Below are 144,179 nucleotides of genomic sequence, written 5' to 3' on the forward strand. Positions count from 1 at the left end.
AAGAGAAGTATTTTTTCTGACCTTTGTGGCTTTATTGTTTGCTGGTGGAGCACTCTTCCTCAACCCCCACCCTCTGCCCAGCCTCCATGGCCACAGTATTCTGTGCTGGGGAGCTGAGGCTCGACAAATTGAGGCCATGCGTGTACGTGCATTCTAACGTCACTTAAGTGGTGCCCAACTCTGTGCGACTCTATGGACTGTAGCCTGCACAGCTCCTCTGTTCATGGGATTCTCCAGGAAAGAATATTGGAGGGAGTTGCCATGCCCTCTTCCAGGGGACCTTCCCAACCCAGGAATTGAACCTATGTCTCTCTCATCTCCTGCATTGGTGGGTGGGTTCTTTACCACTAGGGCCATCTGGGAAAACTTTTATCAAGGCCAGTTTAATTGGAATCCATCCCTCTCCATAGAGAAGAATACCAAGTTCCAGGTCTTCCCCCACCCTCCCCAGAGGATAAAAATAGCAGCCTCTCAGGGGCTCACCACTGGTGCAGCAACTGCTCACTGAAGCTGGGCCTGGCAGGGAGCAGCTGTTTGTAGGGGCACAGGCCTGGTGGGAAGCATGAGGGGTCAAGGCAGAGACCTGCCTACAAGGACTAGGTGACCCAGACCGGCAAGTATGCTTGGAAGCCTCCAGAAGAGAGGCAGCATCTGGAGCAGGCTTCACTGCGACATGTCAGTACATCACAAGGTGCACCAGCTCGCTGGATCGCCTTTAAAAAGAGACCAGGTGCATCTGTGATTCTTAACCTCTTTGAGGGACAGGGACTCCCTACAACAATTGAGGAGATGTCCCTATCACTTCTGTGTATGCTCAAGCCTACACACAGAACACACTTTTGCACACAATTTCATACGGGGCAGGGAGAGCTGTCAAAGTCCAGCATGGACCATATGTTAATTATTGATTATAGAGATGCACATTGATTGTAGAGATGCAGAACGATTATAAAAAAATAAAAATTTGTCACATGTAGAAATAAGGTTAAAAAGTTTGCTGAACAAGATCTCGTAAAAGTATATAGTATATACCCATGAAGACAGACACAGAAATGTTAATGTTGACCTCTGTTGGTAGGATAAAAGGTGATTTCTATTTGTCTCCATCTTCTTTCCAAACGAAAAGCATGTTTCTCTTTTGCAATCCGCGGCTGCATCCACGCAATTCCCTGGATTTGGGAGCCCGGTCTGCTGCAGGCGCGGCCTGGGCCTGCCTGCCACGACCCTCCATCCTGGGCGGGTGTGTGTGTGTTACAGACAATAGGCAAGCAAACATCAGGCTGGTGACAACGTGGGACGACGGCTGGCTCCTTTAGAGGGTGACCGGAGAGTCCTAGGCCAGCAATGCTTCTAGGAAAGCAAAGGGCTCCTCGCGAGGTTCGGGGTCCGCACAGAGGAGGCGGTGCGTGCGTGCGCGCTCGCAGGGCGGCGGCGGCGCGCGCGCGCGCTACCGCGACCCGCTCCCCGCAGCGGACGATGCCGCCGAGGAGGAGGCGGCGGCGGCGGCGGCGCGCTCCGGCGGTCTGAAGCGGCGACCGGCTGCCACGGGCCGGCGGCGCGATGAGCTGGGCGGCCGCCCCCGGCTCGGGGCTGTGAGGGGCTCGGGGCCGGGGGTGGGCGGCGGCGGCGCAGCGGGCGGCCCACGCTTCTCTTCAGCGGCGGCGGCGGTGGCCATGCGCGGGACGGCGGGACCGGGGCCGCCGGGCCAGGGCCGCCTCCCGGGGACCCGCGGCCTGAAGGCCCCGCCGCCGCCGCTGCTGCTCCTGCTCGCGCTGTTGCCGCTGCTGCCCACGCCTGGCGCCGCTGCCGCCCCGGCCTCGCGGCCCCCGGCGCTGCCGCCCGCGGCCGCGGGGCCCAGCGTGAGCCTCTACCTGAGCGAGGATGAGGTGCGCCGGCTCATCGGTGAGTGGGGACGCCTGCGCCAGGGCGGGCAGGTCGGCCCGGGCCCGGGTGCTTCCGGCCCAGTCCCGCGCGCTGGACCGCGGGCGGCTCGGTCCCAGCTCCAGGGTCGCCTCCGGGCCCCGGCGTTTGCCTGCTGTGTTGGCCGGGAGGTGTGGTCCCTGCCCGCCCCCCCACGCCGGGCCAGCCTTCCGGCCTACTCCCCAAGCCGCCTAAAGACCCGGGGACCCCTCGGCCGCCGGCGAGCTACTCCATTCCAGCCTGCTTACAGCCTCTAAAGCCTTTCGCCTTATTCCCTAGAGGCACCCTTCCCCGCCGCTCCAAGTTTCTTTGACCCTTCCTCTATACGTGTCGCTCTAGGGCCCTGGACTTCGGGTACTCGAAATCCACGTTTTATTTAGGAACTGCAGTGATTCTGATGCCCTGGTAGAGGCCACACTACTGTGCTGATACTTTGCTGCTATCATAGGTTTATATTTTCTTTAAATGAAAGAAATTGGTTGTAAGGGCGCTACGTGTTCCAGGCAGTCTCCAGATCAGGGACGATAAGCGTATTTTATAATAGTGAATGAACCTCCAGGTACCAGACCTTTTAGCTTCTTCAGTACCTTGGTTTTTGTCTTGGATATGTTGGAGTTTGGACTCGTCCTGTATTTCAGGGCCCCTCTTCTACGTTGATACCTTCTAAGGAAAGGAGAACTTGGCTTTGGGTCAGCTGGTGGTTCTGTTCTACCTAATTAGTTTTGTTATTTGGGAATTAATTTGAAAAATAGGACTTTGTGGATTCTGGAAGTAACCCCTTAGAGGAAGGTCTAATAGAAATGGCCCCAGATAGGAAGTCTTTGGTACTTGCAGATACCTAGACATTCACTTTCTTTTGTGTATTATGGGCCAAAGAGCCACAGTTTGTTTTTTTTGTTTTTTTTTTCCCCGTCTTTATTTCATCTCAGATTTGTGGTACATCTGAGTGTTTGATGGGAAAAATTACTTTTATCTATCATTTTATCCTGTTCTTTAAAAGTCAAGACTTTCTTGAAGCCTGTTGAAGTCGACTTAGTGTTAAAGTGGAATTGCTTTTAAGCAGACTGTTGAGACATTGTTGCATTTATGGGCTTGTAGTTTTTAACCAAAGAAGAATGCTGTGTTTTTGTAATGTCCTGCCATTCTAAATCCTCTCTGCAGTCTAGCAGAATTAGCGGAATTTAGTTTAGCTGAATGAAAATTGCGAATTGGATTAGTGCTTGAAACCAGACTAAAGTTTAGGAAAAATATTGTTTATAAGTCAACCCATCACATTAATTAAAAAATAATATTTTAAAAATAGTAATTTACTCATTTTAAAAATACTATGTATTGTGCATGATTTTGTAAAGATTTTTTGGTTAAAAAAATGTGTATATAATTTGTGGCTTTGTTTATATGTAAGAAATCATCTCCAGGAGAAGGACAGGGAAGCTTGGCATGCTGCAGTCATGGGGACCCAAAGAGTTGGACTCGACTGAGCAACTGAACTGGATTGAGGGAAGGGACAGGGGACAACCAGAGGCTGACATGGAGTGCCTGCCATATACTTGCTCCTCCATGTTTTATACACGTTATTTTCTTTAATTTTCTTGTGACCCAGTGAGGTGAATATTATTATTCCCATTTTAAAGATGAAGAAAGTGAGACTTCTAAGTAACTTGTTCAAGGCTACACATTTAATAATCTTTTTTTAAAAAATCAAACGTAGTGTTGACATAAACCACAAAGTTTCATTGAATGAAATGAAGATATTTATAATAGAAGTTTGATCATGATGTGGTGGAAAAGAATAATTGCTATTTAATACTTGAAATGTTGTATTTGTTACCTGATTGATAAACATCCAATTTATGCCCAGGAATGAGCCATTGGGAAGAAGGGAGAGAGAATTTCCTTGCTGATCAAAACCTCAGTCACCTCTGGGACAGGGGAGACCTGTAGTATTTTCTTTAATACAGAAAGAGTTGACCTGTTAGAGTGGGTCTCTTGACTCTCCATCCTGCACAGATCCAGGTCCTCTTCTTCCTTTATCTATTTTAACTTGAAAGTATTCCTTGGCTACTCCTGGCTGGGAAAGAGCAAGTGGGTGGGGCTGATGTGTACCAGGCGTACTGGGTTCTCAGAATGCAGTTTCCCATAGGAACTCTTATTAAGACTGCTTGTGTCGTGTTTTTGTATCATTATGGTTTTTTAAGTGCCTTCTAAAAGCTAATTTGAGAAACTAACCATCACTATAATATTTCTAAGACAACGAATTTGCATTGCCAAGTGCAAAACTTATAAGTGAAGTTGGTAGTGACTTCATAAATTGAACTAATTGTTTTTGACATGAGAATAATTTTTTTTAATGCAGTTCATACATGCACATATTTTTAAAAAAATCAATAACGCTAAAAGACTTAAAAAGCAATAGTCTTCTGCTTTTGGCCTTTCATCTTCCAGGCCCTACTTTCCAGTGGAAGCTGCTTTCCCAAGCTAGCTCTTTTTTTCCTCCCTGTTTTTTTACTTTTCATATTTTGAAATCAGTGTAGATATCCTAGTATAATAACTGAGCAGTTGCCCTCTTCTCATGCCCAAACCCCCCTGTTTAGTTACATCATTTTTAGTAAAACCAGCAGTCTGTATTTACATTATTGTGCATATATTTATATTATACATTTTTATTATACATTATTGTATGTATACATGTATGTATACACACACACACATAAATATAAATTCACTTCTGAGTTAAATGGTGACCCATAAATGGTTATGTTTTCTTTTCCAAAACGCTTTTGTTTTTCCTGGAGCAAATAAGAGACTTAAACTTTTTGATAAGTCTATTCTGTATCTATGGCTACATTCTCTCATACACTCCAAGAAATATATTAAATGCCTTTTGATATTTTTTTTTCAAGTAACACATCAAATCATCTATCAGTTCCACTTGTTTTCCTCTTAGAGCCTCCTTGTTTTGGAGGGAGAAAACGGTAGCCTTGTTTTCTCTGCAGATTCTGTACCCTTCTTTTCTGTCTTCTGTACCCTTTTCCTCTGTTCCTGGATCTCCTGCCTTTTTTTTTTTTGGTTTGCGTCATGTTACTAAAGTGTATCCTCAGTAGCCTCCTGAGAAGAGTTGCATGGGAGGTAAATTATTTCAGGCCTTGTATGTCTGGAGATGTCTATCCTATCCTCATGCTTTTAGGTGATTTGACAGAATTTACATATTAGAAAAAAATACATATATTTTTGCTACTTTTGGTGGCATTTTTCATAGTTACCTGGCTTAAAGGGTTTCTGATGAAAAATCCAAAGGCATTCTGATGCTTTTTTTCCTTGTTGTTTGAGCTTAAGGTCTTTGTCTTTAAGAAATCTGTAATTTTATAAGCTGCTCTGTCGCCCCTTCTCCTGTCTGTGGTTCCTCTTGTCTTAGGCCTTTCAATCTAGAGACTCATATCCTTCAGTTTTAAAGAATGCCTGTTACTTCTGATAATTTTCTGTCCATCACTTTTTGTTTGCTTCCGAAATGTCTATTGGTTTGGTTGTTGAATCTCCTGTAATTGATCTTCAGATACCCTTAACTTATGTTGCCTCTTATTTATATCTTCATATTTGGAGGTGGAAGGAGGGGGAAATTTTCTCAATTTTGTCTTCTAAGCTCTCGTATTTTTAAAATTTTAATGATGATTTTAAATTTTAGAACTCCTTCTGTTCTCTGTTTCAATTTCATTTTATTCTAATTTTATGGATATATTATCTTCATTTATCTTTCAGGCGTATGTTGTTTTTAATTTTTTCTGTATGTTTAATATTTTAAAAATATTTCTTCTGCTTCCTTCAATGTGCCTGTTTATTTCAGAGTTCTTTTTCTGTTCATTTAAATTATACCTGTTGATCCTCCCGTGTCTGTAATTAATTAAGAGTGAGATTCTGAAAAGTTGATTAGGGGAGAGCAAGCCTGTGTGTATGTGTGTGAGAGGTCTCCTGGCCTCTCGTGGGGTGTGAGTGGACTTTTCATTGGGATCCTCCTCCCATATATCAGCGCCTTCACCTCTTCTTTAGGACTGGTCAGCGTCTGTGGAGAAGACACCTCCACTCTGCTGCCTCAGATGTGCTTGGCGATACATCCTCTGCCTGGGTTTGGATTATCTGGTTGGGGAGAGATGGAGGGTGCCGTTATTCAGGCTGTAGACTTTGACTTCTCCTGTTTACAACTCTCTTGTCTTTGTGGTTCAGTTTCTTCAGAGAAAAACTTTGGGTTAACTGCCAGACCTGGGGGCCCAACAGCTTTGAATACCCCTCATCAGTGGCTCCCCCTTTGGCAGGCTAGAGCCTCAGGCTGGTGGCCCTTGGTGCATCCAGGGCTGAGTCCCTCTAGGGGTCCTGAGAAGCACTGACCACTCCTTCAGCCGTGTCCCATCTTGCATATAGGGTCACAAAAAGTTGGACATGACTAAGCACACATGAGCACATCATGCAAAAGTTTGTTGAAATATCTGATGTGTTGTTGTCTACTTTCCCTTTGTTTGTAGTTTAATATCTTTGTGATTTCATTATTGTCATTTTAGAGGAGTCCTAGGAAGATGGGGTTAAAGGCTAGTGATCACTTCACTGTGTGTAAATGGCAGTTAGGGTTGGGCTTTGACTGTTAAAGAGCTGGTGAAAATTGTGGCTGGGGCAGAGCTAGGGTGTGGGAAAAAGTTGCTGATGGATGTGGGGTATGGCATGAACTGGTCGTGATAGCAGAGATGCTGGCGATAGGGCATCTGTAGGAGTCTAGGGGACTTCCGAGAATAGACTCCGCCTCCCACCAATTAGGAATTCACTCTGGATAACCGCCTCTCCATTAAAACAAAGTACCCTCTGGAAGAGTTAAGCATTGTTAACATCTTATTTAAAATCAGTTTAACACTAGTTGAGATCATTGCTTCTCAAATCAGTCCAGTAAAAATTTTTGAAGCCCAACCAAGTACCACATACTGTGGTAGAAAATGGCAATTCAAAGTTACTAAATTCCTTCTCTTAAGGAACTCAAAATTTCATAGGAGAGACTAACAGTTGTAGCTACAACTCTCACATTAAGATAAGAGTTATACTTCTGATTGATGTAAGTTATCGTGGGAATGATTGCTTTTGACTGTAGAAGGGTAGAGGGTTTTAGGGGGGTTAGGGAAGGTTTTTCTAGGAAAGGGGACATTTGAGTCTCATCTCCATAGGTGAGCTTGAAAGACAGAAAAGAGGAGCGTTTCATGCTAGGCAAAAAAAAAAAAAAATAGTACAAAGCCATAGGTGTATGGAAGCAGGTATGTGTGAAATCAAGGAGTAGGAACAATTTAATGTGGCTAAGATGAGAAAATTTGGTAAAACCAGGGAGTGGCAGAATATAAAGCTGAGAGGTAGGTTGAAATTAGATTAGGAATTTGAATTTTATTTTATAGGTAATGCAAAACTGTTGAATTTAGGAAAGGAGAGTACACATAAGGGTTATAGAGAAGACAGCTTCAGCCCCAGTGAAAGGGTGGCTTGCAGACTGGAAAGATGGATCGGGGAATGGAAGAGAGTTAGCCTTGTTGTGCTGTGCTTAGTCGCTCAGTCGTGTCTGACTCTTTGCCACCCTGTGGACTGTAGCCTGCCAGGCTCCTCTCCATGGGGATTCTCCAGGCAAGAATACTGGAGTGGGTTGCCATGCCCTCCTCCAGGGGATCTTCCCAACCTAGGGATTGAACCCAGGTCTCCCATGTTGGAGGCAGATTCTTTACCATCTGAGCCACTAGGGGATCAGCCAGGGCAGTTGAGGGTATGGGATGGGTTTATGAGGAATTCACAGGGAGTTTGGAGAAGTCTTAGTGGGGAGAACAGAGGGCTTAAGAAAAGGGAGGAGGCAGAGAGGAATCAAAGTTTCAGATTTGAGCAGCTTTTTCTTATTGATAATGGTTGAAGGAAAAGAAAAATGAGATGAGCCATTTTTCTCCCAGCACCTCTCTTCCTTTTCAACCTCAAGCCAAGTGTTTGGGGTGGGGAGCAGTGAACGTGTTCTTTCTGCTGCTGCGGGGCCTGTCCTCCCACTGCTCAGACTCTGAGGAGGTGGTGCTGGTGGAGGTGGGTTAGCACGCTGCAGCATGCTCGGAAGCCTGGATGTTTTGGGTGGGGTTGGTGGTATTGATACAGTGTTAATTTGAATCCATGTGTTCTCATTGGGAGAGCAAGACTGAGACATTGTGCAGTTGTGGGTTTTGAATTTTTTTTTTTCCAGTCTTCATTCTACACACGTGGGAGAACTGTCCAGTTATGGCTAAACCTGTCTCCTATGAGTCACATCCTGAGTGACTCGTCTGTTCTGAAGGTGCTGCCTGAAATACTGTTTGGACTTTAAGGGTCACTTTAGAAACAAATGAAATGTGGGTTTTTTTTTTTTTTTTTTTTTTTTGAGCATCCTGAATTGAGAAATTCCACATGACTACTTTTGGGGTTTTAACACAGTTATGCCAGTGTTCTGAAAAGACTTGCCAGCTATATATACTAAAACAAAACAAAAACTTGACGTGAAATAGAGCCATTACCTACTCTGAAATTGTATTATGCTTAAAAGTATGTTTTTTCCTGTGTTATTGTTGATGTATACCAAGTATAATATTTTCTAATCAAGATGTTATTAAACAACTTTCATTTATGTAGGACCTCTAAAAATGTGATGTGCCAAAACAAATGTGTGTATTGCTGAATTACATAATAAACCATTTACTGAAAATCCTCAATTGTGTTCAGCAAGTAATAGTGCTGAGTGGCAGACTATTTTTGAAAAGTAATTTCAGACGTCCCATTCTTGAGTATGTTGTATCTTGTTCATAAATAATGAACATGTTCTTTTATAAATATGTCTTGCTCTAGGTCATCAGTTTCACTTACTTTCTTTTATTTATCAACCATTGGCAGTAGATGGCATTGGCATTTTTTAATAGATAAAGCTGAGACTCTGGGGAATTACACAGTTTGCTGGAGGTCACAGAGATGTCTGGGGCTGTATGACTCTAAAGTGTGTGCTTTCTCTACTGTGCTGCCTCTGAAAGTTAACAGTTTACATAGTCTCTATCTAACCAGAGTCATCTGAGGGGCTTAAACAAAATACAGATTCAAAGACCTGCTCTGAGCAATTTGTTTAGGAGATCTGAGATGGGGTCCAGCCAATGGGGTTTTTGAACAGTACGTCTCATGAATTATCAGATGTACGGCTTTTTCACATTTGAACATCTCTGAAATTGGAATTGTTTTATAATCAGTGGTGAGTCATCAGGTAATTGACAGCCTTTTTTCTTTCTTAATGGCACAAGAAATAACGGTGCATTTAGACTAAATGAAATACAGTATTTTAACAAGATGAAATTATAAAGGAGACTTAGACGTAATTTGCCACCTTTCTTGTTTTTTGGGTGTCTGTCACAACTTTCTTTCAGAATTGTAAAATTCACTGGTGATAACGTATTTGTGGTAATGACTATGTAGTAGTGTCCTTGCAGGGAAGGCCAAAATGGCATTAGGTTTAAAAACAATGGAAGCGTGCTTTTCGGCTAGGAAGTTGCTGTCAAGAGAATTATCAGTGGTTCTCAACGTATTTTGTGAAAGCCTTAGAGCCTTTCCCTAGACAAAGGTATGGATCCCACATATACTAAGTTTTGTGTACTCTGATGGGGGTTCTTAGACTTTGAGGGTTTTGCAGGGCCTCTTGATGAAAGCTTATGGGTACATCTGAACCCCTTAAAAGCTGCTTCTAGAAGGGAGCATCTGTTACATTCCGTATATCATCAGGTCAGATTCTCTGACCTCCTACGTGATTTTTTTTCTTCCAGTTTTATTCAGATATAATTGACATACAGCACTGTGTAAGTTTAACATGGCCAGCATAATGATTTGACTTACATACATCATGAAATAACTACCATAGTAGGTTTAGTGAACACTATTATCTCATGTAGATGCAATATTAAAGAAATAGAAAAAAAGTTTTTTTCCTTGTGGTGAGAATTCTTCGATTTACTCACTTAACAGCATTCATATATAGCATATAGCAGTATTAATTATCATGTTATACATTATACCCCTAGTACTTATTTATCTTATAACTGCAAGTTTGTGCTTTTTGACTACCTTCATCAACTCCTCCTGCCCCCTGAATTTGTAAAAAGTTTGCAGACATTAAGGCTTATTCTGTTGTAATTACATGGCTTTTGACAAATGCATCCACTGTAGTATCACACAGAATAATTTTGCAGCCCTGAAAATTCCCCTGTGAAGGGGGCACTTATGTTTATTAATACTTTTACTTATATTTTAAGTAAGTTTGCTTTTAAAAAATGTATTTATTATGGAGAATTTCAAACATTCAGGAGTAGACAGACTAGTATAATGAAATTCTATGTATCCATTATCCAGTTTCAACAGTTATCATCTCAGAGCCAGTTTTGTTTGGTCTGTACCTCTCCACTCGCAATCCACTCCCTTGTCATCACTTCCCCCCATCTTCTGCTTGGATTATTTTGAAGCAAACTCAGAAAATTGCATAAAATATTTTTTGGTGTGTGTGTCTAAAAGATAAGGACTCTTAAAAATTTATAATAACCAAGATCACACCTAAGAAGTGAACAGTGATTCATAAATATCATATATCTAGGCTTCCGTCTTCCTGCTTTATAAATTGATGTTTATATGGAGACTCTTTGCCTGCCACCTGTTTCTTCTCTTGTCGCTGCTCCCCACCACACCACTGTTTAGTTCCTTTGGTGCCAAGCTCTTCTCACCGTAGGGTCTGCAGTCAACTCTCGCTCTGCCTTATGTACTTAACGCAGATCTTTTCGGGGCTGGAGCCTTCTGTATCTCAGCTTAGTGTTCCTTCCTCAGAGAGCTTTGCCTCTCTAGGGCTGACCCTCAGTGCCACTCGGTTCTGTCACTTTGTTTGCTTTTAGGTGGGATTCTCTGGTGGCTCAGATGGTGAAGAATCTGCTTGCAGTGCCGGAGACCTGGGTTGAATCCCTGGGTCAGGAAGATCCTCTAGAGAAGGGACTACCCATTCCAATATTCTTGCCTGGAGAATTCCATGGACAGAGGAGCCTGCGAGCTACAGCCCAAGGGGTCCCAAAGACTCAGACACGACTGAGAGGCTAACACTTTGACTTTTGTTGTTTCTATCTCCCTCTGTAGGAAAGTTAATTCTGTTTGAATAGCTGCTGCTGCTGCTGCTAAGTCGCTTCAGTCCTATCCGACTCTGTGCGACCCCATAGACGGCAGCCCACCAGGCGACCCTTTTATACTGTTTTACTCTATATCCCCAGCACCTGAAACAGTACCTGGCACATAGTCAGGTACTGTTTAGTTAAAATTCAGTGAATGAGTTAGTGAATGAATCATACTTTTTTTTTTTAATTCGCCATCTTGTGCCTTACTGGAGTTCTCATTCTTTTGATCATTTCCCTTTGCCCACTTAGTTATTATCCAAAAGGATATTGGACTCAACTTGCAAATGGACGTTTAAATAAATTAGTTATAATAGCTTCCTTTGAAGTCGCCTAATTTTCCCAACTCTCTCTCCCCTGAACCCCACTCCCTGGGTGAGATGTCCCCGCCTTGGCTTCCATAGCTCTGTGCCGTGTATAAACCATGTGGTCACTGTGCCCATCACATTCTCTAGTGCCCTGCTTCACTAAGGCTACCTTGTGGCTTGGCACACAGCTGTCTCTCAGCAGACTGCTGGTCCACACTACAGCTGAAGGATATAAAATATTCAACAGAGATTCTGGCAAAATAATTAAAAGCTGGAAAACAGATTTCTAATCTTCTGAAATGCTAATCTGCTGTTAACCCTAGCCAGTGTATTTTTTCATCTCTAGAAATTTGATTTGGGTCTTTTCATGTCTTCCATGTCTGTTCTTGACTTTTTGTGGGGGCACAGTTACAGTCGTTTTAATGTCAGCTGATTCTAACATCTGCGAGTTCTGCGTTGGTTTCAGTTGATCTATTTTGCTTTTTTGCATGCCTGATAGTTTATGAATAGACACAGGCATTATGAATTTTATCCTGTTGGGTCCTGGATATTTTTATATTTCTGTAAATATTTTTAGGTTTTATTCTGGTACTCAGTTAAGTTACTTGGAAACAGTTTGATCTTTTCAGGTCTAGGTATTTAGACTTGTTATATAGGACAGGAGCGGGCTCAGTGTAGGTCTAAGTGTTTCTGAGTCAAGACCTTTCTTTGTACTTGCTCCTGTGACTCATGAGGTTTCCAGGCTGGCAGACGTGAGTAGGTGATATTCCAGAACCTGTGAAGTCTTACCCTCTGTTAACCTTTTATTTTTGCTCTGTTCTGGGTAGTTTCTTTATGCATGCTCTGAGCAGTACTCAACCAAAGGCTGGAGGGGCAGCCCTCTGCAGATCTTGGAAGTTCTCTCTCCATGCAGCTCTCTCTTCTCTGGAAATTTGTCCTACATACTCTAGCTGTCTTTGCCTTTCTGAACTCATGTATTTTGTCTGGTTTTGGTTATTTCAGGCAAGAGAGTTTATCTGGTCCTGTTACTCTGTCTCACCCAGAAGTGGAAATGTCCGACGATTATCTTTTTGATTGTTTGCGTTTTTTCAAAAGTTGTTTAACTCCTTAGATTATTTGTTAAGATAATTCAGTCCAATTTCAAGAAAAACTTCTAAAGTTTGTGTATGTGTGCATGTATGCACATGTGCAAAAATGTGGGTTTATAGTAGATAATATGGTGTGGGATAATATTGGATTTGAAATCTGCATATTTGAGTTTTAAATCTATCTTCTCCTTCTGTTACATGTGGGCAGGCAAGTAATTAATGTTTCTGAGTGTTGGTTTCCTCATATATGAGATGCTTTTCAGTGTATAACAGGATGTCTGTTACATAGTTGCTGTATATGAAAGTGCCATATAATCCTCAGAATAATTTATTTTGGTTATTGGTGGGGGATTTGTATGTTTTTGGATAAAAACTCAAATCATAGAATGTTAAAGGGGTCATTTAGATTATCACCTGCTTGATTGATTGCCTTCGGTAGCAACATTTATCACTCATTGAATAATTACTGAGTTTACACTAGACGTTATTTTAGAAGCTTGACATGTTTTGGTGAAATAAAACAGATAAAGATCCCTGTCCTCATACAACTAACTTTTAGCAGAGAGCTGAGTGACTTGCCTGGGGCAAAAAAAATTCAGGTAACTTTGGGACAGGACTCCAAATTTGCACTTGGAGTTGCTTGCAGGGAGGAATAATGTTTGTGAATTCTCTGTTGTGTCTTTGATTCCCTGGCTGTAACAGCCAACTCGGAGCTACTAATGGCTGCACAGCTGACTGAAAGAGTGTGTGTGCTCCTGTTAGGGATTGGCTTGAAAGAGAGTGAAAGGTGGTTATGTCAGACTGTGAGTGAATTACTTCACCTCTACTGTAGAGCTGTGCTCGCAATACATGCATGAGCTTGGTAAGATAATTTTCTTCTTTAAATAGTGCAGGAGTCAATGATAAATTGTTTTTCAGAGTATCATTTTACCAGATAGAACGTTCTGGCACTATGGCAGGGCATGCTTCGTATTTTATGTTACAGTGCTAGAGATTATGGGTTATGTTTTTGTTACTTACTATCCTTAGATAGGAGTTGAAGAAAAGATGCCCCTTTCCTACAGTGTAACATTTATAAATTCTCTTCTTATGATGTAGTTAAATATTAGGCCTCAGCTAATTTTCTAGGTATAATTTGACTATAGCTAGATTTATGAGCTTCTGGTGGACAAATTATTACTTTATTGTATCCATTTCAGTTTGTTAGTTTCCATAAACTAGGAAAATTTGAAACAAGAGCTCTGTATTTATTTAATTTGAACATTGATTAAAATACAGACTATTTAGTGGCTTCAGACATAGTAAACGATTTAGCCTTTTTTTCCCTCTGGCTCGCATACCATACTGTCCTCAGAACCTAGAAGGGTATCTTGACTAAATTTTCAACTTTAGTTTGACTAACATTTGGAAACCATGGATGATATCATAGAATAATAGAGTTTTGGCTGACTTTTTGAAACCATCATGATATCATAGAATAATAGAATTTTGTGGCTGAGGAGGGACTTTAACTTTGTCTGGTTTAACTCCCTTGTTTTATAGTTGAGGAAATTGATGCCTGGAGAAGGTGGTTAAGTAATTGATTGCCAGAGGTCACTCAGCTACTCATTAGCAAAAACTCCACTTTAGTTCTGTTCCTACATTACTTTTGCTTTTTGCCTTAACTGATTCCTCATGTTCGTCTTTGATGTAGTTGATTTCTATTAATAGCCAGCCATTCATGCATCTAACATTTGAGTGCCTACAAGCACACTAACACTCCAGCCTTGCTTGAGAGGTGTGCGAGGTAGCAGGGAAGACAGATGGTTTGGTCACTGGCACTAATCGTTTGACCATTGTTGTGGTCTTAGAAAACCAATAGTTAACTTTTAAAATCATTTAGAATAATTTTTAAACTGTTATGTTATTTGAACTTAAGCTGCACAGGCCAGGTCATGTAGAACATAAGCCTTGAATTAAGCTTGAGCTTAAAATTGTTTAGGGGAAAGTGAATTTTCCTTGATGGATGTTGAGCGTTTTGCAGAAATAACTTTGGTTTTTCAGCTTGGAATTTGGGTTATCTAAAAATAACTTACGAATAAATGTCATATTTTCTAACAAGAGAGTAACATTCCTAGTGTACTAGAATTGGCAGTGAGAAATTTAAGTCTGGTTATGATAGTTGAAGAACTGAAATGTTCTTCATCTTAGAGGAGAACAGTTCTGTACATTTTAAGAATAGCATGCTACCTTTTCAGTCCATGATGGTTCCCCCTTGTTCCTGTCTGCCTTCCAGCAGTCTCTTTCCCCTTTCCATCTGCTTGTTGGCCTGTTCTGTCCTCTTTTCTGTTGGCCCGTTCATTTTTACCTTGTGGAACTCAAGTTTTGTTTTGAGGTCTCCTCTGACTCTTTCATAGTGCTGCTTTTTCTCTTCAGCCTAACTGAAACCTGATTTCCTCTTGTGAGTGAAATTTTCCTCAGAATCCTTTCAGTCGCTGGAAAACAGTTTTAGTACACTCCCTTTGCATTTATGGGGTAAGGGTCGGCTTTTTTTCTTTTCTTTTTTAAAAATAATAATTTATTGGGTGACGTTCACATGACATAAAATTCACCTTTGTAAAGTGAAGAAATAATTCAGTGACATTTAGTTTATATGTCATATTGTGCAACCACCAACCCTGTCTAATTTTGAAACATTCCCATTGCTCCAGAGTAAAACTCCTTACCCATTAAGCAGTCTTTTCCCATCTTCCTCTCTCTTCAGCCTCTTGCAGCCACCAATTTGTGTTCCATTTATCTATGTGGATTTATCTATGCTGGGTATTTCATATAAATGGACTAATAAAATATGAGGCATTTTCTCTCTGGCTTCTTTTTGGCACTGTGTTTTGGGAGTTCATTCACATTGTAGCATGTATGAGTCCTTCATTCCTTTCCATGACCAAATAGTATTCCATTCTGTGTCTATACCAAAATTTGTTTATTCATTCATATTTTGATGGACATTTGGGCTGTCGCCACATCTTTACTTTTGTGAACAGTGCTGCTGTGAACGTGTGTGTTAAGTACTTGATTATCTGTTTTCAATTTTGGGTGTATACCTGAGAGTGGGTCATGTGGTAATTCTGTTTTAACTTTTTGAAGAGCCACCAAACTTTTTTTTTTTTTTTTTTTTACAGTGACTGAGCCTTTTTGTGGCCCCATCACAGTGTACAAAAGTTCCAACTTCTCCATATCCTTGCTAACGCTTGCAGTTTTCTGTTTGTTTTGTAATTAAAGCTATCCTAGTGAGTGTAAAGGGATACCTCATTGTAGTTTTAATCTGTATTTCCCTCATGACAAATGATACTCATATGTTTGTTGGCTGTTTGTGTGTTTTCTTTGGAGAAATGTCTATTCAGGTCCTCTGCCCATTTAAAAAAAAAATTTATTTATTTGGCTTCATGGAGTCTCAGTTGCAGCACACAGGATCTATGTTGTGGGGCAAGGGATCTTTGTTGTGGCATGCAGGCTTCTCTCTAGTTGTGGTGTGTGGGCTTAGTTGTCCCACCCCATGAATTGAAGTCGCTCAGTCGTGTCTGACTCTTTGCGACCCCATGGACTGTAGCCTACCAGGCTTCTCAGTCTATGGGATTTTCCAGGCAAGAGTACTGGAGTGGGGTGCCATCTCCTTCTCCAGGGGATCTTCCCGACCCAGGGATCGAGCCCGGTTCTTCTGCATTGTAGGCAGACGCTTTACCCTCTGAGCCACCAGGGAAGCCTGTTCCACCCTATGTGGGATCTTAATTCTCTGACTGGGAATCGACCCAGCGTCCTCTGGTTAGAAGGTGGATTTGCAACCACTGGACTACCAAGGAAGTCCCCCTTACCCATTTTTAAATTGTCTTTTTGTTGTTGGGTTGTAAGAGTTCTTTATATATTGTGGATACTAGACCCTTATCAGATATATGATTTGCAACATTTTACTCCATTTTCTAGGTTGTCTTCACCTTGATAATGGCTTTGGATGTACAGAGGGTTTTATGAAGTCCAATTTATCTATTTTTCTTCTGTTACTCTTGCTTTTAGTGCCATATTTAAGAATCCATTGCTAAATCCAAGGTCATAAAATTTTATCCCTATATTTTTTTCTAAGAGTTTTATAGTTTTCAGTTCAGTTCAGTTCAGTTCAGTCGCTCAGTCGTGTCCGAGACTCTTTGCGACCCCATGAATCGCAGCACGCCAGGCCTCCCTATCCATCACCAATTCCTGGAGTTCACTCAGACTCACGTCCATCGAGTCAGTGATGCCATCTAACCATCTCATCCTCTGTCGTCCCCTTCTCCTCCTGCCCCCAATCCCTCCCAGCATCAGAGTCTTTTCCAATGAGTCAACCCTTTGCATGAGGTGGCCAAAGTACTGGAGTTTCAGCTTTAGCATCATTCCTTCCAAAGAAATCCCATGGCTGATCTCCTTCAGAATGGACTGGTTGGATCTCCTTGCAGTCCAAGGGACTCTCAAGAGTCTTCTCCAACACCACAGTTCAAAAGCATCAATTCTTCGGCACTCAGCCTTCTTCACAGTCCAACTCTCACATCCATACATGACCACAGGAAAAATCATAGCCTTGACTAGACGAACCTTTGTTGGCAAAGTAATGTCTCTGCTTTTGAATATGCGATCTAGGTTGGTCATAACTTTCCTTCCAAGGAGTAAGCGTCTTTTAATTTCATGGCTGCAATCACCATCTGCAGTGATTTTGGAGCCCCTAAAAATAAAGTCTGCCACTGTTTCCACTGTTTACCCATCTATTTCCCATGAAGTGATGGGACCAGATGCCATGATCTTCGTTTTCTGAATGTTGAGCTTTAAGCCAACTTTTTCACTCTCCACTTTCACTTTCATCAAGAGGCTTTTTAGTTCCTCTTCACTTTCTGCCATAAGGGTGGTGTCTGCATATCTGAGGTTATTGATATTTCTCCCGTCAATCTTGATTCCAGCTTGTGCTTCTTCCAGCCCCGTGTTTCTCATGATGTACTCTGCATAGAAGTTAAATAAGCAGGGTGACAATATACAGCCTTGACATACTCCTTTTCCTATTTGGAACCAGTCTGTTGTTCCATGTCCAGTTCTAACTGTTGCTTCCTGACCTGCATACAAATTTCTCATGAGGCAGGTCAGGTGGTCTGGTATTCCCATCTCTTTCAGAATTTTCCACAGTTTATTGTGAACCACACAGTCAAAGGCTTTGGCATAGTCAATAAAGCAGAAATCGATGTTTTTCTGGAACTCTCTTGCTTTTTCCATGATCCAGCGGTTAGGTGTTATATTTAGGTTGTTGATTTATTTTGAGTTAGTCTTTATATATGGATGAGGTAATTTCATTCTTTTTGCATATGGATATCCAGTTGTTGCAGCAGCATCTGTTAAAGAGGCTCTTCTTTCCCCATTAAGCGGTCTTGGCACACTTACCAATAATCAGTAGGCTAGATGTCTACTTGGATAGCAGGTGGATGTTGAGGTCATGAACAGCCTTGGCCTTGCAGGGTTTCCCAGGTCTGCCCTTGTGCCCCACTCTCTCCTGTCTGTTGTTTCTTTGCCATGCATCATAGTATGTCCTTTACCATATAGTTCCTGAGGAATTGAGTACCACTTTTGGTGATGGTTAAAATAACTATGGGTTTTGTTCTGTTCCAGTACTAGCTAATGGGAGCCAATGTTTATACATGATTGAAACACTGTGCCAAGAAACCTAAATTTACCCTACAGAACACATTTTCCTTTTTAAAAGTTGCATAGAGAAACATTGCCAATTTCATTGCAAGATATTTTTGTAGTTTGTTTAAAATTAGTGTTTTACTGTTTCCTTAAATTCTACATTAATTGGCTAAGTCTTTTATGCTGACTGGGGAGAAGCAATAACTGCTAAGTGACCGATATCTCTGGTTGCACAGTATTTTGTATCAAAGGCCTGATTATACCTGCATCAATTGTGTAAAACCTTAAAACTTTAAACATTTTAACTATTGCACTTAAGCTGTGTAAAAATTAATCAAAAAGATAGAATAGCAACAAGGACCTACTGTATAGCACGGGGAATTCTACTCAGTATTCTCAGATAATCTATATGAGAAAAGAATCTAAAAAAGAATGAATGTATAACTGAATTACTGTCATACACCTGAAACTAACAAAGCATTGTAAGTCAACTATAATCCATTAAAAAAAAAAAACTAAGGAAAAAAGTCAATTGGCTAGAAATATATAGGCTTATTTCTGGACTCTCAGTTTTCTTCCATCAGTCTAGATACTTGTCATGACGTTATTACCACACTGTTTTGGTTTCTCTGGCTTTGTTGTAAGTTTTGCAGTTGGAAAACGTAACTCAACTGTGTTCTTTTTCAAGACTCTTTTGGCTGTTGGAGGCCACTTGCATTTCCATATTAATTTGAGAATCTGCTTTTCTGTTTTCTGCAAAAAGGACGGTTACAACTTTGATAGGGATTGCACTGATATATCCCTTTGGGTAGTATTGCTACCTTAAAAATAGTAATAATAAGTCTTCCAATGCATGAAGATGGGATGTCTTTCCATTTATTTAGGTCTTCTTTAATTTCAGCAGTTTTGTAGTTTTCAGTGTATAAAACTTTCATCTCCTAATTTAATTGATTGGAGTTGTTTTCTTAATTTCCTTTTTGGGTTGTTCATTAGGGGACCAGCTTTTATCATGCATTATATCCTTCATTTGTTACTTTGATTTTTGATTGTTTTGCCCTAGGACAGTGACTCAGCATCCTCTTCTCTTTTTATATTAATGAGATTTACTTATAGGACCTTTGACCCGTTAGGGTTGTTGGAGTCACTGAGTTGTAAGATGATCCTCAGTGACTTGTTTTCATTACTTCCCTCCCTTTATCCCAGAGAATATTAACATTACTATGGTTTTTTCCCCTCACTTGTTACTTGTGACTCTGCTGGTGCTTTTCTAAGTAGGCACTCATTGAAATGGCCGCTTTGGACTTGGTCCTTTTCTCAGCCCTTGGAGCATCCTTGCTGTGATCAGGGCACCCCAACCTGCTGTTAGTCACTCCCTTCTACTGGAACCAGGCTGTTTCCTGGACTCTTAAAGTTGCCCTTTCCCTGGCTTGTGCACAGCTGGCTAAGTAAAGCATCACTGAATAAATGGTTTCCTTCACTGCCTCTCTAACCATGCTTCACTGCCCACTTCTCTGCAGAACCTACAGCACCACTCCCAGATAATGATAAACCCTGCCATCTGCTGGCCCTGCTTTGAGACTGCATTTAATTGTTAGGTCATACTTGAAACACTAGCGATTAGCAGTAGCAATTAGAAACGAGTAGATTATCTAGATTCTGTCTTCAATTGTCTATTACTTTTCTTTCTTAAAAATTGTTTTGAGCATGATGGGGAAGGAAAGAATAAAGATTACATTCAGGAATACATGTATGATAGTCTTTAAAGATTTCATCTTTTTCTAAAATCAGTTTGTTTAAAATTCTTTTTATTTTTCTGACTATTGCCTGGTTATCTGAATAAAAACACATGCCATTTGGAAAGTATACAGGACTATAAAAAAGAAGAAAAGTACACATTATTTAACTATGCATTGGGAGTCTTTGGTAAATATCTTTCCAGCATTTTTCCATGTTCTCATTTTTCTTTATGCAGTTGAAATCTTAGAATCTAGGTAACTCTTTGAGATAGATGGTACATCAGAATCTATAATGTTATATTTTCCCTCCCTCTCTGTGTCCTTGCCTGTAGGACTTTACAAACTGATTGTGCTTTTCCTTATAGCTGATCACTTTTTTCTAAATCTCTTATGGTTGCTTTGGAAGCATTGAATTTCCTTTAAAAGTATGGTCTTGAAGTGTCTATGTGTCCACTCCCCCATATTAATTGTGGATGGAGATACACACATCTACATGCTAAGATCAGTCATAGGCTGATAGTTTTGTAACATGATTAAACATATATTGGATTCTCCTCATATTTCTGTTATTTTGGGAAAATTGATTACATTGGGTTCTTTTTGCATTTCTAATATTTAGGGATTTTTTGGATTCTACATTTTGATTTAGAGCTATATTCATAGTTATTATACTAGAATTATTACTCATGATAAACCTTTTCTCAGTATAAAATGATTATCTTATGTTAAAAATAAAAGTGTTATTAACTTCTCAGTATGTTTTGGAGTGACTGTTATGGAGAAGGATACATAATTGGTATTTTTTTGAGAATCTGTTGTCTTTGCACATGATGAGAATTTCTCTGGGAATATAATTCTTGGCGCACTTCTGATTCCCCTGAAACTATCATCTTGGGATTTCCCAGGTTATCCTCATTCAGACAGTGAGCCTGGGTGGTTCAAGGATTTTCTTCTCATTTCAGCCCCATTGTCACTGTTGAATGGTGAAATTCTGAGCTTTGATCTTTTTCAGTTTGTAATGCTTTTCTAAATTTTACCTTTTGGTTGGGGCTTCGCTGGTGGCTCAATGGTAAAGAATCTGCCTGCCAATGCAGGAGATGTGGGTTTGATCCCTGAGTTGGGAAGATCCCTTGGAGAAGGAAACGGCAACCCACTTCAGTGTTCTTACCTGGGAAATCCCATGGACAGGGGAGCCTGGTGGGCTACAGTCTATGGGTCACAAAGAGTTAGACACAACTTAGCGACTGAACAACAACAACGACAACCTTTTGGTTGGGTATTTTAAGGGAAAGTTGAAGGAAAGGTGTTTTAGTCATTAGTAATTTGTTATTGGAGAAGGCAATGGCAACCCACTCCAGTACTCTTGCCTGGAAAATCCCATGGATGGAGGAGCCTGGTGGGCTGCAGTCCATGGGGTCGCGAAGAGTCGGACACGACTGAGCGACTTCACTTTCACTTTTCACTTTCATGCATTGGAGAAGGAAATGGCAACCCACTCCAGTGTTCTTGCCTGGAGAATCCCAGGGACAGGGGAGCCTGGTGGGCTGCTGTCTCTGGGGTCGCACAGAGTCGGACATGACTGAAGCGACTTAGCAGCAGCAGCAGCAATTTGTTATTACTATGTTAATCTTAATATATCAAAGATATTATCTCTACCAATGTGATTTTTTAATTGAATTTTGTCGTTTGAGGGCTTTTTCCTCTAGCTTTTACTGGCCTTCATGTATTATTTTAGACAGTAATTGGGTTTTTGTTTAGTGAATTGCTGCAGCTGAATGAATATTTCTTTAAACCTGATTTTGAAAACTAATTTTTAATTTTCCCAGTTTAACTTAACTCTTATGAAAAATGAAAGAAAAAGGATAAAAGCATAACCCATAATTTACCATTTAAAATCAACTACTGTTCATATTTTTTGGTATTTCTTTTCTTTTTTGAGAAATGGAACACACACATTATGCATGTAAATTTAGTTTTTTAAAAAAATGCAGGTTCTCTTCTTTTTTTTTTAATCTTTTTTAAAATTGAAATATAGTTAATTTACCATGTTATGTTGGTTTCAGGTATACAGCAAAGTGATTCAGTTATATATTATATATTCAGTTATAACTGAATATATAGTCTGAATTTGTATATATTCCTTTAGATTCCTTTCCATTAAAGGTTATTACAAGATATTGAATATAGTTTCTCTGTGCTATACAGTAGGTCCTTGTTTATGTATCTTATATATAGTAGTGTGTATATGCTGATCCCAAACTCCTGATGTACTCTGCCCACTTTTTGACTTCCCTGGTGGCTCAATGGGTGAAGAATCTGCGTGCAGTGCAGGAGATGCAGGAGGCGAGGGCTAGATCCCTGAGTCGGGAAGATCCCCTGGAGGAGGAAATGGCAACCCACTCCAGTACTCTTGCCCGGAAAATCCCATGGACGGGGGAGCCTGGTGGGCGACAGTCCAGGGAGTTGCCAAGAGTCAGACACGACTGAGTGTGCGCAGACACATAAACACACTGTCCCCTTTGGTGACCAGAAGCTGGTTTTCTATATCTGTGAGTCTGTTTCTGTTTTGTAAATAAGTTCCTTTGTATCATTTTTTTTAGATTTCACATATAAGTGATACCATATAGTATTTGTCTTTCTCTATCTGACTTACTTAATCGCAAAGAGTCAGACTCTATCTCACTTAATCCAAAGAGTCAGACACAACTTAGTGACTAAAACAACAACACAGGCAACCAGTAAGCTTGTCTTCTAAGTCTATGCGTCTCTGTTTGCTAAGCTCATTTTTCTCATTTCTTTTTAGATTCCACATGTAAGGGATGTCATTTCTCCTTCTCTTTCTCAGTTACTTCACTTAGTATGCCAATCTCTAGGTCCATCCATGTTGCTGCAAATGGCATTAGTATATACGTTTAAGTTTAATTCACCAGACATTTATTGAACATCTATTTTATGCAAGAGACCCATTATAAATGACAGACATTATTTAAAATTTACTATATATAGTAAATCATAGTCCTGTCCTTATTTAATGTTATTATAAGCAAAACTCAATTTGTTAAAATTTATTTATAATAGTCTTATTGATGGCTTCATAGTCTTTTCCATTAATTTTTTTAGTCATTAAAACCTGTCTTCAAAAGGGAATTTCAGTATGTCTCATGGGTGAGCAGGGAGAGATTTGACTAAAGGGTGCAGTGGCTTGGAACACCATCTCTCTCCTCCAAAGAAAGAGAAATTGTTGAAAACTGTTGTTCTCTGTTATGGATGGATTATAGTTTATTGATCTTTGCTCTGTTAGTGGTAATTTATATTGTTACTTTTCTTCAGTTTTAAATATAATTTTGATTAATGTCTGTGCATAAATGTTTGTGTCTATATTTGGTCTTCTAAGGATGAGTTTTTAGAATTGGATTTACTGGGTTAAAGTATAAACATTTATAAATCATTGATATATGTTCACAAATTGCTTGCTTGCCACACCCTATCTAACATTCAGTATTGTATTGAAAGAATATAAGCATTTCTGTTCCAACATCAAATACATTCCTAACAAACAAACAAAAACCTTTAAGATTTCGAAATCATTAAAAATAACAGGAATTATGGGAAAAATAAGGTTAAGGGTAAAGTATTCAAGACCTCTGCAATTTTCAAACCAAGTACTAATAAAAGCATAATTGGTACCTTATGGGATAACTTGAAGAGCTTGGTCAAACCACTTAGGGTGGCTGAGGCAGTTTCAGAAGAGAGTTAAAGGTGTTAAAAAATAATAGGATGGAAATCACTGGCTTGCGTGGTTTTGAGGTAGTGCGGATGAGAGCTGCTTTCTAAGCTGGTGGTGCTGCCATCGAGTTGGGCCTAAGAGAGCGTGCAGCTTCCTGGGTCTAGGAACCACACAGAGACTGCTGGTGCTCCTCTGAGGAGAGAACCTTTTGTGCGGGTGCTTATTTTTAGTTTCCTTTCTCACTGTTTTAGCTTACTTAAAATAGGGCGAGAGGGACTCCTGCCTGGCAGTAGCTGAACTGAGTGAGGGTCTTTTCCTTTTCCACTGAAAGTTATAGTTCTTTACCTGCTGTTCTAGTTCCCCATGTCTGGGAAGATACAAATGTTAAGTGACACAGTTTCTATTAACATGTTGTGCTGGTATTTTAATTTCCTAACCACTGATATGCTAACTGATGTTTAGGAATATGTTTTATGACAGAATAAACTAGATTTACTAATTTGATGGGTGAAAATTTGAACTTCATTTTAATGGCTTCTTTGAAGAAATTCAAATCCTTTCAAACTAGCAATAACTACCTTAGTAAAGAATGGCTATTTCAAAACAAATTCTGTCAAAATCGAATCAGGAAACAGCAACTCTGTTTGCAGTTGTATTACAGTTTTACAGTATTACTCTATTACAGTTTCAATACCTAAATCTAGGGTAGTGAATTTTAACATTTCAGTTTTTATTTTGATGGCCATTAAGTGTTTATAGATATGGATCACAGGGCTCCAAACTGTCAACAGCTTATAAATATTTATTTGTTGAACATAGAAGCATGGTTTTATAGTGACTCTCATTGGTGGGCATTCCTTCATCCAGGATTATGCAGCATTGAGTTATAGCACCAGAGAAGACAAGGGACAGGGGAGTCAAAACAGTTCAAAATTGGGTGTGTGCAGGATGGGGTATGCATGTCTTAGCTGTGGGAGAAAGTTGAGGGTACTGGTAAGAAAGTAATTGCAGTAATTGGGGTTGAGGTCAGTAAGAAAAAAACAAGGAAATGATTGCTATAATCAAGTGGGAGAAACAAGAGGATTATGGACCCTGGAGGTATTATGAGCCCAGAGAACAGCTGTTGTAACAATAAAGGGAAGGAACTGAAGAGCTACTGAAGTACTGAGATAATTACAGTTCAAGATTTTGGAGGTAAAGCAATTTATATATTCCCACTGTCCATAGAGATGGGTTACTTTGATATGGATAAAGGTTATTGGAGTTGGGGAATAAAAGGAACATTGAAGAACACGTTGAGAGTGGGTTAGTCTCACGTACATTGGGAGTCTGGCATAATGTCACAGGAGAAGGGTGTTTAGAAATTTCATTAACTGGTTCCAGTATCTCAGTGAATGAGGTAGCTAAGATACTGGGAAGGAGCTTTGTGTGGAGTTGAATTTACTAGATGCTCTTAACATTTTAAACTGTGTCTGGAAAACGCAAATATTTACGCATCATTGTTATTATTACCAGTAATTATATTATAACTGTTATTTGTTAGGAACAGATTTCTTTATTTCCCTGTGAATGATGTTTGAAATTTAAATTTGGAAGTTGTTGATCACTTATGATTATTTTTTTCTAAAACTTTATGTTGGTGCTAGTAACTTTCTGTGGTATGAAGACTTTTTGAGATTAGAAAAGAGAGGTAAAAACTATTGTTGAGTCTTTTTTTCTCCGTCTTTAAAAAAGTTTAGATGAACTTTATATATAATGAAACATGCAGATCTTAAATGTACCGTTGGTTGAGTTTTGAAAAATACATACACCTATGTAACCATAACCCTAGTTAGATACAGAACATTTCCATCACCCCAGGAAATTCCCTTAATAACACAGTGATTTGATTTCTATCATCACAAATTAGTTTTGCCTGCTCCTAAATGGCACCCCGCTCCAGTACTCTTGCCTGGAAAATCCCATGGACGGAGGAGCCTGGTAGGCTGCAGTCCATGGGATCACTGAGGGTCGGACACAACTGAATGACTTCACTTTCACTTTTCACTTTCATGCGTTGGAGAAGGAAATGGCAACCCACTCCAGTGTTCTTGCCTGGAGAATCCCAGGGACGGGGGAGCCTGGTGGGCTGCCGTCTATGGGGTCGCACAGAGTCGGACACGACTGAAGAGATTTAGCAGCAGCAACAGAACGTTTTTTAAAAATAATTAATATGGGGGGGGAGGAGCCAAGATGGCGGAGGAGTAGGACGGGGAGAACACTTTCTCCCCCACAAATTCATCAAAAGAGCATTTAAACGTCGAGTAAATTCCACAAAACAACTTCTGAATGCCGGCAGAGGACATCAGGCACCCAGAAAAGCAACCCAAGTCTTCGAAAGGAGAGAGAAGAAATACAGCTCCATCCACCAGAACATTGACACAAGCTTCCATAACCAGGAAACCTTGACAAGCCACCTGTACAAACCCACACACAGTGAGGAAACGCCACAATAAAGAGAACTCCACAAACTGCCAGAATACAGAAAGGACACCCCAAACTCAGCAATTTAAACAAGATGAAGAGACAGAGGAATACCCAGCAGATAAAGGAACAGGATAAATGCCCACCAAACCAAACAAAAGAGGAAGAGATAGGGAATCTACCTGATAAAGAATTCCGAATAATGATAGTGAAATTGATCCAAAATCTTGAAATTAAAATGGAATCACAGATAAATAGCCTGGAGGCAAGGATTGAGAAGATGCAAGAAAGATTTAACAAGGACTTAGAAGAAATAAAAAAGAGTCAATATATAATGAATAATGCAATAAGTGAAATTAAAAACACTCTGGAGGCAACAAATAGTAGAATAACAGAGGCAGAAGATAGGATTAGTGAATTAGAAGATAGAATGGTAGAAATAAATGAATCAGAGAGGATAAAAGAAAAACGAATTAAAAGAAATGAGGACAATCTCAGAGACCTCCAGGACAATATTAAACGCTACAACATTCGAATCATAGGGGTCCCAGAAGAAGAAGACAAAAAGAAAGACTATGAGAAAATACTTGAGGAGATAATAGTTGAAAACTTCCCTAAAATGGGGAAGGAAATAATCACCCAAGTCCAAGAAACCCAGAGAGTCCCAAACAGGATAAACCCAAGGCGAAACACCCCAAGACACATATTAATCAAATTAACAAAGATCAAACACAAAGAACAAATATTAAAAGCAGCAAGGGAAAAACAACAAATAACACACAAGGGAATACCCATAAGGATAACAGCTGATCTTTCAATAGAAACTCTTCAAGCCAGGAGGGAATGGCAAGACATACTTAAAATGATGAAAGAAAATAACCTACAGCCCAGATTATTGTACCCAGCAAGGATCTCATTCAAGTATGAAGGAGAAATCAAAAGCTTTTCAGACAAGCAAAAGCTGAGAGAATTCTGCACCACCAAACCAGCTCTCCAACAAATACTAAAGGATATTCTCTAGACAGGAAACACAAAAACGGTGTATAAATTCGAACCCAAAACAATAAAGTAAATGGCAACGGGATCATACTTATCAGTAATTACCTTAAACGTAAATGGGTTGAATGCCCCAACCAAAAGACAAAGACTGGCTGAATGGATACAAAAACAAGACCCCTACATATGTTGTCTACAAGAGACCCACCTCAAAACAGGGGACACATACAGACTGAAAGTGAAGGGCTGGAAAAAGATTTTCCATGCAAATAGGGACCAAAAGAAAGCAGGAGTAGCAATACTCATATCAGATAAAATAGACTTTAAAACAAAGACTGTGAAAAGAGACAAAGATGGTCACTACATAATGATCAAAGGATCAATCCAAGAAGAAGATATAACAATTATAAATATATATGCACCCAACACGGGAGCACCGCAGTATGTAAGACAAATGCTAACAAGTATGAAAGAAGAAATTAACAATAACACAATAATAGTGGGAGACTTTAATACCCCACTCACATCTATAGATAGATCAACTAAACAGAAAATTAACAAGGAAACACAAACTTTAAACGATACAATAGACCAGTTGGACCTAATTGATATCTATAGGACATTTCATCCCAAAACAATGAATTTCACCTTTTTCTCAAGCGCACATGGAACCTTCTCCAGGATAGATCACATCCTGGGCCATAAAGCTAGCCTTGGTAAATTCAAAAAAATAGAAATCATTCCAAGCATCTTTTCTGACCACAATGCAGTAAGATTAGATCTCAATTACAAGAGAAAAACTATTAAAAATTCCAACATATGGAGGCTGAACAACACGCTGCTGAATAACCAGCAAATCACAGAAGAAATCAAAAAAGAAATCAAAATTTGCATAGAAACGAATGAAAATGAAAACACAACAACCCAAAACCTGTGGGACACGGTAAAAGCAGTCCTAAGGGGAAAGTTCATAGCAATACAGGCACACCTCAAGAAACAAGAAAAAAGTCAAATAAATAACCTAACTCTACACCTAAAGCAACTAGAAAAGGAAGAAATGAAGAACCCCAGGGTTAGTAGAAGGAAAGAAATCTTAAAACTTAGAGCAGAAATAAATGCAAAAGAAACAAAAGAGATCATAGCAAAAATCAACAAAACCAAAAGCTGGTTCTTTGAAAGGATAAATAAAATTGACAAACCATTAGCCAGACTCATCAAGAAACAAAGGGAGAAAAATCAAATCAATAAAATTAGAAATGAAAATGGAGAGATCACAACAGACAACACAGAAATACAAAGGATCATAAGGGAGTACTATCAACAATTATATGCCAATAAAATGGACAACGTGGAAGAAATGGACAAATTCTTAGAAAAGTACAACTTTCCAAAACTGGACCAGGAAGAAATAGAAAATCTTAACAGACCCATCACAAGCACGGAAATTGAAACTGTAATCAAAAATCTTCCAGCAGACAAAAGCCCAGGTCCAGACGGTTTCACAGCTGAATTATACCAAAAATTTAGAGAAGAGCTAACACCTATCCTGCTCAAACTCTTCCAGAAAATTGCAGAGGATGGTAAACTTCCAAACTCATTCTATGAGGCCACCATCACCCTAATACCAAAACCTGACAAAGATCCCACAAAAAAAGAAAACTACAGGCCAATATCACTGATGAACATAGATGCAAAAATCCTTAACAAAATTCTAGCAATCAGAATCCAACAACACATTAAAAAGATCATACACCATGACCAAGTGGGCTTTATCCCAGGGATGCAAGGATTCTTCAATATCCACAAATCAATCAATGTAATACACCACATTAACAAGTTGAAAAATAAAAACCATATGATTATCTCAATAGATGCAGAGAAAGTCTTTGACAAAATTCAACATCCATTTATGATAAAAACTCTCCAGAAAGCAGGAATAGAAGGCACATACCTCAACATAATAAAAGCTATATATGACAAACCCACAGCAAACATTATCCTCAATGGTGAAAAATTGAAAGCATTTCCTCTAAAGTCAGGAACAAGACAAGGGTGCCCACTTTCACCATTACTATTCAACATAGTTTTGGAAGTTTTGGCCACAGCAATCAGAGCAGAAAAAGAAATAAAAGGAATCCAAATTGGAAAAGAAGAAGTAAAGCTCTCACTGTTTGCAGATGACATGATCCTCTACATAGAAAACCCTAAAGACTCCACCAGAAAATTACTAGAACTAATCAATGACTATAGTAAAGTTGCAGGATATAAAAGCAACACACAGAAATCCCTTGCATTCCTATACACTAATAATGAGAAAACAGAAAGAGAAATTAAGGAAACAATTCCATTCACCATTACAACAGAAAGAATAAAATACTTAGGAATATATCTACCTAAAGAAACTAAAGACCTATATATAGAAAACTATAAAACACTGGTGAAAGAAATCAAAGAGGACACTAACAGATGGAGAGATATACCATGTTCATGGATTGGAAGAATCAATATAGTGAAAATGAGTATACTACCCAAAGCAATCTATAGATTCAATGCAATCCCTATCAAGCTACCAACGGTATTCTTCACAGAGCTAGAACAAATAATTTCACAATTTGTATGGAAATACAAAAAACCTCGAATAGCCAAAGCAATCTTGAGAAAGAAGAATGGAACTGGAGGAATCAACCTACCTGACTTCAGGCTCTACTACAAAGCCACAGTTATCAAGACAGTATGGTACTGGCACAAAGACAGAAATATAGATCAATGGTACAAAATAGAAAGCCAGAGATAAATCCACGCACCTATGGACACCTTATCTTTGACAAAGGAGGCAAGAATATACAATGGATTAAAGACAATCTCTTTAACAAGTGGTGCTGGGAAATCTGGTTAACCACTTGTAAAAGAATGAAACTAGAACACTTTCTAACACCATACACAAAAATAAACTCAAAATGGATTAAGGATCTAAACGTAAGACCAGAAACTATAAAACTCCTAGAGGAGAACATAGGCAAAACACTCTCTGACATACATCACAGCAGGATCCTCTATGACCCACCTCCCAGAATATTGGAAATAAAAGCAAAAATAAACAAATGGGACCTAATTAACCTTAAAAGCTTCTGCACATCAAAGGAAACTATTAGCAAGGTGAAAAGACAGCCTTCAGAATGGGAGAAGATAATCGCAAGTGAAGCAACTGACAAACAACTAATCTCGAGATTACACAAGCAACTCCTACAGCTCAACTCCAGAAAAATAAATGACCCAATCAAAAAATGGGCCAAAGAACTAAATAGACATTTCTCCAAAGAAAACATACAGATGGCTAACAAACACATGAAAAGATGCTCAACATCACTGATTATCAGAGAAATGCAAATCAAAACCACTATGAGGTACCATTTCACACCAGTCAGAATGGCTGCGATCCAAAAGTCTACAAGTAATAAATGCTGGAGAGGGTGTGGAGAAAAGGGAACCCTCTTACACTGTTGGTGGGAATGCAAACTAGTACAGCCACTATGGAGAACAGTGTGGAGATTCCTTAAAAAACTGGAAATAGAACTGCCTCATGATCCAGCAATCCCACTGCTGGGCATACACACTGAGGAAACCAGAAGGGAAAGAGACATGTGTACCCCAATGTTCATCGCAGCACTGTTTATAATAGCCAGGACATGGAAGCAACCTAGATGTCCATCAGCAGATGAATGGATAAGAAAGCAGTGGTACATATACACAATGGAGTATTACTCAGCCATTAAAAAGAATACATTTGAATCAGTTCTAATGAGGTGGATGAAACTGGAGCCTATTATACAGAGTGAAGTAAGCTGGAAAGAAAAACACCAATACAGTATACTAATGCATATATATGGAATTTAGAAAGATGGTAACAATAACCCTGTGTACGAGACAGCAAAAGAGACAGTGATGTATAGAACAGTCTTATGGACTCTGTGAGAGAGGGAGAGGGTGGGAAGATTTGGGAGAATGGCATTGAAACATGTAAAATATCATGTATGAAACGAGTTGCCAGTCCAGGTTCGATGCACAATACTGGATGCTTGGGGCTGGTGCACTGGGACGACCCAGAAGGATGGAATGAGGAGGGAGGAGGGAGGAGGGTTCAGGATGGGGAACACATGTATACCTGTGGCAGATTCATTTTGATATTTGGCAAAACTAATACAATTATGTAAAGTTTAAAAATAAAAGTAAAAAAAAAAATAAAAATAATTAATATAGGATGTACAGCTTCTTTGATTCATGGTCTGTTAGAGTCACCCCTTGTTACAAAGTCTCAACAGTTTGTTTTCATTGCTGAGTAGTATTCCATTGTGTGAATGAATATAACACAATTGGTTATTCATCTATCTGCTGAGGGATATTTCTGTTGTTTTCAGTTTTTGCTGTTCTGAATAAGAGTGCTCTCAATGTTAACATACGAGTTTTTTTGTGGAATCATATGTTTTAATTTCTTTTGGTTAATTATCTAGGAGTGGAATGACTGAATCTAAGTAGACGTACACTTTGCTTTATAAGAAAACTGCCAGTTTTCCAAAGTAGTTGAACATTGTCCCATTCTTAGCAATGTGTGAGAGCTGCATTTGCTCCACATCCTGGCCAACATTTAGTCATTCTTCTGAGTGGAAATGATATCTCATTGTGGTTTTAATGTGTGTTTCACTGATGACTAATAATGTTTAGCACCTTTTTATATGCGTATCGTCTGTTTACATATCTTTTCTTACAAAATGTATGTTCACATCTTTTGCCCTTCTTATTTAATTGTGTTGTCTTTTAATTTTTGGTTCATAAGAGATCTTGACATATTCTAAAAATAAGTCCTTTTGGTAGATGTGTTGTGAATATTTTCTCCCAGTTTGTGACTTATATTTTATTTTCTTAATATCTTTTGAGGAGCAAAGTTTTTAATTTTAATGATGACCACTTCATCAGTTTTTCTCTTTGGATTCATGGTTTGCGTGGCCAGTCCAAGAGATGTTTGTTTAACCTAGGTTGTGAAAAGTGAAAGTGTTAGTTGCTCAGTCACGTCAGACTCTTTGACCCCGTGGACTGTAGCTGCCAGGCTTCTTTGTCCATGGGGCTTCCCAGCCAAGAATCCTGGAGTGGGTATCTTAGGAGGTATGAGAACCTCACCTGGACCTCTCTGCACACCACAAGGTGTTTTAAACTCATGTTATAAGGCTCAGTCAATAGGAAATTTACATTCCAGTTGGCCTCCCCTGTACCTTTTTCCTCCTATGTGTGGACTATGTGTCGTCCGTTACTGGAGGGACACCTAGCCACAACTATAAATAATAGTAAATCAATTGAGAGCTCTGATTCCCTGCTTTTATTCTTTCAGTTCTTTTGGATTATATTGTGGAGAAAACTTCTGATATTTTTACCTCTCTCAAGCACTTGCTGTTACCCTCTTCTTCCCTTTTTGTAAACAGTGAGCTGCGCTCAGGCTCACTGCCTTGGTGTAGGCAATAGTGTTTAGCTAGCATTTAGTAGGTAGGTTTTTTCCCCTTTTAATTGATTTTTTTTTTGGTTACCTTGTATTTTGTTCTCAGTAATTACTGGGTTTCTACTTAAGATGGTGATTAAATCTTTCCTTTAAATTTTTATTTAAAAATTGAATTAATTTAAAGAAAATATTTAAGTAGGATGAAGAGGTTATCACAAGATTGAGTAATGTGATATGTGTTAGAGGTTGGATGTAACCTTGGCTAAGAAAGTGGTGTGGAAATGAGTGAAATTTGAAATCTCTAGCATTTCTTAGGCATCTTGATATTTTCTCCTTTTATCTGTGGTGCTAACTTGTCTAACAAGAGTTTACCGAGCATCTGCTTTGTGTAGAAGACTGTCCTGAGATTATGAAAAGTGTAGTGCTCTCTGCTTCGCAGTTTAGATTTGGAAGAGGATGTGTGTCTGTGGCAGTGGGCGAGTGTACCTTGGTAGCGTGCTGTCCAAGTGGCCAGCGCGTCATACTGAAGGAGGCCAAGATCATCTCTGGCGAGGGTCTCGAGGCCTGACTCACACTCACGTTTTCCCCTGGGTGCCTGTCTCTTTTCCTAAATCCTCATCGGTTTTGCAGGGTAAAGGGGCTTTTGTCTGTAGGCACTTATCTGAGAAGGTCTTTGTCCAAAAGGAAATGTGTTGCATTGGTGGTTCTTAGAACCAGAGTTCTGGCTCCAGCACCCTTGTGCTTAATTGTTCCGAGTCTCAGTTTCTTCATCTTCGTTGGCAATGATAAAATCCAGTCTTCTTCCTGCTTCGTAAGGCAGCACAGGTGGGATGTGCTTTTACTCTGTTATGATCAGTATTTGAAGTATTGATGGTTAATGCTTTTGAGGGTATTTGGGGCATTTAATTTTTTTCTCTTTTTTTTTCCCTAGGTCTTGATGCAGAACTTTATTATGTGAGAAATGACCTTATTAGTCACTACGCTCTATCCTTTAACCTGTTAGTACCCAGCGAGACAAACTTCCTGCACTTCACTTGGCATGCAAAGTCCAAGGTAAGAGAGCGGTCCACCAAAGAGGCCAAGACAGGACCACCCAGGCCCAGAGGCTGAGGCAGAGGCTGGATCTGAGGGGTGGGCTGCCAGCTGCACAAGAGGGTCAGTGGCTGGTGGGCTGTAGCAGTACTAGGTCTTTTCAGATTTGTGTTTTAAATCTTGAGCCCATTCCTCTAGACTTTCAAATCCTTGAAAATGGAAGTAGCCTTTCATTTGAAAATGAAAAGAAAGCTAGTCATGTATGAGACTAGCTTATGACAGAACACTTCTTTTCAGGCTTTTCAAACAAGGATGTAGCTCTAGCTGGAAGAGGGGACAGGTGGACCTGCTGAGGACTGTGCTGTTATGATGAAGAGATATGAATGCGGGGGTGGGGAACTGGTAAGATGGGTGGTTTAGACATGTTTGAGGTCTTGGATACAGTTCTCCCAGTTATGGAGAAGTAGTGAAAGTAAAGTATAGGAGGTGTAAGCACTCATGTTGGCGCTGGCTAAGCTTCTTTAACTGTAACAAACTTCTTCCCTGGTTTACTTGTTGCTGAATTCTTCAGATTTCCTCTGTTTGGGCTCCTCTATCGTGGTAAGTTTTCTCTTAAGTCAAAGAGTGAGAGGCTGAGTGTAGAGTCCACCTTCCCCGGTCAACTTCAGTTTCTTTTGTCAGCCTCATGTATAAGCTTCTGAGTAGGATTTTATTTGGGAAAGAAAAATAGTTTTTGCTATACTAAAATAAGAATACCTATTGTAGAGTTTATTTTTTAAAAATTATTATAAAGTGGTGTTTGTTCTTAAGCAAGTCATTTAAATCTGACCCACCCAGATTCACATCTTTTTATCTTCTTAGAAAACAATAATGGTTATTGGGAAAATTCAACTATTACAGAGTTGTTTTAAGAACTGTTAAGACTTTGTACATCTGAACCAAGAAAAATAATTATTGTTTATAATTTGGTATACTTGAAACCGTACTTCTTTTTCCTTTTTAAACAAAAAGGGGATTATCTGATACATGTGTTATACAGTATTTTTTCCCTACCTGATACTATGTCTTGGCAACTTTCCACTTCTCTAATTACAGATTTAACTCAGTCTCTTTAATGGCTTTATAATATGATATTGTATGGATGTATGATGTATGGTTAGGTGCTTCATTGACATATGGATTTTTAGTAACATTTCCCTTCCCTGTTACAAATAGTTTCATTCATTTGGCAGAAAAACTTTATGGTAAAGGGATGGTAAAAACAATTGGTAGTAGTCATCTTTTGTTGCTGTTTCTAGCGTTATTATTAATGATATAGAATCATAGAAAAAATATGTGTGTGAATGTGTATGTATGTATATAGGTATGTGTGTGTGTATATATATTAAGAATGTCTAAATTTGTTCAGAAATTTTTGTGTACTTTTGGCATTATTTCTCAATGGTACGTTGTGATCAGGAAGTGAAATGACTGGGTCAGAGAGTGTTCATGATTAAAATTTTGACTGCTATTGCCAAATTCTTTCTCCCATCCCTCTCCCAAGATGGTACTAATAAGCCAACATTCCTTACAAAGTGAATAAGGTGCTTATTTCAGTTCACTGCTTAATGCTAAATATTTTAAGTATATTTGTTTGTCAATTAGGTAAGTAAAAATGATTATGTAAATATGCATATATCCACATTTTTATATATGCTCACATGTATATTAGAGAAACGTACACATATACGTGCATTAAAATACACCTGCAGGAATGTTTGGATTAAAGTTCAATTAGCTTGGATCCTGGGTAAAGTGTATGTGCCTTGCTGTCTAGAACACCTAAGTCCAACATTATTGCCTTGGGGTATCCAAATAGGGGATGTTCTTTTAGGAGTGGTTAGATCTCTTTAGGATGAAATCTGCAAAAACAGAGGGAGAAGATTCATGTGATCTAAGAACATTTAGTAGATGATAACTTGGATAGGCTGAAGTGCCAGCATAAATGACATAGGTCACTCAGAAAAGGTTCACTTGAGACATTTTAATCTGAGGTCTGTTAGTTTGAATGAGTAGGCACCTGGACTCTTCAAGGAGACAAACCTAATCCATTTTCACTAATGTGTGACTTTATTATTACTTGGGTGACCTTATCATTATTTGGGGGAGTAACCTTTAATTTTTATGTAATTTCAGACAGAAAATTACAAAAACAGTGCAAAGAATTCTCATTTATCCTTCACCCAGATTCACAAATTGTTACTGTTTTGCCCCATTTATTTTATGATTCATTCTCTCATTCTCCCTACTCTCATGCACACAGACTTTTTTCCTCTTGAACTGTGTGCAAGTGAATGGCATGTTTCATGCCCTTTTACCCCTGAGTACATTGGTGTATATTTTCTAAGGATAGGAGTGTTCTTTATATAACCAAAGTACAGCGGTCAAAATCAGGAAACTTAACACTGACACAAGACTGTTATCTAATCTCCAGAACTCACACTTCACCAGTTAATCACAATCATGTTTTTTGTGGCTTTTTTCCCCCCTCCTGTGGCCTTTCTCTGTGTTTCTTGACTTTGATATTTAGGAACATATAGGCCGGTGGACTGCCGCCTCAGTTTGCGTTGCCTGAGGTTTCCTCGTGGTTGGGCTCGCGAGCGTCTCGGTGGTAACACCGCAGCAGCGCTGTCCTCCCCTGTGCACGTGATGTCAGCTTGTCCTTTTACTGTGGATGTCACTGTGATCGCTCAGTTCACCAGATTTCTCCACTGTAAGGTTCTCTGCTTTATAATGAACAAGTAATTGTGGGGACATAATTTGAAATTAGGGCTTCCTAGGTGGTGCCAGTGGTAAAAGAAAAACTCACCTGCTAATGCAGGAGACATAAGAGATGCAGATTTGATCCCTGGGTTGGGAAGATCCCTTGTAGGAGGGCATGGCAACCCACTCCAGTATTCTTGCCTGGAGAATCCCTGGGACAGAGGAGCCTGGTGGGCAATAGTCCATAGGGTTGCAAAGAGTCAGACATGACTGAAGTGACTTAGCATGCACACGCATGCACAATTTGAAGTTATATATTAAAATTCTGTAACTCAACAGCCTTTCAAACACTAGTTTTTGCACCTGTGTTTAAAACTCGGTTTCAGTTTTAGCCATTGTGATTGTTCCTCTTACTGAAAGAGGTCAGATCTGCACTGGGTAACCATTTGGTGGGTGTGTTGTAGAAGGAATTTAAACATTTGTGGAATGGTGGTCTTGAATTTTAGGTTCCCTTGCAACTCTGAGATCCATTGTTTCAAGTAGAGAAGCTTTTAATATTCTCCAAAAAATTGACAGTTAGTCCTTTGTTACTTTTTCCATCTATAATGTTGATGAATATAAAAACAAATAATACATATATTTTAAAGTTGTGAAAAATCTAATGAAATATAGAGATTCTATTCTGAGTGAACTACTGACTTTGAACAGGATGTGATTGTTTTAGGGCCCACTTGGGAAAAAAGATATATATATATATATATATATATATATATATATATCCACCATGAGAATATTTCCCAGGCAAGAGTATGGATAGTGATTTAGGAATAAAAAGGCAATGTGGGATGTGGCAGTTAGACTTGAACAGAATTAAACCTCTTATTCATTTGTTTTTAAAAATATACATACACTAATTTTTTTTTTTTTTTTTTTTAGTGAGTTTCAGGGATCTGGCTGCTTATGGGTACCTGAGGAGTTTTAGAAACCTGTAGACAAGGAGGAAATTGGAGTGGGGGAGAATGGATAGAAGAAGGGGCTCAGATGAATGTATATGTTTGAATGGGAAGCAGTGTTGGTCTGGGTACATGTTGGGTGAGGAGGAGCCTTGGTATAGCTCTGCTGTACTTCTGCATTCTTCACATTATCTTGTAGAGCATAATTTCTAAGATACTTCTGTGGCAGGTGTTAAACACCATCCTTAGTGTACATTTGGGCTGCCGTTACTGGTATGATGGTCTTTGTAAGTCAGAAGTTCCCTGACTTGCCGGAGGCCATCACCATTTATTTACTCGTCTCAGGCAGAAGCCTAGAAGGGATCCTAGACGCCTCCTACACCTTCCAAGTCCAGATGATCCAGATGATTCTCTCTCATAACTATACCTTAAATTTGTTTCTTATCTCTCTTGAGATCTAATGCCTCCTCCTTAACTTAGGCTTTCATGTTTCTTAACTCGATTATGGAAAAATAGCAGCCTTCTAACTGGTGGGCTGCCGTCTGTGGGTCACACAGAGTCGGACATGACTGAAGCGACTTAGTAGTAGTAGTAGTAGTAACTGGTCTCCTGGCCTCTGGACTGACTTCTTGCTGCACCCCCTGCAAAGCTGCTCTAAGGCTCTCGGTTGCCACCAGAATAAAATTCTATTTCATAGGGAGCCTTCATGATCTCGTCCTCGTTTTCTGCCCGCCCTCCAGCTAATTGTTTAATGTCTTTTTCTGTTTCTTGAATGCCCTGGACTCTGTTACCGTGCTGGCTGTGCTAGAAATACCCTTTCCCCATTCTTTACTTCATTAACTCTTGTTTATCTAATGAAACTTAGACCTGGTGTCACCTCTTTTTCATCTGTGTCAGGTGCCCTTTCCTTTCATGCCCTTATCATGCTCTTAAGAATATTTTTGTAGTTGATCTTCTTCTCTCTCCCTTTGAGGCGCTGAGCATGTCAAGGGTAGGGACCTCTTTTCATCTTTCTCTGGGTCCCTCGTGCCTGGTGTAGCACCTGGTACTTAGATACAGGTGCTCCTTAACTGACTATGGAAGAGATGCACAGGGCACAGCTCAGCAAAGGGGCAACTTCTGAGCAGTTGGAGCTTTTCAGAGTTCGGATGTGCTGCTTTAGAGGCAGTGGATTCCTGTATCTAGAAGTGTGAAAACATGGGTTGGCTATACTTGACAAACTGTTTGGCAAACTAGTTGCACACCTGGGATTTTGCTGATATTTTACTGTGAATAAAGTTCTAAATTTGAAAAAATACAGTTTTAAATTTGAAAAAAATGAATGTAACTCATTCATTTTTGAATGAGTTGAATTCAGTTTGAACATATAGCTAAGCCTATTTCACAGTTCATCTGTAGAAGGTATAAGAATTTAGAGGAAAGTACTAGTCATGTCTTAAGATGTTTTATAGTAAAAAAGCAAAGGAATGTATATATTGACCTCCATTGCAACTCCTAGTTCCAGTTTTAGGTCATAATTTCTTTTGTGATTTTAGCACAGTTGTTTAATTGAAGTTTGTCTATTTTAAAAGTTAATCTTTTGAGTATTTTGTTTATGCATATGGTACAAAATGCGAAAGGCATAGGGGTATATAGTGAAAAATAAATCCCCTAGCCCTTTCTAAGTATCATCCCCAAGCAATCTAGCCACCTAACTCCCCTTCCATTGGCAACCACTGTTACCTGATTCTGATCTCCCCTTCTAAAGATAGTCTGTACATGGATAAGCATCTAGATATGTGAGTGTGTGTGTGTGTGTGTGTGTGTGTGTGTGTATATATATATATATTTGAAATGATAGTCATCAAGGGGGCAGGAGAGACATGATGAAGAGTTCTTCACCTGATCTTGTTACCTCTGGGATGCAGTTAGGAACTTTCAGAAGGAGGGTCATGGCTCCTTGGCTCCAACACTTTGCAATTATTGCTTTTTAAGAATTACCAGAGGATGAGATACTTGCTCCAAAGATCTTCAGTCTTCTTGGTATGTCACTTCATTGTAGATATTTTAACATTATCAAAGCTTCTGATAATAGTGTTCTGCAGTGACTGTGTTTTATCTTGCCAAACAGGTTTGTGGTCTTCTCAGAGACTGGAGCTGTGTCTTACTCTTGACATTGTATCACACTGCCTTAGACAGTGGTTGGTAAATATAATGGGATAATTGCATTTCCAGATGGGGTAAGAACTCTGGTGTTGCTTTTCTTTCACAGTCCCCTTACTGGTGGTTTTAACAGATAATAAGTTTCTTCTGCATTCCAGAACATTCTCCAGTATCCAGGAAAAAACTTGCAATTGCATCTGTTAAGTGTCAGATATTTTAGATAGCTGAAAGGCAAAAATATACCAAAAGGTAGCAGAATACTTATACTACTCAGTCCCATCCTATAAGCTGTTCTCTGGTTTCAGGAATTCATCATTGTCAGGAGGGTCTGCAGGGAACTTGTCCAGAGTTCCTGCAGCAGCCCTGGGGGCCAGCCTGCTGTATCTCCTGCAGGGTGGGATTTCTGTGAGAAAGGCAGCACTTCTGATAATTTCAGAGAAATTGAAAGGCTGTTGGGCTTCAGGCAAAGTGTACTCACTTTAAATCTGTACTGGGTTCCAAGAGGAAGTGGCTTTACTCAGCAGCTGCCTATATGCAATTACCATTTGTTTCCAAGTAAGGGAAGATTACCAAAAATGTTTATTTCTTAGCTTATTCAAATATTTATATTTTTTCTCATTTCTTTTCTGAAGTATTTTGGCTCATTCTTTGTTCTGATAAACAACTGATTTTCAGATTTTCTTTGTTCCAGTAGATTATAAATGTTAGCTTTAGAGCAGATCTGTTTCTTCAAAGGATTATTGGCTAGTGAGAGTCCATACAGATTGATGGCATGCCAAAATAGAAAAAACTGCCCTTTAATAATAAGCAGTTTCTAACCCCAGAAACTACAATTTAAAATTTTATATTCTGAAGATTCCTGAGGGAGAAGAGAACTGCTTTGGAATGCCTTTCATGTTTAGGCAGTCCCTCAAAAAGGGAGGCAGCAGAGGGCAGGCGTCGTGCCTTCACACTTCTTAGTGTTCCAGGCTGCTGCTGGCCAAAGGGTTGGGCTTCTCAGAAATCCTGCTCAACCCCTTCACCACATGCCTCTGATGCTACCCAGCTCCATTCACAAGCCCATTTCTGCCTTCTGCCCTCACCCCCTGCCACACTGAGGCTCTCCAGTGCTGGTCTGGTCCCTGCCCTCAGACTACAATTAGGGCCTTTAACCTTGTTTGCAGCTCGCTCTGTCTACTGTCCCAGGGGTTCTGGTCCCTGGCTGGCTGTGCCTCTGCTTGCAATTATTGAGACCTAGAGTAAAGGAGACAGCAAGTGTGGGGAAGCATAGTAAATTTGGCTTTGAATCTGCTATGTTTGAGAGCTGTAAGATTACTAGGCACATATGTCTAGTAAGTTATTGGGCATATGGGAAAGAATGAAGATGTAGGAGAGTGAGAGAGACGAGTTGATGATACAGGATCCCATTAGTGGTCTTGCGGGCTAAGGCTAGTATGCTGAGAGAAGGGTTTATCATTTGGAGAGGAGAATAAATCTCTCCTTGGGACTGGAGTGCAAAGGAAGAGTGCTCTAACAGATCTGCCTGGAAAGTGAAAAGTGAAGTAGCTCAGTTGTGTCCGATGCTTTTCGACCCCATGGACTGTGGCCTACCAGGTTCCTCCGTCCATGGGATTTTCCAGGCAAGAATACTGGAGTGAGTTGCCATTTCCTTCTCCAGGAGATCTTCCTGCACTGTAGGCAGACGCTTTACCATCTGAGCCACCAAATCTGCCTGGAGCTGAAAAGAAAGGGAGAAAGTGGGGGGGCAGGTTCTTGTGTGCCAGGTGAAGGGGACAGGAGCATTGTCTGAGAGTAGGAAAGTGGGGTGGGCAGCAGGTGGTGAAGCTGTGAATCCCATGAGGTTTGGAGTGAGAAGACTAGGGAGAAGGGGCTGAGTAGGGAAGGGACTGCTGACCAGGATTAACGGCTTACCCTGAACATGGGGATCATCATTGTGTAAGAGCAGCTTTCTCTTCTGGTCTGTGGTTTCCCCTGGTTGTGCTGGGCAGCAGGGGTGGCGTGAGAGGTGGTCAGCGTTCTGATGGCAAAAAGACGGTGTTGGTAGCTAGTCTTCTCTGGGGCACAGTCTGGAAAGTGAAACCAGGTCCCTGGACGGATAGGCTGGAGAGAATGGAAATAGCGTCACTGGCCATTACATCCCAGCTATGAGCACAGCCCTTGGTTTACAAATGTGCTTCATAAATGGTGGTTGAATCAAAGTGTTGGAAACAAAGAACTGGTTTTGTAGGAATCAGAGGTGGTAATGGGATATTTGATAGAGTGGGATTTTTACATTTGTTTTGGTTATGAAGTAATTCTTCAGTACATAGGAATGCTGAATATTAATATCAAAGCCACCAGGAAGATGGCAGGAGACAAAGCGAGCCGAGTGCCATGGGCTCTGTAAAGTCCTTGTGTGACACTGATGATGATGGCGGGAGAAATAGCCATTGTGAGTAGAAGCTGCGAGCTTCAGAGTCCAGGGGATTTTGCATGAGGAAGGGAAGAAGAGAAAGGACCTGAAGATCCTGAAGGAATGCTGACCCTGCTGTGCCCTGAGGGTTGAGGGTTACAGGGACCAAATGATAGAAAAGCCGGGCTGGAGGAAAAGGCAGGGAAGACGCTTGTGAAGAGGCCGACAGTGTGAGAGTCTATTTAGTCTAGTGGGGTTCCCAAGATAGGGGACAATACAGAGGGCTTCAGGATTGCTCTTGGCAGGGGACAGGAAGGCTTGTGTGAGAATCTTGGAGGTCAGGAGCAGGCTGGCCAATATGGGGAAGTGCAGTGGGGCATAGTGTGGCGACCCTGGAATGACTGCTGATGCTACTGGGGTCGGCGTTTATCAGAGGGGACCTGTACCGGACTGACAGTTAGGTGTGTCATTTAATTATTTTATTTGATCCTCAGCAGTAGCAGCATTTTATAAAAACTGAAACTTGGGAAAAGTTAGTAAATTATCTGATGGTCACACAGTCTCATGGTTCCAATTCAGTTCTTGCTGACTGTGCTGAATTTTTTTTTCAGGCAGTTGCTTTTCATGTATTGCTTTGTTTAGAGATAGCATGGATATAGGAATATAGTCAATGCATTTTCTTAATATTAGTAAGTATTGCTGGAAAGCCTGCTCATTCTTGGCCCACACTTGCTGGGCTGTGGCTCTCTCACACCCCCTGGTGGCAGTGACTAAGTATTGCAGCATGCTAAGGTGAGAGGGAACACTTCTAGCCAAGGAACCACCAAGTCACTGGTGTGCAGCAGCGAGAGCATTTCCTTTGTTATGAACATGGCACTTAACAAATACAACTTTTAACAATTGTTTGCATATCTATCTTAACTGTAAAGCAGTACTTTAATACTTGCATATCCCTATAGCGTTCTGGGTACACCTGAATGGCCCAGTACCCTGATGCTGGGAAAGAAGGCAGGAGGAGAAGGGGACAGCAGAGGACAAGATGGTCGGATGGCATCACTAACTCAGTGGACATGAGTTTGAGCAAGCTCTAGGAGATGGTGAAGGACAGGGAAGCTTGGCATGCTGCAGTCCATGGGGTCACAAAGAGTTGGACATGACTGAGCAACTGAACAACAGCAATAGTGTTCTGGAACTTTCAAGTAAAGTGTGAAAAGGGGAACCAAGAGAGGGAGCTATAGTCATTGGATTGATCCCTTCTCATCTGTGGGTTAAACACCTCCTGACTCAGTCAGTGCCCAGGTGTCCACCCTTTCTCTCACACTCTGGGATGCTCCTCTGTCCCTGTTTTCTTTCATCTTTGTTATGTCCTATTTGTCGTTTTTTTCCATTAGCGTGTACCACATTTGAGTATCTCCCATTGAAAAAAGAAGAAAGATAGGCTTTGAGTCTATTCTGCCATTACCTAATTACATTCTTTCTAGTTAAGTTTCTTGAAGGATGGTTTCTTGAACCTCTTTCCCACTACTGTTTTCCTAACCCTCTGCCCTTTGGCTTCTGCCAATCCCAGCCTTCGCTGGAAGGCCTTGTGACCACTGAATGGGAGAGGGGTGCCCTTCTCATTGAGTTCCAAGGACAGGACAAAGAATACCGGGAAATATAAGGCCTTGTTGAGGGTCTTGAAGATGGCATCCATTCTGAATTTCAGATATTACTTTGCAGGTTGAACTGTTTCTTTCATGAACATCTTGCTAGCAAAAGGGGTGTGTTTGATGTTTGATATTGATTGATGCTGATTGGTTCTATTAAGCCACCTATAGAGGCCAGGTATTGATAGAGAATATTGGTGTTCCAGGGACATTTTTCTAGTCATCTCTTTTCCTTTCTGGATTCTGAATCACTTGAGATCCAGAGGTTAGATGGACATCCAAACATTAACTTTGTTAGTGGTGAAAGCCAGACCAGAGAATGTAGCATAGATATTTTGTGAGAAATTTGTACTTTGGAATCTACTTGTGAGGTGAGTGGATCTGATGTAGATCAGACCTTCATCTGCCAGCACATACAGGCCCTCAGAGCTTGGCTTTTATCAGCTAGAGAAGACATTGGTGACTAGTCATAGTCTGTAAATTATACATCTCAACTCCTTGGGTCTTCATATCTATCTGTCTCTCTAGGGCTTCTCTGTCAGTGACTGTGATCCTCAGCAGAATTCTGAATCCTAGATGGCAGGTTGTATAGGAGAGTGGTGGTACTGTTCTGGGCATGAAATAGAGGGTGGCTTACTGGACTGAATGTTTATTCAATTGAAAATTCCCAGGAACAAATGAACAAGCGTAACAAAACAGAAACAGAGTCATAAATATAGAGAACAAGCAGGTGCATACCAGAGGAGGGGTTAGGGGAAGAGATAGGTGAGGGAAATTAAGAGGTGCAAATTTCCAGTAGCAAAATTAAAGAGTCGAGGGTATGAAATTCACAGGGTGGAGGGTATAATCAATAACTAAATAATATTATCTTTGTGATGACATATCATAACTACTGATTGTGATCATTTTGAAATGTATAGGAAAAAAATCACTGTTGTATAACAGGAACTAACACAGTGTTGTAGGTCAGTTATACTTCAAAAACAAACAAACGTACAAACAAACTCATAGAAAAAGAGATGAGATCAGATTTGGTTACCAGAGGAGGGGGAGGAGGGGAATTGGATGAAAATAATGAAAAGGTACTACAGATTTCCAGTTATAAGATAGGGATGCAGTGTACAAGCTGATAAATATAATCAACTGCTGTATGCTATGTATGAATGTTGTTAAGAGAGTAAATCCTGAGTTCTCATCACAAGGAAAATTTTTTTTCTATTTCTTTAATTTTGTATCTATATGAGATGATAGATGTTCACTAAACCTGAAGCATTTCATCATGTATGTAAGTCATTATGCTGAAACCATTTTATACAGTGATATATGTCAATTATATCTCAATAAAACTGGAATAAACAAATAAAACACACCCCCTCGGCAGTCATCTAATAAGTCATGTAAGAAGCAGCACAGTTTGGTGGGGAAACGTCTTAGACGCAGCAGATCTGGATTCTCACTCTGGCTGCTTTGTGTATATTAAACTTCCCTGGCTTGGTGTCTTTGACTGTTAAAATAAAGAAACATTCCTAAGACTGTTTCTGACAACTTGGACTTTTAAAAATATAGCTAGATTATTTGTTAATGACCAAAATCAGTGTGGTCAAGCTATACTAAGCCCTGTCTGTTATCACAGGTCCAGTTTGTTTATTTCTCCATATTATAGGTTGAATATAAGCTGGGATTCCAAGTAGACAATTTTGTGGCTATGGACATGCCCCAGGTCAACATTTCTGCTCAGGGGGAAGTTCCACGCACTTTATCAGGTGAGTCTCAGTGACAGAGTTTAATATGCTGTTTTTAACTGTATCCCCTGTACCTGGAGAAGGGCGTGGCAACCCACTCCAGCATTCTTGCTTGGAGAATGTCATGAACAGAGGAGCCTAGCAGGCTACAGTCCATGGGGTCACACAAGAATTGGATACGACTGAAGCAACCTAGCATGAACGCACACACCCATACCTTTAAAGGACATAGGTATAAGATGCATAAGTTCTTTAACAAGTGATTTTTGTAAAGAAGGATTATTTGAACTTTTTAAACAGTTTCTTCTTTTCCATCTCCTCTAGAATGATGTGCACTCAGCTCTTTTGTCTCCTTTTATGCATTGTTGGCCCTGGCTCGAGTCCCTCTGTCTGATCCTGTTTTTCTTCCATTAGTTCCCACACTGCAGCCTGGATGATCACTTCCTCAGTGCCCCACCCTCACCTGTTGAGTACCTTCCAGACTCTCCAGCTGGTGTGCTGTGTTTAGCGTCTGTCCCTGCCTGTCTGTCTAGCCTGTTGCTAGATCTGCCCCCGTGCTCCAGCAGTGCCAGGCTGCATGTGATTCTGAGCCAAGCCTTGCCCATGCTGATCTCTGTGTTTAAACCATCTTTTCATCTTTCCTGCATCTGAATTTCTGTTCATATTAAATATTCTGCAAGACTCAAAGTCTTTACTCTTTTTTTTCTGCCTCCATTTGTTATCTCTTTCTATTCTTCCTGCCCTGTAAGATCTTTTATTTAACTGTTTAAAATTGATCACATTATTTTGTAATTCTTTGTCCTTGTCTGTACTTGCTAGCCTGTGGCCACCTGAGGGCAGGAGCTGTCTGTTTCAGCTGTCTACCCTTGGTGCCTAGCGTAACATCTAAACAGGATAGGCTCTCAGGACACGTCTGAGTAAATGATATGTATCATGTTTATACCAGTTTGTTTTGAGCCAGTCTTTTGAGAAGGCCTCCTGAAGATGTGAGATATAAAGAAAATGAAAAGTTTTAAAACTTGAAAGTATAAGCCCCAGTGTTATGAAATTTTCTTAACTCACTGTTACTGGTAGCATACGTTAATCTAAGCTTTAAGAAAATATGAGAAGGCTGATTACTTTTTATGGGCTAGTAAAGAAATTCAGAAATGCCCATATTGTTCATACGCTGATACCGATGGTAGAATGATGCATTCTAAATTTGTAGAAAGAGTCTTAAACTGAAAGATTGAAAAAAAAAAATGCACGAAAGTCTGTTATTCCATTGCTGCAGTAATTAATTAAAACAGTTTTTGCTTAGAAAGGTTTTTTTTTTTTTTTTAATGCATAGGTGAGAATTTATCAGTTTCCTTTACAGCTTTATATTTAATCTCTTCCTTAACAACAATACATAATTGCATTTTGATGGTGAAATTGTCTTTCCTTTTTATCAAGTAATTTTTGTTGTTGTTGATTGTGACTGGTAAGATAGTGGAGTTTGCCTTATGGTTTTGTATCTTTACTATATGGTAATAAGAGAATTTAGGAGACAGATTGATGTATTAAAAATCATGAGCAAATTTGAAAATAATTCTCTTTCTTTGTCTTGATTTGTTCTTTAATGCTAACTTTTATAGTACTTTATATTTAAAGCTGTGTAGTCTAAAAATAAATTCTCTGCAAGTTTTTGCTTAGTATTTTATGTAAATGTATTATTTTTTAGTTTTATTGCAATAGAAATAAATTCTAAATTATGGGACATTAATGTTGATTTTTAGAAAATTTAAATATTTTTTCTTATTTATTTATTTTTTTTAACAGTGTTTCGGGTCGAGCTTTCCTGTACTGGCAAAGTAGATTCTGAGGTTATGATACTCATGCAGCTCAACTTGACAGTAAATTCTTCAAAAAACTTTACAGTCTTAAATTTTAAACGAAGGAAAATGTGCTATAAAAGTAAGAAATTTATTTACTAAAGTATGTATTTTATATAGATGTGAGAAGATCAAAAATAGATTTTGTCATCTTTTTACAGATTTGTGTTCCAATCTTGACTATAGTTGCAAGTAAGAAAAGAGCACTAACTGATGAAATTCTGAAATAACCACCATGATAGCTTCTAGCTAGGAATCTTATTTAGGCCCCACTCAGTCCCTGCTTTCTCAAAATTTTTGTCAGAACTGGTAAGAATGTTTTCCCTTAGAATGTGAAATAGCACTGATGGCCGGGGCTGATCAGGCCAAAGAGGTAAAGAAATCACAGACTGTAGATAGGGGCCCCTGAGTAATGGGGTGTTAACTGTGTTTCCTTTATGAATTACCTTTATATAGAAACATTGCCCTGGGCCCAGAAAAACGTGTTATAACTCTACCCTTGGTGGAGTATTAGAATAGGTTTCCTTTTATTAACCTAAGTTTCAGGTGTTTTTTTATTTTCCAATCTATAAAATGGTATAATAACCTGTTTTAAGAGGTAGGTGGGTTGATTTTAGATTAATCTACTATCATGAAACTTAAAATACTATATGTGGATACTTACTAATTTTTGGTAGTTTTGGCTTTGAATAATCTGTTACTCAAGAAATTGCAGCAGATATGAAAGAGCTTCAGCACACGAGTTCATAGAGCAAGAATTTTAGAATTCTGTTTAAAGGTTATCTAATCCAACCCACTCACTTTAAGTTCCATAGAGATTAAAGTGACCTGAATTTACCCATCACAGTGGTGGAGCTGGTTAGTATGTAAGGTAGAAAAAAAAAATACTAAAGAAAACTTGCTGAGTTTGGGTTTTGCTGTATGACAGCCATGTTCCAAGTGCTTTACAAACACATTTAAACCCATTTAATGCTTATAGCAGCCTGAGGCAGTAGCTTCTCTCATTATCTCCAGTTTCTAAGGAGGAAGCTGAGGCTCAGAGAGTTCAACCAACTTGCCAAGGCTGGATAACTAAGTGGTGGAGCTGGGTTGCAAACCTGTGCTTTTGCTTCATTGTCAAACTGTCTCTTAACACATTTCCTAGTCAGGGTTACTGCTGAGTGTTATGAGAACGCCTGAGGCCAGCATTAAAATGGCTAATGTCCAGATATGTGCCAGCAAAAAAGTGGTACTGCATTAGAATGGGCATTTTTTTTAGCTCTCATTTAATCTTTTAATTAAGAGTAAACAATTGCTCTCTCTATATATTTTCCCCAGTTTTATTGAGATATAAATGACACATATCACTGTAGAAGTTTAAGGTGACAGTATAATGGTTTGATTTTCATACATTGTGAAATGATTATCACAATAAGTTTACTTAGCAGCCATCATTTCATGTGGGCTTCCCCAATGGCTCAGATGGTAAAGAATCTGCCTGCAATACAGGAGACCCAGGTTCGATCCCTGGGTCAGGAAGATCCCTGGAGAAGGAAATGGCAACCCACTCCAGTATCCTTGCTTGGAAAATCCCATGGATGGAGGAACCTGGCAGGCTACAGTCCATGGGGTTGCAAACACAACTGAGCGACTTTACTTCATCATTTCATGTAGTTACCAATATATAGAGACAGCAAAAAAAGAAAAAAATTTTTTCCATGTGATGAGAATTCAATAAATTAGGATTTACTCTCTCAACAACTCTCACATAATCATACAGTTAACATATAGTGTTGAATAACACATAATGTATGCCATGCATACATTATATCTGTAGTAATTATCTTGTAACTGGAAGTTTGTACCATTTGACTACCTCCTCTAGGTCCTCCTCTTTCCTCACACCTGGCCTCTGATAATATCAAATCTAATCTCTTCTCATGATTAAAAAAGAAATTAATTCTTGGATTCTGAAAATATAAGTGAGATCATGGAGTATCTCATAGTCTTTCTCTGTCTGACTTATTTCACTTAGCATAAGGCCCCCAAAGTCTATCTGGTTGTACAAATGGTAGGATTTTCTTATTTTTTTATTTTATTGTGTGTGTGTGTGTATTTTCACCACTTCTTTATCCAGAATAGACATTTTTGTACTGAAAAGTTAGCCCTATTTTAGCTTCAGTGTTTTGGTACATTTGTCAGTTCTTGCATATCCAGTTACACACTTACTTTCATGTAGTTTTAAAGCCAAAGTGGCCTTTAGATACAGAGTGCAGAACAGGTGGCTCCTGGTCCCTAAGGAGGTGGCGCTGCCTGTACAATGGCGCTTCAACTGTTAGTGCTTAAAGGCGGAATGACGGCCAAGTGTGATGGAGTCTGTGGAGCACACCAGTGCTAGAACCCACTGAGGTTTAATGCTCAGCTGATGTTCAGAATGATCTCATACCCTCTCCATTTTCTTTATTACGTACATGAAAACTGACCGTTGATGTAGTTTTCTATTCTGTTTTAGACTTAATATTGAACCAGTCTTTTTTTTTTGATGGTTGTACTTCTGGCCACCCTAATCTTCCAGTTCACATTCATGATTCTTACTTTAGTATGTGATCTTAATATATTTATTTACATGGTTTTCAAGCTTAGTACTGTTTGAAAAGTGTCTGCAACAGAAAACATGCATGTACTGTATTGAATGTTAATTGGTGGTACCAGCAAGAAAAGTTTCCTTTATCATATGAGGATGGAAACTATTGGTTCAGTCAAGTTTCATCACTCTGAAACTCCTCAGTGCCTTTACACTCTGCTAATGTGTACTGTTAGCCTCCACAGAGGTTATAGTATGTAGGTTTTCCTAGACTTCTTGACCACAGAAACCCTTTTTCAATGAGTGACTGTAATTGGCTAATATAGGCATAGACTGTTGATTGATGAGTATAGTGATGATTATCAGAATAGTAATGTAGCATTTATCATTTTGCAACAAATACCTTGTAACTTAGTTTAGGCAGTGTTTTAGAATATAAAACTGTTAGAAAAAATTCAGAAAATTTAACTACAATATATAAGGATTTTCATGGAAAAGAATTTCTAAATCATCTTTTATCTCCTTTTAAATTCAGAACTTGAAGAAGTAAAAACTTCAGCCTTGGACAAAAACACTAGCAGAACTATTTGTAAGTGTTACTATATTATCTTTTTCCATCATTAGGGATGAAAAATAATTGATTGCAAATAGACTTGATTTCATGAAGCTTGGAGGTTTTGTGGTTTCCAGTTTTCCAAAAGATTAAGTGATGCCATGCTACTTATTTAACTGATGTTTTGTAGAATGGTATATTTAGATGGAACTATTTGAATATTGAAAATTTGTAAAGTAAAATTCTAAAAAACTTTTATAAGCAAGAATTTATATTATCATTTCAAGTGGCCATAATTAAAGTATGAATGTGAAATATGTGTAAGATCTTCGTCTGTTTAACAGAAAGTTAGAAAATCTAATTCATGGCCTGGATGCAGCTCTCAGCTAGTTTCATCCAGCTGAAAATACAAGCTGAAAGATCCACAGCTTTGTTGTTTTCTGTTATTTAAACCTACAGAGCAGAAACTCAACATAGGTTTTTATTTTTTTGTAATGGTTCTGTAAGATTGTATAACTTAGACTTCTTTTTCCTATTCTGATATGGATGCATCATTAAGTCTTACTCTTCCTGAAGCAGTTTTAATGGCAGCATCTTAAAATGTTATTAGATTCTCTTTATGGAAGTAAACTAAAAAAAAATTGGGGAAGAGAAATTCAAAAATAGAGAAGTCAAGGGAATGTTTTGATCAACCCCCATGTGACCATCACCCTCCTTAGGAATCATCAACATTTGCCAGTCCTGTACTGTTGATTCCTTCCTCTTTCAGACAGGTGGTAGGTAGGGAAGGGTAGAATTTTTTAAAGCACATCCTAGGCATCATGCCATTTCACCTATAAATGTTTCAGTGTAAAGAACTTTTTAGAAGCCATTAGTAAACAAGCCACAATCATCCAACACCTCTTTACTTGTATTTGATTTATCACATGTAACAAAACTAACTCCTTAATGTCTTCTAATAGCGAATCCATGTTCCCATTAACCTGATTGTGTCAAAGCTGTCTGTGTATAGTTTCTTCCCTGAATCAGGATCCAAATGAAGCAAACTTACACTGTATGTGGTTGACATGTATTAATCAGAAACCACCCCTTTCCCTTCACTGTCATTTATTTATTGAAGAAATTGACTCATTTGTCTCACAGAATTTTCCACATCTGCATTTTAATGGTGCCATTTAACATGTTTTTCTCTCTTCTAAACTGGTAGTTAGATTTTGTACTTGGTTAAATTGAATAGTTCTGGATATTTCAAAGTGTACCTTTTTTAAAGAGAAAATAATATGACATTTATCTGCTTTTTAAAAATATTTCATTTGGATTTGTCTTTGAGAAGAAATTAAACTATTTTTTAAAATATCACTGCTCCCCAAGCTTACTTTTAAAATTCTGGTGATTTTATCCATTCCTTTTATGCTTAGGATTATTATTTCTGACAAGGAGAATAGAGTGTTGATTATCCTTGGTCTCTTCTTGCTCCCTCTCCCCTCCCTTCCCTTTCTTTGTTTTCACCAACCTAACATTTACACTATGACACGCCAGGTGGTATGATTGAGGCAGAAGATTAAACCTTGAACGAAATAGACTTTGTAAGCCCCCTGGGGCTTCTAATGCACCAGAGGAAATGGATAGGCAATAAGCAGTGATAACAATATCCTGTGGCAAGCTGTGGCATGGCAAGCACAGGTGCTTTGGGACCCTGAGGAGAAGGGTATGTAACCTCCTGTGAGGAAATGTGGGGCAGCTTCCTGAGGAAAAGTGGCGTCTCATCTGAGACCTGAAGGGTGACCAGGTAGCAGGTGACATGTCAATGAGGGAATGGAAACAGTGCATACGCTAGTCTGGAATTAAAGGTAATCAGGCAGGATGCATTTGGGCATGTGCCCAGCAGAGCAGTGTCCTCTCCTCTGCCCTAGAATGTGCTGAGATGGATGCTGCCAACATCAACCTTTGGGACCTTCCTTTCTCAGCCCTTCAAGATTGAATGACCCCTAGCATTCTTAAGAAAAGTCCTGCTTTCATTCAGGCTGCAAGTCAAGTATAGCTGTTCTAGAAGCCATTTGGTCTCTCTACATCAATCTGTGCCGGTTCATTATTTGTTGATTCAAAGTTTAAATTTTAGAAAGCAATCTTAAAAAAAGTTTTTGAAAGCTGTCGCTTTTATATCTTTTGTCCTGACGTATTCCCATAACTCTGCATTTGTATATCTGTCAGTTTGACATCTCCACATAGACATGTACAGGTGCTCTTGGACAAAACAAAACTCTTAATTCTCTCTTTCCCCAACCTGCTTCTTTTTCCTCTTTATAAAGGTACCTTTTCCACCTAATTCTTTAAGCCAAAGCTTTGATTCCTCTTTTTCTTTCTGTCCTGGCATAATCCTTTTAGCAAACTCTGTTGACTCTGCTTCCCAGTCCATGAACTTCTTACCTTCCCCATAACATCCTTGTCCAAGCCATGGCTGTTTCTTTCTTGGCATGTTCTTGCTTCTGCTCTTGCTCCTCCCCACAGTATTCTTTATAGCATGCAGAGTCATCTTTGGTGTTTTTTTTCGAGTATTGTTATGTGTGCCATTCCTTTGCTTGAAGGCTTGCAGTGACTTTCCATATCATTAGGATAAAATTCAGATTCTTCAGTAGAATGCTGATGTGAGTACTCATTAATCTTCAGTTATACCAGTTCCAGTTACATCGTTTCTATTTCTGTTTCTCTGTCTTCCATTCTGCTTGCTCTTATCATGTGGATCTTTGGTTCTGTGTCTTTCTCTGTTGCTCCTGTGTGTATGTGTACACATGTATCTCTGTCTTTAAATTATTTCCTCTGTTGCTGAGGCTTTCTTTTTGAGTAACATTAACATGAATATTATTTCATGAGTAGAGTCTTGTTTTCCTGCTTTTATTTTTAAAAACAGATAAGCAAAATAATTTAACTCTCAAGAGAAAAAGATGAAAAATGTTTGTTTTACCTCATGGGTTGCTGTGCTGTATATTCCTCCCCCTTTGGGGAGTGGTGATTGGCAAAACAGATGTCTCATCTCTCACACCAGATGCCACTGTTGAGGAAGGGTCTGTAGAGCTTGCTGTCCAGTATGGTAATTACTAGCCATATGTGACTATTTAAATTAATGAAAATGAAATAGAATTAAAACTTCAGTTCTTTCATTGTACTAGCTACGTTTCAAGTGCTTAATAGCCACAGGTGGCCAGTGGCTACTGTACTGCATGGCATGCTGCAGAGCATTTCCTTGTTGGACAGCATGACTATAGATAGATGGTTTAGTATGTGTATGCCACTTGTGAATTGTACTAATTAACCAAAAGTTCTATTTAAAAACACTTTTTTCAACTACACAAAAACACTTTTTAAATTGTGTGAATTTATAGCAACACACTACTGGTAACCGATCTTATCAAAAAAAGGACACGTGAAATGAAGATCTCTTTTACAAAGAACGGGATACTCATTGTGTATATTGGGTTACAAAGCAATTTATGACATTTGTTTCAAAAGCTTAATGTGCTATTCATTTTTATTTCAGATGATCCTGTACATGCAGCTCCAACCACTTCTACGCGTGTGTTTTATATCAGCGTAGGGGTTTGCTGTGCAGTAATATTTCTTGTAGCAATAATATTAGCTGTTTTGCACCTTCATAGTATGAAAAGGATTGAACTGGATGACAGGTATCGTACATCTTTGGGGAAAGGAAAAAAATAAAAGCAGTTATTTGCATATACATGGGAGCCTACCCACACCCATGCTCAGCGGTGCACAGTGGTGCAGGGGAAGAAGGGGAGAGTGATTAAGCCCTGGCCAAATGAAAAATACCATCTTTGTGTTTCTCTGTAGTTTTATTTTTAAAAAATTTGTGAAGTCATAAATTACAGTTTTATTATTTGGTGAAAAAGTAGAGATCAGTTTTTTTTCTATCCCCTTTGATATGACTGTCTTCTAGACTTCTAGTGCCTTTTTGAAATAGCCCTGCTTTTTCCTCCTTGCTTGTCCCTCCATTGTTATCGGTCTATTCGTCCATTCATCCATCCAGTTGATTAACATTTATTGAGAACCTGCTATGATTTAAATAATTAGTTCTCAACCTGGTTGCCTATTAGAGTCATGGGTAAACTTTTAAAATATATCAACACCCCTTCCAAAAATTCTGATGTTATTGGTCTAGGGTGGTGTTTGGGCATTCAGTATTTTTTTTTATTAAAGCTTCCCTGGTGACTCTAATGTGTAGCCTTTGAGATACACTGGTAGATATTATGCTAAGTGCTAGGAATAAAAAAATAATGATGTACTATCATGGCTTCAAGTATTTAATATTTGACATTAACCATATTTATAAAAGTTTATAAATTTGATGATATGTATTATAGTGTGGGAATATAGTAGCTTGTCCCAGCCTGGGTGAGTCAGGATGACTAGAAGTACATTGTAGACAGGATAGGGTGAGAGGTAGAGATGAAATGATAGATGAGTTTATTTTCCTAGTCCACAGTTCTCGTTTCCCTCCTTAGTGATTCCCGCTTGCTGACTGAAGACATTCTCAGCTTTGTGACTTGGCTTTCAAGGTGTCCTCCTTTAAAGTGTGGAGATAAGCACCCCTTCCTCTTTGAACTTGCCTCTTATGCTCCAGTCAAATAATTACTTGTTCCTCACCTTTGCTCTACTCTTTGCCCTCCAGGACTTTTGTTCATGCTTTCTTTTGTTCCCTATATTTGCCATGGATTCAAACCCTCTCCATTCTTCACATCTCAATTCCGTTGCCATCTCTTTCATGAAGTCTTTTTTAAGCCCCCCAGCCATAAGTTTCTCCCTCTTCTTTTTGTCTATCTTTCCTTCCCTGTTTCTCTTTTTCTCTCTGTTTGGTAGCAATTACTGTACCTTTTCTTAAGTACTTGTCTTTCCTGCTCGAATGTAAGCTTTTTCCAGTTGGGAAGCATTGCATCTTACTGCTGACTGCCCAGTCCTATGTGGTGTCACACATATAGTGGGTAAGCATATGTCCGGCAGAAACAGCACAAGGGAATGGGGGAGGCTGGTTGGATTAATTCCTGCCCCTAAGTATTCTCTGTCCCCTCTGTTACACTTTTTTTATCTGAGCAGAGAAAGAAGAGAAAGGAGGTCAGAGTAAGAAAAGAAACACATGGGTGAGGTGTTTCAGAATGTGTTTTGTGTGTATGATTGTGTTCATTAGATTTGGGTTTTGTAGAGAAGAGCTAAGGAGGTCGTGAGGTAACAGGAACATTTTGATGGGATTCTCTCGAGAGGATATGGCAGAGTTAAAGGTCACTGGGAGGCATGGCATTTCAGAGTTAGTCTTGACAAACATTGTTTTTGAGGGTTTGCTTGTGTGTGAGGGCTCTGAACCATGTACAACCAAGTCAGAGTTGTACAAAAACTTAAGAATTTGTGGGGCTTATACCTTTGCTGCTGAAATAATTCGTTACCACCCGTTAATTGGTGTTCCAGTTCTCTCTAGTTTTTTGACAAAGATTTCCAAACGATGCCCAATGAGAAGCATCTTTCATCATCACTTGTTTTCAGGGTACAGCCTAGTGGTTAAGAGCACGGACTGGAGCTAGCACACCTCTGAATTCTGGTTGTGCTACTTGCTAACTTTGTGGCCCAGAGGAGGTTTTGTAGCCTCTTTATGTCTTGGTTCTCCTTATCTCTAAAGCAGAGATGATCATGGCACATACTTAGTAAGCATGTTGTTAAGTTCTAGTGAAATAAAACTGTAGGCTCTTAGAACAAGCCCTGCATATGGTAAGTGCCATTATTAGGCTTTTTCTTTTCAGAAAGTTGCAGTGCTGGTAGTAATGGATTGATTTCTTCTTCAACTCTTGCCTGTTCTTCTGCTGCTGCTAAGTTGCTTCAGTCATCTCCGACTCTGTGCAACCCCATAGACGGCAGCCCCCAGGCTCCCCCGTCCCTGGGATTCTCCAGGCAAGAATACTGGAGTGGGTTGCCATTTCCTTCTCCAATGCATGAAAGTGAAGTTGCTCAGTCGTGTCTGACTCCTAGCGACCCCATGGACTGCAGCCTTCCAGGCTCCTCCGTCCATGGGATTTTCCAGGCAAGAGTACTGGAGTAGGGTGCCATTGCCTTCTCTGCCTTTTCTACTAGCTGTTACTTACTATTTGACAGCAAGCTAATAGTGGGGACTAGAAAGTTCCCATGTAGTAATCTAATAGTATTTGAGGCACTTGCTTCTTCTCTTTGCACTGGGGCCTGTGAGATAACAATGACTACCACTTCATCAAGTGTTGTCTGCTAGTACTATACCAGGCTCTATATGTGTAGTATTTTATTTGATGCTCACAGCCACTTAATGGATATGATGCTGTCCTTGTTTTAAAGATGAAGAAACAGACTTGAAGAGATTAAATAACTTCTTCAGGGTTGTGCTGCTAGAACCAGAGCAGAGCAACAGGAAGGACTCACTGTTGTTGTAATGAAAGTGAAAGTGTTAGTCGCTCAGTCTTGTCTGAGTCTTTGCGACCCCATGGACTGCAGCCCGCCAGGCTCCTCTGTCCATGGAATTCTCCAGGCAAGAATACTGGAGTGAGTTGCCATTTCCTCCTCTAGGGGATCTTCCCAACCTGGGGATCAAACTCTGGTCTCGTGCATTGCAGGCAGATTCTTTACTGTCTGAGCCATAAGGGAAGGCCAATTGTTGTAATAGATGTATTGTAATAACTCAGTATTGTAATTGTATAAAGCACTTATATTTGGTTTCCCTGATGGCTCAGATGGTAAAGAAACTGCCTGCAATGCAGGAGATCCAGGTTCAATCCCTGGGTTGGGAAGATCCCCTGGAGAAGGGAATGGCTACCCACTCCAGTATTCTTGCCTGGAGAATTGCATGAACAGAGGAGCCTGGCAGGCTACAGTCTGTGGGATCACAAAGGGTCAGGTACAACTGAGCAATTAACACTTTCACTTCTTTTTTCACTGGTTACATGCCAGGCACTGTTCCACGTGCTTTATATCCATTAATTCCCTTAGTCTTGACAACAGCCTTGTGAGGTTTGATGGAACCCATGACCGCACAGAATTCCTTGCACAGAGATGGTAGGGAGTTCTTCCATTCCTGACACTCAGGAGCCAGAGTCCTGTTCTACACAGCTTATTTAGAGGCAGAGACCAAAACTGCCTAAGGGGGTGCTCATGCCAGGGGCAGTTGGAGCCCATGTGTGTGACTTGCCCTCTCGTGACAGTACAAGCTCATCTTTTCTGTCTCTGCTGTGCTGGGGGAGTGTGTTCTGGAAAATCAGAGCTTCTGTGAAGTCTTTGAACAGAGGGACTGGCCTCTGCCCTGTCTGCCCCATAGTCTCTCCCTGTTGGCTCTTGAATATAGGAGAACTCATTCCTTTGTGGGGTGCTTGAACTTGTTGTTTGACAATATCTTCATTTTCCATTATCTCATTACTGGTGACAAGGCCATTTTATTTCCCTTTATTCATTTCTGTGTCTGGTGTCTAATAGCTATCGTTGAATGAATATTGCATGAAGAATTAATTGAAGAAAGAATGAGTGGAGAGAGGCAGGAATCCATTCTGTTAGAGCAGTAATTCTTTGCCTCTTTTGATACGTATCAATAGCTCATATCAGAAGCAACCATTCTGTGTGCTTTATATAGCTTTCTATATGAAGAAAGTGTTTTTCTCTGTTTATTTATTGATTGATCCAATAAGTGTTAACTGAGCTCTCGCTGAGGCTCACTTGAGGCCTCTTGGGCCAGGCCCTGGCTTTAGTGTTGGGGAGGAAGGAGTGGTGGGAGGCTCTCATAACAAATACATAAAAAAACATGTATTGTTCCTGCTTTCGTGGAGTTTATAGTCTGCTGTAACAGATATTAAACCAGAAATTAAACCAGAAACCCCTGCTAGAATGTAGGCTTCATGAAAGTAGGGATCTTTGTTTATTGTGTTCACTACTGTATCGCCAGCACTTGGCACAGTATCTGGCATATAATATACACTTAGTAAATAGTGTTGAATGAATAAATGAATTAGATATATAAATATAAATTATAACAGGTGCTCTGAAGGAAAATGATGATCTTTGCCCTAAATTCTAACTTTAACTCTATAGCAGAGTTAATATCTGCTAATCTTACTTGCTTATGAAAGTTAAATGAGATAATTTATTTAGACTGGTATTAAACTATTAAGTGCAAGCAAGTGTACAATTTTTATCTCACTTTTTACCTCATGTGCTGTAGCTATGTAAATATTGATTTTAGTAGGTAACAAGGGTTGATCCTCAAATGCACCATCTTTTTGTCATAAATCTGGAATTTCAAAGGTTTGTTCTGGCCACTTGACATAGTGCTTTGCTCATTATTCAGTTCAGTTCAGTTCAGTTCAGTCGCTCAGTTGTGTCCGACTCTTTGCGACCCCGTGAATCGCAGCATGCCAGGCCTCCCTGTCCATCACCATCTCCCGGAGTTCACTCAAACTCACGTCCATCGAGTCAGTGATGCCATCCAGCCATCTCATCCTCTGTCGTCCCCTTCTCCTCCTGCCCCCAATCCCTCCCAGCATCAGAGTCTTTACAGTGAGTCAGCTCTTCGCATGAGGTGGCCAGAGTACTGGAGTTTCAGCTTTAGCATCATTCCTTCCAAAGAACACCCAGGACTGATCTCCTTTAGAATGGACTGGTTGGATCTCCTTGCAGTCCAAGGGACTCTCAAAAGTCTTCTCCAACACCAGAGTTCAAAAGCATCAAATCTTCAGCGCTCAGCTTTCTTCACAGTCCAACTCTCACATCCATACATGACCACTGGAAAAACCATAGCCTTGACTAGACGGACCTTTGTGGGCAAAGTAATGTCTCTGCTTTTGAATATGCTATCTAGGTTGGTCATAACTTTCAGCCACTAAATATGTACATGCTCATAATGTTGCATGCCCAGGCTTTTCAAAAATTCTGAGGTGGTACAAGAGTGCCACCTACTGTTGAATAGCTGAAGAGAAACACAGTAGTAAATACTTTGGGATCTGTGCATATTTATTCAGTCATCAGTGCTGGTTGCAGGGAATATTTAAATTGTACTTTCCACATATATTATGTAACTTGAGCCTCCCCTAGATCCTGGGATGTGGGTTTTCTTAATCCCATTTTATGGGTAAGTATTTGTATTCTATTATTTTCTCCATCTTTGGGAATGATAATGCTTCTCTTCCCTCCCCATTATTGAATCCTGGACGTCTACAGTTTTAATTTCTGATGTGATCTTTGAGTCGTGCTCAAAACTCCAAAAACGGGTGCTCTGTGGTTCTAAGGATTAGGGATGGTAATATTAGTAATAATGAACATAAATAGTAATAATAATTTATAAATGTATATTTGAGGGTAGGGCACTGACCTAAAAGGATTATATTTTTCATGTAATTATTTTAGCAACCTTTTCAGGAGGTAGTAGTATAGTCATTTTATCCATCAGGAATTTGAGGCTCCAAAAGCACTATTTTGCCTAAGGTCGTACAGCTAGTTAATAAATGGTGGTGCTGGCAGTTTGGATTTCAGGGTTATACTTTCCATCTCTTCACTGTGCTATCCTGTACCTACTATACATGTAGACCTATATAGATCAATTTTTGAGTAGCAGATTTTTGTCATTATGTGTATTTTTAATCATTGGGCTTTGAAAATACAGAACTATTGTGTAGGGTGTGGTCATTCAAAGATTTTCATATTTAGGAAAGTTCGGAGTCTCAGATTGGACTCTGCTGATCCTGCAGCTAAGGGAGACATGGAAGGTAGCCCTTCCTTCTTGAGGGTATGACATCTTGCCTTTGATTTCACACTTCATGCTGAATTTCTATGCTTTACTTCTCCACTGCTGCAGAATTACTAGACTTGAGGCAGTGTAATTAGAATGTGGTCGAGGGTGACCTGGGATAAGGTGGTTGTGCACTGACAAAATGAAAGGACGTTGACTTGTAGTAATCTTGAGTATGAAGTGATTTGAGCCTACCATCTTCTGGGTCTCTTGATTACTTAAAAAATATGGAATAATAAAATGCTTCAAGTGCTAACAATTTCTAATAAATTCTATAAATTCCCAAAAGGTGGGATTAGGGATGTAGAAGAAGCAAAATGTATTTGATTAAACAGACTTGAACCAGGTAGGATATCCCTTCCCAAGCTTTGAGCATGTTTGATTTGCTTTCATATGCCATCATCTGTAGGCCATGTGGTTATGGACCATCATTAAAAGAATCCTGTCTTTATACTCCTTTTCCTAAAAGCGATCTAAATTGAGTGGCATGAGTTCTTGACTAAGTGTTGGTCCACAGTTCCTTAACATATTGTATGAGGTTCAAGACTGCTATCTATGGTATTTGAAGAATGCTACATTTTGTGAATGACTTTGATATGATGAATCGCCTGATAATTGTGGAGATAGAAAGGAAAGAAAAAGAATAGAGCTCTGCATTATGAGGTGGAGTAAAATTTCAGTATGAAGCATTTGTGATGGAGATCCATGCATTATTGTGATCTCTGTTAAGGTTTTAAGCCGGTTATAATGGCTCCATGCATTTTGTATGTATTGAAAAAGGAAATTTCTCATTGAAGCTGACTTGCCAAGTATTTCTCTTCTAAAAATTATTTGCAGCATCAGTGCCAGCAGTAGTTCCCAAGGGCTGTCTCAGCCATCTACCCAGACGACTCAGTATCTGAGAGCCGACACACCCAACAATGCAACTCCTATTACCAGTAAGAGTTAATTTAATTCTAAAAGTTAAAGATGATTTACTAAAATTGTTTATGGTCTGTCTGTCTTTGGTCCTGTCTGTCTTGTCCTTGGTTAATTATGTATGGGACATATGCCATGCTATATTCATAGAATCTAACATGTACAGAATTAGGCTTAAACTTTTGTTTTCTAGAACATTGAATGAAACATTCCAAAATTAGAGTATTAAAATTTAGGTTTAGTTGTTAGAATTAGTTTTAGGGAGGTTTCTATAGATTATGTTAAAAGGGCTACTGAATCACTTCTGTACAGATTCAAAAGGAGGATTTTCAAGTAGTTAGAATAAGCTACTGAACTGTATGAAGACAGAGACTTGGATTTTAATGAATTATTTGATGGTCTCATGGGCTGTGGTAAGGACTTTACATTGTTTTCTGATCATGATGGTAAACGAGCTGCCATTGGAGATCTAATTTCCTTTATTTTGAACAGGATTTTAATTAAAGTTTTTATACTGTAGCTGTTCAGGGGAAAATAATCATTCTTGGAGTATAATTTAGACATAATGAGGATTGAGAAACATCATTCACCAAACAAGAAACAACACAATCATCAGGATAGACAGTGGGCCACAAGTCAGGACTCAACTCATTGGTGCCATTGATTAATTAGGTTCTTGTAGGCAAGATACCTTTATCTTTATCTCCCTTGGACTGACATTTACTTTCTAGTAAACTAAAATTAAGAATATCTGTTCTTGGACTTCCCTTGTGGTCCAGTGGTTAAGAATCTGCCTGCCAGTACAGGGGACACAGGTTTGATCCCTGGACTGGGAAGATCCTACAGGCTACAAAGAGACTAAGCCCGTGGACCACAGCTACTGAGCCTGCATGCTGCAAAATACTGAAGCCCGCGTGCCTTAGAGCCTGTGCTCCGCAACCAGAGAAGCCACCACAGTGAGAAGCCGTGCACTGCATCTAGAGAGCAGCTCCCACACACCACAACTAGAGACAAGGCCAGGCACAGCAATCAAGACCCAGCACAGCCCCCAAATAAACACATGATCCTAGGAGTGAATGCAAAATGTAAAGTCAATTTAAAAAAAATGATAAACAGCATTATTTAAAAAATAAGAATATCTATTCTTCACCCAGTGCCCTCCTATGGTCTTTCAGTATTGTTTCTCATTTAGAAGAATCAGGATTCTTTGGAGAAATGGATGATCTCAGGACTGGGTCAGGAATAAGTAAGATAACCTCAGACATTTGTTGAGCCAAAAATCAAGGAAACTACTAAAGACAAGAGCTTTCCAAAATGGAACCATTGAGCATCAAAAAGAATAATGACTGCAATAGATTGAAGTGATATAAAAGTAAAATGTAGAAATGTGTAAAAATCCACAAATTTGTAGTGATACTTTTTTTTAAAAAGTTCATTATGGGAGTTAACTGAGGCACCAATAATACCTTACTCTGACAGCTGAGCATAAACTATTTTGCAGTAACCAGATAGTGCTGGCTATGAAGGGAACTTTTTTTTTTTTAACAGAAAAATCCCAGCTAATAAATGCAGAAGGAATGATAGAATCAGAATATCATACTTGTATCCCCTAATAAAATACTTGATTCAGGAAAGGATTGTCCATGTTTTAAACTATACGAACAAAGGGAGGCAGGGAGCTTTACCATTTGAGGGATCATAGTGTTACTGCCTGAATCCGCTCCTGGAACTTAGCATCATTAAAAGTAGGATAGCTAGGTAGTTTGTATTCCCAGGTGGAATATTCTTGTTTTCGTCCCCTGCAGAGAGTTAACCTGGATCTAATCGAGGCTATAAGACTGACTTTCAGTTTACAGGGATAGAGGAATGAGTTAGATGACACTGGAAGAGTCAGATGCTGGACTTTCTCCAGGATAGTTGATCTAGTTCTTTAGTAAGATGTGGCAAGAAAAATGAAAGGGGAAAGAAGTGGGCATTATAGCTTAAAAGAAATCTAAGGGAAATCATAGCAGCAGTTAACATCTCCACCAAGGAAAGAAAGATGTATGTCCCTCAGGATATAAAATGATAGATGTGAGGGTAGTTCAGACTATTCCTAAGAAACACATCATTGCTTTAAATGTTTAGCTTTGCTCATTAGAGTCATTCTTGATTGTGGATATAACCTTAAAGAGGTAGATAAGCAAATTATTATATATGCTAAAAGCAAAATGCATTTTAAAAAGTCAGTGGAAGTACAATTATTTTTTGACAGATTTATAAGTTTACCACCAATAAGTTTACTTGTTTTTGTAGACATTACCTTAAGGAGATAGATACTTCGTATGATACAAAATAAATAGTGTTTTTTTTTTTAAAAACCAACAGAAATATATTTGCCTGTAAATAAAAAAAAAGTGAAAGGAGCAGAAAAAAACACTTGAGGATAAAAGAGTCAAGAGTTTTCAAAAATAACAAAACACAATAGTATACAGAGGGAAGAAACTCAGAGAACTCCAGGAAGGATTACACACTCATATATACTAGACATACAGACACACCTAGATGTATCATGGTCAAATTGCTGATCAGTGGGATAAGGTTTTGTCATCCTAATGCATCCTTTTATAATAAAGTTTTTCAAAGCCTTTCATGTGGTTCTTCCAGCAGCCACTGATAATCATTGTCTGAGTCCACCCTTTCTTTCGGGATTTTTCTTCCCTAAAATACCATTCCAATTTCTGCTTGCTAATAACACTAGATCTTCCTTTTATTCTAACTTTTTTTTGTTGCAATGAGAATTTTAATTTATGGCCAGAAATTTTGTTTTGCTAGCATCATATTAAGAATGAATATGAATCAAGAGAACTGAAAAACGAATATGGATCTCACAATGGTATGACTGGCTGTATGGATGCTAGAATGATTAAACCAATTATATATATATATTTTTTTTTTTTTAAGAAAAGCTATTTTTGCAAACATCTCTTCATTTGAAGTTTTTTTGTTAGGAGACTATATTAGAAAATCTTTGGAGAAAAAAGCAGTTCATTCAAGGGATTAGAGTAATTCCATGAGTCAAAGCTTGTTTCATTTGGCAGAAAAGCAATTGAAGTGGTATTAATAAAATATTATTTTTAGTATTTCTTGTTTTAATTCTGCATTTTAAGGTTTTGGGGTAGGTGGGAAAGTGTTTCTTTAAAATTTAGTATGGCCTTCATAAATAATTCTCCCTGTGTGTGCCTTTTCCCTTTTTGATTCTTACCTTTATTTGTTCCTGTGACTTGACTCCTCCTGGGATTCTAACTGAACTAGTTGATCCTGGTGCCATAAGAAGGTATTTATATTTCTTGGTTTGGCTTTGTTGGCTCCTCAGGTTATCCTACCTTGCGGATAGAGAAGAACGACCTGAGAAGTGTCACTCTTTTGGAGGCAAAAGCTAAGGTGAAGGATATCGCAATATCCAGGGAGAGGATAACTCTAAAAGATGTACTCCAAGAAGGTACCTATTCTCTCAAAATCAGGTTTTCAAGGAAGATTTACTGTTAGTATAAATATTTTTTTGTTTCAAATTTTAAGAATTTCATCTCATTTCATCCCTAAGGATAGAAAGCAGTTCAGTTCAGTTCAGTTCAGTTGCTCAGTCATGTCCGACTCTTAGCAACCCCATGAACCTCAGCACCCCAGGCCTCCCTGTCCATCACCAACTCCCAGAGTCCACCCAAACCCATGTCCATCGAGTCAGTGATGCCATCCAACCATCTCATCCTCTGTCGTTCCCTTCTCCTCCTGCCCTCAATCTTTCCCAGCATCAGGGTCTTTTCAAATGAGTCAGCTCTTTGCATCAGGTGGCCAAATATTGGAGTTTCAGCTTCAACATCAGACCCTCCAATGAACACCAGGACTGATCTCCTTTTAAGATGGACTGGTTGGGTCTCCTTGCAGTCCAAGGGGCTCTCAAGAGGCTTCTCCAACACCACAGTTCAAAAGTATCAATTCTTTGGCACTCAGCTTTCTTTATAGTCCAACTCTCACATCCATACATGATCTCTGAAAAAACCATAGCCTTGACGAGACGGACCTTTGTTGGCAAAGTAATGTCTCTGCTTTTTAATATGCTGTCTGGGTTGGTCATAACTTTCCTTCCAAGGAGTAAGTGTCTTTTAATTTCATGGCTGCAATCACCATCTGCAGTGATTTTGGAGCCCAGAAAAAGTAAGTCAGCCATTGTTTCCACTGTTTCCCCATCTATTTCCCATGAAGTGATGGGACCGGATGCCATGATCCTAGTTTTCTGAATGTTGAGTTTTAAGCCAGCTTTTTCACTCTCCTCTTTCACTTTCATCAAGAGGCTCTTTAGTTCTCCTTTACTTTCTGCCATAAGGGTGGTGTCATCTGCATATCTGAGGTTATTGATATTTCTCCTGGCAGTCTTGATTCCAGCTTGTGCTTCTTCCAGTCCAGCGTTTCTCAGGATGTACTCTGCATATAAGTTAAATAAGCAGGGTGACAATATACAGCCTTGATGTACTCCTTTTCCTATTTGGTACCAGTCTGTTGTTCCATGTCCAGTGCTAACTGTTGCTTCCTGACCTGCATACAGGTTTCTCAAGAGACAGGTCAGGTAGAAAGCAGTGCACAGTTTATTTCCTCTATAAAACTGATCTTTATTTTCCCTTTCTTTAGATTTTTAACTTGCCTTATTAAGCTTTGGAACAATTTTGATATTCAAGTATATTAAAGCATGATTATTAGTGTTTATCACCTTTAAAAGGATATTTCCTGTTTAGTTCTTGTCCAAAGATGATCACTTGCTCACAGGCCTTTTTGAAACATTCTAAGTAATTTTCTCTGTGATGGAAAGTATAGGGGTTCCAGCAGAAGGAGATGCATTGGTATTGGAGTTATGCCCAAATTCCAGTCTCAGTCCCACAGTTTATTACCTAGATGACCTTAGAGAAATCATTTCCTGTCTTCCATAGCCAGTTTCCTTATCTGTAAATATGGGCTTATGTTTTCTACTTTAGACAGGAAGATTAGATGAACTGATGTACATTACATGAAGTAACACATGATAAGTGTTTGAGAGATAAGACCCTGCCCTTCCCTGTTTGCTGGTCCTTGCTTTCTTTTTTGAGTTTCAGGGTATTGACTGGGGACAATGCTGAAAGAAGAGGACAGAAATTAATAATAAAATGCTTTACTGAACTCTTCAGGTTGTTCAATAGACAGTAACTTTCCCCTTCCATAACTCAGTTTGAAGTGTTTTGGATGCCTCTGAGTCATTCTGAATTCATCTATCAGTTAGAGGTGCTTGTTTGTCAGTCACAGCTAAGGGAGGGGCTTGAACTGTCCCAGAGGCAAATAGTCATTAACGGAAGCAGGTTTTTTTTGTGTGTTTTTGAATGTATAAGTAGAGTCCATTTTTCTCCTTTGTCATTGCTCTGAGGCTAAGTCTAGAAACTCATAAATGTCTCTGTGGACAGCCCATTACTGAGCTCCAGTGCTCCTAGCTGTATCGTTAGTTTGTTTAGGCTATTTCAGAATGAATTCTCATAGTTTAAATACATCTTTTCTAAAAACCAGTTAAGATGTTTTGTAGTTTAAAAAGAAGAAAAATAAAGATTTGAGTCTTTTTATGCTAGGGCTGGAGTAATGTTGATCACATTTGGCCTTGTTATATTTAAGTTGTATTGTGCCAGAAAATTTTGTACTTATAATTTTATGAGCATTATCATATGATCTCAGTAATTATTGTTTTTCCTTCTAGGTACTTTTGGGCGTATTTTCCATGGGATTTTAGTAGATGAAAAAGATCCAAATAAAGAAAAACAAGCATTTGTGAAAACAGTTAAAGGTAGGATTTGTTCCCATCCTGTCTCCATAATACTTTTCTGTCTAAGGTGGCTTATGCCAGTGAAATTGTTTCAGATATTCAAAGTGTGACATACCTTTCAATCAGTCCATGTTAATTTAGTTCATACAGACTAACTTTTAGGAGATTTGTGTTGTTCTCATTAAGGTATAGAAAATAGAAGCTAATAGTTAAGACATTATGCATTTGTTAGATGGTACTCAGAAGTGAAAGTCATTCAGTCATGTCCGACTCTTTGAGACCCCATGGACTATATTGTCCATGGAATTCTCCAGGCCAGAATACTGGAGTGGGTAGCCTTTCCCTTCTCCAGGGGATCTTCCCAACCCAGGGATCTAACCCAGGTCTCCCGCATTGCAGGTGGATTCTTTACCAGCTGAATCACAAGGGGAGCCCCAGATAGTACTCAGGCTTCCAGTTAAACTGCATCCAATTAACTTCTTTTTTCCTATATCTAATATTATGTTTTTCCTAGGTTCCAATTATTTGGTTTTTCCTTCTTAAAAAACATCTCAGCACCCCCTATCCTTAGTACTGAGGAATTGTAAAGAAAAAGATGAACCACTGTACCTTATGTGAATAGCTGTTATTTGCCTTCCTCTCACTCCTAGTACCCCCTTTTTTTGCTATTACATATAATTTGCAGAAAGTATCCATTTGTGTGTGTTCTGTCTTGGTAGAGTTTTACAGATACAGCCATAGTTAGAATTGCTGCCCCATGAGGTATTTACATTGAAAATTTTGATAGTTGCCAGATTGTTTTCTAAAAGGTAGTGCTTAGTTTATATTTTCATGAACAGAATATCTATTTTCACATGTTCACCTTTTGGAGAAATATATTGCTTAGATTTTCACTTACTGATTTATATAAAATTTTCAGTTAGAGATTCCCTATAAAAATATACTAGAATATTTTTAATATGGTTTATTGCCTAATACTGGTAAATTAGCAAACCTTTTTATGATATTAAAATTTTAATGATTTATGATTGGTATTTGTAAAAGCTTAAAAGTCCCTTGGACTGCAAGGAGATCCAACCAGTCTATCCTAAAGGAGATCAGTCCTGGGTGTTCATTCGAAGGACTTATGTTGAAGCTGAAACTCCAATACTTTGGCCACCTGATGCAAAGAGCTGACTCATTTGAAAAGATCCTGATGCTGGGAAAGATTGAGGGCAGGAGAAGAAGGGGACAACAGAGGATGAGATGGTTGGATGGCATCACCGACTTGCTGGACATGAGTTTGGGTAAACTCTGGGAGTTGGTGATGGACAGGGAGGCCTGGCGTGCTGCAGTCCATGTTGGTCTCAAAGAGTCCGACACGACTGAGCAACTGAACTGAACTAAAATAATTCTTAGTTGAGTCTATTTGTTAATTCTAAGAGAAGGAAAAAATGTGGTAATTTAAAGAGTGCTTAATGCCTGACAGTGTCTGATCTAAGGTGAGATAACTAGAATATTTTAGAAAAACAAATTTAGCATTTCAAATGCATAAATTAAGGGCAAAACTAAATTCAGTTTCATGAGTAGGAGCTGACAGTTTTATGAAGTTGACAACGTTAACTTATAAGAACTTATGTTTAATGTTAATTTATAAGAATTTATGTTTTAAATCTACTTAAAGGAATTCTTGGAAAGTATGAAGGGCTTATGTTTATCATTTCTAAAAAGTTGGATTGTACTAATCTAACCAAAAAAATCTTAGGAATTTGCTTTCTTTTAATTTAGCAAAATTGTTTAAGATGCTACAAGCACAAACTTAGACTTTTCTTTTCTAAACAAATGATTTAACTTACTGCGTTCAATATTTATTCATTCACTTCTCCTAACCGTAAAACACTTTTAAAAATGGATATTTAAATTTGGTCCCACTAGGTTTTCTGACTAGTGTTGAAGGGTACTTTACATATTACTCTTTGTAAATGTAAAATTTGAGCCCTAATTTTAATAACATCTGTCTTTTGTTACACTTTCTCCACTTTTTAAAGGAAACATTTCCCCTTAATTCTAATATTTCTTCTGAGGTTTGTAAATATTCTATGGATAATTTAGACCTGAGCTAATATTAATTTGTTCTGAATAAATGTAGAATTAACTAAAGAGGTTTCAATACAGAATTGGGTTGATTTAGGATTGGAATAGGGGAAAGAAGGAAATAATAGTGATAAGAAAACACAATGCAGATACTGGGACTGTTTCACAAGATAAGATTTCTCTGTCTGTATACATTTGCATTGTAGTCACTTGCTTGTTTCTGTATCTTACCACTGTAATTATAATGTTCTCTCTGAGTTATACGGAAACCAGAGAAAGCACAGTGAGTCCTTAGCCAAGATACAGTCATGGTTTGTGTGGGAAACACGGAGGAAGTGTACTGACCACAGTATTTGCTTTAAAATTGTTTTATAGCTCCACATGATTGTCTCTGAGATTTATTCTTTTGGAATGTTATATTTATTTTTTAATTGAAGCCACATAGAGCTGACAAAGTTCTCTCACAAATCTGTGTGCTTTGTTACATGCTGTACAATTAGAAGTTCAGCTAAAAATACAAAAATTAGTTTTTAAAAGATCAGTGACCTTTCCTTTAGGCATAAGCACAAAATTGGAGTTTGGCTTCTTAAAAAGTTCATAATTTTTCACAGAAACTTAATGGATATGCTAATATAAATTTCCAGAGATTGAAATTAGGAATCTGAATTTCACACATTGAATATTGTGAAGTTGAATTCCATAAAATAAATGAATTAATTTGAGGTTAATTAAGTTATTATTTTCTTTTGTAACTTCTTAGAAATAAGTAGGCTTTCTAAAAATCATTTTGTTCTTTCTAGAAACTTTTAGAATGTAAATTATTGTGTAGTCTTCTTTTCAAATACATTCATTTTGAGTTAGACCTTTCAGTATTTAAAGTTAAAAGGCTAGGGCCAAACTAGGTAAAGAATCCAGGAAAGTAGTTTTTCTTACTAAATGTATAAAATTATTTTCCCTCAAAGTTTTCTTAGCTCATTATCCAGCTCAAGTGTCCCTTGCTTAATAGAACATGCTTATCAAAGTTAAGAACTTGAAAAATTATGCAAAACATGACACTGTGAAATTTACTTCTTATTTTACTTGGATCTCTGTACTAGCTGGCAGGAAGATAAACTCTTACTAATTAGGTGCAGACCTCCAACTATTACTAGTTTTAAATTCTAAAAAATCCTTCCAGCCCCCAAATACTAATAGTTCTGACCATAATTTCATTAAAAATTATTTATATTACAAAAAGAGTAAAAAAGACATATTCTGCCATTTACTGAATGATCCTAAATTTTAAACAGTTTCTAAACAACTAAAATTTATTTCAACAGACATTGGGGTAAAGTGATTTTTCCAAAGTAGCAAGTGTTTCAAGTCCTTGGGTTTGTGTCTACCCATTTTGTATACCTACAAAAGTTTTAAGTGAAGCCATCTGGAGTGATTCCATGGGTTAGTCTTGGAAGTAAGTGAAATTAATAATTTCTCAGCTTTGCCAGCTCTACTTTTAAGGAATGTGTATGTAATCACGGTGCTTGTGTTTAGTGGTCTGGATTTTATTGATGGTTCAACATTTTCCTAGGTAGGACTGGGAGCTGGATGTTGGCTTTTCCAGTCTTTGTATCTTCTTCTCCCTCCTACTGGATTGATCATAAGATGTGTAAATTATTATTATTTTTTTTTACTGTTGACATACCTTATTGGTTTCTTTGAAATTATTTTTAAAGATATACTCTTGACTTAGTTTTTAGTATCTAAAAACCATTTTAAAAAATTAAAATTCATTTTCAGTTACATAATGAAAATATACTATTCACTTAATGGAAATGTTCTTTTCAAACAGGAAAGAACATCCTCTATTCTATTAAGATAGAGGAATCCTTATAGATTTGTACAAATATTTGATGGCTTTGGATTCTTTTGAAGGTGTAAAGATATTAATAAATTGCATTATTGTGTTTTATTTCTAAAACATTGAACTAAAAGCCAATTTTAGTTCTGTTTGTTACCTGGAGAGAAAACCATGAGTTCAGAAGCTAAAAATAAAATGGAATAATCCTACTAATTTTGACTAGTATATGAAAATCTTTTTCTACTAATGTAGTGGTAGTTCTTTTTGTTTGTCTAGCTACATAGAGGTAAGAAGGAAACAATAAAATGCACCACAGTCTCCTGTGGTCATTTTTTTCCAGTTTGTTTGTAAAGTTAGGAAATTTAAACGGCACAGAAAAGTACAAAATGTAGCTCTCCTACTTCTAAAAGTAGCCACCCTAAAGAATTTCTTATGACTCTTTACCAGTAAGAAGAAAAACATCCAAATATATCTAATTTTCAAAAACCATTTTTTACAATAATTTTTATTGGAGTATAGTTGATTCACAGTGTTGTGTTAGTTTCTGCTGTGTAGCAGAGTTAATTAGTTATATATACACATATGTCCACCGTTTTAGATTCTTTTCCCATATATGTAGGTCATTACACAGTACTGATTTGAGTTCCCTGTGCTATACAGTAAGTTTTCATTAGTTATTTTAGATATAATAGTGTGTGTAAGTCAATGGTTTATCCCTCTTTCCCTTCTCTCCTTAGTAACCATAAGTTTGTTTTCTACATCTGTGACTCTATTTCTGTTTTGTAAAGAGGTTTATTTGTATGATTTTTTTTAGATTCCACCTTATCATGTGATATTTGCCTTTCTCTGTTTGACTTAATTCACTCTGTATGACTGTCTCTAGGTCCGTCTTTATTGCTGCAAATGGTGTTATTTCATACTTTTTTATGGCTGAGTAATATTCCATGTATATATGTACCACATCTTTATCCATTCCTCTGTTGATGGACATCCAAATAAATTTGATTTTGTAATATAGCTGATCACATAAATACAGTTTTTTACCTTGCTTTTAAAATTTAATGTATCTTGTAAATATTCCTGTGTCAGTGCATATAAGTCTGATTTTTAAAATTAAGATATCTGCCTAATGTTCTTGCATGCTAACATTTAACGAGGTCTCTGTTGATGGGCACTTTGGTTTTTGGTTGTTTTGAGTTTTTTGCTGTTACAACTGAACAGTATTCTTGTTAAGTTATGTATAGATGAGTTTTTGTGAGTAGACTTTTAGCAGTGGGATTGATGATAGTACATAGTATATGTATTTAAAAATTTTGTTAGATGTTGCTTCCTCTACCTAACCAAGATGCTGTTCATCTTGAGCCTGTTTCCTTACACTCTTGCCCAAACTGGCAGGTAGCTGATTTTTTGTCTCTTCCAATCTTAAGAGGAAAATGGCATCTCCTAGTTTAATTTGCTGATGACTCAGACAGTAAAGAATCCCCCTGCAATACAGGAGACCCGGGTTCAATCCCTAGGTTGGGCAGATCCCCTGGAGAAGGGAATGGCTACCCACTCCCTTGAGAATTCTTGCCTTGAGAATTTCCATGGACAGAGGAGCCTGGCGGGCTACAGTCTGTGGGATCGCAAAGAGTCACACAACTGAGCGACTTTCACAGTTTAATTTGCATTTCTTTATTTAGGAATGAGGCAGAAAATCCTTTTTTAATTTTGCTGATTCTTTATGTTTCTTTTTTAAGTAAACTGTTTATATCCTTTGCCTATTTTTCAATGTTTTTTTTCCTGTTGTATGAACTCTTAAGGGGAGGAAATTGACACAGAGTCGGACACGACTGAAGCGACTTAGCAGCAGCAGCAGCAGCATGCCTTATGTGTTACAGATATTTATCCAGCCTATTACTTTCTCTACTTTGTTTCTGAAACCTTATTTCATTTCAACTTTATGTAGTCAAGCTTATCCTTACTGGCGTTTGTAAATGTTAACCTTGTCAGTGAGATTCTATGTACTACAATAGAATTTTAGGCTAGACCTGTTTAGATTTACCTGAAACTTTTAATGAAAATTTACCATATAGTCTGTTATTCAGTCACTAAGTCACGTCTGACTTTTTGTGACCCCATGGACTATAGCGCGCCAGGCTCCTCTGTGTACCACTCTCTCCTGGAGTTGGCTCAAATTCATCTTGATCAAAATTCCAGCAGGTTTTTCTCATAGAAATAGAAAAACTGATGCTAAAATCAATGTGGAAATGTTAAAGATGAAAAACAGCTAGAATAATCTTGAAAGAAAACAAATTTGGACAATTTATACTATACTTGATTTTCAGATGTAGAAAGCTACTAATCAAGAAAAGTGTTATATAGACAAGATCGATGGAACAGATTCAGTTCAGTTCAGTTGCTCTGTTGTGTCTGACACTCTGCAACACCATGAAATGCAGCACGACAGGCTTCCCTGTCCTTCATTATCTCCCAGAGTTTGCTCAAATTCATGTCCATTGGGTCAGTGATGCCATCCAACCATCTCATCTTCTGCAGCCCCCTTCTTCTTTTGCCTTTAATCTTTCCCAGCATCAGGGTCTTTTCCAGTCAGTCAGCTCTTCATATCAAGTGGCCAAAGTATTGGAGCTTCAGCTTCAGCAACAGTCCTTCCAGTGATTATTCAGAGTTAATTTCCTTTAGGATTGACTGGTTTGATCTCCTTGCAGTCCAAGGGACTCTCAAGAGTCCTCTTTAGCACCACAATTCAAAAGCATCAGTCCTTTGGCTCTCAGCCTTCTTTGAGATAGTTCCTTACTAATATCAGAAAATATTGGTGTCACAAGGGTAATACTATCATACCATATATGACAATATTTTTTTCTTTATATACAGATCAAGCTTCTGAAATTCAGGTGACAATGATGCTCACTGAAAGTTGTAAGCTCCGAGGTCTTCATCACAGGTGAGAGGAGAAACCACTCAGCATTTAAGTATTAAATTACACTTAATATATTGTAACATAGTATGCTACTTTTTAAAAAATGTTGTAATGTTTTCTTAATTGAAAGCCTTTTTGGAATAGCTTAATTTTTTTCCTAAATATAAAAATGAAATGCATGCTCATTGCACAAAATTTAAAAACATAATAAAATGTAAAGAAGAGTATATAAGCCCACATCTAGATAATTATAGCTGAGCTTTCAGGAAAAGGCTTATATTTATGTGTATATCTCCCTTTAAAAAGTAGGATAATGATATACATATGCTAAAAAAAATTTGTTAGGAAATTTTGTGCATATAGAGCAGGGGTCCCCAGGCCTGTTAGGAACTGGGCTGCACAGCAGGAAGTGAATGGTGGGTAATCTAGCAAAGCTTCATCTCCCGCTCCCCATTGCTCGGTTTACCACCTGAATCCCCCCGCCCCTGCCGCGTCTGTGGATAAATTGTCTTTCACAAATCCAGTCCCTGGTACCAAACAGGTTGGGGACCTCCAATGTAGAGTACCAAAGACCAGAATATAAACACCAGTAAGCCCGCAGCTTACATTCATTGATAGTTTACATTTTACCGTTTGTGCTGTGCGTGTGTATGTATCCTTCATTTATTTAGATAGATATAGATAGATAGGTATTTGTGATTGTGGAAATATTTTAAACTAAATTGGATATCTCAGCACTTTTAATGCATTTCCAGCATGCATTTTTCCAAAACGTTGAGAATATTTTCCTACAAAATCACAATACTATTATCTTTAATAAGGTTAGCATCCTTCTTGTTATAGCAAAACAATGTATCTAACTTTTCATGTAAGTAACTATAGATTCATATCCATATTTAAAAAGACTACTTATAGTTCATTAAATGGTGCATCAAATTTTATTTAACCAGACTCTTATCATTAGTTTTCAGTATGATTTTTTTTAAAGATACATATAGTTCTATTATATGAAGAAATTTTTTTAAAAGCTTGATAGCAGTCCTTTTCCAGAGCTATAACAAGATATTCTAACTTCTGAGCCAAAAAGGGCATAATTATACTATCACATTATGTAGCGGTATCAGTGTTTGGGCAAGGTGTTTGTTGTTTTAAAGCACTGTACAGAGTCAGTTTAATTTGTGTGCCTACTGGAAGTTTGGTCACATATGTTTGAAAAATGGGAGGGTGACCATCCTTATTGGAAGATATTTATAGACTTCTAGGAAAAAATAAAGTAATATGTGCAAAAGGCATTATACAGTGTAATTTCTGTGTACTTTGAGCAGTTACTTGAGTTCTGCAAAAAAAATGACTGTGCAGTTTTATTTTTGAATTTTATTTATACTTCAGTTCATATTCAAAAGAATTTGAGGACCTAAAAAGGCAGCTATAGTAAGATCAAAAAAATGGTAATGAAAACGAAACTGAGTTTTTTGGCATTGTGATGCTGGAAAAGCCAACAATAAGGAGACAAAGCAACTCTTAGCTTCTGGGCAAGCAAGGCTGAAGGAAGTATTAAAATTTGTTAAATCTCAGTATTAGAAGAGAAGGAAATGTATATGTTTCCTGGTGGAGAAAAGATTTTCTGGCTTCATACTCTGAGACAAATGTCTCATTAGGTTTATCATATATTTGGGACATTGATTAAGTTAATGAACATTGAAAATAAAGCAGCCAGAGACTTTTGAAAAAAATTGACCACACAGTAATGAAGGGCTAAAAATGTCCTTTTGAAGGATTAAAGTTGTGTACTTTTAAGAATATTACCTTCCATTGGCCCGATTCACTGATTTAGTCTAAGAATAGAACTCATTTGAAGAGGAATGGATAGATAACTCATTCCTTAGATTATATTTTCTGAAAAAAGCTACATTTTATTTCCTCTGAGTAACAAGATAAGAACTGGGTAATGATGAACTGGGAAATGTTCTTGTTGACAGTGTTGGGAGTACTTGATTTATCATGCTGACCCTCGGAGGAAGAAGCAAAATGTTAAATACTAGTGTATAATATTAACCTAATACTTAGGTGCTTAGCTAGTATTCTAACCCTGATGAAAGATCTACACCACATCAGCACAAAAGTGGGTGGCAGGGATAAAAATAGACAAAGCTAGAATTTTCTCATGAAGCAGTTTTATATCCATGGTAGCCCAAAGGTGCTTTGGCTGAAAAATGTTCAGAGCAAGCATTTGTAGCATTTTCTAAGGCAGCTTTAAGCTACAGGATTTTCCAGCATCCGACTAGGATGAATTAGTAGCCACAAGATACCCTCTGGAGAAGGAAGTGGCACCCCATTCCAGTATTCTTGCCTGGAGAATCCTGTGGATGGAGGAGCCTGGTGGGCTGCTGTTCATGGGGTCACACAGAGTCGGACACGATTGAAGCGACTTAGCAAGATACCCTTAGATGGTGGAATGGGATGACTTACTGAATTAGTGTTATTTGTTACTGCACATTCAGTGATTAGGAGCAGTCTTCTAAAGATAGGTTATGGTTTGATCCTGATTAATTTTTCTTTCCAGTCATAAAGTGATACCAGGACTCCTAGGTTTTAAATTAGCAAAACACATTGTTAATATGTAGAATGTATATGGTTCTTTCTACTCATTGTAGGAATTTATTTCATTTATAAGGGGACTAGGGTCTACATTTCTTTTTGACCCCTAAATTAGAGATACCAAGGGAACATTTCATGCAAAGATGGGCACAATAAAGGACAGAAATGTCATGGACCTAACAGAAGCAGAAGATATTAAGAGGTGGCAAGAATACATAGAAGAACTATACAAAAAAGATCTTCATGACTCAGATAACCACAAAGGTGTGATCATTCACCTGGAGCCAGACATCTTGGAATGCGAAGTCCAATGCTGAGAATGCTGAGAAAACTCAGCAGTGGCCACAGGACTGGGAAAGGTCAGTTTTCATTCCAATCACAAAGAATGGCAATGCCAAAGAATGTTCAAACTACTGCACAATTGCACTCATCTCACACGCTAGCAAAGTGATGCTCAAAATTCTCCAAGCCAGTCATCAACAGTACATGAACCATGAACTTCAAGATGTTCAGGCTGGATTTAGAAAAGGCAGAGGAACCAGAGATCAAATTGCCAAGATCCATTGGATCATCGAAAAAGCAAGAGAGTTCCAGAAAAACATCTACTTTTGCTTCATTGATTACACCAAAGCCTTTGACTATGTAGATCACAACAAGCTTGGGAAAATTCTTCAAGAGATGGGAATACCAGACCACCTGACCTACCTCCTGAGAAATCTGTATGCAGGTCAAGAAGCAACAGTTAGAACCAGACATGGAACAACAGACTGGTTCCAAATAGGAAAAGGAGTACTTCAAGGCTGTATATTGTCACCCTGCTTATTTAACTTATACGCAGAGTGCATCATGCGAAATCCTGGGCTGGATGAAGCACAAGCTGGAATCAAGATTGCCGAAAGAAATATCAATAACCTCAGATATGCAGATGACACCAGCCTTATGGCAGAAAGTGAAGAAGAACTAAAGAGCCTCTTGATGAAAGTGAAAGAGGAGAGTGGAAAAGCTGGCTTGAAACTCAACATTCAGAAAACTAAGATCATGGCATCTGGTTCCATCACTTCATGGCCAATAGATGGAGAAATAATGGAAACAGTGGCAGACTTTATTTTCTTGGGCTCCAGAATCACTGCAGATGGTGACTGCAGCCATGAAATTAAAAGACTTGCTCCTTGGGAGAAGCTATCACCAACCTAGACAGCATATTAAAAAGCAGAGACATTACCTTGCTGACAAAGGTCTGTTTAGCAAAGCTATGGTTTTTCTAGCAGTCATGTATGGATGTGAGAGTTGGACTATAAAGAAAGCTGAGCACCGAAGAATTATTGCTTTTAAACTATGGTGTTGTAGAAGACTCTTGAGAGTCCCTTGGACTGCAAGGAGATCAAACCAGTCCATCCTGAAGGAGATCAGTCCTATCCATCCTGAAGAAGATCAGTCCTGGTTGTTCATTGGAAGGACTGATTCTGAGGCTGAAGCTCCAATACTTTGGCTACCTGATGTGAAGAACTGACTCATTGGAATGATGAACTGATGCTGGGAAAGATTGAAGGCAGGAGGAGAAGGGGATGACAGAGGATGAGATGGTTGGATGGCATCACCGACTTGATGGACATGAGTTTGAGCACTCCAGGAGTTGGTGATGGACAGGGAATCTTGGTGTGCTGCAGTCCATAGCATTGCAAAGAGTCAGACACAACTGAGCGACTGAACTGAACTGTCTAGACTGCTCGTGGCTATGTGTATGCATTTGTTTATTCATTGTTTTGTTCTCCTTTATTAAGTGCCCATTTTGCATGGAACACTGCCAGGCATGAGGGTTAAAAATGAGATAATGATCTTCAGTAATCAGATTATAGAATTTATCAAGCAAATTCAATATACTCAGCAACAGATGACGCCTGGTTTCTGATTTTACCTTTTTTAAAAAACTAGGTGTGTAATTCATCATATTTACTTCATTATTTACCTTCTATGATTAAGAGTTGTAAAGGACTGAAATATTTTAAAGCATTTTGAAATTCTGTTCACTCCTTTTTCCAGTGGAATTTTTGAGAATAATTTTTATTGTAAGTTAAAATAGCTGTATAAATAAAAGATAGCTATCGGTTTACTTAAATTCCATTAGGACTGCTTCATAAAAAGTACTTGAGCTATTTTTCTTGTGGTTTGACTCTCCATTGGCCCAAGAGTGCCTGATGGTAGGCACTTTGCTGAATGCCTCTCGGCTCTCACTCTGCAGGCCCACTCGGCAAGATGGAGAATTGTACTAGTTCTTGTCTCGACTTCCCCTGGAACCTACCTTTCCGTTATACACCTGCTTCTGCTCCCATCCACTCTTTTTTTTTTTTCTTCCATCCACTCTTTTTATAGATCCCAGACCTTCCTCTTTATCATCCTTCTCTTTATAAACTGGGCAAAATGAAGAGCAGCCATCTGTTCTTTGAAAGAATTTTGTGCAGCCTGTTATTTCTCCTGGAGGGCTTTTAAATAAAGAATAAATGCTTTGATCTCATCCAGCAAACTTACTGTGCTTGAGTCAGATTCCTTTAACTCTGCTTAGTGAATTTCAGTCATGAGGAAAGGAGCAGAAAAATAATTTTGAAAGTTAAAGAGATTGAACACCTCTTCACATACCTCTGAAGTCATAGTAGGTTCACTTAAACCTGAGTGCACACCTGTTCATCATTTTTTCCACTTTTATTGAGAAATAATTGACATATCACTGTATAAGTTTCAAACATACAGCATGATGGTTTGATTTATATATATTGTGAAATGATTACTGCAGTACATTCAGCTAGCATTATCTTCTTATATAGATACAATAAAAGGGAAAGAAAGAATAAAGGAAAAAAGTTTCCTCCTTGTGATGAGAGCTCTTGGGTTTACTCTCTTAACCACTTTCCTGTACATTCTACAGCAGTGTTAGCTGTAGTCATCAGGTTGGCTCAGAGGGTAAAGTGTCTGCCTGCAATGCAGGAGACCTGAGTTCGATCCCTGGGTTGGGAAGATCCCCTGGAGAAGGAAATGGCAACCCACTCCAGTATTCTTGCCTGGAGAATCCCATGGACAGAGGAGCCTGGTGGGATACAGTCCACGGGGTCGCAAAGAGTCGGACATGACTGAGTGACTTCACTTCAGTACTTATAATGAGAAGTCCATGCCTTTGGATCACCTCCCTCCAATCCTCCTGCTGCAGTCATTTTAGGATGTATGGGACTTGGTGTGAAAAGAATCTCTGTCTTGCTCCCCTGGTAGGGAATATCCAGTGATCCAGGGGAAAACAGGGTTTTAGAATCAGATGAAGACTTGACTTTTTCCTTCATGTGCTTGCAGTTGTTCTTGGCAGATAACCTTATCACTTACCCCTGCATGGATTACCTCCTCTGTGAAGTGGAACTAATCATCGCTGCCACTCCCAGGCTGTAATACAAGCAAGAAGCCTTACAGAGAGGTTACCACATACAAGTTTACTGATCTAGTCTGCATTTTCCTGGCTCCTCAGGATCAGTGCTTTCCGTCTTAGTAGCTCCTGCACAGCAGAAGGGGGGCCCATAGCTTTCACTTGTGCACTGTTAGGCCAAAATTGTGTGACTGCGGTTTTAATAAATATATACTCAATTGAAACAACTTAGGAAATACAGAAAAGCAAGGTAGGAGTAATCTAAAGTCCCACAACTCAGACAACAACTCTTGGCACATTTCTGTGCAGAGTTTTGTTATTTTTCTACTATATTTGTAATTATCCTGCAAATGTGTGAATTTTGTATCTTGCTTTCCTATAATGTAAGCTTTTACTCATATTCTTATAGCATCTCTTTGTGACTATTTGTTTTGTATACTAGCCTATTATTTGGCTGTACTTTCTTACTTTTGGACAGTCATGTTGTTTGCAACTTTTAAGTAATAATCCTGCATTAACTATCCTTGTTCATATAGCTTTATGTTAAATAATGTTTCCTTATTTATATGCTTAGAGACAATTTTCTAAGTTAAGGAGGAGAAGTGTTTTTAAGGTTGTCATTTGGTGTTATTTTTTAGATATTTATTAAATGCTTATTTCTGTGGCACAGAATACAAAGCATTGGGTATTTTAAAAAGTTCACTTTAGTTTTTGCCATCTAGGAATTTTCAGCTTAGTGGGGGAAATGAAGTATTAATAATTATGTAAAAAGTTATGTAACTTTGGGAAAAATTATTTCCAGTACCAATGGAAGAGATGTCACTGGGCATAGGATGTATGTAGTTATGTCTGCCCTGGAGATTTTAAAAGGAACAAGTTTTTTTTTTTTTTTTTTTTAAATTACATGCTTGGCTTTTTGCATATCACAGCAACTTTGTATGGTTGGGGGTGTCCCTATGTTAGGGATGTGGAAACTAAGGCCAAGAAAGATGGTCACACAGACAGTAAATGGTAAATTTAGGATTTAGAAATCTCATGTGAACTGCTAAGAACTCTTTGGCTTTGTGAGATGGTTTTAGGCTCTTGATTATCGTATTCTTTTCTGTAGACTGCATTGGTTCCCTTTTTTTTTTAAGTGTTGCTAATGAACCAAGTAAGCTATTATCATATGCTCATGATCAAGTCATTTTTTGGGTCTCTCTCTGATTACCCTTTAGAGTAACGATTTAGTCTGGCTAGAGTAGTATCTTAGAAGAATCTAGTCCACAGGAAATAGCTTTTGAGTTTTTTCCCTATCAAGAAAGTGGATACATGGGAAGCATTAAAGTCTATTCCAAAAGAGCTTTATAATTTTACAATTTAAATGGTTATATATCTTTAAATAAGTTTGAGCTTTTCTTGTTTTCTTTTAGGTTATCTTTATTTTACTACTTTTAATTAAAAATAGCCCCCTGAAGTTTCAGATTTCACTTGTGTTCTCCTGATTTCTTATTATTTTATAGAAATCTTCTTCCTATTACCAATGTGTGTATAGAAGAAGGAGAAAAGCCCATGGTGATATTGCCTTACATGAATTGGGGGAATCTTAAATTGTTTTTACGGCAGTGCAAATTAGTAGAGGCCAATAATCCGCAGGTGAGAAAAATTTGCCCAAATACCAATTATTTGCCAGTAGCTTCTAAATAATATCTTTGAAAGTAGATGTTAACATACAAACTGTTTAGAAGACTGCAAAAAGAAACTCACACTGAACCAGAAGGTGTTGCTAACTTGTTGATTTAGAGGAGGATGGTTTGTGATTCTTGTCTTGAGGCTGGTGCTGAAGGTTTCCCATTGTGTGTTATTCATAACCACCTCAGACCCTCTGTATCACCATCTCAGTCATTTTCCTGATAATTCTTTGAAGGTACTTGCACTAGATCTTCCTTCTAGAAATGAAAATAGACCTTACAGAGGTCGTACTCCCCCCCAAAACTGGTGATAGCCAGAGGTATACATTGTGGGGAATAAGGTGATAACCAGGATTTCCAACAAGTTGTTGGAGGCTGTGTCCCTCAGCATCATCTGGGGAAAAATTTCATTCCTTAACCTACAATTCGGGCACACTGGCTTCAGAGAGCACATCAGAGTTAGCTATAAACTTGCATTAGTTTGAAAATGGTCCCTAGGGGATAACCTCCTATAAAATAACAAGTTATTGAATTATAAACATTAGAAATAGTACCTGGAGAATTCAGCATTCATTGATCAGATGTTTATTGAGCCACTACTGTATATCCTGGATATTGGGGTGATATGCCTAACAAATGAGAGGTAGTAAACTAAATGGTCAACAATAAGGACTAGAGTAGATATAAGAAGCTATGGGAACATATTCTTAGTCAAGAAGTAGCTTTTTAAAACTCAGTGTGCAGGTATAAAGAAAGTATTTGGGGATGGAGTAAGATGTGGGATAAAATAAACAACTACCATTAATGTTTTTGTGCTAACCACAAGCATTGTCATTTTCTGTTACCTCAGGCAATTTCTCAACAAGACCTGGTCCACATGGCTATTCAGATTGCCTGTGGAATGAGCTATCTGGCCAGAAGGGAAGTCATCCACAAAGACCTGGCTGCTAGGAACTGCGTGTAGGTGCCATGACTTGTCACTGTGGTTTGATGTTCAGCGCTCCCTGGATTTGGGGTTCTCTCGAGGAGTCACAGTGGGAATTGTGTTGTATTTAAGAGTGACTGTGCTCCTTAGTTTTTTTCAATATGCTGATTGTATTTGATGTTCATGTCTTTCCTTTTCAGCATTGATGACACACTTCAGGTTAAGATCACAGACAATGCCCTCTCTAGAGACTTGTTCCCCATGGACTATCATTGTTTGGGAGACAATGAAAACAGGCCGGTTCGGTGGATGGCTCTTGAAAGTCTGGTTAATAATGAGTTCTCCAGCGCTAGTGATGTGGTAAGTGCTGAGATGCCCATATAGCAGCAAAATATAGAAGAGGCTCCAAACACTTTTAGAGTGTCTTCCACTTTTTTTAATCTAGTATCTGTTCCCCCAAATTTTTTATTCAGAAAGCAAGTGTAGTTAGCTCCCTGTCAGCTGATTTGTGGAGACAAGCTGCGACCCAAACCATGGACCATCACTGTGTGTAATCTCATTCCATCCTCACAATAACCTGTGAGCGAGAGGTAGACACCATCCCAGTTTTAAAGATAATGATATTGAAGATAGGCTATTTAAGTCTCCGAGGACCAAGTGGCTGTCAGATAGTAAAGATTTATTGTTTTCTTTTTTTTTTCAAATGACCTCTTCCAGGTTTTATGGCCTGTATAATTTATAATTCCCCAGATGTCACTCTCTTCCCCCTTTTCAGTGTCTAGGTGGTTCTGTTCATTCAAGGAGATCATATAGTGGGATCCTTTAAACTTAGCAATGTGTAGTTTCAGAAGCCACATTTATTGGTGTGTATTTTGCAGATATTTTAATTTTTAATTTCTGTCACGTTTTAGTTTGATTTAGAAAATTATTTTTCTGTCTATCACTTATTGTGCTTTATTATTATAGCTGAATATTTAGAGATTAGGTAAAACTTCTGCTTCCAAGTCCCCTGTATCAACCGGGATCTGTTAGTGTTGCATGTAAAATTTTGTAGGGTAATTTGCTTCAAAGTTTCAGCTGTAAAAATCGGACTCACCATATCATTGTATCCTGGGTCTCAGCGATTTATTTATAATATAGGGTTACCCTTTTACTAAGTTTGTGTCATTTAAGGACTTCTCATTTAATACACACTTTTTTCCAGTGTATTAGTGACCTGTGATTGCTGTTGTTTACACCCTTGGTGGTAAAACAGCAGAGATTTATTCTCTCACAATTGAATTCCGGAAGTCACATGTTTGAAATCAGGGTATAGGCGGGACCATGCTCCCTCCAGAGCTCCTAAGGGAGAAACTTTCCTTGCCTCTTCCAGCTTCTGGTGGCTGTTGGCATTCCTTGGCTTGTGGTTCCATCTCTCTGCTCCATGTTCATATCCTCTTATCCTCCACGTGCTTGTCTCTCAGAACTCCCTCCATCTCTCTTACAGTGATACATATGATTGCATTTAGGACTCACCTCAAAATCCAGAAGTTACTACTCTCAAGGTCCTTAATTTAATCACATCTTTTGTCATATAAGGTGATATTTATAGGTTTCAGGGATTAGAATGTGGACATATCTTTGTTGCCACTATTCAATCCACCCCTCAGTAATTGAAGTTATTTAATATTTCCTTGTTGAAAGCAGGTATTCCAGTTTAAACCCTTGAAATGAGAATGATTTATTTGGGGAGAAACCCTCTCTTATTATAATCTTTTACTTAAAATTTGTTTTTTCTTTGTCAGAAGTTAGGTTGGCTATTTGATATATTGTGCCTTTCTGCAAACCAGGTGTCTTGATAAAATGTACTCACTTGATGTGAATGAACAATTTACATATGTACTTTTTAAAGGTTTTTTTTTTTTCTCCTGTAAATGAAGGTCTTTCATTATGCATATCTACAAAATTCTTTTTAAATTTAATTTAAAGTCAGCTACTCTCTGGAAAAATAAAGTAAAACAGCTTCTCTGACACTTGTCAGATGGGCAGAGTAAATACAGATGATGGGGACTTCCCTGGTGGTCCAGTGGCTAAGACTCTTGCTCCCAGTGCAGGGGCCCAGTTCTGATCCCTGGTCAGGGAGCTAGATCCCACATGGCAAAACAAACAGTTCGCAGGCTACCACTCAAGATTCCCCATGATGCAACTAAGACCCAGTGCAGCCAAATAAAAATAAATATTAAAAAAAAATATGGATGATGATAAGAAGGATGCTTTCTGCTTCATGGAGCAGCTGCTAAGGTTAATAGTGGATAGAAACTAGCTTCATGTTGCCACAGTCTTTCCCAGCCAGAGGCGTGGGTTCTGCTGGAGAATGGGTGGAAGTGGGAGAAATAAATGTTGGTTTTTAGATACAGAGCCCTGAGGGTTCAGCTTGTATGCAGTGGGGAACTAGGTCTAGTCTGTTCTTCCAGAGCTGTGATAATAAAACTTCTCTAACATTAATGTCACAAAGTTAAAATTCCAAGTAAAGCAGTACAGATACACAAAGCAGCTTACATAATTCCATAGTTACGTAAAGAGAACCTGGACTTCTTTGCAGGGAAGGAGGGGTGGCTTTTTTGTTTTTTATGTTTATGTTTCTCAAATGATATTTTTAAAAAGGAAGGCAGAATTTAGGCCAGCACACAGCTGCTGTCTTGAATGACATAAGACCAGTTATACTCAAGTGCTTGTTTTTCAGGTTGCCAAACCTATGTTCAGAAGTTGTGAATAGTAGATGAAATACCAGTTTCTACACTAAGCAAAACTGTTTTCATGGGGGCAAAAATTGAGTTTAACTTTGGTATTAGAACATAATTCTAAAACATAATATTGGTTGAATTAGAGCTGTATGGTTTTCAAATTCACCCCTGTAGTAGGAAAGCCTACATATGAACACTTTTGAATGCAGAAAAGTAAAAGAAACTTTCCTTACATTTTCTTTTAAAATATCATTCCATAGTTGATTTAAAAGATTAATTTATTCATCTCTTTCGTATGTTAATATTCTTTTCAATGGTTGATTTTAAAATTTTATGATTTTATTACTCATTGAAATATAGCATAGTTGCCTTAGCAGACATGAGGTGGCAGTCATGGTGAACTCAAAACTAGTCTAACAGGCAGGAAACCTGAAGATATTTTTGAGATTACAATCTTCAGGAATGCCATATAACTTCAAGGAACTGGGGATTGTTTGATTATTCTCTTAGAAAAATTTTCAGAGGGGTATGCATGATGGTACTGCTTGGTTGCACAATGAAAACCCCCAAATATGCATGCTTAACTTAATGTATCTGCTTATTTCTGTGTAAGTATTCCGTTGTATATTTAAGCCATATTAGGAAATTTTTTAAGGAAATATTTTTAGTAACACTTATCACATATTTCACAGGAACTCCAGAGCAAAAATTAGATGATACAGTTCAACTACTGAGGTTTCAGTTAATAATACATTTCTAGGCTATATGATCTACATCTCTTCAGCTTGGTACACTGTGCTGCATTAGCTGGCAGAGTCCATGTAGAGCATACATTGCTTAGTTAAGCAAATATTTCAAAATCATAGTCCAGTTCAGTCGCTCAGTCGTGTTGGACTCTTTGCGACCCCATGAATCGCAGCACGCCAGGCCTCCCTATCCATCACCAACTCCCGGAGTTCACTCAGACTCACGTCCATCGAGTCATTGATGCCATCCAGCCATCTCGTCCTCTGTCGTCCCCTTCTCCTCCTGCCCCCAATCCTTCCCAGCATCACAGTCTTTTCCAATGAGTCAACTCTTCACATGAGGTGGCCAAAGTACTGGAGTTTCAGCTTCAGCATCATTCCCTCCAAAGAAATCCCAAGGCTGATCTCCTTCAGAATGGACTGGTTGGATCTCCTTGCAGTCATAGTTAGGATCAGTTATTCTTAGTGTTACTATATTTTACAAATTTTACAAGAGTTCATATATAAGAACTTGCCTTCAGTCAGGATATAGTCATACCAAATACCCTGTTACTTGATCTCTTGATGGCTTTATTTTTAAAAATCACCACAGTCTTACTGGTAAGAAGCTTAACAGGAAGATTACTTTAAAATCATCTCTACTTTTAGTGTGTCAGCATAAACTTGAAATATCTGTGTGACCCAAGTTCTTCAGAGCAGTATTTAGAACATGATAGTGAACATACCCGTCAATTTACATTTAACATGGTCACATCCTAAAAGGTTCAGATTTTTCTTCTTTAGATTCTTATAATGTCATTTCTTTTAAGATAGATATATTTTTCCCTTAAGTATCTTTTGTCTTGGATAATTGAGATTGAAAGGAGTGGAAATACCTTTCTGTTTCCTATGACTCTGATGGGACTTATTTAGTGTAAAAATCCAGCCTTTCAGTTTGGTGAGATTGAATATATTTTGAATGCTTATATTAAAGCACACGTATTAAATTGCCTTTTAACTTTGGTATTGAAAATGTATAATCATGTATTCTGATCCCACTTTTCCTTTATGGATGGAGTTGTTTTTGTTTTGTTTTTTAATTTTGAAAATTTTTATATTATATTGGCATATAGCCGTTTAATAATGTTGTGATAATTTCAGGTGGACAGCAAAAGGACTCAGCCATACGTATACATGTGTCCTTCTCCTGGAGTTGGGATTTTAAAAAACTAAATTTAACAGTCTACTTTTGGGCTGTAAAACTTCATTCAGAGTCAAATGCAAAATAAATAATGTAACCTCCATTCCCACCAGAATATCTATGCATGTAAAATACCTGTTTTAGCTATTAATGTAACATCTAACAAATGATATGCCCACTCCAGTGTTCTTGCCTGGAGAATCTCAGGGATGGGGAAGCCTGGTGGGCTGCCGTCTATGGGATCTCACAGAGTCGGATACGACTGAAGTGACTTAGCAGCAGCAGCAGCAGCAGCAACAAATGATATTACTGCTTTGGAAGTGACATTTTCTCTGCCCTTTAAAAGACCCTTAATATTTTTGCATTCCTTTATATTTAAAAGTTCTCCTTGTAAATACATTAATGTTTTCCATCTTAAAAATAATACATTGCATTTCTGGCTTGTGTTTACCAGTTTTTACTGGAAGGATTCAATATTTCACTATGTCGACATTCTTAGAATGTTAATATAAGCTTTTAACTGTTGAATGTAGGAAATATGCACAATTAGATTTGACTAGTTATAAATCTCTAATATTATTCTAAGATATGATGTCATCCTAACCATTCTTAAGAATTTCTGGATATTGTTTTTATTCTGTTTTCATCAGATGTGGTACTGCCACAGATTTTTTTTTTTTTTTGGCTTTCTTTTTCTTTATTTGAAAACAGATTTCTTGATTTATATCTTTGAATTATTTAGCTAATTATAGTAGCTAACATAATTCTGCTAAGAGGCTACCTTCTGTTAAGAGACAAATGCAATCAGGAATGCACAATTAAGAGTTTTTCATGGTAGTTTTCTTGTCTTTGTGGTATTACATAGTGTTTAAAAAGCATTTTCTTGGGAAAAAACAAATCAAGGAAATGATTTCCATGCTAGTCTTAGCAGTGTAGTTTGTGGAAATTAGGAGATCCTTTAAGGTATTTGAACAGTTTTTAGGGTGCAGGGCATATGAAAAGTGGGCTTCCCTGGTGGCTCAGATGGTAAATAATCTGCCTGCAATATGAGAGACCTGACTTCGATCCCTGGGTTGGGAAGATCCTCTGGGGAAGGTAACAGTATTCTTGCCAGGAAAATCCCATGGCCAGAGGAGCCTGGCAGACTACAGTCCATGGGTTGCAAAGAGTTGGACACGACTGAGTGAGTAACACTTTCACTTTTTACACATTAAAATGTATTCATTGACATAATTTTTTTTGTGAACGTTAGAGATTATTTCTAGAAGAAGGAGAGAAATCTGTAAGTTATCCAGATACTCTGTTTGGTGCAGAGTGCTTCTTATTACTCCTATTTGCCCAGTGCCATGGAAAGTCACTGCCACAATCCTGAACAGACGCAAGCAGGAGAAACTCATGTTCGTAACATGCCCAGGAAGAGTGGTCTTCTGAACTGCTGTGATACTGTGGTATCACAGAGAAAGCTGTAGTTTTCAGAGAAGGCTTATTATTTTTAAAAGAACAGAAAATGTTCCATTTTATGCTATTCCTTCATTATTAATTTTCAAATAATACTTAAGAGTCCCATTACTTATTTTGTTTCCATTAGAGTCCCATTACTTATTTTGTTTCCATTATGGTTGACATTTTATACATCAACAATCTTATAGACGTATTTTTCATTTATTTTTGGTTGCACTGGATCTTCGTTGCTTTGCACAGGTTTTCTTTAGTTGCAGTGAGCGGGGGCTGTTCTCTAGTCACACCGTGTAAGCTTCTCACTAAGGTGGCTTTTCTTGTTGCAGACAACAGGCTCTAGGATGCATGGTCTTTAGCAGTTGCAGCACACGGGCTCAGTAGTTGTGGCGCTCGAGCTTAGTTGCTCTGTCGCATGTGAAATCTTTCCAGACTAGGGATGGAACCTGTGTCCTCTGCATTGGCAGGTGGATTCTTAACCACTGTACCACCAGGGAAATCCTGGACTTATTATTTAAATATTAAATTTATATTAAGATGAATTGGTTAAAATATGTTAGGAAAAAGCTGGAGAAATGAAAAGATCATTGAGACAGTAGGAAATAAGGATTTAAAGTTTAATATTAACATTAAGAAAAATATTATTTAGTTTTATGAAATAGTCCTAATATTTCCTGAGAAAGAGGAATACGTGGATTTACTTTGGGAACAGTTAATTTAGTTTTAGAGTGACCAGTTTTTGTCTTGTGATCAAGTAGTTGCCCTCGATACATTTTCTGTATTTGGTTCTCCTTGACACTAGATTTGATTTAAGTCATACCTGAATGGTTTAGTGGTTTTCCCCACTTTCTTCTATTTAAGGCTGAATTTGGCATTAAGGAGTTCATGATCTGAGCCATAGTCAGCTCCCGGTCTTGTTTTTGCTGACTGTATAAAGCTTCTCCATCTTTGGCTGAAAATAATATAGTCAATCTGATTTCGATGTTGGCCATCTGGTGATGTCCATATGTAGAGTCTTCTCTTGTGTTGTTGGAAGAGGGCGTTTGCTATGACGAGTGCATTCTCTTGGCAAAACTCGATTAGCCTTTGCCCTGCTTCATTCCGTACTCCAAGGCTGAATTTGCCTGTCATTCCAGGTGTTTCCTGACTTCCTACTTTTGCATTCAGGTCCCCTATAATGAAAAGGACATCTTTTTTGGGTGTTAGTCCTAAAAGGTTTTGTAGGTCTTCATAGAACCATTCAACTTCAGCTTCTTCAGCGTTACTGGTTGGGGCATAGACTTGGATTACCGTGATACTGAATGGTTTGCCTTGGAAACAAACAGAGATCATTCTGTCGTTTTTGAGATTGCATCCAAGTACTGCATTTCAGACTCTTTTGTTGACTATAATGGCTACTCTATTTCTTCTAAGGGATTCCTGCCCACAATAGTAGATAAAATGGTCATCTGAGTTAAATTCACCCATTCCAGTCCATTTTAGTTTGCTGATTCCTAGAATGTCAGCGTTCACGCTTGCCATCTCCTGTTTGACCACTTCCAATTTGCCTTGATTCATGGACCTAACATTCCAGGTTCCTATGCAATATTGCTCTTTACAGCATTGGACCTTGCTTCTATCACCAGTTACATCCACAATCGGGTGTTGTTTTTGCTTTGGCTCCATCCCTTCATTCTTTCTTAAGTTATTTCTCCACTGATCCATTCAGTGGATTTCTCCACTAAATCCATTAAATTATTTCTCTACTAAACCATTCAAGTATGACCTAAATCAAATCCCTTATTATACAGTGGAAGTGACAAATAGATTTAAAGGACTAGATCTGATAGATGGAGTGCCTGATGAACTATGGACAGAGGTTCGTGACATTGTACAGGAGACAGGGATCAAAACCATCCCCAGGAAAAAGAAATACAAAAAAGCAAAATGGCTGTCTGAGGAGGCCTTACAAATAGCTGTGAAAAGAAGAGAAGTGAAAAGCAAAGGAGAAAAGGAAAGATATATCCATTTGAATGCAGAGTTCCAAAGAATAGCAAGGAGAGATAAGAAAGCCTATCTCAGCGATCAATGCAAAGAAATAGAGGAAAACAATAGAATGGAAAAGACTAGATCTCTCTTCAAGAAAATTAGAGATACCAAAGGAACATTTCATGCAAAGATGGGCTTAATAAAGGACAGAAATGGTATGGACCTAAGAGAAGCAGAAGATATTAAGAAGAGGTGGCAAGAATACACAGAACTATACAAAAAAGATCTTCACAACCCAGTTCATCACGATGGTGTGATCACTGACCTAGAGCCAGACATCCTGGAATGTGAAGTCAAGTGGGCCTTAGGAAGCATCACTACGAACAAAGCTAGTGGAGGTGATGGAATTCCAGTTGAGCTATTTCAAATCCTGAAAGATGATGCTGTGAAAGTGCTGCGCTCAATATGCCAGCAAATTTGGAAAACTCAGCAGTGGTCACAGGACTGGAAAAAGTCAATTTTCATTCCAGTCCCAAAGAAAGGCAATGCCAAAGATGCTCAAGCTACCGCACAATTGCACTCATCTCACATGCTAGTCAAGTAATGCTCAAAATTCTCCAAGCCAGGCTTCAGCAGTATGTGAACCGTGAACTCCAGATGTTCAAGCTGGCTTTAGAAAAGGCAGAGGAACCGGAGATCAAATTGCCAACATCTGGTGGATCATCGAAAAAGCAAGAGAGTTCCAGAAAAACATCTATTTCTGCTTTATTGACTATACCAAAGCCTTTAACTGTGTGGATCACAATAAACTGTGGAAAATTCTGAAAGAGATGGTAATACTGGACCACCTGACCTGCCTCTTGAGAAACCTATGTGCAGGTCTGGAAGCAACAGTTAGAACTGGATATGGAACAACAGACTGGTTCCAAATAGGAAAAGGAGTACATCAAGGCTGTATATTGTCACCCTGCTTATTTAACTTACATGCAGAGTACAGCATGAAAAACGCTGGACTGGAAGAAACACAAGCTGGAATCAAGATTGCCGGAAGAAATATCAATAACCTCAGATATGCAGATGACACCACCCTTATGGCGGAAAGTGAAGAGGAACTAAAGAACCTCTTGATGAAAGTGAAAGAGGAGAGTGAAAAAGTTGGCTTAAAGCTCAACATTCAGAAAACGAGGATCATGGCATCAGGTCCCATCACCTCATGGCAAATAGATGGGGAAAAAGTGGAAACAGTGAGAGACTTTATTTTTCTCGGCTCCAAAATCACTGCAGATGGTGATTGCAGCCATGAAATTAAAAGATGCTTACTCCTTAGAAGGAAAGTTAAGACCAACCTAGACAGCATATTCAAAAGCAGAGACATTACTTTGCCAACAAAGGTCCATCTAGTCAAGGCTATGGTTTTTCCAGTGGGTATATATGGATGCGAGAGTTGGACTGTGAAGAAGCCTGAGCGCCGAAGAATTGATGCTTTTGAACTGTGGTGTTGGAGAAGACTCTTGAGAGTCCCTAGGACTGCAAGGAGATCCAACCAGTCCATCCTAAAGGAGATCAGTCCTGGGTGTTCATTGGAGGGTCTGATGTTGAAGCTGAAACTCCAATACTTTAACCACCTTATGCGAAGAGCTGACTTATTGGAAAAGACCCTGATGCTGGGAAAGATTGAGGGCAAGAGGAGAAGGGGACGACAGAGGATGAGATGGCTGGATGGCATCACCGACTCGATGGACATGAGTTTGGGTAGGCTCTGGGAGTAGGTGTTGGACAGGGAGGCCTGGCATGCTGCGGCTCATGGGGTCACAAAGAGTCAGACACGACCGAGCGACTGAACTGAACTGAGCTGAGAATATATATTTTCCTTAAGAGATCTTGTGAATGTCTCTTTCCTTTCCTGCCTTATCCTTATCGTTCTATTTAATATTCCCTTCAAATGGCCCCATTGTTCTGATGGAGCAATGTCAAAGCATCTGATACCCTGGAGGAAAGTACTGTCTATAGCAGATATATGTGATGGCTTGGTAGGCATCCAGTATTAGATCTGAGGACAGATTTATGGTAGACTTGGTCTCTTTTCAGTCATGTGTAACAAAACTCTGTGCCCAAAGATTGCTAACTTTTGAAGATGAGTTAACAACATGGACTAAATTTGATGTGTTGCAGTCAGTGTGTATTTTTTGTCAGTGCAATTTATATACAGTCATTGTACACTTGGGGACATTTTTTTTAACTGTAGTAGAATAATATCCATAATATAAAATATTGTGGCATACATATAAAGATTATTAAGATTTTTAGGTGATAGTTTACACTGAAGAGTTATTAAAAAGACCCCTTTAAAGCTCACTTGCATAAATTTATTAATCAGATCCCTGCCTCTGTCCTTTGCCTCTCTCTGTTCAACATGCCACCACTGTGCATCCAGTAAAGCTTTTTTATTTTTTGTTTTAACAGTGATGGATGTGATTTATTGATAAACTGATTACTAATAAAAGTAAGTTTTATATTAACTTCCTTACAATTCAAGTAGGTCACTGAATGAAGAAAGCAAAGGAAAGCAAATCCCCAGTCCTTAACCTCTAAATGTTACATTTCCTTCCAGCTTACCCAAATATACAAATATATGAATGACTGTGTATGGAGCTATACCATTAAATTTACTTGAGTAGTGTCATTTTTTTTCTTACTTAAATGTTTACTTATGTAATTAGAAAAAATTAAAGAACCATCAGTTTGAAATTAGAGCAGTTAACACAAAGGGGTAACAAACTAAAAAAGTCAAATGGCTAAAAATAACTCAGTTATAAAAGTACAATTTATAGTATCATTTATCTCAGTAAAAGAAACAAAACCACTAAATATCTTTCCTTCTAGATAAGACTGTTTTCTCTGCAGAAAGGGGAAAAAAAGCAACTAATAATTTGCAACTATAATCCAATATAACTATTATTTACTCCAGCAGCATCAAAAATACATGAACCACACAGCACAAAAATCTCCCTTTAGAAAATTATTGTATTAGTTAAGCTCTTTATTCTTGCTGTGAAGTTAGTTTCATTTGATAGGCCACAAAAGTTTAATTGGCACATTTTACATAAGAATAAAACAAAGTAAGTCATTCTTCTTTTTAAAAATTATGGGATATTCCATTCTCAAAGAACAGTCCCAGATACTTTGTTCATTATATCAGTGTTCTACCATAAGCAGTCAGGCTTTTTAAATGATCACTAAGTATTCAAATACGTGAAGTTTATCAATGCTGTGTACACTGTTAACTTCTTTTGAAGATTTGAAGATTTGTGTACATTTTATAATATGATACAATTTTGTACTGAAGAATTTTTTTTTTTTTAAAGATAACCTACAGTACATATAGTTAATTTGCCTCACAGAACTTAGAGATACGGTATAAACATTTAAGAACCACAAGAGTCCACTGTGGTTCAACTTGAATGGAGATTTTCTTGAACCTGTACAGAGGTTACTGGTTCAAGACCATATTCCAGAGTGACATCAGCACAAGATTCTGTTGTAAGACTCTACTTCTTTAAAAAAGAGCACACTTGGTTATGTTGTTACTCAGTTGCTAAGTCATGTCCAACTCTTCTGCGACCCTTTGGACTGTTGCCCACCAGGCTCCTCTGTCCATGGGATTTCCCAGGCAAGAATACTGGAGTGGGTTATCGTTTGCTTCTCCAACAGATCTGCCCAACCCAGGAACTGAAAGTGCATTTCCTGCAATGGCAGGTGGATTCCTTACCACTGAGCCACCAGGGAAGCCCTACACTTGGTTATACATGGTTTTTAGCCTTGAGCTACAGTTATGCTACAAATCCTTCCTACCCTCCCAATCGAAGTTAGTCATGTGGAGCTGTGTACCTTCTCTTGAGCACTGTTCCCCAGTCAGAATTAATATGTGGAGATGTGTACATTCTCTGAGCACTGTTCCCCAAAGTTAATCACGTGGAGATGTGTATATTCTCTGAGCACTGTTCCCCAATCAGAGTTAGTGATGTGGAGATGTGTACCTTCTCTGAGCACTGTTTCCCAATCAAAGTTAGTCATGTGGAGATGTGTACATTCTCTGAGCACTGTTCAGACAGTCCTTGGTTTTCTAGCTCTGATGGAGATCTCAAAGGCGCTCAGAAGTCCGTGTGCTTACATTCAGGCCAGGATGAACTTTGTGAATGCCACTTTCCTCCATTAGTGACAGGCCACAGATTCCAAAGTGTACATGCAAAGCATCTAAATGATTATCTGGCCACTTGACAAATCCCCCTATGAGTCGATCTTGAGTTGATGAGATGTAATTTTTGTTTACCTCAAAGTTAGAATATTGGAAATTTAGAGTTGAGTTGCTCCCACTCAAAAAAAAAAAAAAAAGGTATCTTTTGGCTTATTAGGTCTTTCATGATAACCATTTTGTTGTCTCATTATATACCACTTCTTCATCCTGTTCAGTGCTATTTCTGGAAAAGCTTCTAGTTTACCCATCAGGCACAGTGATGCAATGCCACAAAAAGTTGACCCTCCATGAGATTTAAGTCCAGCTCCCTGTGCAAACTCATTGCATAGGACATACTTTCAGTATAGTTGATGGCTTTTTTCATATCCATGCCAGACCAATTGTTGAGTATATGGCAAATACAAGAAGCACAGTTAAGTTCAGTTACTCAGTTGTGTCTGACACTTTGTGACCTCATGGACTACAGCACACCAGGCCTCCCTATCCATCACCATCTCCTGGAGTTTGCTCAAACTCATGTCCATCGAGTCAGTGATGCCATCCAACCATGTCATCCTCTGTTGTCTCCTTCTCCTGCCTTCAATCTTTCCCAGCATCAGAGTCTTTACCAGTGAGTCAGTTCTTCGTATCAGGTAGCCAAAGTAATGGAGCTTCAGCTTCAGCATCAGTTCTTCCAATGAATATTAAGGTTTGATTTCTTTTAGAATTGACTGGTTTGATCTCCTTGCAGTCCAAGAAACTTGCAAGAGCCTTCTCCAACATCCAAAAGCATCAATGCTTTGGTACTCAGCTTTCTTTATAGTCCAACTCTCATATCTGTATATAACTACTGGAAAAACCATACCTTTGACTTATACAGACCTTTGTCAGCAAAGAAATGTCTCTGCTTTTCAATATACTGTCTAGGCTTGTCATACCTTTTCTTCCAAAGAGCAAGTGTCTTTTAATTTCATGGCTGCAGTCACCATCTGCAGTGATTTTGGAGCCCAAGAAAATAAAGTCTCTCACTGTTTCCGTTGTTTCCCCATCTATTTGCAATGAAGTGATAGGACCAGAAACCATGATTTTAGTTTTTTGAACATGGAGCTTTAAGCCAGCTTTTTCACTCTCCTCTTTCACTTTCATCAAGAGGCTTTTTAGTTCCTCTTCACTTTCTGCCATTAGCGTGGCATCATCTCCATATCTGAGGTTATTGATATTTCTTCCAGCAATCTTGATTCCAGCTTCTGCTTCATCCAGCCTGGCATTTCACATGGTATGCTCTGCATATAAGTTAAATAAGCAGGATGACAATACTCAGCCTTGATGTACTCCTTTCACGATTTTGAACCAGTCCATTGTTCCATGTCTGGTTCTAACTGTTGCTTCTTGACCTGCATACAGATTTCTCAGGAGGCAGGTAAGGTGGTCTGGTATTCCCTTCTTTTTAATAATTTTCCAGTTTGTGGTGATCCACACACTCGAAGGCTTTGGTGTAGTCAGTGAAGCAGATATAGATGTTTTTCTGGAACTCTCTTGCTTTTTCTATGATTTAACAGATGTTGGCAATTTGATCTCTGGTTCCTCTGCCTTTTCTAAATCCAGCTTGAACACCTGGAAGTTCTCGGTTCACGTATTGCTGAAGCCTGGGTATACAAATTACATGTCATTTTTACTGCCTTCAGGTAAAAACTTTCATCTTTTAGCTGAAGGGTTCTCTAACCTGCTAAGCAAGCATCTTCATTTACTTGCCTTAAGTCAATCTCCAAGAATAACTAGGAATGAAAGATCAATGTAGGTCATTGCTATGTGGCCACTATTGTGAGGGTGAACTGTTCAAGGATTCTTTGATGGATTGAATGAATACCCAGATACGAAGAGCCTCAGAAACCACAGTGATTTAGATTTGATCTGTCTTCTGTGGGAAAGACCTGCAGGGAGTAAATCCAGTCAATTATATCATCCCTGTTCACCACATGCAAGGAGTCCAACGTTTCAAGCATGGAGAGTGCAAAAAATGCAATAGTCAGTTGCTCACCTCAGCCCTTGCACCTTAGCTCATGGGAGCATGGGTGACCTCAGGCTGGCAGGGAGTAGAGACAGTGCCAGGTGGGTGGCTGTGCAGCCCCCCTGAGGGTGCTGCGTGGCTCCACAGCACCTTTCCACAGGACCAACCTATGTTGCACACTCACTGTGGCCACCAGTTACCTCCTGCAGGCAGCGCTGGAAGAACTGCATGTGTTGGTCCCATAGGAGATCCAGCCGCTCATCTTCCATGGCTGCCATGCTGCTGCCAGTAAAGCTTTTTTAAAGTAACACAATGCTATAGATACTTGTTTCAGCTGTGGTTAGTTGGAAAGGGGTTAAAAATATGTCTGAAAAATTAAACTTGGTAGAATATTATAACTTCAAAAATTGGATATTCAAAAAGGGGTATATATTAATAAAACCTATATCTTGAATACAGCATAGTGTTAGTTTTGGAAATTTGTGAAAATTGTTTAGTTAATGTCTATGAAAATTGAGTTAACTCAAGCCTCCACTTCCAGGAATGTTACTTCATGATATTTTGATCTTCAGAGTGAACTCTTAAAAGAACTGGTAAAGAGAGATCCAAACTCCTTCCCTGTGGTTTTCAGAACTTCCTGTCCCTTATCTTCTTGTTTTATCTATTGTTGTTGTTCAGTCCCCCAGTTGTGTCCCACTCTTTGTAACCCCATGAATTGCAGCATGCCAGGCTTCCCTGTCCTCTACCTCCTAGAGCTTGCTCAAACTTGTGTCCATTGAGTCGATGATGCCATCCAGTCATCTCATTTTCTGTCAGCCCTTCTCCTTCTGCCCTCAGTCTTCCCCAGCATCAAGGTCTTTGCCCGTGAGTCCGCTCTTTGCATCAGGTGGCCATAGTATTGAAGGTTCAGCTTCAGCATCAGTCCTTCCAATGAATATTCAGGGTTGACCTTTTTAGGATTGACCGGTTTGATCTTGTTGCTGTCCAAGGGACTCTCAAGAGTCTTCTCCAGCACCACAGTTTGAAAACATCAATTCTTTGGCACTCAGCCTTCTTTATGGTCCAACTCTTATATCTGTACATGACTACTAGAAAAACCATAGCTTTGACTATATGCATCTTTGTTGGCAAAATGATATCTCTGTTTTTAAATATGCTGTTTAGGTTTGTTGTACTTTTTCTTCCCAGGAGCAAGTGTCCTTTAATTTCTTGGCTGTAGTCACCATCCACAGTGATTTGGAGCCCAAGAAAGTAAAGTCTGTCACTGTTTCTATTTTTTCCCCATCTATTTGCTATGAAATGATGGGACCAGAGGCCATGGTCTTCATTTTTTGAATGTTGAATTTTAAGCCAGCTTTTCCACTCTGCTCTTTCACCCTCATCCAGAGGCTCTTTAGTTTCTCTTCACTTTCTGCCATGAGGGTGATGTCATCTGCATATCTGAAGGTGAAGGTGAAAGTTGCTCAGTCGTGTGTGACCCCATGGACTGTAGCCTGCCTATTTCCTCTGTCCATGGAATTCTCCAGGCCAGAATACTGGAGTTGGTAGCTATTCCCTTCTCCAGGGAACCTTCCCAACCCAGGGATGGAACCCAGGTCTCCCACATCGCAGGTGAACTCTTTCCTCTTTACTGAGTTCATCTGAGCCACCAGGGAAGCCCAGCATATCTGAGGTTATTGATATTTCTCCTGGCAGTCTTGATTCCAGCTTGTGATTCATCTAGCCTGGCATTTCTCATGATGTATTCTGCATATAAGTTAAATAAGCAGGGTGACAGTATATAGCCTTGATGTACTCCTTTCCCAACTTGGAACCAGTCTGTTGTTCCATGTCTGGTTCTAACTGTTGCTTCCTGACTTGCATACAGGTTTCTCAGGAGGCAGGTAAGGTGGTCTGGTATTTCCATCTGTTTAGAATTTTCCACAGTTTTTTGTGATCCACACAAAGTTGTTAATTAGTCAGTGAAACACAAGTAGATATTTTTCTGGAATTCCCTTGTTTTTCCTATGATCCAACAGATGTTGGCAATTTGATTTCTGGTTCCTCTACCTTTTCTAAATCCAGCTTGTACATCTGGAAGGTCTCAGTTCATATACTGATGAAGCTTGGCTTGATTTTGAGCATTACCTTGCTAGCCTGTGAAATGAGCCCTATAATGTGGAAGTTTGAACATTCTTTGACATTGTCCTTCGTTGGGATTGTAGTGAAAACTGAGCTTTTCCAGGTTGTCACTGCTGAGTTTTCCAAATCTGCTGGCATATTGATCTTTGTACAGTACTTCTGTGTATTCTTTCCATCTCTTCTTGATCTCTTCTGCTTCTTTTAGGTCTTTACTGTTGCTGTCCTTTATTGTGCCCATCTTTGGATGAAATGTTCCTTTGATATTTCCAGTTTTCTTGAAGAGATCCGTTGTTTTCCTCTATTTCTTTGCATTGTTCACTGAAGAAGGCCTTCTTCTCTCTCCTTGCTATTTTCTGGAACTCTACATTTAGTTGTGTATATCTTACCCTTTCTCCCTTGCTTTTAATTCTCTCCTTTCTTCAGCTATTTGTAAAGCCTCCTTTGGAAGGCTTTCCAAATTTGGAAAACCCAGTAGTGGCCACAGAACTGAAAAAGTCCATCCTCATTCCAGTTCCCAAGAAGGGCAGTTCTAAAGAATGTTTAAACCTCTGGACAGTTTCACTCATCTCCCATACCAGTAAGGTTATGCTCAAAATGCTGCATGCTAGGCTTCAGCATTATGTGAACTGAGAACTTCCAGATGTCTAAGTTGGGTTTAGATAAGGCAGAGGAACCAGGTGTCAAGATTGCCTGCATTGGCTGAATCATAGAGAAAGCAAGGGATTTCCTGAATAACATCTACCTCTTGTTTCATCAACTACGCTAAAAGCCTTTGACTGTGTGGATCATAGCAAACTGTAGAAAACTCTTAAAGAGATGGGAATACCAGATCATCTTACCTTTCTCCTGAGAAACCTGTATGCCAGACAAGAAGCAACAGTTAGAGAACCTTGTATGGGACAACTGGTTCAGGATTGAGAAAGGAGTACAAGGCTGTTTATTGTCACCCTGTTTATTTAACTTGTACACAGAGCACATCCTGAGAAATGCCAGACTGGATGAGTTACAAACTGGAATCAAGTTTGCCAGGAGAAATACCAACAGCCTCAGATATACCGATTCTAATGGTTAGAAAGCAAAGAGGATCTGAAGAGCCTCCTGATGAAAGTGAAAGAGGAGAGTGAAAGAGCTGGCTTAAACCTCAATATTAAAAAGCTAAGATCACAGCATCCAGTCCCATCACTCATGGCAAATAGAAGGGGGAAAAGGCAGAAGTGGTGACAGATTTCCTCTTGGGCTTTAAAATCACTGCATATGGTGACTGAAGTGAAGTTCAGTTGTTCAGTCGTGTCTGACTCTTTGCGACCCCATGGACGGTCACCTGCTAGGTTCCTCCGTCCATGGGATTTTCCAGGCAAGAATACTGGAGTGGGGTGCCATTTCCTTCTCCAGGGGATCTTCTCAGCCCAGGGATCAAACCTGGGTCTCCCGTGTATGGTGAACGCAGTCATGAAATTAGACAAAGACTGCTTCTTGGCAGGAAAGCTATGACAGGCCTAGACAGCATGTTAAAAAGCGAAGACATCCATATAGTCAAGGCTCTGGTCTTTCCAGTAGTCACGTACAGTTGTGAGAGCTGGACCATAAAGAAGGCTCAGCACCAAAGAATTGATGTTTTCAAACTGTGGTGCGGTAGAAGACTCTTGAGAGTCCCTTGAACTGCAAGGAGATCAAACCAGTCAATCCTAAAGGAAATCAGCCCTGAATATTCATTAGAAGGACTGATGCTGAAGCTGAAGCTCCAATACTTTGGCCACCTGATGCGAAGAGCTGACTCATTGGAAAAGACCCTGATGCTGGCAAAAATTGAGGGCAGGAGGAGAAGAGGGCGACAGTGGATGAGATGGCTGGACAGCATCATCAATGCAATGGACATGAACTTGGGCAAACTCCAGGAGATGGTGAGGGATAAGGAAGCCTGGTGTGCTGCAGTCTTTAGGGACATGACTTGGCAGCTGAACAACATTCTGATTATCTGCTTCTTGACTGAGCTTTGAGAATTCTTATCTTCCAAAGAATTTGTCCATTTCATCTGAGTGTCTAAACTTATTGAGAAAAAGTTCATAATATTGTCTTACTACTTAACACCTGTAAGAACCTTTAATGCTATCACCTTTCTCATTCATTATATTGTTAATTTATAACATTTATTTCCTTTAATCTGGCAAAAGATTTATCATTAATGATATTCTCAGAGTTAAGAATTGTTTTCACTAATTTTTCTGTTTCATGTTTCATTGACTTCCATCTAATCTTCATTATTTCCTTTCACCAACTTACTTGGACTTTAATTTTTTCTTGTTCTAGTTTCTTCAGGTGAAAATGAAAGTCACTAATTTAAGACTTTTCTTCTTTTCTAATATTTATGTTTAATAGTATACATGCAGCATCCCACAAATTTTGAAATGTGTTTTTATTTTCATTCAGTTCTAAGTACTCTGTAATTTTCCTTTTGATTAATTCTTTGACACATGAGCTATTTGGATGACATGTATTATTTAGTTTCTAAATATTTGAAGATTTTCTAGATTTCTGTTTCTGATTTCTAAATTCCATTGTATTCACAAAACCCTACTTTGCATGAATTAAATCCTTTAAATTTTTTGACTTCATCATGGTCAAGAATATGGTCCACCTTAGTAGTAAATATTCCATGTGGACCTGAAAATACACATTCTGTTGTTGTTGGATGGAATGTTCTATAATTGTTAGTTAGATCGAGATGGTTGATACTGTCTTTCAAATCTATATCCTTACTGATTTTCTGTTTTATCAATTACTGTAAAAAGGGCATGGGAATATGTTCAATGATCTTTTTAAAGGATTTAAGCAATGAAAAAAAAAGGTTGCACATATTTACCCATGCAGTTACTATGTCTGGTACTCTTTGTTCCTCTTTTAGAGCCATATATCCATTTGACATTATTGGTTCCTATTGGACTTCCTTTACCAGTTCTTATAGTGTGTATCTGCTTGTGATAAATTCTTTCAGCTTTTTTATTTCTGGAAAAGTCTTTATTTCTCCTTCATTTTTTGAAAGATATTTTAGCTGGATATTTTTCTTACAGTAGATGTTGAAGATGTTTAAAGATGTTGCTTCCCTGTCTTCCCCTTTGAATAGCTTCCTTTGAGAAAGTATCTTGGTTCCTCTGTATATTAACATTCTTTTTTCTGGCAGCTTTTAAGATTTTCTGTTTATCAGTAGTTTTGAACAATTTGATATATTCCGTAAATTTATTCATGCTTATAGTGTTTGAGGGTTGTTGAGCTCTTAGATCTGTTGCTTTATAATTTTAATCAAATTTGGAAACATTTCAGTTGCTATTTCTTCATCATTCTTTCTGTCCACTGTTCCCTGCCCCATATCTCCACTGCATGTTTTTGAGGACCCCACTTACAAATATATTCAGCAACCTGAAGTTGTCCCACAGGTCAATGAGAGATCCTTCTTTAAGAATTTTCTGTACCTTCTCTCTCCTATCTCTTGCTCTAATCCCATCTCAGACGAGGTATACCTCCTCCTATGCCAAACTATACCTTTACCTGGATTTCTGGGCCCATTCACCTATCATTGCTTGGACCTTTTTTCCAGTAATCATATGTCCAGTTTCTTTGTTCCTATTGCTTCCTTGCCTAAAACCCAAACAAACTCAATAAAAGAAAACACAATAAAACCTCTCGCTCTTACCAGCCCATTAAGGTACAATCCTTCCACTCCTCCTCATAACTGAACTTCTTCAAAGTGTAATCTATTTATTGTCTCTACTTTCTCATCTCCCACAGGGCCATGACAATCATATCTATCTTTATTGATTTACTAAACCTGCTTGTTTAAAAGCCCCCAATGATTTCTTCATCCTTTCTGACCATTGCAGGTATGTTTAGAGACTAGAATCTCCTTGAAATTATTTCCCTCCTTGGTTTCTGAGACACAGCATTCTCTGGATTCTCTTCTTACTTTTCTGCTTTATTTCACTGTTCATCTTTCCTTTCTCACTAACTAGAAGTCAACATTCCCTATGTTCTTCTCTTGGCTTTCTTCTCTTTCTATTTGCTTCTTTATACCTCTGAGAACCATAAGCTCTCTGTTTATTCAGTCACCACTTTCATGAAGCTGATGCCCAATTTATAATATCCTGCTTCTGTGTCTTTCTAGAAGTCCAGACCTACACTCCACCCATCAGTATCTTGAACTCAACATGCCCTATAGCAAATCAATCATGTTTTCTCCCCAAACCAGACAGTCTACTTGTTGTCGTCAATTGAGTTGCATCTTCACAGTGCAAAGATTATACTGACATTTTCAGAAACATGGGCCCTGGGTACAAAAGCACAGTAGATATCTATGCAATGTATCTAATAGTTAAGAGGGACACCTTAGGCCACAAAGGTCAATTAATAAATCATTTACTCATAAATAACAACTGTAGTCGAGGGAGCAGATGGGATCTCCGAAGGGAAGTCTGACAAAGCGAGTAATACAAAGAGAAATAGGAAGATTCAACATGGAAATAGAGGGTAGAAGAGGACAGTGTGAGGCCTTCTGAGATCCTTTTATATATGCGGCTCTCCAAGGATAAGACTAACACTGCTGGGTGTGAGTGATCTTAAAATAAATGCCCCCTATTTGGCAAATCTAATACAGTTATGTAAAGTTTAAAAATAAAATAAAATTAAAAAAAAAAAATAAATAAATGCCCCCAAAGGCACATGCCCATGTGTGTGCACAAACACACATTATCAACTTCAATTCTGTAAATATGGAATACCTGCTAAAGGAAAATAATTAAAACAGAGTTCCCCCACTGCCAGTGGAGGTGATGGAATTCCAGCAGAGCTATTTAAAATCCTAAAAGATGATAATCTGAATACCCCATATCTATTTAAAAGATGATTTTTTTTTTTTTTTTGGCCATGCCGTGTGGCTTGCACTGTCTTGAACCTAGGCCGTCAACAGTGAAAGCTCAAGAGTCTTACCCACTAGATTGCCAGGGAATTTCCCCAAAATTTAATTTTTAGTTAAAAGGCTGCCCCAAAAGAAAACTTTAGGTCTGTATTAAACTGGGGCACTGGTGAATGCCTTGAAACGTTTAAGGAAGAAATAATACAAATTCTATACAATTTCCTTCAGAAAGTTGAGAGAATACTTTTCTATTCATGCTGGGGCTTCCCTTGTCACTCAGCTGGTAAAGAATCCACCTGCATTGCGGGAGACCTGGGTTTGATCCTTGGGTTGGGAACATCCCCTGGAGAAGGGAAAGGGTACCCACTCCAGTATTCTGGCCTGGAGAATTCCATGGACTGTATAGTCCATGAGGTCACAAAGAGTCTGACATGACTGAGCGACTAACGCTAATAACTCATTCTCTGATGTCAGCAGTACCTTGAAACATCACCGAAGAAGACTACATATCATTATCATGGTCACAAATGTAAAAATTGAAAGTTTAGACTCCATAAGTATATTTTAAAATAATATTATGACCACATAAACTTTATCCCAAGAATACAAGCTTTTTTATCGTTTGAAAAATCAAGCAGTGCAATATACCATATTAACATACTAAAAAAAGAAAAACACATGATCATCTCAGTAGATGCAGAAAAAGTATTAGAAAAAAGTCCAAAATTCATTTCTAATAAAAATTTCTAGCAGTCTAGGAATAGACACAGAAATTCCTCAGTCTGGTAAAGGGCATCTACACAAAACAAAACACTATAGCTATTACTGTACTTAATGCTTAAAGGCTGAATTCGTTTTACCTAATACCAGGAACAAGACAAGGACGCCTACTCTCGTCAGTATTGTTCTCAAGGTTCTAGCCGGTGTACTGAGGCAAGAAAAGGAAACAAAAGGCAAGAAAAGATTGGATAGAAAAAGGAACTTTATTTGTGGACAACTTAATTGTCTATGAAGAAAATTGAGTAAATGAGTTTAGAAAAATTTAGAAAAATGAGTTTAGAAAAATATAAGATCAGTGTTCAAAAATCAGTTGTATTTCTATATACTAATAAAAATCAGATATTAGAGTTTTTTGAAAAAAAAATAGCATAATGTATGAAATTCTTAGAAATATGACAAAAATTGGGAAAGATTTTTATGATGAACACTAGGAAACATTGTTGAGAGAAATTAACACCCTACATAAATGGAGTGCCGTACCTTGTTTTTTGGCCAGAAAACTAAATATTGAGATGTTCTCCAAGTTGATCTATAGATTCAACACATTTTCAAAGAAAATATTTGCAGACTTTAAATGTTTTCTGTAGAAGTTGATAAGATTGATATGAAAAGATAACTTTTCACTTCACAGAACACTTTGAAAAAAGGACATTATGGGTTTGATTTCAAATTACAATAATCAGAACAGTTTGGTATTGGCACTAAGATAGGTAGTTCAGTGGAGTAGAATAGAGTGTCTAAAACTTGACCTACATATGTATGGACAGTTAATTTGCAACAGAAGTGCTAAGGCAAGTCAGTGAAGAAAGGATTATCTTCTAAGTAAATGGCCCTAGAGCAACTGGATATCCAGCTACCAGGAAAAAAAAAAAAAGGAACGTCAATTCATAACTTGTTCCATGTACGAAAGTTACCCCAAAGTAAATCACAGACCTAAGTGCATGCATGACCTAAAACTATAAAACTCCTAGAAGAGAACAGTAGATGAAAATCTGTGGGGCTTTTCATTAAGCAAAGATTTCTTAGATAAAACACCAAGTAAAGATCTGTAAAAGAACAAATTAGACTTTATCAAAATTTGAAACTTGTTCTTTTTGAAATTGTGTTGAGAGAATGAGAAGACAAGTCACACTTAGAATATGTTTGCAAATCGTATATCTATGGTAAAGGACAAATTTTCAGAATATATAAAGAGCTCTAGACATTCAATACAGGCATTCCCCACTTTTCAGAAGTTCGCTTTATGTGACTTTGCTTTTACAAAAGACCTTTGTTAGTATACGGATTTTCACAAACCAAGAGAAATCCAAAGAGAATTTTGGTTTTACAAAAAAAGGTAAAAATCAAAATAGCTTTCAAGTGTTTTGCAGCAGCAATTATAGAGGCATCTCTCACCCTAACTACCCTAACCAAGAGTGGCCTTGCCAAGCTCCTTACCCAGGCACTACACTTAGCATATCAGCATCAAGCCACCATAGCTCTTAACTGTGTTTGTGAACATCTGTGATTTATCTTGATTTATATTGTGTATGTGTTAGTAAACTGGTCCTAAAGTAATTACTGCCTCACTTTATACCATTTCAGTGTATAAACTGTTTCATAGGAATGCTCTACTTTAAGACAGCAGGGGAAACTTGTAATAAAAAAGCAACCTAAGGGACTTCCCTGGCAGTCCAGTGGTTAAGATTCTGTGCTTCCAATGCAGGGGTTTTGGGTTTCATCCCTGATTGGGGAACTAAGATCACACATGCAGGCTGGAGGGCCAAATAAGTAAATATAAAAGGAAAAAAAAGCAACTCAATGTAAAAAAAAAAAGGGGGGGGGCAAAATATCTAAACAGATGCTTCACCGGTGAAGATACATAGATGACAAATAGGCATATGAAAATATGATTAACATTAGTCATTAGGAAAATACAAACTAAAACTACAATGAAATACTATTACACACCCGTTACTGTGGCTAGACCAAAGTGTTTGCAAGGATATGGAAAAATGGTAGCTCTCTTACACTGCTGATGGGAATGTAATATGGTCCATTCACTTTGGAAGGCAGTTTGGCAGTTACTTAAACAGTTAAATATATACATACCACATCGAGTCATTTTGCTCCTAGGTAAATGAAAGCATGTGTCCTTACCAATACTTGTACATAGATATCCATAGCAGCTTTGTTTTTGTAGCTAAACCAGGAAATAATCCAAATGTCTATCAACAGGTAAAAACAGCTTTATTCATATCCTGTTCAACGATGAAAAGTTGATACATGCTACAATCATGAATGAATCTCAGAATTGTTATTCTGAGTGAAAGAAGCTAGGAAAGGTGTACAGTTTGAATAATTCCATTTATGTAAAATTCTGTAGTCCTTGGGTCAAGAAGATCCACCTGGAGGAGGGCATGACAACCGACTCCAGTATTCTTGCCTGAAGAATCCCATGGACAGAGGAGCCTGGCAGGCTACAGTCCATAGGATTGCAAAGAGTTGGACACTACTAAAGTGACTTAGCATGCATGCAGTAGAAAATGCAAACTAATGTTAATGACAGAAAGCAGATTGTTATTTGGAAATAGTAGGGGTGGTAGTGGAGAGGATGAGGGGGAAAGGATTAGAGCTGTAAGAATCTTTTGGAAGTGATGGATTTGTTTATTGTCTTGATTATGGGACTTGTTTCAGAGGTATAAATATACATGTGTGAGAATATAGCAAATCAGTTTATTATATGTTGGCCATACTACAGTAAAAATAAAAACTGTCATCTGTCTTTGCTGTCTGACCATCACTGCTACCTCATCTAAGACTATTTCCTAAATTTGCAGGATCTCTAGGTCTAAAGATAGACGAGTCTAAATATCTCTTAAAAATGTTGACTTTCTAGGCCTCCAAAGTATGAAGATGGGGCTGGGGAATCTGTATTTTTAACAAACATTCCAGGTGACTCTTCTTATTACTCAAGCTTGGAAAGCACTTGTCCCAGATTAAATTAATGCTACTTTGGTCATCTGAACCTATTTCCATATATGAAAAAAGGATGTTAAGTTTCTAGTGTTAACAGACTTTTTAGCCATAGAACACTTGATGCTCTACTGTGGTCAGATGAGATCATTCAGAATTGGACAAATTTTTTTTCTCATCATATATAATATATTGAGATCAGCCTTGCTTTATAAATACCTGAAGTAACAAAATGAAAATCTCTGAATAGTCCCAACATTAGTGAACATTCTATCAAAGAGTAAAAAAGAATTTTATTTATATACCTGTTGACAAGTCACATCAGTGTGTTAGTGAACATCACATGTTATTAGTGAGAAAAGGTATTTTATATCTTTTGTGTATTAAGCTATAAAATAACACAAGTTGGAGAAGAGGATTAAGAGAAATAGAAAAACATTGTTACTCTCTACATGTTCCTTAAATGGACATAGCAATACATTTTACATAAAACTCTGGGGAAAACAGCCTGACCTTCTTACTGCCCCCTTTCCAACAACATCAAACAAGTGGAAATTATAGAATGTCTGTCTAAATTTAAAATAGTTCAGTTATCAGAAGACTTTAGAGAACAAATTTTCCACAAATCGTCCTTGTGCTATTTGGTCTTGATTTTTTTTGTTTTTTTAAAGAGGGTTGGTGAGCCAACATTAATCACTTTTTGTGTTGTTGTTAGCTTCTAAGGAAATGAAACTGCAACTTTCCATTTGGCTTTATTGTTCTTTTTTTGGTGTTTATTAGTGCTGCAATTTGTAATACAGGAACTGTAGATGGTGCTTAGTGATAATATGGACAAAACAATGTGAAAGAAGTACTTGTTAAAGCTTATATATGTTACACTGTTACCTGTGTACACTCTAGGTCACAGATACCACCAGCATTACTGTCTTACAGTCAGAAGTTGTTAGAACTTCTCTTGTCAGTGGATGGGGTTACTGAAGTGGCAGCATCCAGTTCTTACCAATTCTCATTGTTTCTTCCTCCAAGGTTGTTTGGATTGATTATTCCTTCCCCACAGCTGCTGCCCCCATGAGTGAATAACAGATCTGTCTCATCTTGTAAGGGCTCTGCTCCATCTGTGTAGTGAACTACTTTCCCTGTGGAAATAGGACACTACTTTAAAAATTAATCATTGCATTGACTAATTACTGTCATTATTAATAGAGTTTATATAAAGTTTCAGTTCAGTTCAGTCCAGTCGTTCAGTCGTGTCAGACTCTTTGCAACCCCATGAACCGCAGCACACAGGCCTCCCTGTCCATCACCAACTCCCGGAGTTCACTCAAACCCATGTCCATCGAGTCGGTGATGCCATCCAACCATCTCATCCTCTGTTGTCTCCTTCTCCTCCTGCCTTCAGTCTTTCCCAGCATCAGGGTCTTTTCAAATGAGTCAGCTCTTCGCATCAGGTGACCAAAGTATTGGAGTTTCAGCTTCAACATCAGTCCATCCAATGAACACCCAGGACTGATCTCCTTTAGGATGGACTGGTTGGATCTCCTTGCAGTCCAAGGGACTCTCAAGAGTCTTCTCCAACACCACAGTTCAAAAGCATCAATTCTTCGGTGCTCAGCTTTCTTTATAGTCCAACTCTCACATTCATACATGACCACTGGAAAAACCATAGCCTTGACTAGATGGACCTTTGTTGGCAAAGTGATGTCTCTGCTTTTGAATATGCTGTCTAGGTTGGTCATAACTTTCCTTCCAAGGAGTAAGCGTCTTTTAATTTCACGGCTGCAATCACCATCTGCAGGGATTTTGGAGCCCAGAAAAAGAAAGTCAGCCATTGTTTCCACTGTTTCCCCATCTATTTGCCATATAAAGTTTAAAGGCAGACAAATACCTGTGTGTAAGCTGGCACTTTCTTTTAACTTTATTAATTTGAAATAATTTTTCCATTTTTAAGCAGAATAGAATATTACTCTTAAACTGGTAAGTTTATGGAAATTTCAATAGACTCTGTCTCTGTGGAGATCTTAAAAATACAGACCCATCTGCATCTGATCCTGTTCTCTTTCCTCCTCCCAAAGTATAGATCTCAAGGATGGCCATTGCTCTACCTAGTGGTAACAATTAATGAAAAAGATATTAAGTTCCAAAAAGTTTAACTCTTTGGTTTGGTTATTTAGGATAACTCTGGTCTAAATAAGAATTGAGAAGTGTTTCATCGGCCCCTGTTTTCTGAAAGAGTTTGTATATGATGGTGCTGTGGTTTCAGTTGTGTTCCCCCAAAAGATACATTGAAGCTCTTGACCCCTTTACCTCAAAATGTGACTTTTTGGAATTGTTAGAGATATAATGTTGAAATGAAGTCATAATTAAGGTAAACCCTAATCCAGTATGACTGATGTCATTATAAGAAGAGACACTGGCCTGCAAGGGGAGAATGATATGTGAAATAGAGGTAGGAATTGAAGTACTACAGCTGCAAACTGAGGAACACTTAGGATTGCTGGCAAACCACCAGATGCGAGGAAGAGGCAAGGAAGGATTCACCCCTACAGGCTTCAGAGGGAGAAGAGCCCTGCTGACACCCTGCTTTTGGACTTCTAGCCTCCAGAGCTGTGAGATAAATACCATTGTTCAAGTCACCTGGTTTGTGGTGCTTTTTATGGCATCCCTAGCAAACGAATAATAGGCTTGTATTATTCTTTTCTTTCAAGCTTAATAGAACTCACCCAGTGAAATTGTTTGGATATAGAGTTTTCTTTGTGGAAACATTTTAAATTGTGAATTCAGTTTCTCTAAAAAACATTACTGAGCTATATATATTTTCTTTTTTGGTGTCTGTTTTGGTAATTTGTGTATATCCAGGAATTTGTTCATTTCATCTAAGTTGTTGAATTTATTGGCATAAAGTTGAGCTACTTGTAATATTTTTTGACATCTGTAGGGTCTGTAATGATGTTTCCTTTTTTATTCCTCATTTTGGTTCTATCTTTTTGTTTTCTTTGATCAGTCTAGCTTAGGGTTTCCTCACTTGGGGGCCATTTTGTACCCTCTGTCCTGGGGGTTTGGGCATTTGGCAGTATCTAGAGGCATTTTCAGTTATCACTACTTGGGGCATCTAGTGGCTGAAGGCCAGGGATGCTGCTGAACTAAACATCCTGCCATGCACAAGGCAGCCTCTTGCAAAGGAAATTCAGTCACTCCATAATGTCAGTAGTGCTGAGGTTAAGAAACCTGTTCTAGGATTTACAATGTACACATCCTGCTTTCAAATATTATGCTACTTCATATTTAATATAAGCAGCTTACAATACATTGTTTTCACTCATCCCTACCCATCCTTTATGCTGTTCTGGACATACATTTTATTAGGTTGATGCAAACATAATTGTGGTTTCGGACCATGAATTTTAAATCATTATAACTAGACACAAACACATCTTTGTTAATCAAAATAGGAAGCATTACAATCAACACATTACAATCAACACATTACAATCAACATTACAATCAACATTACAAACACATTACAATCACATTACAAACACATTACAATCAAAATTACAAAATTACAAAATTACAAAATTACAAAAACATTACAAACACATTACAATCAACACATTACAACATTACAACATTACAACATTACAACATTACAACAACATTACAATCAACACATTACAATCAACATTACAATCAACATTACAAACACATTACAATCACATTACAAACACATTACAATCAAAATTACAAAATTACAAAATTACAAAAACATTACAAACACATTACAATCAACATTACAACACATTACAATCAACACATTACAATCAACACATTACAATCAACACATTTTGGCCAGAAATAAGTTTGTTTATTCCTATAACGTAAAAATCCATTCTTTGGGATTCAACAAACTCTCAGGAAAGCATTTTCTGCCTCCTGCTGGTTATGGAAGCATTTTCCCTGCAAAAAGTTGTAGAGATGCTTGAAGAAGTGGTAGTTGGTTGGTGAGAGGTCAGGTGAATACGGCAGATGAGGCAAAACTTTGTAGCCCAATTCGTTCAACTTTTGAAGCATTGATGGTGTGACGTGAGGTCTGGCGTTGTCATGGAGAAGAATTGGGCCCTTTGTGTTGACCAGTGCCAGCAGCAGGCATTGCAGTTTTTGGTGCAGCTCATTGATTTGCTGAGCATGCTTCTCAGATGTGATGGTTTTGCTGGGATTCAGAAAGCTGTTGTGGATCAAACAGGCAGCAGACCAGCAAACAATGTCTGTGACCTTTTGGTGCAAGTTTGGCTTTGAGAAGTGCTTTAGAGCTTCTTAGTCCAACCACTGAGTTGATCATCGCTGGTTCTTGTATAAAATCCACTTTATATTGCATGTCACAATCTAATTGAGAAATGGTTCATTGTTGCATAGAGGAAGAGAAGATGACACTTCAAAATGACAATTATTTTGATTTTTGGTCAGCTCATGAGGTACCCACTTACCAAGTTTTCCACCTTTCCAATTTACTTCAAATACCAAATGACTGTGGAATGGTCCATGTTGAGTTCTCCAGCAGCTTCTCATGTAGTTGTCAACTGACGATGACCGGCCACTGCGCTTCTCATTTTCAAGCCTCTTGTCTCCTTTGCAAAACTTCTTGAACCACTACTGCACTGCACATTTGTTAGCAGTTCCTGGGCCAAGTGTTGTTGGTGTTGCGAGTTATCTCTACCGCTTTACAACCCATTTTGAACTTGAATAAGAAAACTCCTCGAATTTGCTTTTTATCTAACATCATTTCCCTAGTCTAAAATAAATATGAAACAGCAAGTAATAAGTCATTAGCAAAAAAAATAAATAAGTGTACGTTAAAATGATGTATGACATAACGACATTTATTTAACAGTGTATTCCAGTATCAAATGGTAAATTTCAGCAATGCAAAAACCGCAGTTACTTTTGCATCAACCTAAAACTTCCATTTCTATTATAAACCCCACAGTACATGGGATTTTGCTTTAAACAGTCTATTAAGGAAATTTTTAAATGAGGAAAAAATACCTGGTTCATATGTTTTCAGCCTTCTTCATGCTTTGACTAGATCCAAATTCCCATCGGTGTTTTTTCTTTCCACATGAAGAACTATTCTCATGTGTCTCACAGTGTAGGTCTGCCAGTGGCATATTCTCTCAGCTTTTGTTTGAAAACCTGTATTTTGTCTTCATGTTTCAAGTATATTTTTGCTTACTATAGAATTCTTCGACAATTTAAAAAATACTCTAAAAGATACCATTCTACTGTTTTCTTGTTTGTCTAGATTATAATAAGAAATAAAGCTATTGTTCACTAATATATCTTTTAAAAATCTGTATACTTTAGATAATATTTCTAGATTTTATTATTTTTAAAAAAATAGCTTAAAATTTAATGCATTGTGCTTAAATGTTTTAAACAGACCAGTTCTTGTGTTTTCCTCTCCTCTTTTTTCCTTTCCTTTTTTCCCCCCATCACTTATAAAAAGTGTATTTTTTGCAAGTTATTTCTTTGAACCTGTTTCCTCATCTGTAATATCAGGCTACCAGGTTTGTTGTGAAGGAAAAATGAAAAAAATGAGAAAAAATGAAAAAAGAAAGTCTAGAGCTTGAAGGGATTCATAAACATGATAGCATGGTACACAGATATCATCCTCCTTATGCACCTTCAGCTCTCCTGATCTCAAGGCTCACGCGTGGTAGCAGATGAGTGGGTATCCCAGTCTGAGTCCTTCCCTGCCTCATGGCAGCAGCTGCATGTAGACATATTCCTGCCAGGCACTCCCCATATGCCCTCCATCCTCCCCAGAAGCCGCAGCTGAACTGAGGAGCCCGGTTGGACCATGACTAAGCACTGTTGCCACTGCTTATGATTTCTGCTCCTACCAATAGTTTACGTGTTGATTTTAAATAAATCTGGTCTTTTACTCAAGCAAGGTTGAAAGATATTCTTCCCGAATACTGAAATTTCCTGAATTTCTGTTAATTTAAATTATTTGAATATAGTAAAAATCCATGACATTGTATTTTACACGATTTACATTTTCTACTTCTCAACTATGCAGGCTAGCCATGGTATTTAAAGTAACACATTTAAATATTAGGAAAATTTTAGAAATAACAATTTTGAGTGGTGGGGCTTGTAATCAACAATAATTCTTTCCAGTGGCTCTAATTACTTTACAATATACAATAATAATATTCATATTAAAGGATGCATTCATTGAAGTGTTCTTTTCTGTTCAACAAGAGAATCGACTAACTGGATGTGTCAAGAGTTGATTGATTTGTTATTTTTTATCCGTACCTGGCCACAAGTAGCAGCATTCTGACAACTGTGTTAAATACCCCCTCATGGTGTTGCTGCCCTTCTTCTCAGTGGGCCTTTGGAGTGACGCTGTGGGAACTCATGACTCTGGGGCAGACACCCTACGTGGATATCGACCCGTTTGAGATGGCCGCATACTTGAAAGACGGTTACCGGATAGCCCAGCCAATCAACTGTCCTGATGAACTGTAAGTTTCTTTCTGGGCTTGAAGACATGGGTTGGATTTCATTTACAATGATTGGATGAAAGCAATAAGAACAGGTGTCCATACTAATACAGAGACTACTCTTATGAGAATCATACCTCTTTGGACTTGAATTATAATCCTGTAGAGAAACCATAAGCTTCCCTGATGGCTCAGTGGTAAAGAATCCATCTGTAATGCAGGAGATGCGGGTTCAATCCTTCGGTGAGGAAGAGGAGGACATGATAACCCACTCCAGTATTCTTGCCTGAAAAATCCCATAGACAGAGGAGCCTGGTGGGCTCCAGTCCAAAGGGTCACAAAGACTTGGACACGACTAAGTGAGCATGCACACAGAGAAACCACAAAGTCAGCCAAACTCATTCACTCTTGAGTGCATTTGACATTAGGACTTTTTTGTGTCATATTTGTAGTGATTAATCCAAGATACTCATTTGCATAGTGAGAAAACACTGAACATGCTGTTAGTTATTCAGACACCCAGTCATGTCCAACTCTTTGCAACCCCATGGACTGCAGCATGCCAGAACTCTGTCCTTCACCATCTCCCAAAGTTTGCCCAAGTTCACGTCCTTTGCATTGGTGATGCCGTCCCACCATCTCATCCTCTGATGCCCTCTTCTGCTTCTATATAGAGCCTTTCCCTTTGCCATCTGGCCTTGCCAGCTGGTGTGAATTGATATACGTGTAAGGAAGACATTCTGGTCTAGTGAGTGAAATGTCTCCTGTCTCCCGCTTTTACCACATAGCTAGTCTTCCCATACAGTGGGATCAGAGTGGGCAGGAGGCTCTTCAGGGGTGATGCAGTGCACAGTGATTAAGTCTCAGTTCCAGAATCCCCTGAGGTTTTTATACTGTGGTGAGGGGGCAGCTTTGTATAGATTTTACTATAGATCCAGGGATCTTACAGCTTAGTTACAGCTTCCTCTTCCTCCAAGTTTTTTCTCTCACAGCTTACATACAGTTGACCCTTGAACAGTGTGGGTTTGAGCTCTGCAGGTCCACTTCCATGTAGATTTTTTTTCAGTGATAAATGTTGCAGTGTCACACAGCCTGTGGCTGGTTGAGTCTGTGGATGTGGAGGAACTGGGGATATGAATGGCTGACTGTAAGTTATATGCAGATTTTTGACTTGTGCAGAGGGTCAGCTCCCCTCACCCCTGTGTTCTTCAAGAATTAACTGTGCAGGATAAAGCAGATTATTATTTTGACTGTGTTTTAAATAGTTACATAAAATCTCTACTTGCTGGTATATTTTGACATGTTTCAGAATTGAAATCCACATGTAATGTCCAGATAACTCATTTTTGCTCTGCGAAGAGATTGATTTTTAATATGTCTTCCTCTCCACACCCACATTTAGACTGAAAACGTAGCTGGTATCATATTGATCAAAAGGTTAAGAGTAACACCTTGTGGAAAAACCCAAACTTTTTGGCCAACCCTGTATATCGTCAATAGGCAAATTTTCTGGTTTTGTCACTGCAGATTTGCCGTGATGGCTTGTTGCTGGGCCTTAGATCCGGAGGAGAGGCCCAAGTTCCAGCAGCTGGTCCAGTGTCTCACAGAGTTCCATGCAGCCCTGGGGGCCTATGTCTGACTCTGCCGTCACAGTCTCACAGCGTCAGGAGGAAGGTGCCTGCCGGGCCTGCTTGGAGCCAATCTTGGATGCCACATACGTCACGCAGCGCCACAGAAGCACATTTGTCTTCCAGAACACCGTGCCTTAGGAATGCTTTAGAATTTGAACTTTATAAGACAGACTTAATGATACGGAATATTTTCTAGATATCACTTTTATTAGATTGAACTGAAAATGTTTGTGTAAATTTTTTGGCCAAAATTTTTTTTAAACATAGTTAACTTTGGACTAGGGTACATTGTTACAAAATAAATAAACAGTTTTTAAAATTGTTTAAACATGGATATTTGGAATAGCTATCTTAGTGCCAACTGCTTTTTATTTTTTTACTTCATCAATGTAGGTGATTCACCTTTAAAGTTTTTTGTTTGTTTTAATGTCACCAGTCTTGGGAATGGTTTGTCTTCAAGATGCAGTACTTTTTCGTAGGAAAAGAAAAACACAAAAAGATGTTGGTTTGCCTTGTACAGGAAAACCTAATGTTGGAGGAAGAAAACTTAAAGAAAAGCTAGAGAGGAAAAAAGAAAAATACTTACTAGAAATAGAAACTGGCCTTTCATGGAAAATTGTTTCTTTTTAAATTTTTTTTTTAATGAAAAAGGGTTCTGCTTTCTTATTTTGGGGGAAGTAGGAACTGAGTTCATTGAAACATCTCAAATTTGGCAGAACCTAGCATTTCTGAGAACCAGGAGTGGGCTTGGGGGCAGGTCAACTGTAAACAATGGTGATTTTATTTATTTTTACTCTTTGGAAAAGGAGATAACAGAATTCCAGAAAGTGAAATCCTGTTTTTATAGTTAAGACTCCCTTTTCTTGCACCTAGAATAGTGCTATGCACAGAATGGGTGCTTGAATTGTTGTGAGTTAAAAAGTGTAAACAGGTAGATTTTGTGCTTATTTTCAAGGCTGACTTAAGTATAAAATGTTTTTTTTTTTTTAAAGAAAACACTTGAAAAATTAAAATATTTGTTTTATATTATGATAGTATTGAAAATGTTCTTCATAATGAATGATTGATTGTGTCTGATAAGTCTCTGAACCCACAACAGCTGGATACCCTGTTTTGTTTCATGCATGTCTCACTCAGGCTCCCAAGCCCTAACACGAGTGCAGTTGACTCTATTCAGCCACCGGGTTCTAATAAAAAGTTGAGATTATTATTACAGGACAGTATTAAAACGCTAAAGCTTTTCTCCAGAGCCATTAAATTCAGGGTATATGTGTTTATGCTTGGCTATAGTTGGCCTAAGGCAGAGGTGGATGGGCCTCTTAAATGTTAATAGCTAGGCCTGCAGGTGCCTGCCTCTGCTCCCATCCTCACGAGAGAGTAGAGTGAGTACGTAGCAGGTGAAGGCTTTTGCTGCTGTTAAAAGGAGCTTTATGAATCAGCAGTTCATTTGGGAAAATAGCTCACATGGTTTGTGCTCTGCTACAAGCAGCCAAGACCATGGTCTCTCTGTGTGCTTCTTTTTAATACTGGTTCTTTGGTTTTATGAAATACTCAGCCCCCTAAAGGGCCAGCTCTTTTAAAGCTCTTTGAACTTTGTAAGTCATAGAAGTTTGGGTTCACAACCTGCAATCTTGGAAGGCATTTAGTCAACAAATATTTATAGCACTTACTGTGTATCATTATGCACATGAAGTGAGTGGTTAAGCTCTGGCATCACTTCTAACATTCAGTGCATGTTTTTAAGTGTTCGGGATAGTGTGTTGTTTAGATATCACAGTTCGGTACACAAGAGAAAAAAGTACAGAGAAAAAAAGTGCTGTCATTGACTTCTACCCTAAGTTAGCATGTAGTAAGAGGTGCTCTCAGTTTGCTTGAATGTGTAGTGCCTTTAAGCGTATTTCTGTTTATAAGTTATTTTATGTATGTATATTTGTTTTAGAGGTGGTTTAAGACTTAGATAGGTTTTTCTTGCTGAACTGCTTGGAGTCATTGACTTCAACGCAAACAGCAGTTGTAAGATTTCCATGGCTGGTCTCGTTCCAGTGGTTTGTGGATATTACTGAATAGATTTTGTAGAAAATGTAATTTTTATAGGAAAGAAGCAAATTGGCAAAGTGCTGATGTGGTATAAGCTGACTCTAGTGACCAAGAGCACTGTTACATTCTCTCCTTTCTTGTAATAACCCCATTGTAAGAAAATTTTCTTTTTAAAAGTAAGGAAGTTTGGGTTATTCATTCAGTTTGTATTTATTGAGAGCCCACTATACATCTGGCCTTCAAGATATGCAGGGAATAAGACATTGATGTCCCTCCCATTTTAGGTCTCACGTTCTATTTAGAAGACTCAGATAATGAACATAAGCAAGATTTTGGTAAGTGTTATCAAAGAAAAAAATACAGGGTGGTATCATAGAGAGTAACTTTAAATGTCTTTAGTCAGGCTTCTCTGGGCAGCTGGCATTTGAGTTGAGATCTGAATGGCAAAAAGCCAGCTATGAGACAATCCAGACAGAAGGGACATCCTTAGAAGCCTTAAAGCAGGAACAAGCTGACCTCCAGTGTCAGCCATCCCTGTTCATTCTCCAGCTGCTGCCACTGGAAGAAGAGAGTAAAGGTCAGTGTGGCCAGAATGTTGTTAGGGAAGAGGGCTGCAGAGGAGATGCAGAAACAGACCTCTGTGGGGAGGGTAGATTGTAAGCCAGGCGACACATTTATATTCTAAATACAATGGAATTTCATTCAAGGAGTGTTTAAATAAGGGTGTGACATGGTCTGCTCGGCTTTTACAGAATATTATGCCAACTTTTTGTGAACATTAGACTGTAGGGAGGCAAGGGTGAAGGTAATGAGACTGTAAAAAACTGTTGTATAGTTTAGGAGAGACAAGATAGTGGTTTGGGACTAATCTGAGTAGTGCAGGAAATCAGGAGGGAAAGACTGGACCTGATTTGTTGGATGTTGGAGGGTAGGGTGAAGAAAGAAAGAGCACAATCAGGAATGATAATTTGACACTTGAAAGTATAGTTGAATCTGTATGGCCAAACTATACACTGAAATGGAGAAAAAAAACAAAACCTCAGAACAGGATTATGCTTTGGCAGGGGAAATCAATAACTGTGTAAGCCATGTTTGAGATGCCAATTGGTAATCTAAGTGGAGATTGTTAAGGAGATAGATGAGAACCTGCAGCTCAGGGAGGAGGTCTTAATGAACATGTAAATGTAGGAGTGTAACATGTAGATCATATTTAAGGCCATGGCATTGGATGAACTTGCTTTGGGAGCAGTTACAGATGGAGAGAAGATCCTGGGACTGAGTCCTGAGCACTCCAACTTGTAATGGTCTAGTGAAAGAAGAAAAAATAACAAAAGACTGAGAAGAAACCACTCTACTTGGAAAAAGCAACAACAACAAAAACAGGAAAAAGGAAAGAAAGTATTTCAAAATGGAAGAAGAAACCTGTGTGGGATTTGGCATTATGGAATTACTGTCAGAAGCAGTAGGGCTTAGAGCAAGTTGAAGTGTAAATACAATAGGAGGGAAAGTGGAGACCTTACTTGAATGTTTTGCTGTGAAGGGAAATGGCGCTGTAATTAGAGGAGATCAGAGAAGTATTGGGGCAAGCGGATGCGGGGAGTGGGCACGGGCATGTTTGTTTTCCAGGTGAAGATACAGTATCAGGAAACGTTTCCCTGTTCATGGGAATGACTAAGCAGAGGGAGAAAAAATCCCTTGGGTGTGGAGTCCTCTTCATTCGTATCGTTTGGTCTGCAACCATGAAAACCTCTCTAGCCACCAATCTCTTTCCTTGTGGTAAAGGTTATGTTTTTACTGGGGGGCGGGAGGGGGGCAAGAATGTGAGGGTGAAGGGAAGTGGTGCACAGAACTTTTAACATTTCCATCATGTGAAAACCTGAGCCCACATGCCCTAGAGCCTGTGTTCTGCAACAAGCGGAGACATTGCAATGAGAAGCCCGCACACAACAGCTGGAGAGGAGCCCCGCTCACTGCAGCTGGAGAAAAGTCCTTGCAGCAACGAAGACCCAGTACAGCCAAATAATGAGTAGAATTATTCTTTTAAAAAAAGATGGAAACTGATTATATTTAAAATTATTCCTCTGAGCAAATAATAGTATGCCATTTGTTCATATTTGGTTTATCAATATTTCAAAACTAAAACATTTTTTGGCAATTTGTTTTTGGAGAGGGGTAAGCACCTAACCCTAACTCTAACCCTTTTCTTTATGGGGATATATAAAACTGGGAAAAACACATATAGTTTGAAAATAAAATAGCTATTTACCCTTTAAAAAAAAATTAAGGCCCACTGCATGGCATCTGAATGTTCCATTTGGAATCCACTTTTTTGTGTCTTTCTAAACTTTTTTTTTTTTTTTTTTGCCTTCTTGGCTCCACGAATCAGTCCTGCTGATGTTAGCTAGCATGCATCATTAGGAATAGTATATGGCTGCAAGCGATCGAAACACGATTATAATCACTTAACGAAATACAGGCTTATTTCTCTCACATAACAACTCGAGAGAGAGAGAAGCCAGAGCTGGTGCAGGGATCCCAGGATATCACCCATTACCCACTACCTCCGTTTTGGCTACTCTGTCAGCTTCAATGTGTTTTTGTTGTAAGAGACCCCCGAGGCCTAGATTTGTAGTAGGCAGAAAGATGAGAGAAGGATGAAAGGCAAAAGGCATGAGTTAGTTGAGTCTTTTTCTTGAGGAGACAACTTACCCGTAGTATACTTCCACCAGCATCTTACTGGCCAGAGCACATGGGCACCCCAGCAGTCCCCCATCTTGGGAAATAAAGTTTTGTTGGATTTTTTTCAAAGATGTATTGAGATTTAATTTGCATATCACCCTTCCAGTGTACAACCCTGATTTTCAGTATATTCATAGACTTGTGTCATCACCACAATTGAATTCATTTTTACCAATGCGAAAAGAAAGAAACCGCATACCCATCAGCAGTCACTCCTAATTCCATTCCTACCCTGCCCTCGGCAACCACAAGTGTGTTTTCTGTCTCTCTAGATTTGCCTGTCCTAGACCTCTGATGGAAATGGTATCATATAACATTTAACTTTTTACGTCTAACTTCTTTCATGTAGCATAACATTTGGGGGTTCATGCATATGTTAGCATATTCACTTTCTTTTTATGCAAAATTTTTCATTGTAAGGAATATATATGTGTGTATGTATGCATGCATGTATGTAAACATATACTATTCATCAGTTTATGCACATTTGGGCACATACATTGACAAGATGTACCTTCCATTGGTAAGAAAGTAGGGATGGCTGTTGGGCAGCTAGCAATGTCTGCCCCTGTGCAGAAATGGGGTAAGAGGCTGGTCCCTGGGCTCCTTTAGCAGCAGCATCACTGCTTCAGAGTTCTGTCAGTATGAGAGGAGGTACAGTGGTTGTGAAGCCTTGCCCAGTGTAAGGACGGCCCAGTCAGCTTGTTTTTGGGTTGGTGAGTACTGCTGTTATTTGAGAAAGCCAGATCTGGACAACTGCCTAACATTTGAGCCTCTATATCCAGAAAACCCTACTATTCCATCATGACTGCTGTTCCTTTGGCCTCAGCCCTACTATTTTCCACCAGTCCATAATTCTGCCGCCACTTTATAGGTTTGGCCTTGTGGGGATATTTTTGTTCTCAGTGTTTGGCCTGCAGTATTTCCCACCAGGTGCCTTTCCTCTAGCTTCAGTCTCACTACCTAGAGCCTTTGGGATTAGCTGTCTGTCCATTAAAATTCTTAGTAAAAGAGCTTAAACATTTGTTTATTCATTTAATGAAATATCACGTGAATTTATTGGACTATATTTTATATGCTTTTTTAAGACTATTTGCATTCATGTAAGGTTTGTTAATTTTGAATTGAAAGTATTTGGTGACAGTGTTACTTAATATACATCTAAAGAACATCTTAGATGTTGTCTGCATAACTCAGAGAACAGGACATTCTGGACACTGGTGGACTTGAGGAGGAATTGGTCATAGGCCCTGGCCCCAGAAAAGTGCTGGACTTCATATTCTGAATGAAGCTCATCTAACTCTGACTTGCTCAGGCCAAAATAGGTTTGGCTTGACCGTAATCTCTTTATCAGGAAGTGCAGTGTCTTGATAAACCTGTGTTTTAAGTTTTGTGTTGGAATCTCTAGGCAGTGTCCCTCTGGCCTTTGCTCTCCCCCCGCCTTAGATACCCACAAGATGACCTGACTGAAAGGAGGGCAGCTTTATTTGACCTGCCAGGCATTCTTGGTCAGTTCATCAGACTCTTGTCTCGGGGTAAGTACTCCCTAGGGGGTCCTTCCAGCCTCTTCTGGGAAGGCAGGAAGAGGAAGAGACAGAAGGCTGCAGCCAGGCACCGCTGGGCTTTGTGGAAACCTGGGGCTGGCTCTGCCCTGAGGGCCTGCCCCATCCCCACAGTGCTTGCTGGCCACCTTGGCCGTCTTACTGCCAGCCTCAACATCAGACGCATGTGTCATGTCCCTCTGAAAGGAACATCCTTCCCTTTCCACAGGAGGCAACATTTCAAATGTATGTAAACAATAGAATAAGATTTAAAAGTAGATGTAAAGATTACTTCCCCCACCCCCAAGTCATCTTAACATAGAGCTGATGATCACACTTTAGAGCTGAAAAACGAATATCCTAACTTCTATTTTAGGAAACTGAATTCAGTATCACTTCCCAGACAAAGGATAAAAAATAGGCTTTTTCTCATGGTGATTTTTAGGGAGTGGGTGTTTTTTTCCAGCAAGGGGAGTAGACACTAATATTGAAGTAGTCACTAATATTCCAAAAGTGGGCATTTTAATATCTGTCTGTCTAGTTAGTGAATGTTTTATTTTTTTAGATCTGTGGGCAGTTTTGGTATTTTTGGAACATAGCATTCAAGGAAAAATGGCAAGAAGGCCATTAAATGGCCAATGTGTCATGAAGGACTTCATTTATTGCAAGGTTTAGACTGAGTTTTGTAGGTGATGGAGATTCAGTGAAAGGCCTCCATCAGAGTTGGTGTGGTCACATTTGTTTTAGTGGCTGGTGGCCATTGCTGACTAACACCGGGCATTATCTCAGTTATCTCCTATTAAGTAGTACCGTCATCTCCATTTTGCAGTGGAGGAAAGGAATGCTGAGGTGGGTTGCACAGGTAGTATGTGGTGGAGCTGTTAATTCCATCCAGGGAGTCTGATCGGAGCTCAGGGAAAAGGACTCCAGCCACTGGGATAGAGGAGAGTATTGCAGGGGTGCGTGGGACATGGTGGACCCTGCTTGCTCATCTCCACATTTGTCGTGCATAAGGGACAGGATTGTTGAGAGTGAAAGTCGAATGGGGGCCTGATAAACATGAGAGCTGGAAGCTTTTACTATGGGAAATTTCGCAAGGGAGCTGATCAGAATCAAGTGAAGGTGGATCTTAGCTGAGGCCTGGAGACAGGACTGCCCTGATCCGTTACAGCATTGTTCTGCACACTTTTGACTGTACTTGAATCTACTATAACAAGGAGTGGGTTAAATACGATAAACATTGATTTTCTCTCATGTTGCAATCCAAAGGGAGGAGAGTGGAGTGACTCATTTTCCAGAACCTCTCAGGGTCCTCAGTCCTTCTGTCTTGTTCCACCATTCCATCAACTGCTAATGTGGCCACAGCCAGGTCTTTGCCACATCAGTGTTCCAGCTCCTGAGAGCAGAAGTGGAAAGCAAATAGTTTCCTTTCAGGTAAGAGAGAGGGAAGTTGTGCACATCACTTCTCTTTACATTCCATTGGTGGGACCTTAGACACCCGGCTGCAAGGAATTCTGGGAAATGGGTCTAGTTAAACTAAACTCCACCATTCCCAAATGAAACTCCACTATCGTGGGAGAAGAGAATAGATTTGGGGGCCAGCTCGGAGCCCACCACAGGAGAGAAGGCTGAAGGTGGGGTTGATGAAGGATTGTAGTTTTTCTGGACAGGTGTAAGGGCAGCAGTGTGAGGAAGCTTCAGGTGTTGGTGAGATCTATTTCACATGGTCAGCTGAGTCCCAGCTGGGCAAAGTAGTTAGGCCAGGATATTAAGGGCCTGGAGCCTTGCGTCAAAGAGGCTGCAGAGTAGATGTGAGATTAAGTAGTAAGTGGTTGGAATAGGAGTTGGTGTTTTGTGGGTAGAGTAGGCTTGATGTTGGGTCTAGAAGTGGCTTAGTTCTGGGGGATGGGAGAGCCATGGCTTTGGGAGGGGGACATGGTGACATGGTGGTGCCCAGAGGTGAGGCCACCCAGAGCATATTCAACCCTGCACAGCAGCCAGCACACAGGACCCTCCACCATCTGGGCTTGCCCTCTGCTCACATGCACCTTCTTCCCTTCCCTTGCTTTCTACCCCCCACACGAAGCCAGTTGTTCTTACACATACACCCTTTATGTGACTTCTCCCATTCTCTCCCTTCCTGTAAATGTGCACCACACCATACTTCCCTTCCATCTAGGTAAAGCCTCACTTGCAGAAACCACCACACATTTCATCTCTCCCAAGAGACTGTCCTTTTAAAATTTAATTTTTAAAATCTTTTTTCAGTTTTGTTGACAAAAGTTGTATATGATTAAGGTATACATCTGATGGTGTCATATAAATATACATTTTGAAATGATCACCACAGTCAAGCGGCTTAGCATGCATTATTACTTCAGTCACCTTTTTTTTTTCACCACTCCCACTGCCTGCCCCTCTGGCAACCATCTGTTTGTCCTCTGTATCTGTAGTTTGTTTCTCTTGTTTGTTTGTTTGTTTTTCAGGTTCCACATGTAAGTGAATTCACATAGTATTTATCTTTTTCTGACCTTTTTCACATAGTATAATCCATGTTGCTGCAATGGCAAGATATTCTTTTTTATGTCTGAACAATATTCATGTGTGTGTGTGTACACGCCACGTCTTTATTCATCTATGGATGGACATTTCAGTTGCGCCCATATCTTGGCTATTGTGAATAATGCTGCAGTGAACGTAGGGATGCGTATATGTTTTCAAATTAGTGTTTCTGTTTTCTTTGGAAAAATACCAGAAGTAGAATTGCTGGGTTGTATGGTAGTTCAATTTTAATTTTTTGAGGAACCTCTGTACTCTTTTCCATAGTAGCTGCTGCACCAATTTACATTCCCACCAGTAGTGCATGAAGGGTCCCTTTTTTCCACATCCTTGCCAACACTTGGTAGTTGTGATCTTTTTCATTATAGCCATTCTGACAGGTGTGAGGTACTATCTCATTGTAGTTTTGGTTTGCATCTCCCTGACAGTTAATGATGCTGAGCATCTTTTCTTGTCTCCGTTGACCATTTCTTTGTCTTTGGAAAAATGTCTATTCAGGTTCTCTGCCCATTTTGTAATTGGGTTGTTTTTTGGATGTTGACTTGTATGAGTTCTTTTTATATTTTGGATATTAGCCCCTTATCATACTTATGGTTTACAAATATCCTCTCCCATTCACAGGCTGCCTTTTTGTTTTGTTAATCATAATCTTTGCTGTGTAAAAGCTTTTAGTTCGACGTAGTCCAATTTCTTTATTTTTGCTTTTGTTTCTCTTATCCAAGAGGCTGTTCTTGAACCCTAGAATTTTAAAGCCTCCTCTTGGCTTCTGTCTGGGTACCAGCTAGCTTCCTCCTCTCTTATTTATAGTTTATAACTGAAGCTTGCATATGGCCAGTTTGGCCATTCCAGCCCTCTGTGTACACACCGCATATCTGTAACTAACTGGCGGTTTCTTTGCTTATGTTCATGTCAAATTTCCAAGACAGGCCATCTGCTTGGCCCTGCCCATCTCATCTTTTCATGCCACACCGTAGCTAACTTGTGTGCTACCTGCCATCAGCCAACCAGTCATGTGCAGGAGAACAGAAGGAGACCCACAGCTAGCCCAGCTGCTTCTCGTGCTGGGCTCAGTGCTGCGGCTGTGGCCGTGGTTACAGTAATGGGAAGAAAGGCAAGCTCCTCATTGCCTTATTGTCCTGCCAGGCCTTGGGTGTAGGAGGGGCTTTTAGGGAGATACAAGTTGTTTGTCCTCACTTTAGGAATAAAGTTTTTATTGTACCAAAGGGATGGGATGAGCTGGCTGAGTATTGGGTTGTTGGTCTCTTCCTTCCACAAGAACACTGAGGAGCTCTGCCAGTCCCTGGGAATGGAGAAGGCTAAGAAGACATCTTGTTCTCACAGTCTGGTGTGGGTGGAAGGGGAGGACAGAAGAGGGGGTGCAGGGCAGATAACCAGCCAGTTATGGTACAGTGTATATGAGAGGAAAGGCTCTGAAGCTGAGGCACCCCCAGGTTTCCAGCCCCACAGAGCCTTACCCCAGGGCCCAGTAAAACCAGCAAAGCCTGAACTCTAGGGGAGGGCATCGCCAGCATCTCCAGAGTTGTGGGGTGATCCCAGGAGGGGCAGTGGCTCCTGTTCTAAGAGAGAACTGCTCAAGCCACTCCTTTGGGATCGGAATGCTGCTAAGGGCTAGTGTGTGGGTTACATGGACATGCATGGCCCTTGTCCGTCTGAGTGGCCATCACTTCTGTCCTGGAGTTTGGTTTTCTGGCTGGTGTGAGGAGAGCCTATATTCTAAACCCAGTAGCTCAGACCACTGAGGTCCCAGAGTCTGACTGCAGTTTTGCACACACACCCTGAGGCTGAGCCTCATCCTCACGGTAAGGAGATCATTTATGACATCAGGTAGAAATAGTCTGGCTGACCTCCTCCCCCACTCCCCCCATTTTTATTAAAACTTTTATTTGCAAATCCAGTTCTTTCTATCCAAAAATCTGTTTGTTGCGAAACAAATGCTCCATTTCCCAGAGATAAAAACCAAAAATGTCCATCTTGTGGAAAGCTGTATCACGTTAGGCCAGTTCTCTTCCTAGGATGGTGAGCGGAGTCTAGCCTGGCCTCCCAGCCCACACAGCATGGTTGCACCCAGGGCAGGAACTGGGAGAAGTTGAGGGCACAGGCCTGAGGTGGTCCCATGAGGCTGGACCTCCCCCAGCCTCTCCGGAGCTGGCTCAGAGACTTTGACCCTGAACCTTTCAGGGAAGTCCCTGCATGACTGTGCAGGAGAAGTGGCCCCTCTCAAGCCCTCAGCGATGGGCCCTGCCCACCCTCTGGCCCTCTCAGGAAAACAGACCCCTGCTCTTTTGTGGAAAACCCTCTGGGCTGCCATGCACTCATTAGTACCTTTCTTGCTAGGAAGTCTGCTGGTCAGATGACAACATTCAGTGCCACTTAGTCCGAGAGACCAGCCTTGGTTCCTCTCTTTTTCTCACCCCCGTACTCAATCCACTCCTTCTAAAATGTGCCCCTGCACCCTCCATGCCCACCCCCTCCCCAACTCCGCTGCCGCCACTTCTCCACTCCTTCACCAACCTTGTTGTCCAGGCCTCCATTACTCCTGCTAGAACACTTCAACCCCTTCCTAACGAAGCTGCCCTCCAGCCTCCCCTACTTCAGGCCATAGTCCTCCCAGCTGTCTGAGCTGAAGGCCCATTGGATCATCCCAGTGGGCAAGTATGGCACAACTTGATTCTCCAGAACATCTGTGGGCCCCAAAAGCCTGGGTCGGAATTCCAGAAGGAATAGCACAGGAAGTATCACCTCCTTCCCCTGGAAGCTGTGCGTGAAGGGAGGAAACCACAGGAAACAGAGCAAGGCCAGGTTATACTAGACAGAGGACCTTTGGGCTGGAGTGCTCCCAGAAAAGAAGCCACCACTGTCTGGGTGGTCACCTGGAAGCCTTGAGTTCCCTGGGGCTCAGGAAAAAGGAAGACTGACCATGGCATGACCTTGGGCTCCTTTTCAAAGCTGCAGGCTCGGCCAGGGCACCTCTCAGAAGTCTAGCTCTCCCTCACTTGTCCAGACCCACTTTGTGTATGGTCTGTCCAGCTGGTGTCCCACGACTGTCCTCGCCTTCCCTCTGGCCCTGCTTGTCCTCCCATCTCATCTTACCTTCTCCCTCCTGCTGACCCTTCCCGGCAGCTCCCTGACTTAGCCCTAGGAGAAAATCCTTCTCATGTTCCTCGGGTGCCCCTCCCCTTTCTCAGAAGAGCTTTCTCATCTCTCGCTCTTCCCAACACTATTGTCCCCTCCCGCCCTGGGTCCTCTCTCAGGGTGGTCTTCATCCCCTGTGATTCTCCCATCTCTAATGGCCCCTCCTCTGTCCAGACTTCCCTCTGCTCTCCATTCAGTGCCCCCTGCTGGGTAGCATCACAGGAAGAGGCTGCTCAAGCACCCCGGGCCATCTCATGGCTTGCTCAGGTGTCAGCACCCCAACCTGTGACCAGTGTCTATTCTCTGGGATGCCTCCCTCTGCAGGTTCCAATGCTCCTGAAGCAGCAAGACTCAGTGTCCTCCTCCTGACCCCTCAGCCACATCACCCTGCTCAAAACACTGTTCCCTCAGTGCTTCTCTCTTGGGCCCTTTCTTCCTCTTCTTCTAGCCTTCTACTCAGGCTCCTTTCTCTCCCATTCACTCAAATGTGGAACTTCCTGAGGCTCCTAGCCCAGCCTTCTCTCTCCATTGTCTTACTCTGTGATTCCATCTATCCTCAGATAACTGCTCCATGCCAAGCCGCCCCCCGCCCCCACCTGGAGCTCTGGTCCAGGCCTTTTTGAATATCTCTTCCTGGGCATTCCCACATGGATGTTACTCAGCTACCTCAAACCAACACAGACAACACAAAACTTATCCTCATTTTCGGTCCTCCATCAGGGCATGACCAGGGAGCCACTTTCACTCCTTCTCTTGTGGTTCTTACTGAGTCAACCAGGGGCAGAATTTTGGATCTCTCTGACCAAGCCTGCTCCAGCCCCCATCCTCCTAAGAGTGTCTTGTCTGTAGGCCAACCTTTCCTGTACCTTCTGCTCCCTCCCCCTCCATTTTCTTCCCACTCTTACCTTGGCTGCCAGAGTTAACCTTCTTTTTCTTTTTTTTGAAAATCACTCAAGCATTTATTTCAAGCATTCTGAAAAACTGGTATGAGAAATGTTTTCCAATAACAAATATGGATGCATAGCAAAGATATATATTTTGGAGTCTGTTACATTGTAAGCTTCCTAAGCGATGAAGGATCACTCCACCCTCTTGTCTGCAACTTCTTCTAGCACTTAGGGCTTATGAAATATAATGATTTATTGGAGCAAAGAGTAAATTTTACTGACCAAATAAAGGTAATCTTCCCACTGAGAAATATGCACATATGGAATTCATTATTCTAAGAGTTCCTACTGGCAGAAAAAAATCTAAATGTATTCAAAAGGAAGGTATGTGAGAGACAAGGTTGTTTTCTAAGACACACCCTCCTGAAAGAAACAGAAGAATGGAATGCACTTAATGCAATCTACTGGGCGAGATGGTCATGTGTACGAAGTTTTTACATGAGACCCACTGATGGGGTCCCTTTTCCACTGCATAGCATCGTGCTGGCTCATATGTTTATGCATTCACTCAGCCTATATTTAAGCATGTGCACGGTCCAGGTAGAGTCCCTGGAGCTGCTTTTCTAGTAGTGATAGCAACCTCAGCCCAATGGCCCTGACTTCTGGACCCAGACTTGAGACCACAAGGCGCCTACTGGGGTTGGGCTGCTGCCTGTGGTAGTGAGCCACTGAGGAAATGACCCATGACCTAGACATCGTCACTCTCCGCTCTAATTCACCAGCACAAACATCACTTAGAATGTCGTCCTGAAGAGTTGACATGGTTGGCTGACCTACCATGGAAGAGAGGCACCAGCAACCACCATGGTGACTTCATGACAAATGCCTTCCCTCACTCCTTCATACCCAGGAATTAGATTCCTTGATCTATTTTTTTATTTTTAAAAAATTTATACAGCAAAATTAGAAAGCACACAGTACCTTTGTTACAAATATACTTTCTCATCTAGGCACAGGATACCAGGAAGCAGCCTTGAAATTGTTTTAGAAGATCTAAGGAAAATATGTTTGTGTGTAAATGTACTTGCTACAGTAAGCATTTGATTAACTTCCTGTTATCTGGGAGGAAATGCCAAGTTGTGGATACAGGACTAGAGTATAGTGTTAGATTAATCCTTAACAATAAGAGGGGAAAAAAATATCTTGAAGTTTAATTTTATCTTTTCCTATTCCCCTTTCCTGGTGGCTCAGTCAATGAAGAGTCTGCCTGCAATACAGGAGACCCAGGTTCAATCTCTGGTTGGGAAGATCCCCTGGAGAAGGAAAAGGCAACCCACTCCAGTATTCTTGCCTGGAGACTCCCATGGACAGAGGGGCTGCTGGGCAGTCTACAGTCCATGGGGTCACAAGAGTCGGACATGACTGAGCTACCAAATCTGCCTACCTACCCATTCCCCTTTTCATGTTTCTTAACCTCTCTTTAAAATTTTTCCTTGTTTTAATTTTCTGCACTGCATTCTGGGTAGATTTTTGTAACCTAGCTTCTGATTTACCAGTTTGTTTTTTTTTCAATTATAGTTGTTCTGCTCTCTAATGGAATTTGTTTTAAAGTTCAGTGTCTCTTTTTTTTTCATTTCCCAAAGTTATCCTTTTTTTTGGGAAAAAAATCTCTTTTTATGTAAGTAGTTGCTTATGTTTTTCATTACACCTTTTGTTTCTTTAATCATTTTACACATTCCTTTTTAATAATCTGGATCTATTAATTCCATTTCTTAAATTTCTTAGTCTCAAGCTGCTCATGTTTTTGCTGACTTTGATTTATGGTGGTTTCTTTTCTCATGTGGTCCATAAATTTGGATTGTGACTTCATGTTCTTCCAGGCCTTATTTGTCAAAATCTCATGATACAGTAAGACATGAATAAGAAATAATATAGGAAGGCAGGTGGTGGTGCAGGAAGGGTGACAAAAATCATCACCAGGTTTTTTCATCAAGTAGCTAGAAAATGCAGGAGACTCAGCTGACAATTAGAACTAATAAAGCTATTAGACAAACTATTAGAAGTAAAGAAAAAAAGCAAAAACAACCAAAAAAAAAAAAAGAGGCCCAGTATAGAATAGCTTACTAAAACCATTAACATTTCAAGAAGCCAACAATACCTAAACAGGGTACTTGACTTTTTAAAAAGAGTTTTATAAAAATAGCTTTATAAACAATTATACAAAATAGGAATAAGCAAGTCTTAAAATGTGCAAGACTTATACAAAAATCTATCAAGAATTATAGAAGTTACTGAACTTTTTAAAAAGCAACCCTGAATAAATGGAGATGTTAAACATGTTCCTGGATACAGAGATGCAGAATTATAAACATGTCAGTTCTTCCCAAATTAACTAATAGATTCAATGCAGTTATAAACAAGGGCTTTTTAAATGAATTTGGGGGGGCACTTCTAGTGGGACAGGATGGGTAGAGGGGGCTGGAGTTGGGAATTTCCCTTCTCCCTTTTGGAAGACTAGAGCTGGCCAGAGTTGGATATTTCAAAAGAAACATTACAAGGTATACTAAAAGACAAAAAACAGCTTGAAAAGACAGGCCAAACATCAGAACTGGACATGGAGTGGGGAGGATATTAGAATTATGAGACCATAAATTCAAAGCAACTAATATGCTAAGGAAACTAATGGATAGAGTATCAACATGCAAAAACAGATGAGCAATGTAAGCAGAGGAACCAATGCTAGAGATAAGAAGCATGACAGAAATAAAGAATTCCTTTGATGCTTAGTAGACTGGAGCAACTGAGGGAAGAATCTGAGCTAGAGAATATCTCAATAGAAACCTCCAAAACTGAAAAGCAAAGAGAACGAAGACTAAAAGACAAAGCAATCAATCAAAAATAAGCAGAATATTCAAGGTCTGTGAGACAACAATAATGTGTAGTATACTTGTAATGGGAGGACCAGCGGAGAAGAAAGTAAGGAACAGAAGAAACACTTGAAGCAATAATTACTGAAAAATTTTGTTTGTGTTACAAACATTTTTGTTTGTTAGTTACTGTCAGACACCAAACCACAGACCTGGGAAGAAGCTCAGAGAACATCAAGCAGGATAAATGCTAAAAAGAAAGAAGGAAGGAAGGAAGGAAGGAAAAACAGAAGAAAGACTAGGCATATCATTTTAAAAGTATTGAAAATCAAAAAAAAAAATTCTGAAAGAAGACAGAAGAAAACACCTTACCTACGGAGGAACAAAGGTAAAAATTAACATCGGACTTCACCTCAGAAAACATGCAAAACAAAAAGGCAGTGGAGTGAAATTAAGGTGTCAAGAAAAAAAAAAAAGAAACTCACCAACCTAGAATTCCCTACCTTGCAAAATTTCCTTCAAAAGTGAAAGAGAAATAGAGACTTTCTCTGACAAAAATTCAGGAACTTTGTTCCCAGTAGACATTTTTAAACAAGAAATATTTGAGGAAGTTCTAGAGGGAAGGAAAATAATATAGGTCAAAAACTTGGATCTACACAGAGGGAGAATGTTGAAAAAGTAGTGAGTGAGTGTAAAATAAAATGAACTTGACATGCTCATTCTAAAATTTGAAAGAAAAATGTTCAAGAATAGATAAGAATATTTTGAAAAAGATACAGAATTATGGAGATTGGTAGTAGTGATGATGGTTAGGGTGGGGAAGATTACTAAGGATTTGAAAAATGTATCACTGAAACAGAATAGAGAGCCCTGAAATGGGCATATTTACATGTGAAAATGGGGGAATGATTTAAACAACATTTTCTTAGGATAAGAAAACTATTCAAATGCTAGTTTTCAAAAATTATCTATATGAAAAAAATAAAATTAGAAAGTTATAACCTCAAAAATTAATATTAACCTTGTGCTGTAAATTTAAATATGTTACGTGAAGTGAAAGTAAAAGTCTCTCAGTTGTGTCCAACTCTTTGCAACCCCATGGAATATACAGTCCATGGAATCTCCAGGCCAGAATACTGGAATGGGTAGCTTTTCCCTTCTCCAGGGAGTCTTCCCAAACCAGGGATCAAACCCGGGTCTCCTGCATTTCAGGTGGATTTGTTATCAGCTGAGCCTCAAGGGAAGCCCAAAAATATTGACGTGGGTAGCCTATCCCTTCTCCAGCAGATCTCCCCAACCCAGGAATTGAACCGGGGTCTCCTGGAAGAAAAAGTTAATTTTCATACTATATGAAACAATAAATAAAAGAACTTGATATGAAAAAAAACTAGACAAATAATATGAACATAAAGTTTATAGAAGAGAAAACATAAATGTTCAACAAACACAAGAAACTCTGAAGTCAAGGAGATGCAGTGAAATGCAGCAGGAGGATCTTTTCTTTCTAATAACATGTATCAAGAATTAAACTCATTTTTAATATCAAGTGTTGATGAAGGAAATTGGTACCTTCACTGAAAGACCTGAAACTTAGTACAGCGTTATTTACAACTGTAAAAAGGTAGACATAAACTTATCAACAAGAGGCAGGTGGAGTGTGGATACTGCCTAGTAATTGAAGTAAATCTGGGGGAACTGACCTTGGAGAACATCCTGTTTGTTAAACACAAAAGACTAAGTTGCAAAACACTATATACAGTAAGATGAACCTATGAAAAAAATAAACTACAAGCAGAACTCTATAAAGGTGTAGAGAGAGGTCTGGAAGAGCACATAGCAAGTAACCAAGGAACGAGAAGGGAATAATAGCCACTGAGTGCTTGCTTTGTGCTATGAGATGTTACACATCAATTCTGAGAAGATACAACTCTGAAGACTCACAAATATAAAGTTCTATATTTTTATTCGGTTTAAGGACATTCTCTGAAATTATGTATTTGATTGTGTACTCCCCAGAAATCTGTTTTCTTTTTCGATGACTCTTCCTCCATTCACTCTCTAGATCTTTTAATTTTTCTTTCATGTTTCTCACCTCTCTGTTTTTTTCCCTATGTTTTAGGTCACAGTGATTATCAAACTTGAGGTGTACCCCAATCTTCTGGAAGGCTTGTGAAAACACACAGATTGCTGGGCCCTACCCCTAGTTTCTGATTTAGTAAGTCTGGACTGGAACTCAGAAACTTTCATGTTAAAAAGTTTCCCAGTAATACTGATGCTGCTAGTCGGGTTTCACATTTTGAGACCTACCGTTCGCAGGTATTTCTTCTACTTCTTTGCATTTTTTAAGTTTGAAAATTCCAGTTTTAATTTCCAAGAACATTTTCATTGTTTTCTATTTTCTGATGACTTTTTTTTCTTTGTCTATAAAAGAAAAACCTCCTAAAAATCTCCCTGAGGATTCCAAGTAGGTTTTTTTTAAGTTATTTTCTATTCCCTACACTATCTCTGTTTCTTCTGGGTTCATGGTTCTGTTTGTTTATCTCGGCTCTTTTTTTATGGGTTGTTGGTTTTACTCAAAGATCTGGGGATCCTTGGCTATACCTTTATATCTGTGAATGAAGGATTTGTGTTTTAATATAGGTGGCTGGTATTTATCTTCTCTACCATCATAGAATCTATTTCTTCAACAGCCCTCTCCTCCAAGTTGGAACCTTTGGCATATCAACAGGCAAGATTCCATTTAAGGGTCATGGCCAGGGCCACTTCTCTCCCAGCCCCCAATAAAATGGGGAAGCCTTTTCCTGGGATGGTGGCACTGGCTGCAGGAGCTCCCAGCCTTCTCCCAAAATTCTAATTTCTTTTATAAGGCACCCTCTGGTTTGGCCTAGGGTGGGTACCATCTTGGCCTACTGTTCTTCCTTCAATACAGAGGGCAAGCATACAGTGGATGTTCTCTTGGACCCAACTCTTTCCAGGTGGGCAAAGGACTCACCCTGATTTCTCCTCACTGCTGTCTCCTGACCTCTGTACCTGTACTTCTGACCACTGACTTTTCCCAGGTCCCCATGAGCAGCGGTTCTCACCTCCCAGGCATCTACATCTCTGGCTGCCTCTCTGCTCTGCCCATCAGGATGGTCCCATATGATTTTCTTCAAACTCTTCTGGTGGCCCCTCTCCCATTCTTAGTGCTGTAATTTATATTTCCTTTTGCCATTTTTTAAACTAGTGTAATCAGTGTTAAAACGGGACTCTTCAGTTCATCTGAGTCACCAACGTGATAGACAATCAGATTCCACCAAGTCCGAGACAGATCATCACACACAAAACTTGAAAGAAAATGTCCAAGGAATGTTCTGTTTCAAGAAAATGAAGGAAGAGCAAGGAAGATGGGAGAATTTCTTTGGAGACCATCTTATTCTAAATCCTACCCCCTCCCCCTGCCTACAGGCCACCTGTAGAAGGGCTGGGCTAGAGTGGGGAGCAGGGAAAGGGAAGCAGCCAGCTAACGCTGTTACCTTCTCCTTCCTCCAGCAGCTCAGTAGGAGATGGGGATGAGCTGGCCCCACCCCCTGGCCCCCTGAACTACCACAGGAAGCCTGTGAGTCGGTAGCTGCTCTGTCTCTGGTCCTCACTCTCCTTTCTCTCCCACCCTGCCTCTTTCTTCTTCCTGCTTTCATCCTTTACCTCTCCTCTCTCTCATTTATTGCTGATTGTGGTGTTGGAGAAGACTCTTGAGAGTCCCTTGGACTGCAAGGAGATCCAACCAGTCCATTCTAAAGGAGATCAGCCCTGGGATCTCTTTGGAAGGAATGATACTAAAGCTGAAACTCCAGTACTTTGGCCACCTCATGCGAAGAGTTGACTCATTGGAAAAGACTCTGATGCTGGGAGGGATGGGGGGGCAGGAGGAGAAGGGGACGACAGAGGATGAGATGGCTGGATGGCATCACGGACTCAATGGACGTGAGTCTGAGTGAACTCCGGGAGTTGGTGATGGACAGGGAGGCCTGGTGTGCTGCGATTCATGGGGTCACAAAGAGTCGGACAAGACTGAGCGACTGATCTGATCTGATACCAGCCTCACATTGCTAAGTTCTCATCACTATTAATCAGGGACTATTACACTCCTCTCTTTCCCCTCTCTTTCTGTGTATTCAGCAAACACCACTGCAGACTGTGGTGGTGGATCTAAGAGGAGATAAGAACACACAAGCACAAACAGTGTGATCAAGCTCCAAGAGAGGGCAACATGAAGGAGGAACCCCAAATTCAGCCTGGGGTATCCCAGGAGCTAAGGCTTCTCAGCAGCTAAGTCAGGAGGAATAGTAGAGCTGGCCAGGAAGGGGGATTTAGGAGGAGTCTTACCAGCCAGAGAGAGCATGGTATGCAGAGTTCTAGAGACACCACGGGGTCACTTTATTCTGCTATTGTACACCTCAGCTGTACAAGGTAAGCAGCACAGTGTGAAATACCTCTCACAGATCAGGAAACTGGGGCTCAGAGAATCTATTCCACAAGCACTTACGGATCAGCACTGTTTTCCATGCACTGACAGAGAAGCTGACAGTAAAGAGAAAGATTTGATTATTGCACTGTAATGGTCGTATTTATTATAGGATTCTTGAGACTACAAGCTTTTTATTATTCAAGAGTGATCAGAAAGCCATGGGACCTGCTGAAGATTTTACTAGGGGCAGGAATAAAGGTGTTTTCTGCTTCTATTCTCTTTAGTCTCACTTGTTCAAGGTAAGAGGTAAATTCATTATAATGCTTAATAAATACCACTGAAAATATGCAATTCTCTGAGGACAAAAACCAAAATGACCCCATCTATGTCAGTACCAAAATGTCTAGGGGTTAAGCTTCCTGGAGAGGCATAACTAGACCTTAAGGGAGGCTGCTGATCGCCTTCTTCCCACCCGGAATTCCCAGCCTCCCCAGAGCCAATGCACCTCACCACCCTGGACCTGAACCATAGGGGAACCTGGCAATCCCAGTTCCTGATGATAAGAATGTTATCATATCCGCCAGCCATTGAGCCCTGGGACTGAACTTGCTGTTCCTTTCAGCTGCAGCTACATGCTTTGAAGACAGGCTGGCTCTGTGTGGCCCAGAGAGGTTCATGGGAGCCACATAGGAGCCAATTTCAGTTAATATGAAGGTGTGCTTGCTCAGAGGCCAATGGCCTTGTGGGGCAGACCCAGTCAAACCATAGAATCTCCAGGCTTCTGCTCAGGTCCTTTGGGCTATGAGGTTTGTAACTCATGGAGAGACCCAGAATAGGCACCAGGTACTATTTCTCCCCCAGCAAGTGCCTTATGACCCCCACGCAAGGAGTCCCTTTCCCTCTCTAGATCTTTCCACAAGCCTCTGGACTTAAAGAGTTGGGTTTCTGGCTGTGGAAAGCCACAGACTGGAAGACTACAGACTGTGAAGCAGAGGGAATTGGGTGTCATTATGAGCAAGATAGGGCCTGAAGTGGGATGGAGTCACTGGGAAGACTGGAAGAGGGAGCAACTTCAGGACGTGGGGTTGATTGGATGAAAGAAGAGAGACAGTGTGCATTGGAATAGCCTCTCTTCTTCATCTATTTTTGGCCAGAAAGTTTTCTGAGTAATCCTGAGGACACTGCGCCTCAATCCGCTTCACCAGAATAACTAACTTTACATTGCACAGCTTGCCCTTTACTTGGAATAAAGCTTCTCATCGTGGATTTGGCTCCCCAGCCCTAGCAGGGTAGTGTAAGTCTAACCTGGCTTCTTTGTCCCAGCTGTGTGGCCTTGATGGCCCAGTCACATTCTTCTATGAGGGATCAAAGATTTTCCATCACTATCAAGCCTATTGCACCACCATCATCACCAACCATGCATCCTCACCTGCCTCCACTGCCTCAACTTGCCCTTCCCCACCATCTTTGTTGTCCTCCACTATCACTATTAACCATCACCAATATCAATTCCACCACCACCACCCCCTGCCATCCTCAGAACGATCCACACCATCCCAACACCACCACCACCGTTCCCTGAGTGCCCATCACATCCTATGCTGTGGGAAGTCCTCTCCAACCTCAGTTGGCCTTTCTCTGCTCTCTTACCCAAGCTATTAATAGAATTCTTTGCCTCCTATTGGTCCAGGTCCTGTCAGGAAGTCCACATTTATCCCTTGTTTCCAAAAGTAGGAAACCTCCCGCAGAGTTTTGAAACCTCACTTTTAGGAAGAGATAAGAATATACCAGATACATTGCAAGTTGCATATTTGATTGGATTGAAGTGCAAATCAAGTGGTTTCTTTGGTTTCTTTACAAATTGCCTCAGCCTACCTAAAGGAATGAAAGCCAGCCCTTCTCTCATTATCCTCCAGTTAACAACAATCATTAACTCATCACACATTTTGAGGAGGAGTATTGCTTAAAGAATAAATTGATTTTGATCAGTTAATAAAAGACTTGCATGTGTGTGCTCGGTCGTGTCTGACTCTGTGTGACCCCATGGACTGCAGCCTGTCAGGCTTTTCTGTCCATGAGATTTCCCAGGCAAGAATACTGGAGTGGATTGCCATTTCCTTCTCCAGGGCATCTTCCTGACCCAGGGATTGAACCTGCATCTCCTGCATCTGCAGGCAGATTCTTTAACATTAGCACCACCTGGGAAGCCCAATACACGTTCACCTTGTCCTAGTTCTGAAAGGCCCTCCACTGTGAAACGCTCATCTCAGTGCCTGGGGCGAAGACCGAAGGGGTCTCCCCTGGTGCCCATGTCAGGAGAACTTCCACACTCTTCATGGGACTGAATCAAGGGCTCTGGGAGAATTCATGGGAGGGAATTTCAGACTCTCCACCTTAGCCTTCAGATGTTGATTCCAAGACCTGGGCCAGTTTCTTGAAGTGCTGTTTACATTAGAATTTGCACTCACATGCATAATGGCTCTGCAGTGAGGCAGACTAGCTGTAAGCCAATAAATTATACCAGCATGGCCTTGATATTTCCCATCACATGTTATCACTGTTTCTTTGGTATGTCTCCTGTTCTGCAACTTGATCTTTTCATATTCCACTATGCATTGGTGGTCTATATCACTCTGGTTTTGTGAAATTTTTGCATTCCAACCAGTCACATGGGGTATAGTCGTGTCTCACTGTGGTGATTACTAATGAGGATGAACACTTTACTGTCTCTTTTTTGGTCACTTGGATATTCTCTTTTAAATATCTCTTCAACCCTTTAGCTCATGTTTCTATTTGTCTGACTTTTTAATTAGATAAATGAATGGTAGGAATCCTTTGTTTCTCAGATATAAAGCCCTTTGTCAGAAAATATTACAAATATTTTCTCCTATTCTGTACTTTCCTTTTCACTGCCTTAAGGGCATCTTTTGATAACCAAATTCTTTTCATTAATGTAGTCAAATTTTGTCAGTCTTTGCTTTTGTGGTAGTGCTTTCTGTGCCTTATTCTAAAATAAAATCTTCATCCGACAGAAACGATTCCTCAGTGCATGCATGCTAAGTCACTTCAGTTGTGTCCAACTCTTTGTGACCCTGTGGACTGTAGCCCGCCAGGCTCCTCTGTCCATGGGATTCTCCAGGCAAGAATACTGGAGTGGGTTGCCATTTTCTCCTCCAGGGGATCTTCTCAACCCAGGGATCCAACCCAATCTCTTATGGCTCCTGCACTGTAAGGTAGGTATTTTTTTTTTAACCACTAGTATCACCTATTATTTCCTAAAAACTTTATATGTTGTTTTCATTTTACATCTAGGTTTATAGTCCACCTGAAATTGACTTTTGTGCATGGTTTGATATAGGAGTTGAGCCTCATTTGTGTTTCATATGAGTATTTTATAGATAAATCCAGAATAATTTATCAAAGAGGCCATTCTCCATTGTTCGAGTGCTAACTTTGTCTTGAAACTAGCCTATTGATCTATGTTTCAGTTCAGTTCAGTCACTCAGTCATGTCTGACTCTTTGCGACCCAATGAATCGCAGCACGCCAGGCCTCCCTGTCCATCACCAACTCCCAGAGTTCACCCAAACTCATGTGCATTGAGTTGGTGATGCCATCCAGCCATCTCATCCTCTGTTGTCCCCTTCTCCTCCTGCCTCCAATCCCTCCCAGCATCAGGGTCTTTTCCAATGAGTCAACTCTTCACATGAGGTGGCCAAAGTATTGGAGTTTCAGCCTCAGCATCAGTCCTTCCAATGGACACCCAGGACTGGTCTCCTTTAGGATGGACTGGTTGGATCTCCTTGCAGTCCAAGGGACTCTCAAGAGTCTTCTCCAACACCACAGTTCAAAAGCATCAATTCTTCGGTGCTCAGCTTTCTTCACAGTCCAACTCTCACATCCATACATGACCACTGGGAAAACCATGGCCTTGACTAGATGGACCTTTGTTGGCAAAGTAATGTCTCTGCTTTTTAATATGCTGTCTAGATTGGCCATAACTTTCCTTCCAAGGAGTAAGTGTCTTTTAATTTCCTGGCTGCAATCATGGCATCTGGTCCCATCACTTCAGGGGAAATAGATGGGGAAACAGTGGCTGACTTTATTTTTCTGGGCTTCAAATCCAAAATCATTTATCTGCAGCGATTTTGGATTTGGAGCCCAGAAAAATAAAGTCAGCCACTGTTTCCACTGTTTCCCCATCTATTTCCCCTGAAGTGATGGGACCAGATGCCATGATCTTAGTTTTCTAAATGTTGAGCTTTAAGCCAACCTTTTCACTTTCCTTTCACTGTCATCAAGAGGCTTTTTAGTTCCTCTTTACTTTCTGACATAAGGGTGGTGTCATCTGCATGTCTGAGGTTATTGATATTTCTCCTGGCAATCTTGATTCCAGCCTGTGCTTCTTCCAGTCCAGTGTTTCTCATGATGTACTCTGCATATAAGTTAAATAAGCAGGGTGACAATATACAGCCTTGATGTCCTCCTTTTCCTGTGAGCACTGTGTTCACACTGTCTGTACTACTATCTCTTTGTAGTGTCTTAAATACCTGATAGGGCAAGATTTTCCATTTTGTTTTCCTTTAGATTCTTTGGCTCTTAGCCCCGTGTATTTTAGAATCAACCTGTCAGTTTCACTAAAAGAAAGAAAAACAAACAAAGAAAACCAGCCTATTGAACATTTTGATTGGGAATTCATGAATCTAGAAATCAAAGTAAGGAGACTGGACGTCCTTTTACTTCAAATACTTCTATTCCTTTCTTTCTTCTCCTTCTGTTATTGCTATTACATTAACCCTCTGTAATTGTCCCACAATTCTTGGATATTCTTCCTTCCTTCCTTTCCTCCTTGCTTTTCAATTTAGGAAGTTTTTATTCAAATATTTTTGAGCTCACTAGTTCTTTCCTCAATCATGTGCAATCTACTGATGAGCCCATCAAAGGCATTTTTTCATTTCTGTTAATAGTGCTTTTCATTTCTGGCATTTCCTTTAGGTTCTATCTTAGAGTTTCCAGCTCTCTGCTTAGACTACCCATCTGTTCCTACATGTCCATTTTTTCTCCATTAAAGCCCCCAGTGTATTAATCACAGTTATTTTAAATTCCTAGCCTGATAATTCGAAAATCTCTGCCATATTTGAGTCTGATTCTGATACTTTGTCTCTTCAGTCCTTTTTTTTTTTTTTTTTGCCTTTTAGCAAGGCTTGCAATTTTTTGTTGAAAGCTGGATGTGAAATACAGTGTAAAAGGAACAAATAGAGTATTAGTGGAATCTTTTACATTTGTCTGGCTAGGAATTAGGCTGTGTTCACTGCTAGCTGGAGCTATGGTCAGAGGCTGAATTTCCTTCTAGTGTTCTTGTTTTTGTCTGCCCTGGATCTGAGGTTTGCAATCTTTTAGCTGTTATCCCCGTTGTACAGGATGTGGATGGAGGTGGGGGAGGGGACACACTCTATCATTGGGTTTCAGTCTTTTAATAGGCCCGTGTTCCTGGGCATCACAAGTGCTTCTCCGCTCCCTCACCCTTTAAGTGAGACAGCAAGGTCAGAGGAGACTGGAGTTGAACAGTGTCCTTTCCTCAGGTTGGTTAGACTTGGGTAAAACTCAAGTCAGTCAGGCTTTGATAAAATAGTTTCCCTTGAGGGTAGGCCATGTCAAGGAGAAGAGAGGACTCTGGGCATATTCTAAAATGTTTTCTTTTCCCCTCCTCTGCCAGAAGCACAAGGGGAAGCTTCTCCAATCTTTACATGAGAGGTTGAGAGGCTCCTGAAAGTAACAAGTGTTGGGAATCCCCTGACTGCCCCCTTCAGAGTTTTTAGCTCTCCAGCTCGTCTATGCTGAGCTTCCAGCAATCTGTCAATTGTAATTTATATTTTTATCGTACTGACTTCTGCTCCTGGGATTCTCCTGGTGAGATATGGGTCTCCGTATCCATCTGTTTCTCTAGTTTTCAGGGAAACAGTTTGCCCTCTGACTTAAATTTTCTGTGGCTCTAAGAAGAGCTGTTGATTTTCCATTTGTTTAGCTTTTTTTTATGTAGGGATGAGGGTGGTGACTTCTAAATTCTCTACATTATATCCAGAAGTGCAAATAACCAAAATGTCTATCACATGATGACTAGATAAACAAAACATGGTGTATTCATAGAACAAAATATTATTCAGCTGTAAAAAAGAATGCAATACTGATATATGCTGCAACATGGACAAACCATGAAAACACTGTGTTAAATGATGAAGCCAGTCACCGAAGATCACATGTTAAATGATTTCATTTATATGAAATGTTCAGAATAGGCGAACATGTAGAGACTATAACGGTTAGGGTTAATTTCTGGACTCTCAATTCTATTCCATTAATCCATATGCCTATCCTTATGCCAGCACCATACTGTCTTGGTTACTGTAGCTTTGTAGTAAGTTTTGAAACTAGAAAGTTTAAGTCTTCCAACTTTATACTTTTCTCAAGATTATTTTAGATATTCTGTATCCCTTGTATTTCCACATGAATTTTAAGATCAGTTTGTCATTTCCGAAAAAGAAAAGAGAACCCCAGCTAGGAGTTAGATTAGGTTTACATTGAATCTACCAGTCAATTTGGGGGATATTTTCATCTGAGCAATATGAAGTCTTCCAATCCAGGAACATGGGATCACTTTCCATTTATTGAGAACTGCTTTAATTTCTTTCAACAATGTTTTGTAGTTCTCTAGATACAAGTCTTGCATTTATTTTGTCAGATTTATTCCGAAGTATTTTATTCTTTCTGATGATAGAGTAAATTGGATTGTTTTCTTAATTTCATTTTCAGACTTTATTGCAAGTTAATAGAAATACAATTGATTTTGGTATGTTGATACTGTATCCAGCAACCTTGCTGAAGGAATGTTGATTTTTTATATTGAATTTGTACCCAGCAAGCTAACTCAACTTTCTTATTAACGCTCATACCTTATACTGTTCTACAGCCACCACAGCAACACAATACATAATGTGTTGATGGACCTCAGACTCTTTAATCTGTTATATGGCAAATTAATTAAGTGATTGATTTTCTGTAGTAATAATATACCAATTTTGTATACCTTGAGTGAATACAACTTGATGCTGTATTCTTTTTACATACTATTGTATTCAATATAACATTTTAAAAATAATTCTAAAATATATATTCATGAGTGATGATAGTTTCTAAGTTTTTGTTCTTATACTTTCTTTGTTAGATTATGGCATTAAGGTTTTGATGCCAGCCCCCACAAGGAAAAATGTATTGGAGATATTCCTTCTTTTCTATTCTCTAGAAGAGTTCATGTATGATTGAAATTATTTAATTAATTACTAATTGAATAATTATTACTAATTGAAAAATTATTCAGTTAATTACTAATTGAATAATTGTAAACAGTGTTGAAGTGACTTGTATCTAGAGTTTTCTTTGTGATAAGATCTTTGATTAGTGATTCAATTTATTTTGAAGTCGATGATATTTAGCTTTCTATCATTCTTAAGTTGTGTTTTCCCTAGCAACTTCTCTATAACATGTTTCAAATGTATACAAAATATTTATAATATTATTTTCTTATATTTGTAATATCTATAGCATTGGTAATTATTTCACTTTTTTATTTGTGATATTGTCACTCCATCATGTCTGACTCTTTGTGACCCTGTGGATTGTAGCCTGCCAGGGTCTTCTGTCCATGGAGATTCTCCAGGCAAGAATACTGGAGTGGGTTGCCATGCCCTCCTCCAGGGGATCTTCCCAACCCAGGGAAGATCTCTCCCTTGCAGGTTGACTCTTTACCATCTGAGCCACCAGGGAAGCCTAAGAATACTGGAGTGGATAGCCTATCCCTTCTCCAGGGGATCTTCCCAACCCAGGAATTGAACTGGGCTCTCCTGCATTGTAGGCAGATTCTTTACCAGCTGAGGTACCAGGGAAGCCCTATTTATAATATTATTTTCTTATATTTTTAATGTCTGTAGCATTGGTAATTGTTTCACTTTTTTATTCATGATATTGGGTGCATGTGTGTTCTTTTAATGACAGATTTTATCAGAGTTCAATTTTCAAAATCTTTTCAAATAGTAGATTTCTGGCTTTGCTGATCCTCACTATTGCATCTCTGTTTCATAAATTCCTTTATTCCTTTACATTTATTTAGATTTGCTTTGTACTTTTTCTACATTTAAAAGTTTATTTTAGGTGTTTTTTTCTTTTCTAATATATGTATTGTAGTCATTACCTTTTCTTCTAAATACTTCTTCAGCTGGATCACATGAGTTTTACTTATCATTTTCATTATTAGTAAATTCAAAATAACTTCTAATTTCCATTATGATTCCTTAAACCATCAGTTATTTAGGAATGTATTCATTAATATCAAAATAAAATTTTCTAGTTATCTTCTATTGTTGTCAACTTCTAGAATAATTGCAGAGTGGTAACAGAACATGCTCTATGTGTTTTCATTCTGTTCAAATTTGTTTTATAGCTTTATGGTAACATTTGTCTAAATGTTGCACTACTAAGCCTGTAACAATGCAGGCACAGGGGCTTAGTTGC

At 39.2% G+C, this 144,179-nt stretch overlaps 1 protein-coding gene and 1 pseudogene across 2 annotated transcripts; one reads left to right on the plus strand and one right to left on the minus strand.

The window, feature by feature from the left end:
- Positions 1-1,658: 1,658 nt before the first annotated feature.
- RYK (receptor like tyrosine kinase) lies at positions 1,659-115,713 on the plus strand. Of its 2 annotated transcripts, none has more exons than XM_025291526.3 (15): positions 1,659-1,902; positions 33,537-33,658; positions 45,176-45,275; positions 47,055-47,189; positions 50,206-50,259; positions 53,759-53,903; positions 60,854-60,954; positions 64,281-64,415; positions 66,684-66,770; positions 73,534-73,603; positions 81,083-81,215; positions 82,101-82,210; positions 82,376-82,535; positions 113,639-113,775; positions 115,282-115,713. In XM_025291526.3, the coding sequence occupies exons 1-15, from the start codon at positions 1,674-1,676 to the stop codon at positions 115,391-115,393; spliced, it is 1,830 nt and encodes a 609-aa protein (XP_025147311.2). In that variant the 5' UTR covers positions 1,659-1,673; the 3' UTR covers positions 115,394-115,713. The 2 variants fall into 2 exon arrangements, with proteins under 2 accessions (XP_025147311.2, XP_025147317.2); XM_025291532.3 differs by having other exon boundaries at positions 64,290-64,415.
- On the minus strand, positions 94,318-96,767 carry LOC102400110 (annotated as a pseudogene).
- Positions 115,714-144,179: the final 28,466 nt, after the last annotated feature.

Source organism: Bubalus bubalis, chromosome 1, assembly GCF_019923935.1.
Source record: "Bubalus bubalis isolate 160015118507 breed Murrah chromosome 1, NDDB_SH_1, whole genome shotgun sequence".
Taxonomy (NCBI): Eukaryota; Metazoa; Chordata; class Mammalia; order Artiodactyla; family Bovidae; genus Bubalus; species Bubalus bubalis.

Excerpts from the sequence above, each read along its gene's own strand:
- RYK (XM_025291526.3), top strand. The coding sequence starts at position 1,674 with ATGCGCGGGACGGCGGGACCGGGGCCGCCGGGCCAGGGCCGCCTCCCG. Across the intron at positions 45,276-47,054 it reads AGTTCCACGCACTTTATCAG|TGTTTCGGGTCGAGCTTTCC; the intron begins GTGAGTCTCAGT and ends TTTTTTTAACAG. Across the intron at positions 113,776-115,281 it reads ATCAACTGTCCTGATGAACT|ATTTGCCGTGATGGCTTGTT; the intron begins GTAAGTTTCTTT and ends TTGTCACTGCAG.